The sequence below is a fragment of the Natator depressus genome, chromosome 11 (assembly GCF_965152275.1).
Source record: "Natator depressus isolate rNatDep1 chromosome 11, rNatDep2.hap1, whole genome shotgun sequence".
In the NCBI taxonomy this organism is placed as follows: domain Eukaryota; kingdom Metazoa; phylum Chordata; order Testudines; family Cheloniidae; genus Natator; species Natator depressus.
In genome coordinates this window covers 77,124,182-77,268,360 of record NC_134244.1, presented here as the reverse complement: position 1 = coordinate 77,268,360, position 144,179 = coordinate 77,124,182, and the positions used below count along the sequence as shown (strand labels likewise).

Here is a 144,179-nt window from a genome sequence, read left to right as displayed (position 1 = left end):
GTCAGGGAAGCACAGGGCTTGAACCCTCTGCTACAAGGCCCTTAGATACCAGTAAGTGCCAAACTACCACCCACTGCCCTTTTAGCAGCTGCTAGAACTGCAGCCTCAACACTGGCAGAGGACACCAGTCCTAGGTGCCGATTTGTGGAACTTCGGGGATCCTGATCGGTTCCCCGCTTTTATTTAAACCAAGCAGAGGAACCGGAAGCTGTCTATGCCACTGGGTTTCTCCTGCTTAGGATCCACTCCCGCTGCCAGACCCTACCTGCCTCCTGACAGCAGGCTCAGTCTGCTCTCTGGCCTGTCTCAGCCTCTGACCTCCTGGTATCTGACACCTCCTGGCTCCCAACTCACACTCAGACCACCTGTGTTGTGATCGTGATAATATCCCAGCGATGATCAGTTGGCAAGGAGATGCCTGTAAATAAATAAAAATGCAGTTAAAAAAACATAGGATAGTAAAATGAAGAACTTTCTCCTCAGAGAGCTTTGTACGTAACAGTCCCGTGGCTGGGCTTCCCAGGCATGAGTCCCCTGCTCCGTAGGCACCATGATACGTTTGGGAATGGTCAGTGATCTGAACAGCCTTCAATGCTTCTACTTTCTTGAGGAATAGTCTCCTTTTGCATTCCCAGCCCGCATTCTGATGATGAGATTTGTTGTGGGCCTAACCATAAACTTTTTGATAGTGGTGAAATGTCAAAAGACTGGTGAGATCTCAGAAAGTCCTGTCCTGGGTATTCCTTGTAAAGTATTTAGGATAGAGAGGTGTGAGGGCTTATAGTTAAGGCATATGCCATCTTTCTTTGCTTTAGAAACAGTGTCCTCCAAAGAGGTAAGGTTACCTTTGTTGGTTTCTCAGTTACTGTCCAGACACCTCTTTTCCCCAAAGCAACCAGCTGCCATTTAAAATGTTTTTTGTTCTGAAACTGGCTAAAATATGCATGGAAATTCATGCAAAAAGTCCTGGCATTTCATTTCATGTTATTGGGGGAGGGGGGTGTGCTATCTTTCTTCCTTCCCACCCCCCTCTGCCTTCCTCCGTTTGTGCTCTTTCTGATGGGTGCTTGGTGTTCTCTAACACAGGGACAGGTTCTGCCGTGTGCCTTGGATGGTACTTCAGTTTTTGCAGCTACTGGTTCCCAGAAAACTGAAGGACCTCGGTTAGTAACACACAAATGCCAATGTTTGTTAAATACCAGTAGCTCCCAGTTCCAAGTCAGGCCAGTGCGGGTGAACAGGCCTGGACTGTAGCATTCATTTTTTGTCTTCAGAACTAGGGTACATGCTGTGTAAAAAGCCTTTTTTCTGCCCTCTAGCACTCAGCTTATTAACTGCTCCGGCTGCTCTATTGATTGTATCGATGGGCTGTGCACGCCCCAGTGAACTTACTGAGAGAGCAGCAAAAATAAAACAACAACTACAAAAAATAACCCCACCCCAACACCGGCATAACTGAGTTGTGCTAGATTGGTTCTGTCATCTCTATAATTAGATTTCTGCACCCAACAGACCTTCATTCACATGCCCATCTGGTTCCCTTTGCAGAGGGATATATGTAGAAAGACCAACATTAGTATCCCTGGTAGTCTGACTCAGAAGCATTATAGTAATAATAAACTTTCAAGTGCCAACCTCCACTCCTAACTGCATCGGACATTCTTTTTATAGTCAGCAGACCCATAGGCAGGGTCAACAGAAACTGGTAAACTGAGAAAATGGAGGCTTTCACGCTTGTATGATGAAAAACATCTGTCTTAAACTGACACTCTGCACTCTTCTATTGTGACTCATTTTGTTGGGATAACGATGGAGATTGAGCAGAGAGAAACATCTTAAGTAACTGGGAAAGAGGAGTCCTAAATAGTCCTATCTTTACAGATAACCAGTGTATGTATGTAGGAAGCTACCAATAATTGATAAGCTGTAATCTGGTAGTATACTGCTAGAAACATTTCCTTTTTACTTTAACTTGGTTCAGTGGTTAAACAGCAATAATGCCTGAATTCTACTCTGTGATGGATAGGCACATTTTGCCAAGTGGTTCTCAAATCCGTATATTTTCATGCAGAGTAATTGACTTTACAAAACAGAGCGATATATGTTTCATTTAGTTGGGGATTGGTCCTGCTTTGAGCAGGGGGTAGGACTAGATGACCTCCTGAGGTCCCTTCCAACCCTGATATTCTATGATTCTATGATTAAAAATCGAGGGTGAGCCAGGAATATTATATTGCAATGAAATCTGCCTTAAGAAGTGACCACTCAAAGAACCAACAAAGTTAGGGTGAAATCCTGACTCCCCTGAAGTCAACGGCAAAGTCCCTATTGACTTCAAAGGTAAGAAGATTTCTCCCTCTGTGTCTGAACAGAAATGATCTTATAAAGGGAGAGTAGAACTGTTCCGGGATTGATAAGAGATAACTTGAAGTGGTCTTTTAAGACAGGAAATTGCCTTATAAGGAAGTCTCTTCTACAAATTCCATTGTACTTAGTTACAATGATTAGCACTTGGTATTTTTTTCTTGGACAAGATGCCTGGAGTGGGTAAAGTTTAAAATGCATCAAAACTAAGCTTCAGAGCTCACCCTGCAGTAAGAAATGTGGGGAGTGAGTAGAAGAGTGTATACCTAAAGAGGAAAACACAGCAGGGTACTCATGAAGGCCATCTTTTCTGGGTTCCTTATGTTGTGACTGTGGATGAGGCAAATAGAGCTTTCCCTGCCTCAGCCATAGCAGCTATGAATCCAGACCAGCAAGCTCCTTGGGTTTCTGGGAGGCATCTGCTCTGCTCAGTGCCTCTTTGAAATGAATTTTTCTTGATCCCCCAGGGTATTGTTGGGGATAGTCACAGAGGGAGGCCTGCAGCTCTGAGCTGAAAGGCCTCTCACCACTCTTGGTTTTCTTTTTCTTCTTTTTTTTAAGGTCTCTATTTCAAAAGTAGGAAATGAAATGTTAGGCACTGCAATAAAGAAATGTTAAAATTGCACCATTATCATTTTAAAAATTCAGGCACTACAGAAGTTAAGGTCCCTACAGCACTGTTAACGGGGCCATGTGGTGCATTCTTGGCATTTTCTCTCTCTGCTTTTCTCATTAAACATATCTCTTCAGAATACGTTACTGCTTGGTTTTGAGCTCACTGGCCACCAGGAAGTCCTCAACCTTTCACTCTAACACTGGTACACTCCATCTGTCCCTCCAGCTTCTCCCACGAGTTGCTACCTGGAAGTAACTGTATTTCTCTCTAGGTGCTGATCCTTGCTAGTCAAGTTGCCCAGTGACATTGTCATATCATCTCATGCCAGATTGAAGAGAAGTGGGATCCATCCCTTTTACCATGGTCCAGCCCTCTCCTCATGTCAGTTTTGCAGGACACCTGGAAATGTATTTTTCAGTGTAGTCATTTTTGAATTGTGTGCCCCAGTGATCTGATCAGAGGGACATTCTGTCTTTGGTAGGTACTTATCCATCCCCCCTGACTGCAGCAGCTCACAATCAGTAACGTAGTTATCCTCACAACACAGGGGAATGAGGCACAGACAGACTCAGAGCCAGATTTTTAAAGGGATTTAGGCATTGAGAAGGTTATTCCCAAAACCACCTGAAACTCATTGATTTCAGTGGGGATGAGGTGCCTGGGTCCTTTTGGGAAGCCCATGAGCGGCCTATGGACCTTTAGGAAACACAAGTGACTTGCCCCATGTCACGCAGGAAGTCAGAGGTGGAGCAAGAAATTGAACCGGCACCCCCTAGGCTAGCAGTCTGTCCACTGAACTGCCCTTCCACTATGCAAGCTGAGCATGTCAAACCTTCCCCATGGCTTGTTTTTTCAGGTCCATGCTACCCAGTTGTGCTGCGAATTGCTGGGTTCTGTTCAGTGCAACACCCCAGCCTGCCCCAGTCTGGTGATGCCATGGTCTTCACAGAACTGCTCTGGAGCCAGAGGCCGGCCTATAGGGAGAAGGCAAGCTTTGCCCGCCTCAATAATATTGTGTCATTAAACAGTCTGAGATTATCTTATCTTCTGTTGGCTACCCAAAGAGACTGAAAAACAGCTATAAACAGGGCATGCGATGGCATGGAGAAGCCAGGCGCCCTCCAGAGCTGGTCTGTTGTTGTATGTTGGCTCCAGGCTCAGAGTGGTTCAGAGTTTGGATGAACCAGCAAAATGTTTGCTGGGGCTTGAGTTTGATGTGAGCCATCACTCTGTGGAAGAACCGGGTGCTGTGGCCCTGAGGAAAATAAAGGTGTGGTTTTTTTTATTGCCTGGAGGGCAGAGTGTACCTCTCTCTCTCTTTGGCTGAGCATTCAGCAAGTCATTACACAGCCCTCAATTTTTTAGGTTAGTTTTAATCATGTGTCCATTCTTTGGAAATGTTGTGGCAAAATATCCTCCTGGATTTTGTGTTTCTCTCCTCTCTGTTCTTGTCTCGCTCATGCTGTGTGCCTTCCACCGTGTCCATCAGGGGGTCCATTAGGAGATGATAAAGAGCCAAGTTGGGGCAGGCAAGCTGGGGGTCATTCTCAATTGTCGTGCTGCTTTTGTTACTAGAGCGGGAGATCAGTTTTGGCTTCAGGCCATTCTATTGTCCAAGTTATTGACAGCCACAAATGGGCAGCGGGGCAAAATTTTCCATTAGTGAGCGGGAGGTGGGAGCATGGCCGGCTCACTTTTCCAAAAGGGCGAGAGAGCTCTGTGAAGCAGAAATGAAACAAGTCCACACAAATCAACTTCTCTCTCCTTTGTTTTCCGTTGTTGATAAGCCACACTCCGTAATGTAAGCCATAGGACAGAACTGACCAGGAGGACCCTGTTCTCAGATAGATGTTCCGCACAACTCTGTGACAGGATGACACTCTGGACACAGGAACGGAAGAGACATTTTACATAAGGGGTAATATTTTAAGAGGATTTACTGTCATGCCTTTAAAGCAACCAAGCACCTCCAGCTGAAAGCCAATATAACAGAATCTGGCTGGCAGTAACTTCCACAGCTGAAGGTGATACACAAGCCTTCGATGCTCATGGGTTGAGGCAAAATTCTTCCGTTGTTTGCTCATCAGCAGAGGAGAAATGGTGAGGCTTGAATTGGGAAAGGTTGGATATGCCCAAGACTTGCTGTCTGCGGTGTGTACTGCACTCAGACACAGGGTGTTTTGCTTAAAGTGTTGACCACTTTACCAGGTTTGGGACGGGGTCTGTAGTCCAGGGGCGCTACCAGGGCAAGGACTGTAGAGAAAGGAACTCTTTGCCTGGTTCCTAAAGTGACAGTCTCCTCTGAGGGGAGGCTTGGCCTGGCATGGTGTCTGCTGCTCTGGCTGGAGCTCCTGTTTCTGAGAGGACGTGGTCCTGGAGTCCCCACACCAGCTGGCTCCCACAAGCTCTAACCGCTTTTCCTCCCATTGCTGGGTTTGTGTCCTTGCTGGTCATTTGCTCTCTGACATATTCCAAGTGCTCTGGCCCTCAGATCACATCCCCACCTTGCCCCCAGTGCTCTCTGTTGTCCCCATCCCCCAGATATTAGTAGTGATGCTGTCCCCAGCTGGATGTGCTCGCAGGGGGCCAGCTCTGACCACAGTCCCTGTGTTAACCTCATATTTGGAGGGTTCCTGGTATGGCCTCTCTTGGATGTCCATCTTGCACTAAAGGGGAGGAGTAGGGGCAGGAGTCTCTAGAAAAGCAATGTGGGCTCAGGCTGGGAGCCTAGGACTCCTGAGTTCTCAGCCCAGCTCAGGCGCTGACTTGGCCATGGGGTCACTTAACCCTTTTGTGCTTCAGTTCTCCATCTGCAAAACTGAGACGGCACTTGCCTCCCTCCCCAGGAGCCCGTCAGCGCTCGTATGGCAGTTCTGAACTGCTGGGCACTGTGCTACCTAGCTGCTTAGTCTCTGTCCTGGGGTGAGGGCAGCGCTGAATTCATTCCCCCACCCCACCCCACCCCGGTACAGATATGGCATGTGGGTATGTTGTAGTACCATCTGTGAAACACCCTGGGAGGCCACTGCCGCTGATACATGAATCCATTGTTCATGGTGCCGGAACGGAGCCTCTCGCTGCTGTCACCAGTAACTAATCGCTCTGACGCACGAAGGCGGGAGACTCAAGCACACGGGGTGGAACGCACCCTGGCGCCGAGAGTCAGCACAAAGCCTCCGTTCCACTTCAGGCCCATTGAGCCCTGTGAAAGAAAAGGGCCAGTGCAAGTGGCTGCAGCAAGGACATGCGGCGGGAAAGGGCAGGTCTGATGCAGCTGTGCCGCCGTAGTGCTTGAGTGAAGATGCCCTACGCTGATGGGAGAAGCTCTCCTGCCGGCACGGCGCTTTCTACACAGGAGGGTCGGTTGGTATAACTGCAGATGTTCGACCCCCCGGCCCCGAGCGATGTAGTTATACTGATCTAGGCCTGTAGTGTAGAGTGGCCAAAGCAGGAGAGACACAGAGAGGGACCTGGAGAGAAAAAGAGAGAAGAGAGTCTGGAGGGAAGCCAAACAAAGGACAGAGGCAGCAGTGACCCTGAGGGGCAGCAGACTAGCCTGTTAACATGACAGCTAGGTACTGAACACGTAAAGGACACAGTCTCCCTTTGATCTCTGTGCAAACCTCCCACTAACATCGCCGGGAAGTGCTGCTCTGGACTGAGGGCTTGTATGCAGTGCTTTGTGCACATCCTGCCCCATGCACCATCAGTGAAACCATTCACACCCTTGACTTTGATCCAGATGCAAAAGGCCCACTGGGGTATGTCTACATGGCACTTGGACACCCACGGCTGGCCTGCCAGCTGGCTGGGGCTTGCAGGGCTCGGGCTAAGAGGCTGTTTCATTGCAGTGTAGATGCTGGGGCTTGGGCTGCAGCCTGAGCTCTAGGACGCTCCAGTCCTTCCGCAAACCTGAGGTCTGCCCATCAACAAAGAGGTATCTCCAAACTCCCCAGCAGACACCAAAGCAAAATATCTGCCCTTGGAGTGTCTTTCCAGGCTTTGAGCCCTAGCTTGGATCACCAGGCTGCCTGGGTACTAGGAGTTACAGAGCTCATGCTCTCACTTAGGTTCTGGCTGAGAACGAGGCGCTATCCAGCACAAACATACCTGCAGAGCAATGAGATACAGGCAGGCAGCGAGACAGCCAGTGCTATCATCTACTCCACGTGCTAGGGGCTACCCGGTGTGGGGCTTTGCAGGACTCCAGAATCTTTGCAATCTCTGTGGAACACCAGATGCTCATGGCTTGGCCACACACTCTGGATAGCATCGAGGAGAGCACCGGATTCTGCCACCACAAATCTATTTCTTTTTTATGCTACATACAGTCACTCTTACAAATACCTTTTTCCACGGATCTTCTTTTTCGGGGACAGGGGCCTCCCCTAGCCACCTGCTTTTAGCACTGAGTTCATAAAATGCCATGGAGAAATGAGGATCATGAAAAACACGCGGCACTGTCGTTTCCAGCCCTGGAAGCGTTAGAAGAACTTCCAGAACACAGGGTCTGGCTACACTTGGAGCGGGCGTTGCAACTGGCAGCACGAGTAGACATGCCCACCCGAGCGCTGACTGACCTAGCAGGCTAAACACTGAAATGGAGCCACGGTGGCGCGAGCAGTGGGGGGGTCTTGCTGCCCCACGTATGTGCCAAGAGTCTCAGACTGGATCACGCTGGGGGTGGCCAACACCTCCTGCTGCTCAGGCCACTGCAGCTCCCCTCTATTTTTAGTGTGCTAGCTCAGTCAGAGCTAGTGCGGGTATGTCTCCCGGTGCTGGACATTATACCTCACAGCTCCAGTGTAGATGCCAGCATAGAAAAGTCTCTGGAGCTGACCCTTTGGGAACTGTTTCTTACACAGCAGAACAGACACATTTTGACAATTCTCTTCCGGACCGTGAGTTCCCATCTGGTTCTGACATGTGCGTTTTCTTTTCTAACCTTCGAGAACACTCTCTTTCCTGTAACCACACTGCTAATCTTGAAATGTCCTTGAATAAACTTCGTACACCCACCACGCCTTACTTCAGGCAGTAAACACAGACTCAGGGTGCAGATATGGGGAGTTCAGATTAGTGACCACTGGAGTTCAGATGCTTTTTTTCATGCAGTAATTATCTATATACATTTTGTATCTGTCTAAATATATTTTTAAAGATGAATGTTTGAGGAGAGTTTAACAATTTTGGTCTTCATACATGTTAGTAATTAAAAGCATGCACACTAACTATATTTATAGAGCTAATCCCAAGGATTAGCACTGTGTCTTTACGAATTGTGTGGCTACAAAATCTTCATACACATCGATGAAATCTTTCTTTCTGCTACTGTGCAGTGCTACTAATTAATGAATCAGGAAAGGTTTTAAAAGTGAGTTGCTGAGGGGGGAAATTGGATATGGCCATGTTCTGTTCCTTCTGATGGGAGGCCTGAGAGTTGTTTGTTTTGTTTTGAATTCTCTAATTCTCTTAAAAATAAAAATAATAGAAAGCCTTGTCTCTCACATAGCTGCTGGTGGTCTCAGTTTGTAGAAAGGTGGCTTGGAGTTGGAGAGGAAGAGGTGTCAAATCTCTACCGAAGAGCTCTTTTCTTCTTGCTGTTTGGCAGGTGCTAGAGTTAAATATGGTGCTAACAAACCTCAAGAATTGGAAGTCAGTGACATCACTTCCCCTCTCAGTTAATCCGGGCTCGCATGTGTGGTATCTGTGATATTGTGATCCTCCTGATCATCTAGTCATCCAAAAATATGAATCTTTAATGTTAACAACCAAGCAGAAACCCACCATTTCCTCCCCCCACTATAAAAAACCTACTCAGGCTTTCTTCACTCAGCATAAAGAGGCAGCAACAAACCCATTGTCCCCCCACCCTCTTAACAATCAAATCCCTGGGCTGCTGTTTTTTTAAGAACATTTCAGCCCTGTAACTTCTGTTCGGGGCTGATTCTTCTCTGTCACATACTACTCCCACCGGGAGCAACTCTGCTGCCATTGCCAGATCTGCTCAGGTGTAAAACCAGCACCAGGGAGTTCAGAAACAAGCTCCAAATGATGCCGCTTAGTGGCTTTGGCTCTTCTTCCTGAAGTGGGTGCCCTCATGTAAACCCACCTGAACAGCGAGGGCCCATTTCTGCCCTCAGAGATTGACTGCAAGGCGGGGCGGGGGAGGAGGAGGAGGAGAGAGGGTGTTGCCTGAGTCTAACTGAGGGTAAAACCTGGCCCCAAAGGGTAGGCTTTAGGGTGAGGTATTCTGCTTTTTGTTTTGTTCTCTCTGATCCTGGTTCTCCTAGTGTGGAGCAGATTGCTAGGAGCACAACACACCTGGCTGGAAGTTGAATCTAGACAAATCCAGTCTGGAAACAAGATGTAAATCTGTAACCGTGACAGCAATTCACTATTGAAACAATTTACCGAAGGTCGTGGTGGATTCTCCATCACGGACAAGTTTTAAATCAAGACTGGATGTTTTTCTACAAGATCTGCTCTAGGTATTATTGTGGGGCAGGGCTCTGTCATAGGTGCTGGAACGAGGGGTGCGGGGGGTGCTGCCGCATCCTTGGCTTGGAGTGGATTCCATTTTATCCAGGGTTTACAGTTTGCTTCAATGGCTCTCAGTCCCCGCACTGTATAAATTGTTCCAGTGCCCTGGTCTCTGGCCTGTGCTATGCAGACGGTCAGCCTGGATGATCACAGTGGTCCCGTCTGGCCTTGGACTCCATGAATCTACCCCTGAAGAACCATCCTGCCAATTCCCAGCCTTTAAAAACCATGAGTCCGGCCCAAAAACTCATGAGAATTTTTTGTTTTTAAAGTTGAGTTCTCTTTCTTTGCCTGCTGGTGGGCTCACACGAGTGTCACGTTCCCAAGGTTTTCTCTGCAACTAGGAGGACTACAGACTTCCTTTTTAAAAAATGAAAGCAGAGACTCTCAGCCTATCGCATGCCTCCAGGGGTGAGGGCTTTAAGGAACACGCCACATCTCATGAGACTCTCCAGGAAATCGCGAGAGTTGGCAGCAGCGGTTATAACTCACCGGAAGGTGCTTTACAAAACATAACCACATACATATGATTTGTGGAACCTAGTGATTTTAGCTTTGGAGGAACACTGCAAGAGCTGGGGTAGTTAATAAGAATGTAGTCTAGAAGGTGAAGCCTTGTAACTTGTTTTGGTTAACACCGCTCATAGAAAACACCCATAAATGGAAAAAGAGCTTCCAGAGTACCAGAGCGGCACACAGCTATTACCCAGCCTCCTACAACAAAAAAGCAGCAGTCCTGTTAAAAAACACGGAGTGGAAATTGGTTGAAATGCTGAAGACGTGTAGTCATCATTAGCTGTCCATTCTGATCAAACAGGGAGTTGGACAAACAGATCTTCGATGGAATTCCATCGTGTTGAGAACATTATCCAAACTCAACGTGAGCTCTGCAGATACAAGCATAAATCATGCAAAAACCAAGACAAGGTCAACTAGCTAATTCACCCTTTGCCCGAAGGCACTTTTCCGCATTTGGGAAGTGCTTCCCCACTGTGGACACAAACCAAAGGAAACCAGAATGACAGCGCCAACAATGGAAATGACTCTTGAAAGACGTCATTTGTGTTCCACTATGACCACAGCCGTACAATTTATAATTGCTAATTATTGTAATGCATCTGTTTCCAACACCTGTGAAATAGGGCAGGTGACTGAGCTCCTTGTTCACTCCTGTACCACTCTACCATGCCCAGGCTCCTGGTGGCCGGTTGTTCTGAACTGATGCAGGAACTAACAGTGTTGCAACATCCAGCTTCACAGTTTAACAATGGAATAGTGGTCTGCTAGACACAGGGCTTTTGAGAAACCCCTAAGGGATCTCCAGGTGAAACTCACCTCTGTGCAGAGGGCCAGACCAATTCTCTGTGCTGGCCTTCTGCCCAGGGTGAATTTCACCCGTAGAGGTCTAGCTGGGTGGATCAGATGGGCCATCCATGAGGCTTATAAAGTAGCAGGAAGTCCTTGTCCCATAAATATTAGGGTTCACTCTACCAAGGTTGCAACTTCTGTCGGGGTTGAGAGACACGAGGTGTTGGTGGAAGAACTGTGTGGTGCCTGCCGCGGAATGGTCCGGAGTCTGCTGTCACTGAATTCAGCCATGGGGTAGTCAGACGGTAATCGCAGGAAATACAAAGGAGACTTCATTGACGCCATGTTTTTCCTGTATGCATGATTGTCCACTCCTCCTACCATTAATACTGTCTCTCTTTCTCTGTCCACTCCACAGGTTTCCTGGGGCTGCTCTTCAGAAGCCCAGTGGTTTGTGCCCCTGGATACCTGCTCCTAAGGCCTGATCCATTGCCCACTGAGGCCAGTGGCAGGGCTCCCAGTAATGTCAGTGGTGTTCCAGCTCATAGGCGCCAACTTCTAGTTTTCCCTGGAGGTGCTCCACCCCCACTCTGCCCCGAGTCCCCATCCCCACTTGGCTCCTTCCCCCTGAGCCCCCACCTTTGCCCGCCTCTTCCTGCCCCTGCTCTGCCTCCCTCCCCCAAGGCCCTGCCCTCGCTCCACCCGCTGCTCTCTGTCCTCCCCCAAGTCCCTCCCCGAGCTGCCGAACAGCTGATTGGTGGTGGCACCGCTGAGCAGCGATGGCTGGTGGGTGCTGAGCATCCACTATTGTTTTTCCATGAGTGCTCTAGCCCTGAAGTACCCACAGAGTTCATGCCTATGCTTCAGCTGGTCCCTAGAGAAGCACGTTTCCCCTTAACTCTCCAGCACTCCCATCTGCCAGGGAGCTGGTATCATGGCAGCCTGGTTAGTCAGAGCTGGCTGAGTGCATTCATTTGGAGCTCTGGAAGGACTCAGCAGCAGAAGAAAGAAGAAGGTGGGAGGAGTAGTGCAGGAGGAGAAAACAAATGGAGATTTGACTGTCTGTCATTCCTGCTTTGCAGTCCCTGCTGGGCTGTGAGGAGTGAACCAAGTCTCAGAAAAGCAAACAGGACAAATGTGCCTTACAGCTAGTAGGGAGATGGCAAAAAACATGTGAACAACTTAAAGAGGTCTTTTTAATGATGCTAATATCTAAGGGTGGGCATGAGGCATGTTGAAAGAGAGGGGACCACACCCAAAGGATGCTTCCTGGAGAATGAGGATGGCGGGAGGAAGAGAAGGAGGGCCCTTCAGTAGCCATGGTATTGTTAATAGCTACTGAGCTGACACCTCACCCTCCTCCCTCACGGGCCGTCCACTTGGCACAGAAACGTTGCTCTTCAGAATAATGGTGTGTCCCAGTAAAGGCAATGTGATTGTAGCCATGTTTGTCCCAGGATATGAGAGACAAAGTGGGTGAGGGCATATCTTTTATTGGCATATCTCTATTAACAGAGATTCTCTATATCCTAGTAAGGAGGCAAGGATGGAAGACAATAAAATATGAGTAGGATTTGATGAGAAAGAGTCCAATGAAGAAAAGCCCCATTCAGTTACATCACGTAATGGCAGACAGCTAAAAAGTGACAATTTTTTAAAGTGCTCGGAGTCTGAATAATAAGATGGGTGAACTAGAGTGCCTCATATTAAATGAGGATATTGATATAACAGGCATCACAGAAACTTGGTGGAATGAGGATAATCAATGGGACACAGTAATACCAGGGTACAAAGTATATTGGAAGGACAGAACAGGTCGTGCTGGTGGGGGAGTGGCTCTATATGTGACAGAAAGCGCAGAGTCAAATTAAGTAAAAATCTTAAATGAACCCAACGGTACCACAGACTCTCTATGGACAGTAATCCCATGCTCTAATAATAAGAATACAGCAGTAGGGGTGTACTATCGACTACCTAACCAGGATGGTGATAGTGACTGTGACACGCTCCAGGAGATCAGAGAGGCTATTAAAAAAAAAACCTCAATAACGGGGGATTTCAACTATCCTCATTTTGATGGGGTACATGTCACCTCAGGATGGGATGCAGAGATAAAGTTTCTTGACACCTTAAATGACTGCTTCTTGGAGCAGCTAGTCCTGGAACCCACAAGAGGAGAGGCAATTCTTGATTTAGTCCTAAGTGGAGCACAGGATCAGGTCCAAGAGGTGCATATAGCTGACCCGCTTAGTAATAGGGACTATAACATAATAAAATGTAACGTCCCTGAGGGGTGAGAGTGGGGGGAAACACCAAAGCAGCCCACCATGGTAGCATTTAATTTCAGAAAGGGGAACTACACAAAAATGAGGAAGTTAGTTAAACAGAAATTAAAAGGTATGGCGCCAAAAGTGAAATCCCTGCAAGCTGCATGGAAACTTTTTAAAGACACCATAATAGAGGCTCAATTTAAATGTATGCCCCAAATTAAAAAACATAATAAGGGAACATAATAAGATCGCCGGGCTCAACAGGTAGTGATCAGCGGCTCGATGTCTAGTTGGCAGCCGGTATCAAGCAGTGGTCAGTCCTGGGCTGGTTTTGTTCCACATCTTCATTAATGATCTGGATGATGGAATGATTTGCACCATCAGCAAGTTTACAGATGACACTAAACTGCGGGGAGAGGTAGATATGCTGGAGGGTAGGGATAGGGTCCGGAGTGACCTAGACAAATTGGAGGATTGGACCAAAAGAAATCAGATGAGATTCAACAAGGACAAGTGCAGAGTCCTGCACTTAGGATGAAAGAATCCCAGGCACTGTTACAGACTGGGAATTGACTGGCTAAGCAGCAGTTCTGCAGGAAAGGACCTGGGAATTACAGTGGATGAGAAGCTGGATATGCTAACGGCATATTGGGCTGCATTAGTAGGAGCATTGCCAACACATCGAGGGAAGTGATTATTCTCCTCTATTCGGCACTGGTGAGGCCACATCGGGAGTATTGCATCCAGTTTTGGGCCCCTCACTACAGGAAGGATGTGGACAAATTAGAGGGAGTCCAGTGGAGGGCAACAAAAATGATCGGGGGCTGGGGCACATGACGTATGAGGAGAAGCTGAGGGAACTGGGCTTATTGAGTCTGCAGAAAAGAAGAGTGAGGGGGGATTTGATAGCAGCCTTCAACTACCTGAAGGGGGGTTCCAAAGAGGATGGAGCTCGGCTGTTCTCAGTGCTGGTAGATGACAGAACAAGTTGCAGTGGGGGAGGTTTAGGTTGGATATTAGGAAAAACATTTTCACTAGGAGGGTGGTGAAGCACTGGAATGGGTTACCTAGGGAGGTGGTGGAATCTCCATCCTTAGAGGTTTTTAAGGCCTGGCTTGACAAAGCCTTGGCTGGAATGATTTAGTTGGGGCTGGTCCTGCTTTGAGCAGGGGGTTGGACTAGATGAGCTCCGGAGGTCTCTTCCAACCTTAATCTTCTATGAAAATGTGAACCAAAAAAGTGCCACCCTGGCTAAACAACAAAGTAAAAGAAGCAGTGAGAGGCAAAAGGCATCCTTTAAACAGTGGAAGTTAAATCCTAGTAAGAAAAATAGAAAGGAGCATAAACTCTGGCAAATGAAGTATAAAAAATATAATTAGGAAGGTCAAAAAAGAATTTGAAGAACAGCTAGCTAAAGACTCAAAAGGTAATAGCAAAATTTTTTTAAGTACATCAGAAGCAGGAAGCCTGCTAAACAACCAGTGAGGCCACTGGACGATCAAGTTGCTAAAGGAGGCCATTGCGGAGACACTAAATGAATTCTTTGCATCTGTCTTCATGAATGAGGATGTGAAGGAGATTCCTAAACCTGAGCTATTCTTTTTAGGTGACTAATCTGAGGAACTGTCCCAGATTGAGGTGTCATTAGAGGAGGTTTGGAACAAATTGATGAACTAAACAGTAATAAGTCTCCAGGGTCAGGTGGGATTCACCCAAGAGTTCTGAAGGAACTCAAATGTGAAATTGCAGAACTGCTAACTGTGTTATGTAACCTATCATTTAAATCAGCTTCTGTATCAGATGACTGGAAGATAGCTAATGTGATGCCAGTTTTTAAAAAAGGCTCCAGAGGTGATCCCAGCTGGTAAGCCTAACTTCAGTACCAGGCAAACTGGTTGAAACTATAGTAGAGAACAGAATTATCAGACACATAGATGAACATGATTTGTTGGGGAAGAGTCAACATGGGTTTTGTAAAGGGAAATCATGCCTCACCAATCTACTGGAATTCTTTGTGGGGGTCAACAAGCATGTGGGCAAGGGTGATCCAGTGGATATAGTGTACTTAGATTTTTCAGAAAGCTTTGACAAGGTCTCTCACCAAAGGCTCTTAAGCAAAGTAAGCTGTCATGGGATAAGAGGGAATTTCTCTCCTGGATAAGTAACTGGTTAAAAGACAGGAAACCAAGGTTAGGAAGAAATGGTCAGTTTTGGATGGAGAGAGGTAAATAGTGGTGTCCCCCAGGGGTCTGTTCTGGGACCGGTGCTGTTCAACATATTCATAAACGATCTGGGAAAAGGGGTAAACAGTGAGGTGGCAAAACTTGCAGATGATATAAAACTACTCAAGACAGTTAAGTCCAAAGCAGACTGCGAAGAGTTACCAAGCGTTCTCACAAAACTGGGTGACTGGACAACAAAATGGCAGATGAAATTCAATGCTGATAAATGCAAAGTAATGTACATTGGAAAACATAATCCCAACTGTACATATAAAAGGATGGGGTCTAAATTAGCTGTTACCACTCAAGAGAGAGATCTTGGAGTCATTGTGGGTAGTTCTCTGAAAACATCCACTCAATGTGCAGCGGCATCCAAAAAAGCGAACAGAATGTTGGGAATCATTAAGAACGGGATCGATAATAAGACAGAAAATATCATGTTGCCCCTAGATAAATCCATGGTACGCCCACATCTTGAATACTGCCTGCAGATGTGGTCGCCCGATCTCAGAAAAGATATATTGGAAAAGGTACAGAGAAGGGCAACAAAAATGATGAGGGGAATGGAACGGCTTCTGTATGAGGAGAGAGTAATAAGACTGGGAGTTTTCAGCTTGGAAAAGAAACGACTCAGGGGGTGTTGACTGATTTTTGATCTGGCCAGAAAACCAGCCTAAATTCGCCTTCTTCTGTCATTGGGTCATTAGCCCCAAAGAAAACTTACAAGGATAAAGTTAACATAAAGTAACAGTTTTATTTACAACCCAACAGTTAAAACAGTAACAAAGAGGATAAACACTAAGGACTTCCAAACTATAATTATAAAGGACTGAATACAAACCCAGCTTCGGCCTTAACAACCAGGGGCTTAAAGCCCTGACCCAGAACTATATACTGGACAGGTGATCAGAGCCTCGATGTCTCTTTACCATATCTTGCAGCTTGGTTACAGACCCCCACTGACACGACAGGACAGAGCACTAGACGCAGGCTGTGACAACAGGCTCCTGAGGATGGGACCTCCAGACAGGTAAACTGACAACTCTGTTCTTCTCTTCACACAGGCCTTCCTCCCTGTGCCGGCATGTGTGAACGGGAACCAGCCGCGTAGCCAGGTGGAGGGAAGAGGGGGAGCGATCCAAAAAACAGGCCCCACCCGCTGCGGTGCTTTTACTCACCCGGCGGCGCTCCGGGGGCCGCCCCTCACTCGCTCCGGGTGAAGGTCCCGCCGCCGAGGTGCCGCCGAAGACCCGGAGTGCTGTCGGGTGAGTAAAAGCACCGCAGCGGGGGGCGCCCTTTTGGGGGATCGCTCCCCTTGTTCCCTCAACAGGGGAAAATGTAAAAGGCGCCAAGACATTGACAAGGCGCCATTTGTACTCAGTGTGGGAGTGGCCGCTGCCCCGCTCCCCCCCCAGCTACGCCACTGACTGGAACCAAAGGACAACAGATGGACGGCTATCCTCACAATCAGGTGTGTACCCTACTCCAGCAACCCTTAGCGTGGTGTCTGTCTGCCTCTCAGAGGGGCAGCCCTGTGTGACTGGAGGGCAGGACTTTTATACTGCCTTGTTTCTAGGCAGATTACCAGTCACACGGCCCACCGTTAGCAAAAAGAACGCTGAAGGGTGGGGAAGAAGGACACCAAACACGGAGTCCCAACAACAACTAAGGGAAATACAAGATGGCTATGCGGGGATAACTGTAAAAATTGAAAAATAAAGAAAGTTCCTCTACAGGGGGGATATGATAGAGGTCTAGAAAATCATGAGTGGTGTGGAGAACATAAATAAGGAAGTGTTATTTACTCCTTCTCATAACACAAGAACTAGGGGCCACCAAATGAAATTAATAGGCAGCAGATTTAAAAGGAAGTATTTTTTCACAGAACACACTGTCAACCTGTGGAACTCCTTGCCAGAGGATGTTGTGAAGGCCAAGACTATAATAGGGTTTAAAAAAGAACTAGATAAATTCATGGAGGATAGGTCTATCAATGACTATTAGCCAGGATGCACAGGGATGATGTCCCTAGCCTCTGTTTGCCAGAAGCTGGGAATGGGCAACAGGGGATGGATCACTGGATGATTCCTGTCTGTTCATTCCCTCTGGGGCACCTGGCATTGGCCACTGTCGGAAGAGAGGATACTGGGCTAGATGGACCTTTACTCTGACCCAATATAGCCTTTCTTATGTTCTTATGTCCAGCTTCTGTTGGTGAACGAGACAAGCTTTTGAGCCACACAGCACTCTTCTTGAGGTCTGGGAAAGGTATTCAGAGTGTCAGCTCAGTACAAGGTAGAACAGAGATTGTTTACCATAAACACCACTCTCAATTACATAGTAGTTTAAATCTTCCCAGCTCTACGGGTCTCAGAACATATTACAAAAATATATCTTGAATGTTAGGAAAGGCATCACAATGATTCAACATGACCTCCACCCCTCCAAACCAAAAACAAAAAAACTGAGGAAAAATTCTCTGCTTTGTGCTGCAGATCTCTCTCCATATGGAACCAGAGGGCAGGACATGCCACAGAGATCTGCAGTGCAGATAAGAGATATGCATGATATTTATCCCTGTAAGCTCCAGGTTCTCTACAAACCCCTCATTTGTTTGTTCAGATTTGGGTGAACGTAGCTCGAATCATCCCAAGTTTACAGCATTGTGGTTTCTGAACCTACTGACCCATATATATCAGCATCCACCAGGGGAAAAAACCCTGCATTTTACTTCCTTGAAGCCAGTGATTTCTGAAAAGCAACTAGACAGAGAATCGTTCATCCTATTCGGGACTGAGAGTAGAGTCTACGGGCAGGTTAAAAAGAATGCTGCATGGGAGTTACTTCAACATAAAACTGCAAAGACTTTTTAAAGGGCCGATGGAAAGCGAGGGCCGCAAAGTAATAATTGGTTCCTCGTTTTGAGACGAGTTCTATATCTGATGCCACTGGCAAATTGCTTCCACCCCATCTTGCTTTGGATCTGGTGCCAATGGCAATTGGTAAAGTGCCAGATTAGGAGTGCAAGGCTTTATGATTGAAGGGAAAATGTTTTCATGGGGAAAAATAGCAGCAAATACATAGCTGACTGTGTTAATACTCTGCAGGGTGGAGGGAAGAGGGAACGTTCTGTTGACACTACATGTTTCCATAATTTGACCCTTCCGCTTAATGTGAGTTTGAAGGGGAACCAGTAAAGTTAATTGCATTGATCCAGGAAGTGGATTATTTGTGCATTGTCCTGCCCTGAGGGGAAACAGAAACCCTGAACATTTGTTCCCTTTCTCACCATTGTTTCCTGCTTCCCCTTCACGCCCTTCCGAAGCAATTAGTCAGGGAGCCTGACCTACCACAGCACCCCTCACAGTGTGAACGTGGGTAACCTTGCTGGGGGCCATGGGGAAGTTAACATATAGGGAAGTGCAAAGAGATGGAAATATTAGTGTGTCCATTGTGTTCCATGTGTAGTGGTCCCACCTCCCATCCACTGAAGTTTCTCCTGCTCTGGTAAGCCTGGCATTCGCTTACTGTAGTGTATTGTCTTGTCAATTTCTGTGTGTACATTTTGAAGGCAAACACTGTGTTGGTGCTGATGTTCTGTTATTTCTCTTTGGCTACTGTAAAGATTAACTTGCTTGCCACTTTGACAGTTGAAACTTAAGTGCCACTCCGTGTTCCAGGAAACACATTTAATGTCGATAGTGACCGTTTATGTTAACCCCCAATTGATTACTACAGCTCAATAAAGCTGACATTTTATTAGCAGACAATTGCTGTTAAGTTGAGTTTAAATTCAGCAGGTATTTGTGAAGCATGCTGTAATTTGAGGAGTCCTCACACCACTGTCAGAGAACCGTTTAGATGAAAAGAAATTCCATATGATCCAAGAGACAAATTTCCTTTTACCAGCCAGGGAACATAACAGACAAAACATGAACACAGGTTCGAAATCCAGAAGCTGATTTAATGTGCCTGTGTGTGTATGTATATGATTTTCTCTAGACTAGGATTTTTCTAAATTTGAGGCCAATAAAGTCTGGCATAAATCCCCTCCCCCAACATCTGCATTGCTTTATCTAAAGAGAGTCTCTGTTCTTGAAAATAGTCAACCATTTTAATTTCAACAGTGCTTGTTCTGAGCCTTTAATCCGACTTGCTTTCTGTTGAGGGAGAAACCTAGCAAAAAATAATTTTTGTCTGCCTGTCTCCTATATAATTATTGAGAAGATTACTTGCAGCCAGATTTAGACGAGTGCACTTAGGTGGTGGATAGTGTTGATTTGGAGTGGAAGAGTGAGGATGGTGATACTGGAAGCAGGTGCATTTCCCCTTTTTCTTCCTGTCTGGATGTAATTGGTAGCATGAGGGTGTTTCCAAGCCAAGGGAGAATGAAGGGAAGAGCTGTGTTGGACTTGATGAGCCGGATTTGGTTTTGCTGCATGGTTTGGAGTTTTTGTCATAGTGAGTTAGCACATTGTCCCCACAACTAACACTGCTTGAAATAAAAGCATAGCATCCTTAACAATGGTGTTGTTCAGAACTTTCTTAGACCCACTGAAAACTCTATTTGAAATAATGTATCGCAAAACAAAGACATTCAAATATATACTTACATTCTAGACTGCAGGCTCCCCTTTTCACTGCGTCCCCCCATGGTGGAATGCAGCTCCCAAAATCAGGGGCTCCACCCACTTCTGCTTAGAATTCCTGAGTCCCCACCACCCATCAAGAGACAGGCTGAGGTTGGGGTTGCCAGGGCTGAGTGCCTGTGAGTCCTGGTATAATTGCAACACTCAGGGTGCCGACTGTGGGGTGCGGAGCACCACTGGTGTAGCACTTCTTCCACTGCTCTGAGAACCCACGCCCCTTGTAACACCACGGCTATCACAGAGTTCACTGGAGTAGCTTCAGCATGAATGCAGGATCAGACCCCATATATTATTCTAAATAACTACTGTTGTCTAATGTGCCAGCCATATCCACTGCTCCTGGGTGCTCCCGCCAGCAAAGCTGATAACATGGTAATTTCATTGATTAATTTTTTTCGTTCAGGACAGGATGGCGGAAAAACTCAAAACCAGACAGCAGGTGAAGTGTTGATTATACACCAGCCTTTGACACATCAATGGGAGTTTGCTGGCTCAGTGAGAGCAGGACTGGCCCTTAGATAGCACGCTGATTTGGAGCACCTGCCTTTTGCCTCTGGAGAGGGAGTTCCAATTCTGGCACGAGTTACACAGGGAAAACAGTGTGGTCTTCTCCATTTTGTTAAACAGTCAGACAGGTTGACATGACTAGCAAGCTCTAGCTGAGGGCTCAGCAGAGTCCAGGCTCTGGAAGATGCTAGGGCTAGGAGGCTGGTGTGGCAGTGTGGAAGAGAGACTTTGCACAGCACGGTGAGGACTTTGCCATGTTAGTGCTTTCACTGTCACAAGCAGTTACATTTATTCACAATCATTTAAAAAGAATTCCTCGGGGGTGTATTTTGAATTACGCAGTGGCGATATTTTTATAAAATATAATGAAGCTAGGGATGAGCAAAAACTAGCTCAATTCTTTCCTGCTCTTTTACAGCTTATATATATATATATATATATATATATATATATATATATATATGAGTATCTAGATAGAGATGGTACTTACAGTGGTTATGTACGGACATGTTAGAGATAAGGAAATTATTGGGAAATGGGCGTTATCCTGGACAAATCCCTTTCACTGCTAATTGCTGGGATTGTGTGCGTTCCTGGCAGGGTGCAATTGGTGTAGTCAAAAGAGACAGCCAGTGTGCCCAGCAGTAGCTCCCAGACAGTGTGTATGTTAGAACTTGTTTCTTTGCGGCAACGTTGGCTAAGCTGCCAGTGTGAGCCTCTGTATTCACCAAACACCAAGGGCTCGTCATGTTCTACCCGGGAACCCACTCAATATGGCTCTTTAATAATAGAAAAGCTAAAGACCTCTGAGCGAGAACAGCATCACCAGACACTGGTACGGTTCCTGGGTACCTGGGAAATGAGGACAGTGTAGAGTAGGAGTAAAAGAGTCGGCATGTTTGCAATGTGTTGTGATGATGTTGTTGTAAGAAAGGTGGATATTTTGCAGCCCACTTTCAAACGTATGATTTTTACTCTGGGGACAGGTCTCCACTTTTTCTGTTGTAGGGCTAAAACTGCAGAGCACGAAAAGAGCACTGTGATTGTTACAAAGAAGTGTTGCTCTGACACGGGGATGTCGCAGAATTTAGGGCAGCTGACAGACAGCATTCGGCACATCAGCCTGATGTGAAAATAGAACTTGAAGCAATCACAGTACATGTCCACAAGGATGGCCGTGCCACCTCTGGGAAGAGCCTTGATGTCCCAGTGGGTGGGAGCTGTCTTGATAAAAGACCATAGAATATCAGGGTTGGAAGGGACCTCAGGAGGTCATTTAGCCCAACCCCCTGCTCAAAGGGGGACCAATCCCCAATTTTTGCCCCACATCCCTAAATGGCCCCCTCAAGGATTGAACTCACAACCCTAGGTTTAGCAGGCCAGTGCTCAAACCACTGAGCTATCCCTCTCCAGGTGGCACCCTATTTGCAATTATGTTAGGTCTTGTATATGTCACTGATGCTATCTATGTTACTAGAGTCAGTCAGGCAGTGCTAAACTATCAGATGGATTTTGGTGGATGACATTTCTTCATCACTGAGTCATTTCTTCATGACTTGATCACATTTATAATGTGCAAGCAGAATAAAGTCCAGACCTGAAATATATGTATTTGGTGCTTTAATAAGGCCAATTTCACAAAGCTGAAAACAGTTATGAGCCAAATCAACTGGGAAGAAGAATTTAATCAGCAAAAAAAGTGAATGATAATTGGGAATCATTTAAGAACATTGTACTAGATGCCCAAAAAGTCACAATCTCTCATCTGAGGAAGAAGGCTATGCTGGTTAAAAAACCAGATTCGTTTAGAGGGGAAGTGAAGGAAGCTGTAAAAATTTTTTAAAAAAATTATATAACAAATGGAAGAAAGGGGAAGTTGATAGTAGTGAATATAAATCAGAAGCTAGGAATTGTAGAAAATGGATAAGGGAAGCAAAGGGACACAAGAAGAAATCTATGGCAATCGGAGTTAAGGACAATAAGGAGTTTTTAAAATATATTAGGAACAAAAAAAATCCTGACAATGGTATTGGTCCATTACTAGATGGAAATGGTAGAATTATCATTAACAATGCAAAAAAAGGCAGAAGTGTTCAATAAATATTTCTGTTCTGTATTTGGGGAAAAACAGATGATATAGTCTTATCATATGGTAGTGATAACACTCTTTCCATTCCACTAGCAGCTCTGGAGGATGTTAAACAGAATCTACTAAAGTAATACATTTTTAAATCAGCAAGTCCAGACAACTTGCATCCAAGAGTTTTAAAAGACTGGGCTAGGGAGCTCGCTAGACCATTAATGTTGATTTCCACTAAGTCTTGGAACACTGGGGAAGTTCCAGAAGACTGGAAGAAAGCTAATGTTGTGCCAATTTTTAAGAAGGGTCAGTGGGATGAGCTGGGTAATTATAGGCCTGTCAGCCTGACATCAATCCTGGGCAAGATAATAGAGTGGCTGATATGGGACTGGATTAATAAAGAACTAAAAGAAGTTAAAATAACATGCAAATTCACAGGGGTTTATGGAAAATAGATTCTGTCAAATTAACTCAATATCTATTTGATGAGTTTACAAGTTTGGTTGATAAAGGTAATAGTACTGACATACGATATTTCAACTTCTATATGGTGTATGACATTTTCATTAAAAAACTAGAACGATATAAAATTAAGTGACACACATTAAATGGATTAAAAACTGGCTTACTGATAGGTCTCAAAATGTAACTGTAAATGGGGAATCGTCATTGCGTGGGTCTGTTTCCAGTGGGATCCCACAGCGATCATTTCTTGGCCCTATGCAATTTAACTTCTTTATCAAGGATCTGAAAGAAAACATAAAATCATCACTGATAAAATTTGCAGGTGACACAAAAATTGGTGGAGGGGTAAATAATGAAGGGGACAGGTCACTGATTCAGAGCAATTTGGATCGCTTGGTAAGCTGGCTGCAAGCAAACACTATGTGTTTTAATATGGCTTGATGTAAATGCATATCTTTGGGAACAAAGAATACAGGCCATACTTATAGGATGGTAGACTATCCTGGGAAGCGGTGACTCTGAAAAAGATGTGGGGGTCACGGTGGAGAATCAGCTGAACAGGAGCTCCTAATGTGATACTGTGGCCAAAAGGTCCTGGGATCCGTAAGCAGGGGAATCTCAAGGAGGAGGAGAGAGGTTATTTCACCCTGTGTTTGGCACTGGTGTGACCGGTGCGGGAACCCTGTGTTCAGTGCTGGTGCTCACAATTCAAGAAGAATGTTGATAAATTGGAGAATGATTGGAGGATAGGAAAGCATGTCTTATAGTGATAGACTCAAGGAGCTCAATCTATTTAGCGTAACAAAGCGAACATGGGGCTCTTCGGTGTAGCAGAGAAAGTTCTAATAAGGTCCAATGGCTGGAAATTGAAGCTAGATAAATTCAGATGGGAAATAAGGTGTACATTTTTAATGGTGAGATTAATTGGAACAATTGACCAATTTTTAATCAAGATTGGCTGTCTTTCTGAGAGCTCTGCTCTAGGAATGATTGTGGGGCAGGACACAGGAGGTCTGACTAGACGATCACAATGGTCCCTTCTGGCTTTAGAATCTTTGACTCATGTAAAGGAGTGATTAGAGAACGTGTACTGCCCTGTAGACAAGCGGACAGGGCAGGCCACATGCTGTCTTAGGTACACCTCCGATCCAGGAATGAGGATGGAGCACAGATACACCCAACTAGCACTCTTCAGCACAAAAAGAATATATGGGCGAAGCTTGAAAAAGGTGCCAGAGTCAAGTCCTGAGAATGGCTGCCAAACTGTGCTGATCAGACCCTAGAGCAGCAGCGTGCTCATTACCGGAGACTGTGCTTATCTGGGCCACTCTGCAGAGAAATCCGGCAGGTCCTGGGTTCCCTGCCACGGCCAGAGCACAGAGCTGGGGATTTGGGGAGCGCCGGCACTGGTTCAGGTTCCCATGCCTCTTTGAAGGTGGAGCTGGAGCACCTATGTGTCTCGTCTCTTCTGTCCCCCGCTGCGCGGGGCTGTAAGTGTGTCCTTGTAGATACTACGTGCTGTGTGTGTTACTTGCTCTATCCTACATCCTCTTTCTGTGCTGGCTTTGTTAGGACCCCTGCCTGGACTCTCACAAGACAGAACTTGAAGCCAGCAGAGTGTTTCACCAACTGATCTGCACAGTTGTCTTGGGCCATTGGAGGGTTACTGAAAGGGAAATGCTCAGGTTTTAAAACCGTACGAACAAAACTGGTGACCAAATTTGAGGGGCTTTTGTGGCAAAAATGTTCACCAGTTTCCAGCCTTCCCCCCTCCCAGTGGTGAATGTGACTGTAGTAGACAGTGTGTGTTAAAAATGTACAACATCCTATGCGAGACGGAGTTCATCTTTCTTGGGAAAATCTCTCCAGGAAGAGAATGTAGGCGAATGATACTGGCTTCTGCTTCGATTGTGTTATAGCAGAGGCCCCGAATGAAAGGATTTCTGCCTCTAGACCCCTCTGACCAATCCTGAGGAACAAGCATCTTAAGGTTGTGGTTTGATTAATGGCGGGAACGTGTGTTGAGCCTCCTTGCATGGGGCTGCAAGAGTTCAACAGAGAAATGGGCCTTTTCTGGGTATTTTGCTTCATGAGCTTTGGAGACTTAAGGGTTACAGCAGCCCTGACTCAAATCAGCCCACAACTCCACGCAGAAGTCAGGCGCTGAGAAAACACCAGCCTACACCTTACACTGGAGCGGCTTTCCCGGCTGGAGATGCCAGATCCACAGTAGGTGTCGTCACACCTCAGCCACCAGCCCAGTGAGCCAGCTGTGTCCCTGGGGCCGTCTGGTGGGTGCAGAGGCAGGAGCCACTTAGGCTGCAGGAGGAGGAGAGCTGGTGCAGTGCTTGGGCTGTGGCTTAGAGCCCAGTGACCTGCCCTTCCCAGACAGCCAGAGCACGTCCGCTAGGTGAAAGCCAATCCCTGCTCCACTCGGTGCCCCCGGACCCATCCCTCTATACCCCCCCATTGCTCACCCGATGTTCTCGCCCCCTTGCTCCCCACAGGCTGCTTTGCTCTCACATGCCTTACCCCCACTTTCCTTTTTTAAACATGTTAATCTCTAGCCCTCCTGATGGTGGAGAAAAGCTTGAACCAGTGACCCCTAGAGGCTCTAGAGTCAGAAGTCCTCCCGCCGCCCCACAAACCCCTCCACCAAATTGCATTTTTTTAATCTCATGATTTTTAAGCCATCTCATTGACTCACAAACATTTGGGATTGGCAATACTAAAACCTAACGTGCCATACGGTGGGGGACGGACCTCCTACTCCATAATGCTCTTGTAATCACGCCTGGGTCCTTCCATGAAAACAGACTTGATCCAACTAGGATTGTTCCCCATTTCTTCTGCCATTCTCACAGCTGTTCTCATGGGACAGTGTTTCTCAACCTTTCTAGGGAAACAACCCCTTATTCAAAGTCAAAATTTTTCATGACCCCCTTACATTTATTGTTAAAGTGAGAGTAAACCATGCCTCAGTGATAAGGACAAGCCAATTCAGTGGAGTTGTGTGTTTCGGGCAGTTAATGCGGAAAACTGGACCTAGAAGGGGAAGGATGTGCAGGGGGCTGGGGGAACCAGATTCTCCTTGTTTTCGATTGTAAGTATATGTTCAATGTTTTATGGCCTCCCGATGAGAAACACTTTCCTGGGTTCTGAGGGTCGAAGCTTTACCTGCTCTCTTTGTCTTGTTCACGTGCCAGCTCTCTGTGTGATCTGTAGAGGGGAATCTACTGGCGAAGTTTGTTCAAATTTCACATTTGCCACATATAGCAGAAAATTTCCGCTCTTTGGGGGTGTCTACACTGTAATTAGAAACCCATGGCTGGCCTGTAGCAGCTGACTTGGGCTAAGGAGCTCAGGCTAAAGGTCTGTTTAATTGTGGTGTAGACGTTGGGGCTTGGACTGGAGCCTGGGCTCTGGGGCTCTGCAAAATGGAAGGGTCCCAGAGCTGGGCCTGGAGCCCGAGCCTGAGCCTAAACGTGTACATCACAATTAAACAGCCCCTTAGCCCGAGCCCTGCGAGACTGAGTCAGCTGGTCCAGGCCAGCCACGGGTGTCTAATTGCAGCGAGACACACGCTCAGAAAGGGTGCCGTCTGATTACTATTGGAGCTTTTTTCCTGTTCTTGTTGAAAGTCCTGGCTGGTTCATCCCCATGGCCTCAAGGCAACCTGATTTGCTCAGTGGCCTTTTTTTTTTAAAGTCATTGAAATGACAACATCAGTGTTGGGTGCTTCCCTGTTTCAAGGGAAACCAAGGGCTCTGGGAGAAAATAGGTCACATGCTCTTTGTCCCATGTCACGTGATTCCCATCCTGAGGCCAATGAGGTTTAGAGCCCTCTGTGCTTTAGAACAAAATATCACTGTAATTTTTTCCCCTTAGCATTTCTCATCGTTTCCAAACGTGAAAAGGGCGACCATCTGTCTGAAACCCGCATCAAACCAAATCATTTCTAAAGCAGCTGTTTTTTGGAGGTAAGAAGATTTAAAAGATCATATTGGTGGAAAACCACTGCTGTTAAATAACTTTTCCGACAAATAAAAATGAGTGGGGAGCATGAAATATAAAGGTAGTTTTCGATACCAAATGCGACAAGAGAGCTTTGAAGTCTTTTAAGAGGCTTCTTAAGTGAACCTCTTAAGAAGGTTTCTTTAGACATATTTAAAAATCTATGATAAGACAGCCATGGTAGAATAGATTTAGAAATGGTTACAATTTTAAAGAGAACAAAATGAACTGAAGGTCAGCTACTTGAACAATTTAGATAACTTAATAGCTATTAGTTTACTCTTTTTTATAACCAAGTTGGATAGTGAAAATAGTAATTGTTTTTACCTTGGTATGGTGTCTAATTTATTTCCATAACCTACTGTTTTATCAAATATTTCAATATAGTAAAGATCATGTCATTGGGTATTAATATGCCCCATCCCAAGTGTTAAATCAGAAAAGGCTAAATATGCCTAGTAGGTGTAATTTACAGTACATCCTTCGTATATTGTCTATAATATGCATATATGGAGCACAGACAGTATGAAAACAGAATTGGCGATATTAATGTATTACAGCTGGAAATGGTAAAAAGGAAATGATTAATTTCGGTATGACAAGATAATAAAAATCAAAACATGTATGTTGTCTATATAAGAGACTTTTATCACTTGTGAATTAAAAACCTTTGGCTCGCCATTGTGAAATGCATGCAAAAAGTTGTCTGATATTTACCATCTTTATGTTCGTGAATTAGTGTCTCTAATTCTTTTCAAACAATGAGGGAATATATTTAACTAGATTTTGGAAAAAGAATACATTTTATTGACAGTATTCTCTTTTCCTTAAAGTTAAAGTATGTTATGAAAGGGTCTTTTGCTTTAAGATTAAGTTGTACATTAGATAAATTGTTTCTGATTCCAACATGTTCCTATTACATTTTCTTATAACAAGTAAGTTTAAGTTTTATGTTAACATTTCAGAAAGTCAAATATTTATTTTTTAAATAGTGTTGCATAGATCAGTTGTTCAGAAATCCTAAAAGATCACCCTGGAATTCCAGAGATTTTTAGACAGTTGCTTGCAGAAATATTTTTTATGTAGTTCAAATCTTCTACCATATGTCATTTAATTTTAACTACGGAATATAATACAATTTTCTGTCACTCAGAAGTCATGTGAAAATAACTCAGAAACAATGACACTTCAGCACTGCAACTAAGATACAATGAAGGTCAATGATTTTATAGACAGATATATCAAAGACGGACATTTTCCTGCATTTCCAAATTGAAAAATCCTGAAAAGTTGTAGCTCTGGGGAAATATTTTGTGTTATATTTATGACTACACAATTTCAATGTTGTGCAGTAATTATTTTTTAAAAAAGCCCTGAATCTCAGATTTTCCCTTTTTTGTGAATTTTCTTTTTCTGAATTTTTTTTATGTTCTTTGACTTAAAACTAAATATTTATTTCTTTGTCCTGAATGCTATGATAAACGTTTTCCGAATCTGGTTAGATATTTTAAAATATTCGTTTCATTGTGATCTCCTTTCATAAAAAAAAAAAAAAAGAGAGAGAAAATCCTTTAAAATGGTTTGAAGACTGTTTAAAAGTTTGTATTTGTGGTGGGTATGTAAATTCCCTCATTCCCCCATATCTCTGTACCAACAGATTAGTTTTGAAGCACAAACTGTCACAAATTACGAGCACAGTATAATTCATGATACGGAATCCATATTGACAATATGTATTTTGACATATTGGAAGCTGAGTTTATTGATGGAACATTAAAAAACACGTATGTCAGTACAAAAAGACACAATATTTCTTAAATTGCAAAATATTTCCTAAATTAAAACAAGAACTGCTGTGTTATCAGTGGTAATTTATGTGTCTCCTGGTGGAAAAATTAAACAGTAGCTCTTTCTAGAGCGATGTGATCTTCGGTTTTGAGTTTAAAAATATGCTGTCCCATTTTTCTAGAAATAAAAATAAACCAGAATGAGATGGTGTTTGTCTTGTTCTAGAAAAATATAGCACCCCACTGCCCTGGACAATTCACATCCCCCAAATCATGAGAATTGTTTGCTGAAATAACATGATACGTTGACAGCCCATTAATTGCTAGAATGGAGTTTGCATTGCTTTCTCACTGCTGTTTTAGCTATTAGAACTTTCAATTTTCCATGACACGTATGACAAAGTGTATTACTTTATAAATATGATGAACCAAAATGTATATTCTTTTCTGGATTATTAACTTAAAAACATAAGTTTTATATTCAAGTTTGTTGGGTCTAGAATGTCATTAGTGGATGAGGTTTTTTGTGTTGCTTTTGCTGTGGAGAGTGCAAAAGGATGCTTTGCATGCGTAAGATGTTGACTCTGGAGCACTGCTGAAGTGTTTTACTGTCCAGTTCCTTAACAGTTAACAGCACAACGGATTATTTCACAACAAAATATTTAGGATTGCGCCTACTGGCTAAATGGATACGTTGTCGCACCAACATCAAGGGTGAAAAGGGAATAAGGAGCTGCTGAAGGAACATAGCATATCTCGGAGGTGTGCGTGCGTACATGCGATCAGATTACAGTGGCAGGTTGCAGCATGAGTGACTTGAATTTACAAATTACCACCTATACTCCTTTTAAAAGCTGAAAAGGAAAAATAGTTTGATTTAATTAATTTCAGCATCCCAATATGAAAGCTGTATCTCTTTGGGGCTCCTACCAGGAATGTCACATCGGTTATTTCCTTCTGTCCTGCCTTTACCATAATATATATATTATATATATTACATATATATATTATATTATAAAGTTTTGTTTTGATTTTGAGCTTTTTCCCTTTCTAAAAATTAAAAAAAAATAAAAGGAAAGGTAATTTCAAAAGGAAAAGTTGTTCCAATCAAACAGTTCACGTGCTTCGTTTTGAAAATGTCAAAACAAAACATTTCAACTTTTAAGGATTTTTTTTTAGTTTGTTTTTCAACCAAAACAATTTGCAAAAAACAGCACACATTCGTGAAATGTTTCTGTCTGACTCAAATCTGCCTTTTTCACCAGAAAAAACTTCGGTATAAAAATTTCACCCAGCTGTCTATATATCCCTTTTCACCACTTTTTCATCTTTGTATGAACTGGTAACACATATATTCCATTTGTAAATGTCTTACTGTTCAGAAAATGGATCCTTAAACACAGTGCTAATGCATTAGGGACATGCTATCAGATGCACAGCTTCACCTCCTCCCCTCCCTGTTTGGGTCTTTGGGCTGCAGGGCCATAGGGAGGGAGCAGTCGGTGCAGGGACTGCATTGTGCATGGCCCTTACATGGCTGGGCTTCCTTCCCCCACACTTGCCTAAGGACCAAGCACTATCTGCGGCCCTGATCCTGCAAACACTTAAACACATCTGCAACTTTACTCACGTGAGTAATCCCCTTTCAGCCAGCGGGACTCCTCACATGAGCAAAGAAATACAGAGGCTGCAGTGTTGGCAGCATTCCAGCCTTTCTAATTAATAGCCAAGGGCTTGATCCTGAAACCCTTACTCATGCAAGTAATCCACTCACTTCAACTGGCTGATCCCTAATGAATATACAGCATTACTAATTAGCCATCCTGGTAACCCCCCGCCCAACCGACCATTGGTCTGAGAGGTGAATAATAGATGAGAGTAGCTTTGGCTCCCGCTAGATTGGGGTGAAGCTGATTTTTCAACAGATCAATTAGTCATTGGTGTATTTTGCCCACTGCTTAGTCCCGGGGGTATACAGGACCACTACAGGAAAAAGGAAAGAGGAAAACAAAATCTTCTCTTGATTTTAATCTAGGTTGAGATTTAGCTGAAGTGAAAACAGATCTGCAGTGACAGTTTTTGAGCCTGCTGTCAGGGTCTGACTCGAGCCTGCTCGGCGCATGCACCCTCAGCATCTGAGGGGTGCATAATGATTTCCCAGATACATTGTCCTTGCCAGCTAAATACAGACATGATGGTGTCCCAATGAGCTTAGATGGCTCTGCGTTGCCCTGCTTTATGACCTTTGTCTTAAAAATTCAGTGTATACCACCCGTAGCTGAATTTAGTCTCTGATATATGCTGAGGAGTTACTAACAAACCTACTTAAGCTCTGCCTACACCATGGAAGGATCAGATTATATTGTTGTAGTCAGTGTCCCTTGCATTCTGCTTTTGCAAAAATGCCTAGCTAGGACAAACCGATAGGAAGTGGTATCCATAGGTGCTGGAATGAGGGGTGTTGAGGGTGCGGCAGCAGCCCCTGGCTTGAAGTGGTTTCCTTCACATCCAGCGTTTACAGTTTGGTCCAATGGCTCTCAGCCCACCCACTGCACACAATGTTCCAGCACCCCGGTGGTATCTCTTTTTAAAATATGTTTTTCTGCAGTGCAGGCTGCTTGACCCTCTGTGAAGTTTGGGTCAGCTGATTTCTCTAAACCCTTATTTTTCCAGCATTCATAACCAGGCAGTAAACGAGTGTTTCATTGCAGAGACCTGATATATCCTGTATCAGCCAGAGGTTCATTTATACAAAGCCAGTTGTGCTGAGTCTTTAATGGTAGGAATGTCGTAAACAGATCCAATACAACTGTACTCTTTTCTGCCGCTCTTCCGCACATACCAGGTCAGATTCTCAGCCCTAGATCTGTCCTCTCTGCAGTACCTGAGCAGTGTGAAGAGGATGTAATCTGGCTGCAGCTGGCCAGTGGAGAACTCCCTCAACTGGACTTGCCTCCTACACTAACTTTGCCCTCACCGCAGACACAGGGCATGGGTCGGGGAAAAGAAGGGGGCATGCCAGGGTGGAAAGCAGAGCTCTGTATATCCATTCCCAGCTGCCACGTGGTCCCCTGGGGACAGTAGCTAGCTGGCATAAATTAGAACAACTTCCAGGCTGCTTTAACTCACCCTGGGGCCTGGGCTGGGGCAGCTGGAGATCAGGGAGCTGGAACCAATGTCCTGACACTCACCCTCGGCACTGAGCAAATCTTGATGCAGGTAAGACTCTGACCCTCAGGACTCACCGAGGTTCTGTCCGGGGTGGCCGCTGAGCCGTGTGGGTGTTGTGCGTGTCCCCCTGTGTCTGGCTGTCACTCAGTGGTAGTGGGTGGCCACTGCATCACACCTGTTCAGTCTAGGGCACTGGGGTTGCGTTGGTCCATATTCGTGGTTCCACAGCTAACCCCGCTGGCCTCCCCCCACGAGTTGCCCTGTACCCTGCCACCGATGGAGACTCCTGAAGCACTGTTCAGTGGGGTACATGGTGGGGCAGTACGTTCAGGCTCTCTCTGGCCTGCCCTTTTTGGCAGTGGATCTGTGTTGCCCTACCGTCCCCAGGCAGACAGAGGGTCGGGCGTGTGTGTATCCTACTCCTGCATTCATTCCTGTCCGGAGATGCTGCACTCAGTCTTGCTTCACATGATAGACACCGTAGGTGCCGCTGGGTCGGTTGTATGGAGATGGGTTATGTGAAGCTCCCAAGTTTTGCTAAATGTGGATCTGTGAGGATTTGCAGACGCGATCCAGGGCACCCTTTTGAAATGCAGATCATAGAGTCATAGAATATCAGGGTTGGAAAGGACCTCAGGAGGTCATCTAGTCCAACCCCCTGCTCAAAGCAGGACCAATCCCCAACTAAATCATCCCAGCCAGGGCTTTGTCAAGCCTGACCTTAAAAACCTTGAAGGAAGGAGATTCCACCACCTCCCTAGGGAACCCATTCCAGTGCTTCACCACCCTCCAAGTGAAAATGTTTTTCCTAATATCCAACCTAAACCTCCCCCACTTCAACTTGAGACCATTACTCCTTGTTCTGTCATCTGGTACCACTGAAAACAGTCGAGCTCCATCCTCTTTGAACCCCCTTTCAGGTAGTTGAAAGCAGCTATCAAACCCCCCCTCACTCTTCTCTTCTGCAGACTAAATAATCCCAGTCCCCTCAGCCTCTCCTCATAAATCAGATAGATTTTGTGTATTAAACTTTGGCAGAAGCACCCCACAAAATCTGCCTTTTGTTTTCTCAAATGTAGGTAAGAAACACAAGATCCAAACCTGAATGTCCACAGTACTGGGGAGTGAGTGGATCTGGGGTTTTGCAGATAAAAAGAGGATGGATTCCTGCCTAAGGATCTAGTAGGAGCTGCTCTCCATGGTTAATAACAATGCGTAGCACTTGTGTATTTATTTCGGTCCTATGCAAAGTCTACACTGAAGCTTGACCATCCAGCACTCTGGGCGCCCTATTTGAAAATGGAAGAACATTGTTTAAAATAATGGTTCTTTGTATTTCAGTAGTGCCCAGAAGCCTCAGGTGAGATCGGGGTCCCATTGTGCCAGGTGATGTACAACCACATAGTAGGAGACTGTCCTTGCCCCAAATTGTTTACAATCTAAATAAGACAGACAAAAGGTGAGAGGTACAGAGGCCTGGCCAGCCTGGGATAGGACCCATGTCACTGGACTCCCTGTATATTTTTCCAGATGTCCCACCTTCAGTTTTCCATGCAGTTTTCTGTTATTTTCAATGAGGGCTCACTGATTCCATAGCTTTAACTTGTAATTGTCTCCCTCCCATCCGTCACGAGATCATCCGGAGACTCAGCAGCCTGATGACCCAGATCCTCAGCCCCGTTATGGCCACGGGACACAAAGCTCACTTCCCAGGGCAGCTGGGGATTGTCCCTGCGTTGGGGAACTCCTGCCCTCCATGGAGCCGGCGACGCTGGTCCTACTCCAGCCACGTGCATTCCCGGCTGTGGAAGGGGACGGGGCTAGAGTGCAAGGCATTCTGGAACTCCCTGGCCAGTGGGGAGCCCTCAATGGGACCATTACAAAGCCGTATAGGTTAGAGCAGGCCTGGGGGAAGCCATCTGCTCCCCCAGGTCCTTCGCGCTCAGCGCCCCTCACCTGCACTGAAGGCTGGGGGCCCTTGTTCTGACCCAGCCATTTTCAGTAAAATAGCTGGTCATCTAGAATCCCGTTGGCTTCAAAAGCAGCAAGAACAGGGCTGGGCCAAGCTGGGGGGATGCAGCGGTGTGTGAGGGCAGGACAGCCAGGAGAGCAAAGACTGCGCCGCACGCTCGCCTACACCCTGCCTGCCAGAATGAGGGTCCCAGCTCTCGCATGCGCTGTCTGTTTCCTCCCTCCGCCCCTGCTGGATTTGTCCTGTGGGAGGTGGCACCAGAGACCCCCAGGAGGGATTGGGATGATACTTCCGGCGGAGCGGGGTGGCCCAAGGAAAGACGCACGGACTAGCCTCCATGGGTTGGGCTGGGCTGGGCCCAGCACTCCCACAGCGTCAGGCAGGGAGCTAACTAACAGGGCTGCTGTATGGTCAGGGTCCCTCCCAAGGAGAAGAGGACTTTCCCCTCTGGAGCCTCCGCACGCAAGAGTCGCCAGCAAACAGGCCTCACTTTGTTTTTAATCTCTGCATTTTAGTGAGATCCTGCTCCCATTCGGTGTGACCTGCCTCGTGAGGGGTGACTGGGGGGCGCCCATCCCTCCCGTTGTGCCGGGAATCGGGTTTAAATTTCATAGCACAGTGTGGTGTTGCTGGGATAAGATGGTAATGCCCGGTGGCCTGCAGAGCGGCTGGTGATGTGCTTGTATCACAGGGTCTTAGCGCGGTCTCCTGCCAGGCCAAGTGTGGAGGGTAAGGACGAGCTCTTGTGCCCTGAGCTTCCTTGCACAGAAACAGGGCTACAACGTAAAGAACTAAAATGCACCCGCGCTTGCCCTTGTTGTAATAGAAAGGGTCACAGTCAGCCGGAAGGAAAGAGCCGGCCTGTGAATGATCTGAACCGCAGCCGAGCGTGTGAGCAGCTAACGTGACTGCACAGGGTAGCTGCTCACTGGGTCCAGACAGCGCTTGGCTCGTGTGCTGGAGTTGTAAGGGGGGAGTAACAGCGTCCCCTTCGGTTCCCTCCCTCATTGCACCTCCAATACGGGAAGTGGCTTCAGCATCTGCTTCCCAAAGACCCTTCCCTTGCAGTCTGGGCAAGAGGGTTAGCTTGATCCTGCCCTGGTGTTCTAGAGCAGGGGGGTTGGGGGCAGCCAGCTGCAAAGAGCCCCTCCTAAACACAGTCGAGGCGCCTGCATTCTTAGAGGCTCATGCATGGTCCACACAAAGAATGAATGAGGAGCTCCCAGGGCCTCATCAGAATCCGGCTCCTCTGGTTGTATCTGCAGTGGTGAGAGCGAGCCAGGGCTCAGACGGCTCCCTGGAGAACCAGCCCCGCTGCTCCACAGCTCCCTGTGGCTTGGCTTGCCAGGGGAGCGCGCACAAGAAAGGCAGACTGCAGCCTGAAAATCCCTCTGTTATGGAAGTGCGTGTGTGTGTGTGTGTGTGTGTGTGTGCATGAGTGCACGCATGCACAAATGCAGAATGGGTGTGTGCAACACTGGAATCTAGCCTGTCAGACTAATTGCTCCTCAGGGCAGGTATAGTTTAAGGGTAGCAAACATGTCAAAGATCATCACCTTTGTCATCATCGTCACCACTGCTGGGTTCACGCTCTGTTGGCCCTCTCCCCTGCATTCTGCCCACAGTTCTGTCTCTGCCAGGGACACATCTAACCTTCCAAATCTCAGAGCAACTTGAAACAATTACAACAAGGAGCCTGGTGGCACCTTAAAGACTAACAGATTTATTTGGGCATAAGCTTTCATGGGTAAAACACCATCTGAAGAAACATGCATCTGAAGAAGTGGTGTTTTACCCACTAAAGCTTATGCCCAAATAAATCTGTTAGTCTTTAAGGTGCCACCAGGCTCCTTGTTGTTTTTGTGGATACAGACTAACATGGCTACCCCCTGATACTTGAAACAAACACACAGGATACAGAGAATTGCCCCCGCACAATATAGAATTATTCCTCCCTTCCCCTCCTGTCCCTAAAAATATTACACCACTCTGATCTCAGGAGAGATGGCATTGAGTCCTGGATGAGTGACAGGTCCGAGGTTCAGCATCTCAGGTATCTGCTGTGATGGAAAGAGAGGCATTCCCTCCTCAGCCGAGAGTCCGACACCTGCCCATGCGAGGACTGGAGAAGGCAGACTGCAAAGCTGGCACTGTCACATTCAGAAACGCTGCTTTACATCCGGAGGACTGGGATGCAGGGCTGAGACCTTGCCCATCGTCTCCAGATTTCTGTAGCTAAAGTGGCACATGCGTTCAGACCTGGTCCATGTTTCCCGGGATTAAAAACAAAGCGAGATGAAATGAGTTAGCAAAGATTGCTTTGCTCTCCGGATGAGAGGATTTGAGGAACATCGCTAGCTCAGTGGATTGAGAGCCAAGGAAGATTATTGGGATGATGTTGCCTATGGATTAAAATGAGAACGGTGAATAGGCTCCAGCAGAGTGAAATAATGGGGGAGTCCCAGATGGGGAGGTGGCCGGGTGTCTGTTTTGTGTACAAGATCACATGGGTTGGCTCCTCACCCTCTCCGGCAGCAGACGGGAGTGCGTGGGAGAGGGGAGGTGCACTGCAAGGCACCGGGGAGAGCTCATCTGTGGAAGCGACACTGAATTTATTTTTAAAACATATTTTAAAATTGGGCTTGGCAAGAGGGATGGCGTAAAGTGCAGCTCCAGAGCCCTGCAGAGCGGGCCCCGCAGAGGGGACGGGACGGACTGCCACGCCACCAGCGCAGGGCCAGAGTCTGAGGCCTTTGTGTGGGGCTTATTCGGTCCAGCTCCTACAGAGGTTGTGGCATAAGGACAAAGCAAGGACTCACATCCCATGGTGAGCCCCAGCCTCCTGGCCTAGATCTGCTCCTACCAGGCAGTCCGCGTAGAGCTTAAAACAAAGGACATTCCCACAAAGAAACATCTCTGTTGCTGAAGGGGATGGATTGCCCCTGCGTGCAAACCCTTAAAGCAAGGCAGTGTCCAGCGAAGGGCTGGTTCTGGGACCTACCTGAAACCCTATACAGCAGAATCAGCATTTCCACAGGCACACTCTACTGTGTGGAAATAAGTCACATCCCTCCCCCCCACCCCCTGCCCAGCGTATCCGGGACTCGCCATCACAGTATAACACAAAGCTCTGACCTCAGAGAACAGCCCCTCAGGCCGTTGGCGGTGCAAGCAGACGTGTACTGACGATGGCGAGATGGGGTGAAGGCGTTCTGTGTCAGGGTGATCAGGAGGAATGTGGGGTGCTCTTTGTGGTATTTCTTGTTGGAGGCCAGTAGCGAATGATTTCCCCCCCTCCCCACAGCCGTGAGGAGGAAGCAGGTAGGGGCTGTGGCTCAGAGGGAGGTCTGCGTGAGAGCAGCTCCTGGGGTGATGCCCCAGATACACCAGCCTGCGCCCACGGCTGTGCACAATCGACCAGCCACAGATTGGTATTGAACGGTGACTGCTGTGCACAGGGTGTGTATCACTACAGTCTCAGTTCAGCCCCACCTCTCTCCTGTCTCACACCTCGTCCTCCCCGGCCACTAGCCTCAGAGCTCCCTTCATCCCCTCTCCCCACGGGCTCCAGGGAACGTCCCATGTTAAGGCCCTGTTTTCAGTTGCTTCGAACTTTGCCCAACTTTAACCGTCCCGACTGAAACTTTCCACCTCGGGCGTCTGCCTCAGGCTGACCTGCCTGGGGAATGCGTCAGCAGTATCACAGAGCCAGACTATGGGAAAACCTCCATTTTTTTGTTTTGCCCATATTAACAAAATGGCCGCAAGTTTTTATTAGTAAGATTATGTTAGAGGCTTTAGCACCCTCCCTCCTTTTGAGCAGGGAACTGAATTTGGCCAGGGGGCAGGATTGCCAAATCATTTCTGAAGTATTACAGAGCTCATGCCAGAGTTGTCAGGGCCTTGTGAGTTCCCCAGAGCGCCCGATACTTATCAATCAGCAGCATTATCAGTAGAGTCGAAATGGGAAATGAAATGATTCCATCTGGACAGCTCAGCATGTCGGGAGCAGAGATGAGTGAGGACTGAGGAAGGTCAAGGTGTAGGTGGGTCTACATTCATGCTAGAAAGGAGATCGCTCCTCTGTGCAGAGGGGAGAGACTAGTGATTGGCTGTATATTGAGATCACTGACGGAATCTTGCATTTGGAGATGCGGCCAATGTGAATCCAGGACTGAAACACCAGCCCATATCATGTAACTTGTCAGTGCTTGGGGTTATTAGGATAAACTTTCTAACTATAAGGACAGTTAAACTCTGGAATAGCTTCCAAGGGAGGTTGTGGAATCCCCATCATTGGAAGGTTTTAAAAACAGGTTGGAGTAACACCTGTCAGGGATGGTCTAGGTTTACTTGGTCCTGCCACAGTGCAGGGGGCTGGACTTGATGACTTCTCGAGGTCCCTTCTAGTCCTACCTCTCTGTGATTCTATGATTTTGGGTAGGGTAAATACACCAGAAAAAAGCTTTTCACACTGTTTGGAAAGGTTGCATGATGGAAGTTACAGAGTTTTGTTTTGCCTTTTGCCGCTCCGTCACTTTTCCAAAGTCAGCGATATTTCCAAAAGTTACCGTCGAGGAAAAAAGAAAACAGTTATTCATTCTATTGCACTCAGGGGCAAAATAGAAAAAAGGGGGAAAGGGAAAAAATGAAAATTATAAATAATTTAAAAAAAAATTCATTGAAAATGTTGAACCCCCCCCCGACGGTTCCAATAGAAACAAATTTGAAATTTTGAAATATTTCACAACATTGAGTTTCCATTTTCTGACCGACTGTGCTCACAGTGAAGAGTTTTCAAATCTATCGATGGAGTCAAGGGAACATGCAGCTGGTTCCCTGCACTGGCTGCTCTCCCCCTTATTACTTTACTCTGGGGGGTGGTGTCATGGCCCAATCGGCAGCTCAGTCGGAATGAGAGATAGTAGGTGTGTATGGGGCGGGGGCCTGACAGTGAAGGGCCTTCAGAGTGAAGACAAGCAGCTTACATTTGATGCGCTAGAGAAGTGGGTGCCAGTGGAGGGATTCAAAGAGAGGAGCGACATGGGCAAGGCAATGGATGTTGCAGTAATTGAGACACGAGATGATGACACCTTGGATGGGAAGTTTAGTTGTGTGGATGGATAGGAAAGGCTGTGTCTTAGAATCAGCAAGATTTAGACATATCCTGGATAGGAGGCCCTAGAGAGAGGTCCGAGTCCAAGATGATGTCCGGGTCATGGCCCGAGTGACAGGTTTGATGGTGGTGTTGTGATTGTCCATAGGGCTTGAGAAAGCAGGGAGCTCCGGGGGAGGGACGGAGTGGATGTGCAGCTCTTTTAGCCATGTTGAGCTTGATATCCATGAGGAGGTGTCAGAGAGACAGGGCATGTGGAACAAGGCAGGCTCCACCCCACACCTGCAAAGAATCTCCTGCCACGCACACTGTCTTTTTTAGGCAGTTTTATGGTCCAAACTTAAACAAAACAGTTTTTCAGCTCACCCTGTGCTGTGACCCGCTGAACCTTTCCGGTTCTCACAGCCTTCCCCTCCCAGGGGACTGTGGCAGTCCTGCTGCTCCCATGCCTGTTCCCAGAGAGCTGCCACCCAGGGCTCGTCCCCCTGGAGGCCCCTTTTCAGGACACTTCCTCTCAGGTTCTCACTGCCTCCCCTCCCGTGGGAGCTCTGCAGCTCCTGCTGCCTGCAGCTTCCCAGCTCTGACGCATGGGATCTGCCTCCTTCCCCAGGCCCAGGTGCCTAATCTGGGTCAGTTGATGCTGCACAGGGCACTGGCCCTCATCCCTCTGAAAGGGCCAGTGTCCCTTGGAGCACTGAGATTTTAGTTTGGACAGGAGGAGACTGGTCTTGAGCAGACAAGTCGGTCTGCGAGTGGGTAGCTGTAAACAGAGACACCTGGAATTCCTGGCGGACTCCACTGCACCAGGGCTTAGTACAAATGGGCCCGCACAGCCCTGGTTGAGCCCCCCTTGTGGATGGTCACCACTCTGCTATATTAGACCCAGCCTTTGTATCGCACGTGATTCCAAGCCAGCCTGGGCAATGCCCAGTCGCTAGATCTTGCCGCAGATCCCCCATCTGGCACCTTTCCTTGGGATGTGGAACTCTGCCATCCAGCTGCCCTAGGCCCTGACACCAGTGCTGACCCCCTCCCCCCCAAACTTCCCCAGTCGTCCCCTCCCCCGAGTGTCACCCCAATGGTTAATAGTTTAACCATGTGGCAGGTGAAGTAAGGAGCATGCAGGCTTTGCACAGTGGTTTCTAAACCTTTACACTCAGAGCGTACATGAGTTACGCTCTCCTCCCCAGTCTGTGCTCACCCCTCTGCTGAGCCCTGAGGTCCAGGCCACATGTCAGCAGGTAGGCCGCTCTGCCTCCTGCAGGCCTCCTGTTACCTGGTGATGCTCGGCTGGTGAGATAGAGAGACTGGAGTTTGTTCCCTCTCTCATATGATTCACTGACAGGCTTCAGAGTCCCAGCCAGGGGGCTAAAGACCCTCGCCTCTTGGAGACGGATTGGGAGAACCAGTTTCTGGTCACTCTGTCTAGCTAAACCGTTGTTCCCGTAGGGAAGAGTCGTTCAAATGTGGTGGCCCCTTGACAGCACTCTCCTTTGGGGCAGATACCCAGGCACCAGGTCCCCTAACACCAGAGGGATGTTACAATCCTGCATGGCACTTAGGGGATATAGTGACGGTCACCATCTAAGCAGCACTCAAAATGGAGGCTGAAATACAACATGGCTTTCAAAGACCCAGACTGGGGACACAGATATAAACCTTGACTTGTCAGGTGAACAGAGAGTACTTTGGCAACTGTTGCAAGATGTTCAGCGGCATGAGGAATGGGATGGTGAATAATACAGAGACGATTACCATAGCATTGTACAGAGCAGTGGTGCAGCCTCGCCTGGCATACTGGTCACGCCATCTCGCAATGGGTAGTGCAGAACTAGCGGGGTTCAGAGAAGGGCAACAGGAAGCATCAAGGGCCTGGAGAAACTCTCCTATGGAGAGAAATGGAAAAGCTGGATTGCTACATTAAATAACAAAAGTATCCAGAGTTATCGCAGTTAGTACGAAGAAAGAGAGGTTGGGAAGGGATAAAACCCTTGTGCTTCAGGGTTTAAGCCAATGCCTAACTAGTAGAAACCAGGCGAGAGCGAAGGTGGGGGCTAAAGTGCTGCAGCAGGTTCTTACACGTTCCTCCGAGGCCCCGGGTGCTGACCACTGTCAGAGACAGGCCGTGGGATTATATGGACCTTGGATCTGATCCTGTCCGGTAATTCCTAGGATCCAGTGGAAAATGAATTTCTCTTATGGACCTTTTCATGTGGAGAGACTGGCTCCTTTCAAAACCCATAATCCAGTGAGTCTCGGCACAGGGTTGGAATAGTTTTTGATTGTGTCTCAGACATCTCTAGCTAAGGGCAGGTGAGCACCTTCCATGGAATCAGTTTCCTGCTATGTAACCTGTTGGGGGAGCTGTGGGATGTCGTCTTCTTTTATTTTCCTAAATTCCCCAAAGCCCCAGAAACCCCTCCCCACAATCCCCATTTTCTGAGTCCCCATGTGCATTTTCTTTTTTCTTTCTGTCCCTGCTTATTCCATAAACATTTGCTCTCCTGGGAGAGATAAAATGAGAAGATCCAACTCGATGTGCACTGTCTTCTGGGCGTGATTGCGCCACCATTGTTCGCCTGGGGCAGGCCCTGGCTCTATGGCTAATCCCACAGGTTCCAGTGGGGCTCCTTGTACAATCCGGCATGAGAAAGGGTGGCAGACGTGGGCCCAGCACCAGCTCAGCGCTCTTGGCAGGTAGAGTTTGGTCAGCTCAGGCTTTGTTTGGTTCTTGGGCTAGTTTCCTGGTCGATGTAGGAGCAGTAACAGCCTTCCAGAAATTCAGGCTTGTTGGTTAGAGGAAGATTTGGTGTATGCTCACGATGGGCATTAGTGAGAGGAAGACAGCAAGTGAGCTGCATATGGAGGGACTCTGCTAAGCGTAGCAAAGATTTTTAAAAGTGAAAAACCAGCAATGCACTTTTAAACTGTGGTTATGGTCTGTATCCAGCTCAGTGGGAGCCTGTCATCTTCCATGGTATTAATAACGGTAAGCCAATGTGCGCATTGTGTCCCCTCCATGACACGAGCACAGGGCACCTTCTTGGGATGGAGCCCTCCGTAGCTCCTGCTATCCCTGCTAGTGTGGGGGAGCTGGAGGGCCACAGCATCAGTGCTGGGTGAGATCTGAGGCTGGGGTATCTGGTGCATCAGTGAATTAGCCACAGTCCATGGAATCATCTCTTCCAGAGCCAAGAGATTTCCCAACAGAAATCCATGTGGAGATCTGTTAGTTCCCTCTGGGTTCCCTCCGTGAGCCTGGTGCACAGTTAGCATGCAACCCAGCCCACAGCTGCACAGCTCCTGCAAGTGTCGAGGGAAGGGAAGTGGAGCTATGCAGAAGACACCAGCCACGCAGGGCTGCTCCTGCTTCAGTGGTTCTAGGGAATTCCCAGCTTCCAGGGAGGGTTTCCCTGCCTGTCTAGCCCTGCCTTCTCCAATGGTTTTCTTGGCACAAGGTGACAAGCAGCCCAATATTATTCTAGGAATATCCCTTATACAGTAGTGTTTTGTGGCTTGACTTCAGTTGGGCAATAGCAAATGTTTGTTCTCATTAAAATTTTTAGTGGAAAATTTTTATTTTTCATAAAAAAAACCCTGAACATGTAACAAAAACGTGTGATCTTTGACTATTAGCAGTAAATAGGCCCAATGGCCTGTGATAGGATGTTAGATGGGGTGGGATCTGAGTTACTACAGAGAATTCTTTCCTGGGTGTCTGGCTGGTGAGTCTTGCCCACATGCTCAGGGTTTAGCTAATCACCATATTTGGGGTCAGGAAGGAATTTTCCTCCTGGGCAGATTGGCAGAGGCCCTGGGGGTTTTTCGCTTTCCTCCGTAGCGTGGGGCATGGGTCACTTGCTGGAGGATTCTCTGCACCTTGAAGTCTTTAAACCACAATTTGAGGACTTCAATAGCTCAGACATAGGTTAGGGGTTTGTTACAGGAGTAGGTGGCTGAGATTCTGTGGCCTGCATTGTGCAGGAGGTCAGACTAGACGATCATAATGGTCCCTTTTGACCTTAAAGTCTATGATTCTATGATTCTAAAAACTAAAAAAAATACAGAGGAAAATCAGACACTTTTCATGAAAAATTTCATTTAGTCAAAACCCCAATTTTCCATCAGAAAAAAAAATCTTGATGGAAAATTTTCTCCCAGTCCCACCCTCAGTGCAACTGTAAGTCCCTGGGAAGCACTGAGATCCTATGGAGATAGGTGCTGTGGGAAGGGATTCGCAGAAGTGGGAATGATAGCTGGAAACCATCTTTGAAGCATGAAGATGGCTAGTGTTTCATTTTTTCAAACCTTCCAAATGAATTGAGCATGAGGATTTGGAAATAGGCCCCCAATGGACCTCAGGTTAGTCATCCTGATGGGGAGGAGGCAGGGCCAGGATAGATACCCACTGCTCATGTAAATGAATCCCACATCTCCAAAACCACCTTTGCTCTGAGCACCTGGGTATATCCTGTCTCCAAGCTGCACGCAGATTCATGTAATCCTGGGTCTGCAGTGAGAGCTGGGCAGCTTCCATGGGAGCAGAGAAGATTCTTGGGTCCCTGGCATATATGTTTATAAAAACAAACAATTGTTTGGGGGCAGGGGTTGATGGGAGCCTGAGACCCACTGTCTCCCTCCCCTACTGCCCTGGGGTGGTTTCTTTGGCATGATGGGACCTGTCATTTCCTGGCTGACAATCCTGTGTCAGAGCTGCAATCAAGGGCACCATCTTGCATGGCCCTTGCTCTTCAGTGGATGGTGCTCAGCTGTGGAGAGTGCTGGCCCCGGAGGAACCACACTGTCCTTCGGTGTCTGTGCCCTACACAGCAGTCAGGAGAGGTGAGGAGCCAAAATGACTGCTCTAGGGAGGGGGCAAGATTACAGTGGCCTTCTTCAAGAGGAGATCACCCCATGCTGTCAGCACAGGTAAGGCCAGGATTTGGCTCTTTGATATTTAGATGCTATATTGATGATGATGATGGTATGTACCCTGGTAGCAGGTTGCTACAGTGTGCACAGCAATGCTGCTTATTTTCCTAGCACCCTGAATACTGATTATAAAACTATTGTTTTCCTCTTGATAGATTCCCTGCAGAATTCACTCTCCCTTTTTAACCTGGGTGTTATTTTGTCCCTTGCAGTATTGTTTCCAGGGCTGCTTGTGGGATTGAAAAGGCAAATACGATCCCAAGGAATTATCTCTACATTAGGCACAATATACAAGCCTTGTAGAGGCAGGCTACATACACGCTGAACAGTCAAAAGCCCTGCCCAAGCAGGTGACCATGGGTGGCTGTGTTCTGTCCCCACCTCTGGTTCCTTGCTAACCCAAAGAGAAACCACTGCACCAGGTCCCCTATAACTGCAGGCTGGGGTTTATGGGTCAGGCTGTAGTCCATGCACCCTGCATTGTAACCTACATACATTCTGCCCTCCTTCTCCCCAGCCCCCATGCAGATAATGTGTGTCCTTGCAGGAACAGTCTGGACAAGAGAGGATGGGGATAAAGTGTAGCACTGGGGCTAGGGTGGCCAGACAGTGGGCATCCAATGGGCCAGATCTCGGTCCCATTGACTTCAATGTCAGCTTTGTTACTGACTTCCTTGGGCCAGGTTTTGGCCCATGAAAACTGCTTTTATAATGTGAATGGGCATCTCTCCAAACTCAGCCTGGCCCGGATCTAGCGCATTTATATTCACTGTAAATTGGAGCTGATGGCTGGGCACCACTCCCCACTACCTTGCAAGACACAAACAGGCTGAGCACTGGGACCCCTTTCTAAATGCAGCCACCGGAAGCCTACTCTGATTTCACACAAAAGGGCATTCCCGGCTGTGACCAGAGAAATACTGCCTTGATCAAACAGATGCTCTGTCTCTGACTGTGCTCCACTGAGGATGGCAGTAGATTTACGCTGCTTTACACAGCTGGGCTTCGCGTTCAAGAGTCTCTGCAAGGGAACCCTGCCTGCCAGGAGGAGATGGAGAAGAGCCAAGAGGGCTGCTCAGTCAAGGCAGCATGGGATGGGCATCAGTGTTCTGCGGAAATGGCTGGATCCAGTGAGAGGAGGCGGCAAAGTACATCGGGGTTTAGTGTCTGTTGCAAGCTAAACCCCAAAGAAGGCCTTAAGGCAAGGTGTGACTCTAGGCTGTGCACATGTATAATGAAGATGGGCTAGAGTTTTGTACCAGTGAAACCCACTCGGGCCTGTTAACGAAGGACTGTGCCTTGCTCCCGGTGCTGCGCTTGGAGTTATCCCCCCGAGGATACAATTTATCACGAGGTCCTGTAGGAAAATACAACCTCTAACAAGCTCTGTCAGTTTCTGCTAGCCTGGCCCACACACACGCCGATGTGGGTACCGAGCTGTTAAACGCAATACGTCAAAGTGGCCGTGTCCCTTCCCAAGCCGTTCCTCGGATGGTCACATTCGGGGAGGCAGCGGCAGCTGCAGCCGGCTCGCTCTGCGGCCACCGTGCTGTCTCTGAAAGGAGATTCCTGAGGAGCGCCTGCCACTCACACTGGAATCCACTGCAGGGGTGTTGTGCCACTGAGGCAAAAGCATAAATAATTACAGCACTGGAGGGCTCCTGCGCCAGCCTCGCCGGGCCCAAACAGCCCTATTGGACTGATCTCTTCCTCTCTCAGTTCCATCCTTTCAAAGGACACCAGGAGCTTGTTTGCTTAAATAGCTTTTAATATATTTTAATTTTTAAAGTTCTAGACCATTGCTTCTCCAATGGACCCTGTCCATTTCACATTGCAAGGACATGAGGCTTTTCCTTCCCTGCATTTCTTATAGCGCTGACTGCCACCCAGTTATTTTTGTTTACTTCTTTTTGGGGGCCCCAGTGTCACTTTGGATCAGGGAGCATGTGCAGTGCTCTGGCAATAGTGTTTTCATAAGTGTTAGGGCCAGTGGGGACCATTCTGATCCTCTAGTCTGGCCCTCTGTGATCCTGCATCCATCCAGCTGCCCTGGCTCTGTGTGTGTGTGTGTGTGTGTGTGTGTGTGTGTGTGTGTGTGTGTGTGTGTGTGTGTGTGTGTGTGTGTGTGAATTTGTTGCTAAAGGGAGGTATCTCCTGAAAAGTGACTTGTAACAATGGCATGGTAGGGCCCCATGTTTGCCCCTCAGTGATGTCCTCTCCAGGGAAACGAAAAGCTGTTTTTTCACTTCTGGCCCTGCAAAGCCAGCCTGGGATCCGCTGCTTACCCGTGTCCCCGGTGCCTGGCACGCCATCACCAGGGACCAGGGTTCTGCCACGTGAATGGCGTTGGCTATTCTCTGCTGCTGGATGTGCCCCACACCTCTCCGCAGCAGTGGCAGCTTGGCTGTGCCAGAGAGCACGCCGAGTTCCGCTCCGGTCATGGAGAGACGCACCAGTGGGTGCCATTGTGGCCCAGCATGTGGGAAGAGGTGGTGTGGCACTGCACTATCCCGCAGGAGCTCGGAGGGGCAGGACGCCCTGGCACACATGGACAGCCTGATGCCCCTGCGGATAGCTCCTCCCTCATGGCCTGGCTCAGGGGGAAGGCAGGGCCATGCATCACTCCTTGCCTGGGCATCTGCCCCACCCTCCTAAGGGGGCTTGCACCCCAGGGAGCAGCAAGGGGTAGTTCCTTGAGCACAGGGGCTGTAATCCATTATTCACACTTTGCAGTGCCATAAAGGCCAAGGGAACCCAGCACACAATGAATGTTTTTATTATAACTGGACTCTAGGAGCCTCTTGTTTGTGTAAAAAATCTCTTTGTTCCCCACCAGAGTCGCACGCTGGCGGCTGCCACACTAGGCAGCTCAGGATTACGTGTGCCCATTGAACCGAGACAACAAGGACATCTGAACAGAGTACGGCATAGACACGTGGCATTGGCATTAGGCAGAACAAGATCGCTTGGGATAGCTCAGCAGGGCCACATTCTGGCTCACAAGCAGGAGTGGCATAATGACTTTCCCTCAATGGAAAACACCATAAGAAATGTGTGCTGTGCTCTATAAGACAGCATGGAAAGGAGAGCCCACCCCTAGGCCCTGCGGGATGGGTGCAGAGAGGAGACCCTGGCCCTAGGTTCTGAGGGATGGATGTGGAGAGGAGACGGTGGCCCTAGGCCCTGCAAGATGCGTATGGAGAGGGGACCCCGGCTCTAAGTTCTGAGGGACGGGCATGGAAAGTAGACTGCAGCCATAGGGCCTGCGGGAAGCATGTGCTGGGGGCTACCCCAGCCCTAGGCTCTACAGCTGTTTGGATTTTATCTCACCAGTGACACAGAAAGATTCTATGTGGAGGCTGATAGCTGGTCCATACTGAGAGATATTGGGTTTATGTGGTCAGTGTCTTCCAGCATCAGTGGTTTGCCCATCTCCTGTGGGGCTGTAGGCAGTGGTTCATGCAGGCACCTTTTCTTAACTCTGACCACACAACTCAACCGTCTTTCATGCTGGCAAGACACCGTTGCTGGGCTGCTGCTGAGAGGGGTCTTGCTGTCCTCGAGAATAGACCTGAGCTAGAGCAGCTGTCCCTCGGAGCAGCGCACTGCTGTGCCCTGGCTCTGCTCCCTCTGCCCTTGAGCTGACCTGGGCCCCTTCTCCTTGACCGACACCAGCTCCCGATTGTGGTGCAGCAAGGTCTCTCCAGGCTCTCCTGCTTTGTGCCCCCATCGGGACGGGGTGAGGAGAGCCCTCAGACCCCAGCAGGAAGGGAGCAGAGCCTTTCCTTATTCCCCATTAGGGGAGGGGTAGAGCTGTTCCCATCTCCTGCCTTCCCCAGCAGGCATCCTCAGTGGGCCCCGGGCTGCCTCTCCCTGACTTTGGGGCTCTTTGGGGAACAATGCCCGGCCCCCTCTTGAGCCCCCTGCAAGAGGGAAGGACAGTCTCCTCTGCCCCAGAAGGCAACCCAGGGAAGGGGCATTGGCCACTGGGCTCCCAGGAAGACTTCACTTGTAAGAGGGGGTGCCAGGAGCTGCCAGGGCTGGGGAGCTGGCATAGCTGCTCTCCCCTCTCCTCATTGCCCTGGCTACAGAGTGAGCTCTTCCCCTAGCCCTGACAGGCCAAGCCTTACTCCACAGCTCTCAGCACAAACCTCACACTTCACCCAGAGCCCATTCATTTTACAACCCCCAGGATACTCGAAAGCTAATGGGAAAGGCTCGTAAAACCTCCGGTTCCAGGAGGCTCCTCCCTCTGCACAGCATCCCCTAGTCGGGGCCAACAGGCCAGTCCCAGGGCTGGTCACTTTCTTGATTAAATGAATGTTACATCAAAACAAAATAAGGATGGGGGATCTGCCCGCCTCCCTCTCTTCTCCTCCTCTGTCCTATGCGCTGTCTTCTGGGGCACCAGCACCACTAGAGTTAAGTTTCAGAGTAACAGCCGTATTAGTCTGTATTCGCAAAAAGAAAAGGAGTACTTGTGGGACTTTAGAGACTAACCAATTTATTTGAGCATAAGCTTGATGAAGTGAGCTGTAGCTCACGAAAGCTTATGCTCAAATAAATTGGTTAGTCTCTAAGGTGCCACGAGTACTAGAGTTAAGGTTGCATCAAGCCATCTGTTTGAACGCTGACTTTTCTAAGTCCTCTACAATTGACATGTTTTTGGGATTGCTTTGAAATGAGGTATGCCTCAGGAGGGCGCCAGGTTGGGGCAGTGAGCCAAATGGGGAGTCACCTGAGCCAGGACTTCTGGAGATACAAGACAGTTCAAAAAAAGTTTCTAGGTGGGGTGCTTTTTTTTTTTGGTGAAGAGTCGGAGATCAAACTGTTGATATGATGCCTTTCCAGATGGTCTCAATCGGTCACGTTTTAACCAAGGTAGTGTATGGCACCCATTAAACCTTTGGGAGACCCAAACTAAGAACGGTGTCAGAAAACGTACATGTTTACATTGTAAATACGCCAATGTAGAAAAATAGCTAGAAGATTTCCAGTCCCACCATTTTATATGCTCTTTGTGCTCTGTGTGACAGAGATGGCAATTTCCTGCAATATCCTTGGGAGAATTTACTGAATTAAGTTTAAGTATCTTTGGGTCCACTGTATTAAATGAATTGTTTGTGTTATTGTGGGCTGGGATTGTGTGTAACCTCTGGAAGGGGGAGATGTTATGTGACAGATGTGAGACCTGGGAGTTCAAATGACTGTACTGAACATTGTGCCAGACAAGAATGGACTCTTCGAACAAGATGTGGGAAGTGGTTTTCCTGGGGAATATCTAGGGACAGGTGAAATGCAAATTCTCCACCTGTGCCTATGCCAAAACCCAGCCTTTTGAAGCTATGCCCTGAGGAGAGGGGCATTGTCTGCTGATCGCCTGTTACATGAGGCCAAAATCAAAGGCCCAAGTTGAATAGGAAAGACTGAACTATTTGTAGTTGTTGGTGTCAGTTATGAACTTGTAGCCGTGGGAGTTGCTGCAGAGCCCAAGGTTGGAGCTGGGGGTGACCTCTGGTAAGCTTTGTCGCATGCGTGTTGGTTCTTTTCTTGTGTTTTGTTTTCTCTGTAATGCTTTCACTTTAAGAATAAATGTGCTTGCTCATAAAGAGCTGTGTGGTAACTTATAACTGCTGGCAGTCATGCTGTTCATAGCCACCGGAGAGAAACCAAAGTGTAGATGCTGGCATTTTAGGCAATCCAGCTTGCTGGGAATATCACAACGTAGGTAGGGAACTGTGCAACCCAGAAAACCATGCATCAGAAAGGAGAGAGATGCAAGTCTCTGCCCAAGAGAGGTGATGGCTGAGGAGGCAGAAACCTTTAGGCGCGTGCCCTGGGTGGACCATGAGGGGAAATGCAGGTGCTGTTGCCCTGAACTGTGACATTCTGAACTCTGGCGATTATTCAGAGTACTTGGTGTGCTGCCTGAGGGCGTGATGATGCTACTAGCCAGGAGGGGCAGGGACGGTGTCCCTAGCCACTGTTTGCCAGAAGCTGGGAATCTGCGACAGGGAATGGATCACTTGAGGATGACCTGTCTCTGTTCATTCCCTTTGGGGCACCTGCCATTGGCCACTGTCGGGAGATAGGATACTGGGCCAGATGGACCTTTGGTCTGACCCAGTCTGGCCGTTCTTATGTTCTTATTTCCGATCTTTCGTAAGCCTGCTGCACGATCCTTAGAGCTGTTTCCTACCGTCTTGTTTTCTGATTGGCATTGTTAGGGAGATGGCACACCTTTTCCCCAAGTTACAGGGAACCAACCATTGCTGCTCTTCGTCTCTTGCCTGTTCCCTGAGCGTATGAGTTCTGAAGTGCCTCTGTCCTGTGCTGAATGCTGTCCCTGAGAAGGAACTGAGATCACTCACATAACTCTGCAGGAGTCCCACTGTGTCAGTATTGACACTTGCTTTCATTTGCTGAGGAATTGCACAGTTAATTACTTCTGCTAAGCCTGACTGCTAAGGCCCTGAAAGTGAAAGAGAGATCAGAAGCTGGCATTTTGTTTCTAGTGGTGTCTACGTGTGAGATACTTGCAATCAATCCTCCAAAATCTTAATGCGTAGATAAACATTTCTTCATAGTTTTAATAAATTATCTACTAAGGAGGGCTTAAATGCATTCATTGTTGTGTGACTGGTTAAAACTTGGCAGTGGATTTAATGAATGACTGGAACTCTGTGATCTACCGAATGTGTCCCGTCAGACCTTCCTAACCAGTTAGCACTACATAGGGCGGTGGCTTGTAAACCAAGTTATTAAGATATGCGGAGCAGTTGTAGCCATGCTGGTGCCAGGATATTAGAGAGACAAGGAGGGTGAGGTAATTCCTTTTATTGGACCATCTTCCCCTGGTGAGAGGAACAAGCATTCAAGCCACGCAGACCTGAAGAAGAACTCTCTAAATTAATAAAATGATATTCCTGAAAATGCTAGAATTATCAGTATTCCCCAGCTTCTAACACACATGAGAAAACTGGAAAAATGAAAGGATACAAATCATGCTTGCTTGCAGTTTATTCTTTTAGTCAGATTAAGTTATTGTTCTGCCCTAATTACATTCTCCGTCCAATAATTAGCATGACTAGTTGCAGCTCCATTCAGATTCGTTAGCATGAAAGATCAGTGCTATGGGACAATTATTTTAACTCAGCTGGACGTTCCAGTCACACTATGGGCTGTTTTTGATGAAAGGGGCTATTAATACCAGGTGACATAGAGGGCCTGATGATGTTTTCATTGGCGCCGGTTTAACATTTCTCATCAGAATCAGGCCCAGTATTTGGCAAACCTCCGTGCTGGTGGAAAGCCATCGATGCCCGGCAGGGAGCATTTACTTGCAAAATGATGACTGGAACGTTGACATTTTTCAGGATCACTTCCAATACGGTTGTCCCCTAGACTAGACAATGTAATCACAACAAATAGACCCAAAGGATCTGGGGTAATGGAGACCAGTAAAGCAGTAAAGTACATGGCATAAAGCACTGTCTATCCACCTGCTAAGAAATGCTTCCGTTCCTTTAGCTACACATAGTCCCAATTGCTATGGTAATCAGTGTATTTCAGATGTCTTGCAGTATTCTGAGGCATGGTACCACAGTACTCAGACTGTTGGGGATGGCTAACTAGGATTTTCTACGGCTGTCCAGCTCTCTGTAGCTGAGCTGAGATTGTTGCTTGATCCACCCAGTGTATCTTCACTGTTCACGACAGCAAGCGGAAGGTTGTGTTGCCTCCTATCATTTCTGCTCTCGAGAGGTGAAATCTGTCATTATTTACATGAGTAAATAATGGTGAAGCTGCACAAAATGGTATTTCTGCCCTTCGCTTCAGTCTTTATAGGTCAGGCTACATTCAAGTTACAAAAGCAGGGAGGGGCTCTTTGAAACGTGTGAAACTTAGAATAAAGGTTACTGCAAAAAAAAAAAAAAGAAAGAAAGAAAGAAAAAGGCTGAAGATCCCAAAAGGAGGGTTGTGAATTGCTCAAACCAAACTGATGCTTGCACGTTATAGTTTTCTAGAAAAAAAATCCGTGGGCCAAATTCAGTCCCCAGGTGTACACACAAAACACCCAGTGAAACAGCTGAAGATGGCCTACATCGAAGGGCAAAGCTTTATCCCAGATGTGACTGTCTGAGCTAGCTTTGGCGGCATGATTTACATTATAAGTGCTCCCCCGTCTATCCTCTTCCCCTCTCCCTGCTCCCAAGTACACCTCAGGCAAGGGAACTTTCAGCTGCCTTAAAGCTGGTAGTGCCAGCTTCTGCCCCAACTTCCCACCCCCCACATCATTGTAAGGGGTGTGTCAGGGCTAGGAGAGAGCAGGGCAGAGCTCCACTCTGCCAGCCTCAGCGGACATAAGCTAGAGCAGCCTTTTAGATCATGTCAGGGCCAGGGCCTGTGAAGACCGGCCCATAGAATGAGGGCGTTATAACCGCCCCCCTGGTGGCCTGCTCGAGCTCCTGTACTACGCAGGTCTTGATCACGGGACAGACTCTTGTTCTCAGAATGTAGTCAGACTAAAGCCAGGTGAACCACAAAAGGTTCAGAGATCTGGTTTATAAAGAAACCCGAAAGCGTAGATGCCAGATGGAGCAAAAGTCTTATGGGAATTGGTTTTTAATGTTATTTCCAGAACTTACTGCTTTGGGTCAGGCTAACAAAATAATAATGGGGCTATAAAAGATAGATAGAAACACTATTTCTGGGACTAGATAGTAAAGTCAGGCTGACTTTGAATAACTGTAGGAAAATATTATTTGGCCCTAGAAAACAAAGAAAAAGAGAGCATTCCCAATAGTTGGGACGAGCAAGGAAAAGGCATAATGTTAAAGGAGAGGAAGAGAAAAAGGATAAGAAGATTTTAAGACAAGGAACCAAGGGAGCAAACACGAGAGTGGGAGAGTAGTGGTAAGAGGGGAAAGGTAGAGAGGACTGGTTCAGATGATGGCATTAAACATCAAGTACAGTTGAAGAAGTAGACAGTAAAGTGAAGAAAAGAAGGTGGGGGGGGGGAAGGGAGAGAGAGAAATGCGAACTGTGAAGGAGAGCCAGTATTAGACACACTGCATGAATTTGAACCGACTGAAGTGTCTGAAGAGAGGATTTCAGATCGCCATTGTAGAAATTGAAGTAATTGGCTTTCATCCAAAAGGACATGGAGATGAGATAGGCTGAAACAGCGTTATGGCTATACAAGAGTGAGGGAGGAAAGGTGGGACGTAATTGCTTGTCAGCAGAGATACAGTGCCAAGAGGGAAGTACAAAGAGACAAGAGTTGGTGACTGAGACGAGAGCCTTAGGAGACACCCACCAGAGGAGCAAGGAAGATTCTCATTGCAGGATACTTTAAATGATCAATCAGATGAGAAGCAGGAAAATCACTGGCATGCAGAACCCAGAAAAACGTTGTATGTGCTGAGGCAATGAAGAGGTGGGGTGTAATGAATGCCACAGTGGCTGATGGGCCAAGCAACAAAATGGAGAGAAGTGAGGCCTTTGGATTTTGCTCCACGATGTCTTGAATAACTGTAGTGAGGGCTGTGTGGATGACGTGAGTGAAGCATGGGTTTGAAAGGCCCAGGCCACCAAGCCATGGAACCAGTGAACAGCCTATTCCGAGATCTGAGAATGGAGGAGAGGAAGGCAATCAGGTAAGCATTGGAATAAGGATTTGTAAGGAGAGAATAATGGAGCTAGAAGGACTGGAGCTGAGGGAACAAGTATGTTCCTGTGTTCTTGCTCCAAACTGTAGTGATGAAGAGCTCTTAAAAAAATCAGCAAGATTAACATTGGTAAAATAAACTGTTTTTCTTAAAAACCACTGCACCTTTTCACTCACACTTCCCAACCTGATTCGGAGACCAACCATAGGAAATGTCAGCCTGAATAATTAAAGTTTGCCAAGATCAGAAATAATTGAAAACACAGAGTTATAATGGGAAGTGTTTGGCAACTTTTAGATAGGTCTTGCTACCTCTCTGCCTAGAGCATAGCACATTCTAACAACATAATTTTGTTAATTGTGGATATATTTCTATGCACAGAGTCCCTATTGCAGGGATTAATAGATGTTTATCTTTTGTCACAGCAATCTTTTCTTCCTGCTCCTTCCATGTCCAGCCTGATCATGATATTCTGTATTGACGTCATAATCCTGAAATTTCTGCATCTAGTCCTTCCCAGCTGCTAACAGGCATTGCTGAAAATTACAGGATTAGGTCTTAATGGCAGGCTCAAGCTTCAGGGAGAAATGAGGAAAGAGCAAGAGAGAAAGCTCTTACTTAAGCCCCCAAAATCCCCAGTCAAGAGGAGAACTGGAGTATGTAAAATGCAGAAAAAACAAAAGCTATCCTCTCTCCACCTTATTTTTCTGAACACTTGGTTAGATGCCCCAAAAGCCGCAATCCCATGACTGAGGAAGAAGGCCGAACTGGTTTAGAGGGGAAATGAACGCAGCTATAAAAATGATATATATTATTATAATATAATTATATATACTATATATAATTATTAATAATGCAATAAAGGCAGACATGATAAATACAGGTTTCAGAGTAGCAGCCGTGTTAGTCTGTATTCCCAAAAAGAAAAGGAGGACTTGTGGCACCTTAGAGACTAACAAATTTATTTGAGCATAAGCTTTCGTGAGCTACAGCTCACTTCATCGGTTGCATTCAGTGGAAAATACAGTGGGGAGATTTATATACATAGAGAACACCCATTGTTTCATGTTCTCTATGTATATAAGTCTCTCCACTGTATTTTCCACTGAATGCATCCGATGAAGTGGGCTGTAGCTCACGAAAGCTTATGCTCAAATAAATTTGTTAGTCTCTAAGGTGGCACAAGTCCTCCTGTTCTTTTCATGATAAATACATATTTCTCTTATGTATTTGGTAATAAACAGATGGTGTAGTCCTATCACATGATAACAGTCTTTCCTTTCCACTGTATCTCAGGAGGATGTTAAACCACACCTGCTAAAGTTAGACATTTTAAAATCAGCAGGTCCATATAACTTGCGTCAAAGAGTTTTTAAGAAGCTGGCTCAGGAGCTCGCTGGACCATTAATGTTGATTTTCAGTGCGTCTTGGAGCACCGGGGAAGTTCCAGAAGACTGGAAGAAAGCTAATGTGCCAATATTTATAAAGGGTCAATGGGATGACCAGGTAATTATAGGCCAGTCAGCTTGACATCAATCCTAGGCAAAATAATGGAGTGGCTGATATGGGACTGGATTCATGACGAATTAAAGGAGAGTAATATAACGAATGCAAATCAACATGGGTGTATAGAAAATAGAGCCTCTCAAACTAACTTGATATCTTTTTTGATGAGATTACGAGTTTGGTGGTAAAGGTAATAGTGCTGATGTAATACACTTAGACTTTTGTAAGGCGTTTGACTTGGTACCTCATGACACTTTGATTAAAAAAACTAGACAGATATAAACGAACATGGCACACATTAAGTGGATTAAATGCTTGCTAACTGATAGGTCTCAAAATGTAACTGTGAATGGGGAGTTGTCATTGAGAAGGCATGTTGTCAGTGGGGTTTCCAGGGGGGTTCCACAGGGTTTAGTTTTTGGCCCTTTGCTAATTAATGTTCTTATTAATGACCTGGAAGAAAACATAAAATCATCACTGATAAAGTTTTCAGAGGATGCAAAATTAGGAGGAGTGGTAAATAACGAAGAGGTCAGGTCATTGATAAGAGCGAACTGGATCTCTTGGTATGCTGGACGCAAGCAAACAATGTGTTTTAATATGGCTAAATTTAAATGTAAAGTGTCATAGAGTTTAAGGCCAGAAGGGATCACCCGATCATCTAGTCTGACCTCCGTCCCCAACAACTGAAATGAGACCGAAGTATCACAGACCACAGGAGACTAGACTGTGCTGGGCCACAGGCAGAGAATAGGAAGGACCAACGTGCGCTGGTAGTTATTTTTTCAAACAAGGAACACGTAAGAACGAAGAATGTAGGCCACACTTACACAATCAGGGACTCTACCCTGGGAAGCAGTGACTCTGAAAAGATTTTGGGGGTTATGGTGGATAATCAGCTGAACATGAGTTCCCAGTACGTTGCTGTAGCCAAAGGGGCTAGTGCAGTCCTTGGCTGCATAAACAGGAGAATCTCAAGTAGGAATAGAGATTATTCTACATCTCTGTCGGCACTGTTGTGACCACTGCTGGCATATTGTGTCCAGTTGTAGTGCCCAAAATTCAAGAGGATGTTGATAAATTGGAGAGGAGTCAGAGCAGAGCCATAAGAATGATTAAAGGACTAGAAAATGTCTTATAGTGATAGACTCGAGGAGCTCTGTCTATTTAGTTTAACAAAGAGAAGGTTAAGGGATGACTTTATCACAGTCTATAAGTACCTACATGGGGATGAAATATTTGATAATGGGCTCTTAAACCTAGCAGGCAAAAATATAAGGTAATCCAATGGCTGGAAGTTGAAGCTAGACAAATTCAGACTGGAAATAAGGTGGAATCTTTTAACAGTGAAGGTAATTAACCATTGGAACAATTTACCAAGGATCATGATGGATTCTCTACCACTGGCAATGTTTAAATAAAGACAGGATTTTTTTCTAAAAGATCTGCTCTTGGAATTGTTTTGGGGAAGTTCTCTGGCCTGGGCTATACAGCAGGTCAGACGAGATGATCACAATGGTCCCTTCTGGCCTTGGAATCTATGACGCTGAGTCTCTGGGAGATATCAGGTTTCAGAGTAGAAGCCATGTTAGTCTATATTCGCAGAAAGACTGAATGCATCCGATGAAGTGAGCTGTAGCTCACGAAAGCTTATGCTCAAATAAATTTGTCAGTCTCTAAGGTGCCACAAGTCCTCCTTTTCCTTTTGGGAGATATCAAGATTTTGGTCTTAATAACACTGAGGATGTGCTAAATAGTTGGAAGTATTTAAACATTCTTTCCTGCCTTTCCCCCTCACCACCAAAAATGCAATCTTGAGCAGTGAATTTGCCTGGTGTGAGACTATTTCCGCCAAATGAAATTGAGAGACAGTTTGCAGCCAGCCCTGCCACACACATTGTGGTGCACAGAATGGCTGAGGCAGTCGGAGTCTAGCACGCTCATCCAGAGGAAGCTATTGGCCAGCATTTTCCAACTTGCCTGACCCACAGTGGGGATTTAAACCCAGGCCTCCCACATGAGTACACTAACTGTGGGGCTTTTGGGGTATTGCAGGCGAGAACCCCGCCCTCCTCAGTTTTGTGAATGGTGCGTAAGTCCCCTTGTGAATCTAGCCTGAAAAATTGAAATGATTCATTTTGACATTTCCAAACGATTTATTCTTTTTTATTCAACTGCAACAATTTGCCGAAATCGACATAATTTTGGCAAATGTTTTGGGTTGACCTGAATCTGCATTTTTTAGAGAAAAAAGGTTTTGGATGAAAATTTTGCCCAGCTCTAGGTTAAAGGCCTAATTTTAAGCAACCAAGTTTGATATTTTTGGCCTGTAGTACCGAATCCTGGTCTGTTGAAGTATATAGGAATTTTGCCATTGGTTTTGGCCAAGGATTGGGCCCACTGTGTCCACCTTTCATAGCTTAACTCCACAGTCCTGAAATGCTGAGGAGCCTATGAAGTTTACAAGATGTTTTCATAGGTTTTTGGTTTTGGGGACCTTTTTAAGCTGCACTCAGGAAATTGCAGTTTGAGTTTTCTTTAGGATTGATAAAAGCTACCAACGTTTATCATGTTATGGCAGATGTGAAGAGACCACTCCTTCTTGGTAAAATTTGACTAAGGGCTGGTTGAAAATTTTCCATCACAACTTTTTGTCAATGGAAAATTGAGTTTTTAACTAAACAAAATGTTTGCATTAAATGTGTCTGCTTTCTGCAGAAAATTCCATCTGAAAAACTAAAAAAAATTCAGCAGAAAATGAAAAATTTTGATTAAAACCTGAAAACATTTGACTGAAAATCATCTTTGTTAAAATTTGAAAATGCCATCACAATAGCTTATAGGAGTTGTACTTCAGATTCCTCATGACCCCTTTCCCTCTATAGGCTGGGTGCCCTGGCTGGACTACAGCTCCCATGATACATTGCAGCTGGGGACTCCCATGATGCACCATGACAGTTCTGCAAGGAGGGACCATAGTGCTTTATGAGAGATGTCATCCAGCCACAGACCCCAGCCCAAAGAGGAGAATGGAGACCTGAGGCACCCAAAGTGCAACTCCCATCAGGCACTTTGGTAGAATTTCTGAATGGAATTTTTTACTTTTAACCAAAATTGTTTGGTTTTCTTCCAAAAATTTTCATTTTTTGATTTTTTGCCAAGAACCTGAAATTTTCCACATAAAAACCTTCCATTTTCTGACCTATTCTAGTTCTAGTCATGAGAAAGTATTTCTGCTTTGGATCTGAGGAAATGAGCAAGATTTTGAGCACTGTACAGGTCTGAAAAATGTTGTCAGCTCACTGCAATGGTAATGAACTGGGATTTTTATAGATATTTTCACAAATCTCTGCACCGCAGTGGATGACCTTATTCCCACAAAGAAGGATCTGAGGAAAGAAATGTCTCTCAGCTCTGCTTGCCGACGAGAAGGGAGCGGTAATGCTGAGGGATTCTTTTCACCTCACTGGTTTCACCACGACAATGCACCCTGACAAGGACCGTCAGACCTAGTTAATCCAGCTCAGTGTGTGCTTTCAATATAAACTCCTCCAAACTCTGTAGCTGAATGAATCAATGGACCATGCGTGTTCTGGGAGGGAGTGTCGTCCAGTGGTAAGTGTGGGCAAGTAGGGTTCAGAACTCCTGGCTTCTGCTTCTCACAGCTCTGGGGCAGACTGTAGCCTCCTGTGGAAGGGGCCCCGGCTGAGGAAAACTCCATGAGATCACCATTGTCAGGTTTTCTCCAAATTATTCCATTGGGGCAGGGGGGTTGTCTCACCAAAGAAGGAGCAGAGGTTCAGACCCTGAGACCCGCAGCTCCCCTGACATATAGGAGATAAAGAACCAAACATGCAGAGCCTCCGTGCCGCGGCCTTGGCTCTGGGGTCCATGCTCTTCTTCCAGCTGCCTGGTTCCAAAGGAGGAAGGTGCTTTCAGAGCACCATGCAGTGCCTTCTCCATGGTGTGATAAGTCAGCTCGCTCCCTTCCTGGGATTCGGTTTGATGGGCCAACATAAACTGACTGCATCTCTCTATCGGGCCTCTTGCCATCCGCTCCCGCACTCTGCTCCTCACCCCGCAGCGCGTGGGAGCAGGGTGGTGAATCTATTCCTCTGCAGAATGTGACGCCGCTGTGACTTAATGGGGGCTGCACGTAGGTGGAAAGGAAACTACAGGCCAAGTCCTGCACAGTCGTACCAGCACGAACTGATGGGGTCTACTTCTGATCTCAGGGCTGTGGTCCATGCACGGATGTCCCGTTCCCCACTAGAAATAGTGGTGGCGAGGCTAGTCCCCTCCTGGGTCGGCACTCCCCCCTTTCCTGGGACCCTGTGGAGGGCTTTCGAAAGAGAGCTGGCCAAGCTGAGCTGATGGTGGAGAGGCAGCGATGGGGACATGTGACTTACAGGGGTACAATCCAGACTAATAAGTGCTGTGATATACCTGTACCCTGGTATATCATGGGGGACCTACCCATCTTTGTCCAAGGGGCTCTGTCAGAGCTCCCCAGGCTAACAACAGTGCACACCAAGGCCTGGGATAGGCCTGGTGCCTGGGTGAAGTTTTAAACATTACTTTAGGCCTGGGGATGGCCAGGGGACGGGGCTAGGTCTGTGGCTGACAGGGACAGGGACGTGGCAGCTGGAGCCACAGCAGGTGTGGGGTAAGGCTAGGACTGAGGGTGATAAGTAGAAGTCATGGCTTCAGGACGTGAGTTGGGCCTGGCGCCCCGGGGCAGGGAAAGGCCAATGAGAGCCTGTGCTGTGCGGGGAGGGTGGGGTGGCTAGGAATCAGGGCTGGGTGCCCCACCTGGGGCTGGGCGTGGGAGGATCATGCCCGGAAACAGCAGTACCAGATGTGCACGGAGAGGGAGTGCTGCCTGCAAACTGTGGCTAGGGGTATGGCCGAAGCATGACAGCGTGTGGCTGGAGGAGGGAGTGTGTGTGTGTGGGGGGGGGAATAACACAAAGCCACCGTCCGCTGTAACAACAGGTTAAAATAGCTCTAATTCTGAAAGACTAAATGGCAGCCTTTCTCCCGAAGCTGTATGGGAACCGATGGCAGCCAGCACTCCTCTCTTCAGTAGCGTAGTGATGTAAGCTGAGGTCCAGGCCTGCTCTGCACTGTGTGTTTACCTTCTGTATGGTGTTAATAAACGATGTGCTTCTGGGGCAGGGGCTGGCTACAGCAGCCTGCACCGAACTCCACTATCATAGGTGTGCAGAGGACCACATTCTGCAGCGTATCTCGAGAGTACAACAGGGCTCCAAATTGGTTCAGCTGGGTTTGAAGCCTGAGGACTCATTGCGTCCTGACTTACACTGTGTGGTTCATTTCATTTTTATGGCCTGAGATGTCCGAGGATTTGCTAGCGGGCAACTAATGCACCCAGTGACTCAAAATGAGCGTGCCAAAGGAGATGGGCTGGTGGAGTTGTACATATAGGGAGCATGGGAGGGTGCTGGTAGGTACCGAATCTGTTCAGCACTTCCATGCAGAGCCTTTATAAGTGTTTGACAAAAGATCAAACACAAGAGCAAGACACGCTCGCCTAGAGGGCTCTCCGCAGTCTCCTTGTGGCTGCACTCTGAATGCTGGAAATGTGGCCCTAATGCTGGTTTTGCTAGCCAAGGTGCTGGAGCAATCGAGGCGAGCCTCAAACACAGTGCCCAGCCCTGCAAAGCCTTGCTCACATTAACAGCCCTCTTGGACTCATGTAATTTCCTGTGGTAGAAGGTCACAGACTGCAGGGATGGTCCCAGCTTAAGGGCCTGATCCAAAGCCCACTGGAGTCACTAATAATCTCCTCGACTTCAATAGAGATGTACTTAAAATTAGAGCTGGTAACACAGAATGGCCATTTGCTTTCACAATTTTGAAGGAAACAAAACAATTTTCATTTCATTTGATTTTTTGTGTGTGCAGAATTTCCAAATGTTCGTTTAAATGAGTTGAAGCCAATGCACAGAAAATGGCCTGGAATCATTTAATCAAACATTGGAAAATTTTGAACCACACAAACATTTTTCATAAAAAAAACCCACGTGGTTCTAACAGGCATTTTTTAAAAGTAACAATCCAAAAATCATAAAACCCTTTTCAAGGAGAAATCTGCAACCAGCTGCAGTTAAAATAGGCAACGCCCTTTCCGAGTCAAGTTGCTGTCAAGCCTTTGTGCTCCAAAATAAAGATGGTGTTCAGTGCAGGCTAAGGTTAAACCCGGGCAGTGACCAATGCAGATTCAGGCACCCGTAGCGTGACTCAGAACCCTGCCTTCACTTTGCCACTCAGCTGACTATGCAAATAGACGCATCCGTGCCCAACAGGAAACTACTTCTCCAGATTAGGGGGGAAATTGTACCGATCAGACGCTCTCTGCTCCCTTCCAATGTATATCTTCTTCCTGTTCTAGACACAGCAGCTTTGTTGCACATCTGACATGTGAACCAAACGGAATGATGTTTTGTGGAGCGCAGATCAAAATGCTTCATTTCGCGCCTCCTTCTGTCCCCTGTGTCTTCCCAACGGAGAGGGTGGGGGGAATCCTGAACATTGATTTGGTTTTATATCAGAATAGGTTTTCACTTTCATTTCAATTGATTTTTAATGTAATTTACCTATATTTATAATTCTTTTAATAGAATGTTTCATTACAAAAACTAATTTCCCCAATACTAATTTCCCACTGCTGTTACTCACACCTTCTTGTCAGCTGCCTGAAATGGGCTACCCTCATTACTACTACAAAAGTGATTTCCCCTCCCTGTTAATTGAATTGTCTCATTAGCATTGACCCCTCACTTAGTAAGGCAACTCCCATCTTTTCATGTACAGTGTATATATATATACCTGTATTTTCCACTCCATGCATCTGATGAAGTGGGTTCTAGCTTATGCCCAAATAAATGTGCTAGTCTCTAAGGTGCCACAAGGACTCCTTATTGTTTTTGCTGATACAGACCAACACGGCTCCCCCTCGGAAACCTTTGTTTATCATGTTTTATTTCCAAACATGATTTTTGAAATTTTGAAATAATCAAAAATTTAAAAAAAACACCCAAAGAAATCCCACCTCTAATGAAGCCAGTCAATCCAAAGTTGCGATGAAAGTGCAGAGAGAAGGGGGAGGGGGAAATGCTTTCACTGTTTGGTTTTCTCTGTTCTCCCCTCTTTTCCTTCTGCTATGTCACTTTGCTGATCAGCTTTTCACAGGGTGGTCTTCTGTATATGTTTTTAAAAGAACTCCTTCTTTTGGCAGTTTTTCTATCTGAAAAACAAGAAATGGATTTAAAACATGGATATTCTTCAACAAGAAGAAGAAAAGTGTGCCCAGCTCTCTGCCAGGGGCCATATTTGCTGCTCACTAGAGAAATGCATGCTGGGAACATGCCAAGTAAAAGCAAAAAAAAAAAAAAAGATGCGGCTTTATTTTAACATGCATGAAAAGGTTCCTTATGTTTTGTCTGTGTCATTGGCAGAGGGAGGAACCACACCCTGGACTGCAAGGTTGTGATCGTTTTTAGTAATGAGGCTCCCGCATGCGGTGCTCTGGTGGAACTAAGGGCTCCTCGTGCGTGTGAAAGCACTGCCCCAGATTGCTTCCAGCATCCCTGCCCCACAGCGATGGATTGTGGCTCACACCGGACCCAACCACCCCCGCCCGATGGCCTCCAGCAGGACATGGGGGTACTGCCAGGGCCTTTTGCTCCTCCCCGCAGGAGTGCTCAGGGGGACTCCATCCATATTCTCATTGGTGGATGCTGGATACTTGCCCCAGGAGAGCCCTCTCTGGTGCCCAATGTTCAGTCAGCTGGGGAAAATCCCAATCTACGGTTGGCCATTGTAGGAAGGAGCTCATTCCCAGTGCCATTCCCAGCACACTCAGAAATTCCTTTATTGGGGAATTAGGTGGTTCAGGGTGCCAAGGAGCCAAGGAACAGTGCCTCCAGCAGGAATGAGCCTTTGTGACTGATGGGCCCGCAGAACTTTCATAGCCAATCTACAGCAGAGGAAAACTTCAGCTAGATATGGCTCTTCAGTCTTTGGGCCGGATTTTGCCCCCTGTAAGCCGATGCAATGCCATTGACATCAGTGGAGGTGCACCTGCTTACCCAGGTCTGAATCTGGCCCCTTAAATCTTTTTGATCCATTGGACTGGACGTAATGGTATCTTTGGGGCCTTCAAGCAGAAAGACAAAGAAGCAATTTCAAGGCTTCTTTGAAATAAGCAGAAGATGATGGCCTCTGAAGAGGAGGAGCTTTAAATGCCTCTCTCTCTTTTTGGGCAGGACATAGAACGCATTGTTCGGAATCACACAAAATAGCGTGTTGGGAAAATTGTTTTTAAGCCCTTTGTCTCTGGGATAATTCCCAAATGGCAAAAGGCACACAGATGAAGTCAGTGCCTTGGCTGTACTATCCCCCACGTTTTCCAGGGAGTTTATAACTCAGATATAAAGACTTACCTTTCACCAGTATGATTAAGAAAAGGCCAGTGTAGCTTTGCGGCTCATTGAAGCATGAAGCGTGTTTAATTTAATAACGCTGATAAGTCTTAAAGCCAGGAGCATTTGGCTAACACATGACCCACTTTTTCAATCAATTGGAAACATTTACATAACCGACTGATTCAGGGCTCTGCATTTGTTGGCTATGGAGGAAGGAATAAAAAAACACAGTTAAAAAAAACAAATCGGTTACAGCTCAGATAAGTATCTCTGGTAAGGATTTGCTAAACCATCCCTTGCATATGCAGTTCATACATTATGGTGTATATCTTGCAACTGAAAGATGGCAGATTCGATCAAACCTTTAAATGCAAATTGTGAACCGGACGTTCAGGGCTACATTGTGTTTTTCCTCTTGCCCTGTGCAAGGGTCGGCACATTGATGTTTTCCTGTTGTTGTAGGGGTATTTATCTGCTGAGCCTTCCATGCCAGCCCCTTTCTGCTGGCGGTTACATTGTGGGGGTGGAGCCAAAGGTATACCCACTCCCCGCCCCTCCTGCCCACCTGCTTTGCGGAGGAGTGAGCTTGTCCCTGCATGCCTCCAGCCAAGGGCTGGGGAGGCCATGCAGGAGTGCAGTGGGAGGCCTCGCAATCTCTTGGGTAGCCCACCTCCCAAGATAGCCTTAAGAGTGTGGCCCAGCATGCTGGAACATCTTGACAAGTGGCTATTTGTAATATTGGAAAGCTGTCCTATGCTGTGGGAGGTGTTTTCTCGGTCTGTGTGTGCAATGCGTTTCCCCCACTCTGCTGCACCGCCTGAGGGGCGCCAGGCTCTGCCACCAGGACTGCTGGGGCTAGGCAGGCCATCCCGTTGATTTCGGTAAGAAGGCCGGAATCGGTGCTACATGGACACTGGTGCAGGGAGAAGCAATATTTTCCCTGGTCAGGCTTTGAAGTAGCTGCAAAGTCATTCCATTCTTTGGGCTTCATTGTTTATATTCTTTTCTAGTCTCTTTCCTGGTGTTCTTAAGGCAGGGCGCTGGCGCTAACATGCCCTTTCAGAGGTACATTGTTAGAGTGGGAGGAGGGGAGGGGTGGCACCAGAGGTGAAAATAAGCCGGTACGCCCCGGTACGGCGTACCGGTAAGAGCCGGTGCTCCATACTGGGGCAGCCCGGCTTCCCCAGGGGGCAATTTAAAGGGCCTGAGGCTCCCAGCAGTGGCTGAAGCCCCAGACCCTTTAAATTGCCTCCAGAGCACCGCTGCTGGAGCCCTGGGGTAGCGGCTGCGGGGCTCCGGCAGCTATTTAAAGGGCGTGGGGCTCCCCTGCTTCTACCGCCCGGGCCCTTTAAATAGCCACTGGGGCCCCACCGCCGCTACTCCAGGGCTCCGGCGGCTATTTAAAGGGCAGGGCAGTAGAAGAGGGGAGCCTCGGGCACTTTAAATAGCCCCCGGAGCCCCAGGCTGCTGCTGCTACCCCGGGGGGGGGGCACTTACCTTACAGGGTGGGCTGGGGCTGGCTCTGACCCCCTCAACCCCGTCCCTTCCGCCCTAGGCCCCACCCCATTCCGGGGGCCAAAGCTGGCCCCAGAGTACCGGTAAGTCACTCGACTTACTTTCACCCCTGGCTGGCACACCATTTATAGACTGAAGCTTCCAGGCCATGGCGCGACCACCCTGCCACTTTGAACCCACTTACACTCATGAAATGAGGGCAGCTAAACCCTTGGGCTGACCCCAGGTTTTTCCCTCCAATCGCTGCACCAAGAACATACCTGCCAGGCGCTGCCTGCCTTCTCCCCCCAGCTCCCCAAACAATGCTTTTCTCCTTGACATCCTTGACTCCCCCTCCTGGATCTTTGAGCACCCGTGTCCCTTTGTCTCCTTTTCCTAATGCTCTGGAAGGCTCAGTGTCATGCTGACCCCACGGTCTGGGTGGGGGGTACAGCTCCCTCCAGAGAGGCCAGAGCTCCCTGCCCTGAGTGGCTGAGCTGTCCTAATTAGGACCGTCCCTCCTGGAAATGTATTTTCTCTGTGTGCAGCAATTGTGGCTAAGATGCTCTACAGCCTGGGGACAGCGAGACCCTGTGGCCCGATTACTGCAGGGCCGGCAGAGCTGGCAGCTAATTGAGGGCACTCCTGACAGCATGCCAGGAGCCCTGGGACTCTGCACCGTCAGGTTTGGGAAGGCGACTGCTGCTATGAATTTGGAAAGAATCAGGATCCACCAATGAGAGGCTTTCCCCTGTTAATTTGGAGACAGGACTAGAGTCATTTATAAAGTGCAGTAAACAGGCAGGGATTAGGCAGCCACTGAAATCAGCTCTGATGGATTTTGCCCTTCTGAGGATAAACAGAGCTTTAATTTTCACTCCATGGGTGAGAGACCCGACTGACTGGGGACCCGTTTCAAGCTGTGACAAGCAGCGAGCAAGCAAAACACACTTTGAGTTACTAATTACTGATTCACCCTCCCTCCCCCGGCTCTCTCCATCGCATCTATACTATTGCCCACAGCCATCAGACTGGTCTTTAATGGTTGGCTATCATTAGACTTTGTAAAAATAAATTATGACTAACAGATGCTCGTAAGCTGCCTGAAATACTCTGTGACTAGCTAGCAGAGCCCACCTTCCTCCTGGACTGCCCAGGGTACAACTGCACCCTACAGGCTGCTGGATAATCAACTCTTACTGAAAGGATTCCTCATTAACTGACCCTCAAGCTGTCCCCTTGGTCCTGCCTGGAGCTGCAATCCCTGCACACGCCTAATGCAGAGTATTAAAGGGTCCGAGCATCTTCGCTGTTGCCGTCCCATTGTAAATTGTGGCATGGCTCTGCAGGCTGTGACAGGCCTTATTTTCCCTGCTGGACCAAGCTCAGAAGAGTGATAAATGGTGTGAGAGGGCGGCAGGTGCAATGTCTCATCCCTTTCCATCCCAGTAGGTATTTCAGCACCGTCTGAAACGGAGGACATTGTTCCACAGAACACACCGAGACTAGACACCGTGATGGAAGCCTTTTGCCCATGGCGATGGAGAACCTGGGGAGGGGTTAGAAAGGAGACAATGAGATTCATTTTCCCTTCCTCTCTGGTAACATAAAGGGGTAGAAATTGCCCCCAGGGTTACCCCAGGTGTTAGGGGATTGTCAGGACAGATGGCACAGAGCTGCTGCAACATCTCTATGCTGCCCCCTCTCCCAACCCAACCCTCAGGGACCATGACAGCAGAGTGTCAGAGAGAACTACCCTCAGGATGCTGTAATTCATGTCAGGGCCAGCCAGACCCCTAGCCGCCTGGCCAGTTTTTCTCCTGCCTTGCTGGTTGTTCGTTGCGATGTGCTGAGGTTTTTTCACTCATAACTCTTGGCACACTCCAACCGGTGATCTTGCTGCGCGCACGTGTGGGACCATCAGTGGCTGCATCCACTGTGGCATGCAGGTCAGGTGGCTGCTGGAAGTGCTGTTAGCATGGCACCCGGGTCTCACTCTGCATGTGGAGCCCTCGACCTCTCGATGTGGCGGCTGAGGCTCCTGCTTCCTACCGCACCAGAAAGCAGGACCCCACCAAAGAGGGGTAAGGAGTGGGAACCAGGGTGGGGGAGACAGGGGCTCCTGAGAGGGGACATGGAGGGGCTCCCTGGGCTGAGGGTCCAGGGAGGGGGCAGGAGGTCAGGCCAGGGAGGGGGACACCTGGGAGGGGAAGAGGAGGATCAGGCTAGTGGGGCGGGGAGTGCAGGTGGTAACTGTTTCTGCCTCTCAGCAAGCCTAAGAAAGGGGAGGTGCAAAGAGGGTTTAGAGCATTAGATACCGTGATGGGCACAGTGGGCTGGAGAGGACGGCAACCAAAGTGGAAGGGCTCAGGGGAGGGTGTGGACAGGACTCTAGTAGATAGTACCAAGGTGACTCTAGTCGATAGTACAGTCAATGTGTTTAGAGATAAAAGGAGATGGGGAGGTGGTAGGAGAGTGAGGCAGGGTCGAGGGTCACAGGGAGGTAATAGGGGAGGGAGTCAGGGTCAAAGATGGTTGGAGAACCGCACTCAGAGAGTAGTTATCAGTGGTTCACAGTCAAACTGGAAGGATCTGTCCTGCATCTGGATCTATTCAATATCTTCATCAATGATTTAGATAATGGCATAGAGAGTACATTGATAAAGTTTGCGGACGATACCAAGCTTGGAGGGGTTGCAAGCGCTTTGGAGCACAGAATTAAAATTCAAAGTGATCTGGACAAACTGGAGAAATGGTCTGAAGTAAATAGGATGAAATTCAATAAGGACAAATGCAAAGTATTCCACTTAGGAAGGAACGATCAGTTGCACAAATGCAAAATGGGAAATGACTGCCAAGGAAGGAGTACTGTGGAAAGGGATCTGGGAGTTTTAGTGGATCACAAGCTAAATATGAGTCAACAGTGCGCTGTCACAAAACAATCAAACATCACTCTCGGATGTATTAGCAGGAGTGTTGTAAGAAAGACACGAGAAGTCATTCTTCCGCTCTGCTCCGTGCTGATAAGGCCTCAGCTGGAATAATGTATTCAGTTCTGGGCACCATGCTTAGGGAAAGACGTGGACTAAATAGAGAAAGTCGAAAGTCCAGAAGAGAGCAACAAAATGATGAAAGGTCTAGAAAACATGACCTGTGAGGAAAGATTTGAAAAAATTGGGTTTGCTTAGTCTGAAGAGAAGACTGAGGGGGGACATGAGAACAGTCTTCAAGTACATAAAAGGTACATAAATAGGAGGAGGATAAATTGTTCTCCTTAACTTCTGAGAATAGGGCTTAAATTGCAATCTTAAATCTCCGTCATTGGAGTGTTTAGGAGCAGGTTAGATAAACACCTGTCAAGGATGGTCTAGATAATACATAGTCCTGCCTTAGCGCAGGGAACTGGACTAGACGACCTCTCGAGGTCTCTTCCAGTCCTACTTTGCTCTGATTCTGCAGGGTTTTATGGTTGGGAGACAATGCTTATATTGTGAGGGGAAGAAAGTAGATGAGAGTGATAGGCAGTGAAAAGTGAAAGAGAGCAGTAAAGACAGGAAGGAAAGTGGGGATAAGGGAGGTCATGAAACTGTATGGGATGGGGTTGCTGGGGTGAACGGAGAGGTTACAGGAAGAGAGTGGGGAGACATCTCCATCAGTGACAAGACTGAAGGAGAAGAAAGTGATGGGGAAGGAGAAGGGAAGGTGGGGGGGGGGCCCACAGGAGGGCCTTGGTCCATGAGGCATGGTGCTGCCAGGGCTACCACAATACAAATAACAATAGAATGGTGTCCTCCTGAATGTGAAATGTTACAGATGGAGTTTGGTCATTCCAGTCTCTCCCAACCCTAGCTTAATCAGCCATGTACCCTAGTGATGCGCGGCTTTCTCCCATCTCCTCTCTCCCCAAGAAAGCTCCTTCTACTATAGGAGTATGTGCCAGGGGACATTTCTTCCATCATGTAACGTTGCCGTGTGGAAACCAAGAGCAATTGCAGATGGCTGTAATGAAGGTAGTACAGTGGTCTTCTGCTGGCTGTCATGGTCCCACAAGGCAACTCACGGGTCCAGCGGAGAGAGGGAGGGTTTTCCATTGCCTTAAGGGCACGTATTTGTGGGTTAGATGGATGAAATAATTGGTCCATTAAGTCCTGTATTCTGCTTCTGGTTGTGGTCAGCGCCTGATGTTTCAGAGTCAAATGGAAGGAACTGAGATGTGTAAGGACCTTCACAAGAAGAAAAATACCAGGTACTACAGGGCTCTTGAATCTAGTGGAGAAAAATGTAACAAGCACCAATGGCTGGAAGCTGAAGCCACCCGAATTCAAATTCCAAGTCAGGCACGGATTGTTAACAGTGATGGGGAATTATCCATTGGGCCAGCCTCCAAGGGAAGTGGTGCATTCTCCATGTCTGGATGTCTTCAGACTGGATGCCTTTCTGGACGATATGCCCATGAAAATACAAATGCCTGGGCTCAGGACAGGGTAACTGGGTGAATTGTAATGGGCTGTGCTACACAGGAGGTCAGACTAGCTGATCTGATGATCCCTTCTGGGCCATGGATTCATGAATGTCCTTAGCTCACCTATAACCAAGCGGGAAAAGCCTCACCGGTTGTGGCTGCTAGTGAGCGTAATAGCCCACTGGATGCGTTTGGTTCCAGCTGCAGTTGTAAAGGATACACATCTGGCCCAGGTTCTCTGGTGCACCCAGGTGTGCTTGGCACAGGACCAGAGGGAATTTAGCACATGCCACCTTTGTGTTTCTCTGATCTTTGGGCCATGCAGAGAATGCTTTGGCCCTTGGTGCATGTCAGGCTCCCTCTGACCCAAGGCACACTTCCCTCTTCCCCATTCCCGCCACTTTGCCTGAGGTGTGGGTAGCACTGAGCCGGCTCTCGACAAGCAGGGATTCCCCTTGCAGAATTCCTTGGCAGCTGGTAAAGCTGGAGATCCGCAAGCCGAGGAGCTGACCCGACGAGAAAACCACAAATAGAAGTTCAGCAGGACATGAGCAGAGCTAGACTCTGGGAAGAAAAGCTCCCTGGGTAGGTTCTAGTCTTGCTTATAAGCAAGATGAAAAATGTGTATTACAAAGAATTGTCCCACACTTTGGGTGTGTTTATGCTGTGATTAAAAACCCATGGCTGGCCTGTGCCAGCTGACTCAGGCTCGGGTTCCAGGATTGTCTAATGGCAGTGTGGAGGTTCAGGTTTGGGCTGGAGCCTGAGATCTAGGAGCCTGCAAGGTGGGAGGGGAACCTGTAAACAGCCCCTTTGCCTGAGCCCTGCAAGCCTGAGTCAGCTGGCACGGGCCAGCCGCAGGTGTCTGATTGCAGTGTAGACATACCCTTTGTCTGTCCCAGATGGGGGTGAGCCCCTACCTCACTCTTCTGGTTTTGATGTGCCCCATGAAACAAGCTCTTGCCATGTCGCACAAGCAATGTACTGTGTGTCACGTACATGCACCCACATCCTTTTACTGTAACAAAAACAAAGAAGCAAACCCGTGAGTATTCAGGAGCCCTGACCATGGGAGTTGTGCAGGACAAGGGCAGAGCAAAGCATCTACTCATCAGTCAGTGAACAGAACCTTACAAATGTCCCTTGTCTCCAAGCCGCGTGGGATCACTCAGCTTGTTCGTGTTCCGCCGAAGGCCAAGTCCAAGTCCCCGGCCATTGGCAGCGGGTGTTGTGGAAAGAGTGAAATCAGCTGGTAGACTTCACTGATTCATAAAGCAGGGAGCACTAAGCAGCTCTTCCTCTGTCTCCTTACAGGTGATTGTTTTAGGGCTGTCTTGTCCTTCCTTGGGGGCTCCCTGTTCCTTACCACACATCTCCCGTACTCAGTAGGAAATGGAATCAAAAGTCTCGGAAGGTGGCCTGAATGTTACTCTCACCATCCGGCTGCTCATGCATGGAAAGGTAAGGAGTGGATGCCCGTTTTGTTGTCTTCATTTCAGCTCCATTGCCCGTAACAATGAAATGATCAGTGTTTACCAAATGGAGAAAGATGAAAGGCTAGATGGAGCCGTTCGGCCCTGCCCCGAGCAAGGGTCAGCATGTCACTGCGCTGCTCCAGGAGAAGCCTGGGAGGGAACTGGGACTCCGAGAGGTGCAATTCCTGCTCCCTGCTCGGGCCAGCCCTGACAGGGGTGCAGCTGCCTTCCCCCATTGAAACAGGTTCCGCGCTGTCACGGCTCCTCCTCTTCCTCTCCCGCTTTCAAAGGGAAGGAGCTCTTTGCAGAGCTCAGTGAAGGACGAGACCTGAGGGAGCATTACTAGACACTTGAAGTCGCATGAATTTAGCACCATTCCACGGCTTTAGAGCAGCGTTTCTCAACCGGCTCAGGTTGGCATTGACTTGGTATTGAAAGGCAAAAATGTTTGCGGTCCCCTTACATTTCTCAAAAGAGTAACAGCAAAATACATTTCAGTGACAAGCCTGTGTTACGGATTTGTGGGTGTCTTCGGAGAGGCTGACAGAGGATCCTTGGTCTTGAAGCAGAAGGGTTTTGGGGAGTGGGGGAATGAGATTTCCTTTGCTTTAGACTGTAAGAGAAGTTTCAACACCTCTCAACCCTTCCCCCCTCTTGGCCTCTCATGACCCCCCAGGGGTCCCAAATCCTTTGGCTGAGAAATGAGGCTCCAGAGCAGGGGTGGGCACCCTATGGCACGCGAGCCGATTTTCAGTGGCTCCCTGCTGCCTGCCGGGTCCCAGCTGCCGGCCCCGCTCAGCCCGCTGCCGAACGCGGGCCGGGATCCCGGCAGGCAGCAGTGAGCCATGCAAAATCCTGCCCCCCCCGCCCGCTCTTCTCCGCCCCCCCACCCCCCAGTCAGGGTGAAGAAGCTTGGTCCTGCCGGCTGCTGCTGCAGGGCAGGCAAGGTCCCCTCTCCCTGGCCTCTTCCCCCGCCGTGCTGGGGTCCTGCCCCTCCCCCTCTCCCCCTCCCCCGCCTCTTCCCCCGCCGTGCTGGGTTCCTGCCCCTCCCCCTCTCTCCCTCCCCCGCCGTGCTGGGGTCCTGCCCCTCCCCCTCTCCCCCTCCCCCGCCTCTTCCCCCAGCGTGCTGGGGTCCTGCCCCTCCCCCTCTCCCCCTCCCCCACCTCTTCCCCCGCCGTGCTGGGGTCCTGCCCCTCCCCCTCCCCCCCCCCGCTGTGCTGGGTCCTGCCCCTCCCCCTCTCCCTCCCTGCAGCCACTCAGCTGGTGCCCTGGGGCGGGGGGGGGGGGGAGCAGAGCCGCTGCTCCGGGGAGGAGGTGGAGACGAGGTGGGGCCGGGGGCGTGGAGATGGGGGGTGGAATCAGGGCATGTTCCCCCCAGCCCCCTGCCCTGTCCCCTGCACCCCCCCACACACCTCCAGTCCCCTGCCCTGACTTGTGCACCCCCCCTCACACCCTCCCAGCCCCCTGCCGTGACCCCTGCACCCCCCCACGACCCCAGCCCCCTGCCCTGACCCCTCCCTCCCCACAGCCCCCCAGCCCTCTGCTCTCACCCCTGCCCCCCTCACACCCCCCCTGCCCCCCACGACCCCCCAGCCCCCTGCCCTGACCCCTGCACCCCCCCACACCCCCCCAGCCCCCTGCCCTGACCCCGGCAACCCCCACAAACATGCCCAGCCCTCTGCCCTGACTCCTGCACCCCCCCACAAACACCCCCAGGCCCCTCCCCTGACCCCTGAAGCCCCCCCGACTGCAGCCCCCTGCCCTGACCCCTGCACCTCCCCACACCCCAGCCCTCTGCTCTGACCCCTGTACCCCCCCCATGACTCGTCAGCCCGCTGTCCTGACCCCTGCACCCCCCCCGACCGCAGCCCCCTGCCCTGACCACTGCACCCCCCACACACCCCCCAGTCCTCTGCCCTGACCCCTGCACCCCCCCACACCCCCCAGTCCCCTGCCCTGACCCCCCCAGCCCTCTGCCCTGAGCCCTGCACACACCCCCACGCACACCCCAGCTCCCTGCCCTGACCCCGGCATCCCCCAGACAAACAGCCCAGCCCACTGCCCTGACCCCCCCCAGCCCTCTCCCCTGAGCTCTGCACCCCCAACAACCCCCCAGCCCCCTGGCCTGAGCCCTACACCCCCCCCACACACCCCCAGTCCTCTGCCCTGACCCCTGCACCCCCATGCACCCCCCAGCCCCCTGCCCTAACCCTTGCAGCCCCCCACGACCCCCCCAGCCCCCTGCCCTGACCCCTGCACCCCCTCACACACTCCCAGCCCTCTGCCCTGACCCCTGTACCCCCCACGCCCCTCCAGCCCCCTGCCTTGACCCCTGAACCCCCCACACACCCCCAGTCCCGACCCCTGCACCCCCCTGCATTCCCACCAGCCTCCTGCCCTGACCTCTGCACCCCCCACGACCCCCCAGCCCTGACCCCTGCACCCCCCCACGACCCCCCAGCCCTCTGCTCTCACCCCTGCACCCCCCCACACCCCAGTCCTCTGCCCTGACTCCTGCAACCCTCCATGACTGCAGCCCCCTGCCCTCATCCCTGCACCCCCCCACAACCCCAGCCCCCTGCCCTGAGCCCTACATCCCCCACACACCCCAGCCCTCTGCCCTGAGCCCTGCACCCTCCACACACCCCAGCCCTCTGCCCTGACCCCTACATCCCCCCCCACACACCGCCGCCCTCTGTCCTGAGCCCTGCACCCCCCCAGACCCCAGGCCCCTGCCCTGATCCCTACACCCCCACACACACACCCGAGCCCTCTGCCCTGATCCCCCCAGCCCTCTGCCTTGAGCCCTGCACCCTCCACACCCTGCCGGCCCCACTCAGCCTGCTGCCGGTGTGGGGTCCCGGCTGCAGGCCCCGCTAAGCCTGCTGCTGGTCTGGGGTTCTGGCTGCCGGCCCCTTGCCAGCTGGTGCCCCAGCCGCTGGCCCCGCTCAGCCCACTGCCAGCCTGGGGTCCTGGCCGCTGGCCCCGCTCAGCCCGCTGCCAGCCTAGGTGAACAGAACCCCAGGCTGGCGGCAGGCCAAGCGGGCCGGCAACGTAAGATCAGCATTTTAATTTAATTTTAAATGAAACTTCTTAAACATTTTGAAAACCTTGTTTACTTTACAAATGACAATAGTTTAGTTCTATAATATATAGACTTATAGAGAGAGACCTTCTAAAAACGTTAAAAATCTATGACTGGCACGTGAAACCTTAAACTAAAGTGAATCAGTGAAGACTTGGCACGCCGCTTCGGAAAGGCTGCCGACCCCTGCTCTAGAGGAAGGTCCAATTCTCCGACTGATGGCATTTGGGAAGGTGCGAGCCTCCTCCCCCATGTGTCAGTAGTGCTCTGAGTGACAGTCATTCCTCTCTCTTGCTCACTGTGGGGATGGCTGTGCTAATCAGCCGCCACACAAACCGCTTCTGAACTCGCCGGGAAGTCACGTGGCGTAATACAGCCTAGCTGGGAATGTGCAGCCAGCCGCTCTGCTTGGCTGGCTGACCGTGCCAGAAGACAGGCATGCCCACGTGCTGGAGGAGGGCCGTGTACCGTGGAACTGAAACACAACCGATGGCTCCATTCTGAGAGTCCTGTGTAGGAGACATCTTTTCTTTAAAAAAAATTAACCCCCTTTAATTCATAGATATTGGTTTTTGCACATGATGCCACGAGAGTGTGAGAGCTGTGTTCTAGGCTGCCTCGCAGCCAGCTTGTCCAGGAGATCATGCAACCACTCGGCTTCACTTTCCAGACATCCAGGCCCCATTCAGGAAAGCATGTTCTTACGTGCAGCCCTGAACAGGGGTGATCTCTTGAACGGGGGCCATAGTTCAGAACCAACACGATCTGTGAGGCACCTCAGAAAGAAAACAGCGTTTATACCCTCCTCAGGGCAGAGCAGCACGTACCTTTGGGAAACACATGTGACCACCCCCTCTGAAATAAAGAAGTAATTCCCTTTCTGCCCTGTGTTTTTTGGGGCTGTTTGAAAATCGCTCTGGTGGTTCATAATTCATTGAGCTCAGTGCGTGCACCAGCTCCTGTACGTCACTAGGAGATTTTATTGGAGTTTCGTAAATTCTGTAATTTCTGTCTTTGTGTTTGGGTCTTTTTTAGGAAGTTGGAAGCATCATTGGGAAGGTAAATATTTCTTCATATTCCATCATTGTACATGTTAGTTGCATAGTAGTTATAACCTGTATTTTTACAGCTGTTAATTATTACATTATACAACTCTGACAATTGGCATCATGTGGCCCTATTGCTCTGATTGCAGGAGAGATTATTCAGGTATCTGAAGAAGAAATCAAATGATGTTCTCCTTTCCAAATGCATCTAAAATACTGTCAGTTTTCGAGTCTTACTGTTGCTATATCACTCTGGCTACTAATATGTATGTTCATTCTGGGAAGGTGATAATTTTGTTCCCACTGATACATTAAGGAAAAAGATGAATCTCATCACAAGAGTAGCAAGATGTCAGTAAATAGATTGGTCTTCACAACCTTGGTAGCTGTAGCTCACGAAAGCTCATGCTCAAATAAATTGGTTAGTCTCTAAGGTGCCACAAGTCCTCCTTTTCTTTTTTCATAACAACAAAGAAATTCCTCCAATTCCTCTACAGCAGAGTACTGAGTTATAGGTGACCTGTTTACACAACTGCGCCAATTACAATTACAACCTTCCTGAAAAGTGGACAGGTGCTTATGTGTTAAAGTTCAAAATTGGATGGCACTTACAGTAAAGAACATAGACTATCATTGGCCCCAGTGGACCTTCATGAAAAGTGCCATGATACTCTATGGCACTGCCCCCAAAGAACAATGCTTGCAGTGACATTACTACAGCGTTATGGAGGACCATTGCTGGAGCGTTTTTACAGGTTGGTAGGTCGGTAGAAGACGGGGTCATTACAATGACTGGTAAGAGGGAGGATGCCTGTCCCTCTACACATGGCCCTTATTTTTTCCATTATTTTCTTATCAAACTCAGATTGTTTAGTCAACTTTTTGATGGATATGAATGTCTTTGAGCTTCTTCCATGGAGAAGGACATTTGGAAAGGAAGAAACTCATTGTGAATCTCTATCAGAATGATCTGAATGCTGTTTTGTCAGTGAAGTGAGCAGACTTGATTCCAGTACATGGAGGGATAAAATCTGTAGAGTATGAAAAGGAAATTGTTAATAGCCCATTCTCAGAGTACAAATACACTTCAAAGCTCTAGCAGGGCGGGACTGAAGAGCGGGAGCAGGGGGTGAACTCTTCTCCCAGCTTTCTAAACTGTATTTTATGTATTTGTATTTTATGAAAGTGTATTAGAAACTTTCTGAAGTTTCAGTATCGGGACAGATGTTTGGATGAAGCTATTGATGATATTCTAATGGTTGTGTTTCTGCATCTTATTTCAGAAAGGAGAGACGGTGAAAAAGATGCGGGAGGAGGTGAGCTACCCAGACATTTGAAATGATTTCTAATGAAAGCGACATGGAGACTAATGGAAAGGCCTTGCTCCTATGGCCCAGTTCGTGGAAACTTCAGTGAATAGTTGCCTAGAGCTTTGCAGACATTTGATTTTAGCTGTGAGAAAATGTGCAATTAGTCACTTACTCAGTTTTAAAGACCATTGACCCATTATTCAAGAAATTTAAGCAAGCTGCAGAATAATAAAAGTAGGCTATGGCCAGAGACCCTTTGTCAGTTTTTATTTATGCCGTACTCAGGAAAGCTCCCATTAACTTCAGTGGAGATTTACCTGAACCAGTAATTTGCCTTACAAGTTCATGGTCTGAGCACTTTGAGCTTTTGTGCACTGCTTGGCTGTCATAGCCGAATAAAAGGTTTGTTTGTTTTTTAAATGAACCTGACCCCTGCCAGCATACCTTTACATTAGAGGGGAGCCACCAGCAGTCCACAGGGGTGCAGGGCTCTGCCTACACACTGGTCAGAATGCAGGAGCTGAGGTCACTGGTGAACCTCTAGCCTGTTTCTCTAGGTCAGTAGCCACCTCTGGTTCAGTGTGTGGCTGTCAGGTTGATGGGCTTTTTAATGAGATGAGAAGATTTTTTTCTTTTCTTTCTAGAGTGGAGCAAGAATCAACATCTCAGAGGGAAACTGTCCGGAAAGAATTGTGACCATCACAGGCCCCACTGATGCCATCTTCAAGGCTTTTGCCATGATTGCTTACAAATTCGAGGAGGTAAGGAAACACACACACTCTTTTGCAGACGGAGAACTGGTGACCTGCTTTTTGGTCAGGTCTTTAGGAATGGTCCCCCAGTTCCATGGGGAACCATCCCTAATGCTGCCAAGACCATTAAAGTCTGGTGGAAATAATTGTGGGTCAGCGCACATGTTTATCATGCTGCCGTGCCTACAGCTCACTATTATGATGTAGCATTACCTGGCATTGTCATAAAGCACAGTGTTAGAAGGTTGCGATGTAATGTCAGGACACAGCTGTCACCTCAGGCTGGGGATGGGGGTAACAGGACAAAGTTTCTAGGCCTGAGCATCAGGTAGTGAGGCGGGGTGGGAATGCTTTCTGAGGCGGCTGCAGCCCTCTCTGGCTGCTGCGGTGAGGAGCCAATGGGTGTGATGTCGGTGGCAGGGAATGCTACCAGACGGACCTGGTAAGAGGGCCCGGGAGCTTGGGAAGCAGGGGAGACGGAAAGGTGAGGCAGAGGGGGAAGGGGAGAGCTGGGAGGAGCGTGCGTGTGTGAGTGTGCATGTGAGTGTGCATGTGTGCACACGTGTGTGGGGAACGGGGGTGGTGGAGAGGGTGGGAGGGAGGAAAATCACTGAGGGATGAAGAGGTGACGCACTGGTCAGAAGCTGGAGTGAACAAGTCCACACAGAGCCACCTCGTGCTGGGAGATACAGAGTGGCCCTGTTTCCATTCTTGTTTTGGAGCCCGTCATCCTGGCAACAGATTCATTCCAGCCCTGAGAGTGAGATCCGTCCATTTCTTAGTGTAGAAGGGGGTAGCCCTCTCGCAACAGGAAGGTCACTACCTGGCATCGTTTCCGGTAGTCTCAGCAGAGAGGCCAAGAACCAAAATGGGCAGGATTAGAACCAGAAGTACTTATTTTTAGAGCTCATGCCTGCTGGCTAAGGTTGAGCTGCCTGGATGGGGTGGTATGGGATAGGCCAGCATGGGCGCTGCATCTGTTCCTGAGTGGGGAAAGTCCATTTCCGCACCTCAAAAGTACAGTACTTTTCAGAATATCCAGCACTTTTCATCGGTAGATCTCACAGCACATTACAAAGGAGGTCAGTATCATTAGCCCCACTCTACAGATGGGGAAACTGAAGCATGGGGCAGTACAGTAACTTACCCAAAGTCAACCAGTGGCAGAGCCAGGGCTAGGAATCCCAGGACAGGGCACTCTCCACTAGACCACACCCCTTCACTACGTTTGTGCTCAACAGATGAAAAATACAGCCACCGAAATCCCTCTGCAGTAGAGGGCTTTGTGCATTACACGGAAAGTGGATTAGCCATTAAACGGAGTTGTGAGCATTGATGGCACAAGGAGCAGTCTCTTCCAGGGAGGGCAAAAGCTTTACTCCTAGGTAAAACTGTGAGGAGATATAGTTCACAGGTGGTGTGTGCTGGGGCAGATACCATCCCTGTATATTACATGGTCGCTGTCTCTAATTTTGCCAGCAGGTGATCTCCTTCAGGTTTTGCCTCACGTTTAATTCAATCTTTGCCCATTGTCTTTCTGGCAAGTGTAAGGGTTCCATGTAGTCTTGTGGGAATAGAGGCAAATTCAGCCCCTTAATCGGTACCCTCGTGCTTCCTGGTTGCATCCTCTCAAGACAGCCTTTCTCATGCTGATGGGAATAGGAAGGAGGTATCTGTAGACGTGATACAGATAGTTCCATTGAGGTTCACTTACTCAACAGATAGCTCTAACAAATATTTATTAAGGGAAAACACTCAGCAAACAGTGATCAATAACTTACAAGTAGGAAGCTCATTAGGACGATCTCATCACAATCACCACCAGCACTGACAATACAGCTTCAACTTCCCTTTGTTACGCAAATTATTTATACCTTTTTGTTATCTTGTCTTATACATATGTATTAGTCTCTCATTTCCATGTCAGCTCTCCTCCCCCATCAGTACAGGTGTCATGTTAGTTCAAACCGATCCTTTCTAGCTTTTTAGTGATTTTATCTGTTCTTGTTCTCACAAACACGAGTGCTCTGTAATTTCTCACACATGCACGGTTCTACTTACGCTTATACCGTTAAATGTTATAAGCACAGACTCTTCAAATCCCCAGCAGGCTTCTGTCAGGCCTACATACGCCTTCGCTCCCAACACTCCCCACTGTGAAGCCATAGAATCCTTTCTAAGGCTTCATCTAAGCCTGTATTTTCTATACATCTCTTCTCTTTCCCAGCTGCCTCCTACCCTTCCAGATCAATGCAATTAACACCCCTACGAGTAAGGCTTGCGCAATTGCGAAATCCATTGATATCATATGTATCCATGGATGTTCCCCAATATTATATACTAACTCCCACCATGGGGCATTTCCCAGAGTATCTATGTCACTTTGAATATTTCAACTCTCTTGTCTTAAGGTCAACAAATGTTCTGGGCATCTGGTCATTGAGGCCTGCACATTTCAATGCAGTGGTGGTATGACTCAGCTTAGCTTTATCACACAGTCTAGGGCAGCACCAATCAGATGAGCATCAGCTGAAACACTGTGGATCTCATGCTGGGGAACTGAAAAAATTACCTTGTCCCCTAGTCAGGTAACATTTCTTGGCAGAAGACTGGCCAGTCATAACAGCATGTTTGTGTCCCATACTGGAAGTGTCTGGCCCAAGAGCTTATACAATATTTGCCTTCTCCAGCCCTTGCAACCTTGGCTGACCTTGTCCCCCTTGCCTCAGCCATACTGTGCAATTCCAGGTTTCTTCATCCAAAATGAAACCCCATGCCAGCAATGCACTCTGCAGTACATCACAAAAATGCAACCAGGTACGAGGCCTCTTGGAACAATGTGAGGTATCTGGGGCTTTCCAGACTCCCACACCCATCCTCTCCAGTGTCTGAGGATGAGTGACATGTTCCTTTGAGATGTGATCTGTCACGGAAGTTTCCAACGTACCTATGGACTGGACACTATACACTCTTAATGCCTCACTTAGTCCTGTGGCCACTGGCACTGCTAGTACCATAGAAAGGATCCATGTTTCATCAAGTTTGCACCTTTCCTCAGCATAACAGACCCTTGAGTAGCACCTAACCTTGCACCAATCTACTCCCCTTATTTCTGTCTAGCATCTTATTTGTTCTGAACCCAGGCACTTCCCCACCTCGAGTTTCCTTTAGTCCTACCTGTAGCTCCAGTATTAGGAAGCTGCCTTACCTTATGCCATACTATATCATGCCTTTGATACATGTGGATGGTTCATAATTTTTCCCATTTCATTGATTGCTGCTTCCACTTCCCTAAACAGCTGTCCTGTTATCCTAGCATCCTGGACAGCCTTTAAATGCTCCCCATCCCCCCATGCTGTTGTTGACAGGTTTTGTAATTGAAGTCTCATTTACTGGTTTTCCTCCCACAATACTGTGATATCTATATGATTCCATAGGGAAGTTCCCAACACCCCAACTCCTAATACTGGTCCTAAATCTCTTTCTTTTATCTTTCTTCCTCTTTCTCTTTCCCTTCTCAAGCCACCAAATTTCCTCCTCTTCCACCCCATCCATTGACTGTCTGAAATTTGGTACCACTTTCGCTGGCATTTGCATATAGAAATGCACGTATTTTGCATGACAGAGCTTCTGTGCTAACATAAAAATGGTTCAGTTCAACACTACAGGTATCATTTGGTACTGTACATTATTATACATAATCTGGTGTTCACGATTTATCACTAGTCCGTTGTCAGGTCTCACTTCTATTTTGGGCATGTTTCATCACCTTGCTTCAATTCTGGAGTAGGAGGCATTGTTACTCCAGCGTGTTCAGGAGTGGTGGTGGTCCTCTGCCAGTCCTTCATCGCATGCTGAGAGAGGGTCAACGTCTCGGTCACTTTGCTGGCATGATAGGTGGTAGTCCAGCAATCTGCTGAAGTCACTGTATTAGATCCCATGTGTCTTACCTGTGCCCTATGAATGGTTAGGTTATCCATTACCATCCCATGTAACGCACTGCCCCGTCTAAGTCCCCCAGTCCAAGTACCTGCTCCCGAGAGTCGCTTGTGCTGCAGGATCCGCCACCTTGGCTGTGGTCCAGTCTGCACCAGGATAGGGCAGGCTTTCCTGCATGATTACCCGGGAGCCATAAGGCTAAAGTGGCATTCTCCCCCTCGTGCGTTGTCATGGCCTTGTTCCTCTGCTGGATCACGAATTCCACAGACCCCAAGGCAGTGCATGTTATGCCTCCCACAATGGTCAACACCTGAAAAAGAAAACAATTATTCTCACTTCCCTCTACTTACATCAGTGGATTCCCTTCTGTCCTGCTGTCTGTACAGTTTCAGCTGCATAGCATGCAACCACAGATACACCATCGATACCTGAACCAGGTGTACTGATGGACTAGTCTTGTCCATTACATAGCAGTGACCCTCCCAAATGGCTTTTGGAAGTGGCCTTTTATCTAAGACATGCTGCACAAGTACCTGATCTCGCACTTCATTCTCCTCACCAGAAGCTTGGTCATCAGAATATCTTTTCATTTTTCGTTGGGCTTCCCCTAGGTTTCCTGCCACCATCTTGTGTCTATCTTGTATATGCCGTACCAATGCCTTGGCCCACTGATCTGTTACAATGCCCTACTGCATTACATCTGCGACTGGGGTAATGAATAAGCGTTCCCAGAGTCTCATCTCCCTTCCAGTGATAGCCTCTGTCAGGGTTCCTTCCCCACTCTGAACTCTGGGGTACAGATGTGGGGACCTGCATGAAAGACCCCCTAAGCTTATTTCTTACCAGCTTAGGTTAAAACTTCCCCAAGGCACAGATTCCTTTCTTGGCTTGGGATTGCTGCCACCACCAAGTGATTTAACAAACAATCAGGGAAAAAGAAAAGAAGGACTTGTGGCACCCTAGAGACTAACAAATTTATTTGAGCATAAGCTTTCGTGAGCTACAGCTCACTTCATCGGATGCATGCAGTGGAAAATACAGTGGGGAGATTTTATATACACAGAGAACATGAAACAATGGGTGTTACCATACACACTATAATGAGAATGATCAGGTAAGGTGAGCTATTACCAGCAGGAGAGTGGGGGTGAGGTGAGGGGGAAGAAAACTTTTGTAGTGATAATCAAGGTGGGCCATTTCCAGCAGTTGACAAGAATGTGTGAGGAACAGTAGGGTGGTGGTGGTGTTGGGGGGAATAAACATGGGGAAATAGTTTTACTTTATGTAATGACCCATCCACTCCCAATCTTTATTCAAGCCTAAGTTAATTGTGTCCAGTTTGCAAATTAATTCCAATTCAGCAGTCTCTTGTTGGAGTCTGTTTTTGAAGTTTTTTTTTGTTGAAGAATTGGCACTTTTAGGTCTGTAATCGAGTGTCCAAAGAGATTGAAGTGTTCTCCGACTGGGTTTTGAATGTTATAATTTTGATGTCTGATTTCAACAAAAAAACTTCAAAAACAGACTCCAACGAGAGACTGCTGAATTGGAATTAATTTGCAAACTGGACACAATTAACTTAGGCTAGAATAAAGACTGGGAGTGGATGGGTCATTACACAAAGTAAAACTATTTCCTCATGTTTATTCCCCCCACCCACCCTACTGTTCCTCACACGTTCTTGTCAACTGCTGGAAATGGCCCACCTTGATTATCACTACAAAAAGTCCCCCTCTCCCCACTCTCCTGCTGGTAATAGCTCACCTTACCTGATCACTCTCATTACAGTGTGTATGGTAACACCCATTGTTTCATATTCTCTGTGTATATAAATCTCCCCACTGTATTTTCCACTTGAATGCATCCGATGAAGTGAGCTGTAGCTCACGAAAGCTTATGCTCAAATAAATTGGTTAGTCTCTAAGGTGCCACAAGTCCTCCTTTTTCTTTTTGCGGATACAGACTAACACAGCTACTACTCTGAAACCAATCAGGGAAAGGACCACTTGGAGTCCTATTCCCCCAAAATATTCCTCCAAGCCTATACCCCCTTTCCAGGGGAAGGCTTGAGCACATATCCTCACCAATTGGTTACAAAGGGATGACAGACCCAACCCCCTGGGTCTTAGAACAATGGAAAAAATCTTCAGGTTCTTAAAAAGAAGGATTTTATTTAAAGAGATAAAAGGTAAAAGAATCCTCTCTGTACTTAGGCTGGTAGTTAACCTTACAGAGTAGCAGAAAATTCAAAGAGCACAGAGGAACCCCCTCTAGCCCTAGTTTCAAAGTTACAACAAAACAGGAATAAACCTCCCTCTAGCAAAGGGAAAATTCACAAGTTGAGAAAACAAAGATAAACTAATACGCCTTGCTTGGATGTTACTTACAAGTTTGAAACAAGAGAGACTTGTTCAGAAAGATCTGGAGAACATGGATTGATGTCTGGTCCCTCTTAGTCCCAAGAGCGAACGGCCACACAAAGAACCCAAAACAAAACCTCTCCCCACCCGATTTGAAAGTATCTTTTGTCCCCATTGGTTCCTTTGGTCAGGTGCCAACCAGGTTACTTGAGCTTCTTAACCCCCGACAGGTAAGGAGGAATTTAGGCTACCCCTATGGTTATGACAGCCTCAAACGGAGCAATCCCTGTACCCTTCACCACACTTCCTTTATGGGCATTAAAACACCTTCTTCAACATGGTTTTGTCAGTCCAGTTGGCTCATACCACCAATCCCCAGCATTGCAGGTGGTATTGTGTATGGAATTTTGGATCAAGTTCTAGTAACTCACAAACCTCCCTCATCACCTTTCCCACAAATCCTGGACCATTATCACGATCCACAGCCTTCGGAAAACCTCACCTAGAGAACATCTCTTCTGTTAGCACCTTAGCTGTCGGGGTGGCTGTACAGCCTTGAGTCGGGATAGCTTCTGTCCACCTAATAAAATATCTACAATTACCAAAATATACTTGTTCCCTCTAGTGGCTGTAGGTAATTCTCCAGGATAGTCCATTTGGATTCCTTCCCAAGTACTGGGAGGTACGGTCTGTGGACAGCTACGGGTGTAGAGCAGTGACTGGAACCAGACAGACACCTAAGAGAGATAATTATGAGCTATGGAAATAGTTGACCGACAGTGCTTTTGGTTTCTGACCGCAAGCTATGGTCCTATGTGCAGTTTAAGGCAAGATTAAGCTGTCCCCTTCTATGTATATTTTCACCGGTTGGGATGGAGTGTGTATGGCAGAATAATAGAGGCTGTTTTTATTTTTCCCCTTCCCAAGGACATAATCAACTCAATGAGTAACAGCACTGCTACCAGTAAACCACCAGTAACACTGAGGTTGGTCGTGCCTGCTAGCCAATGTGGGTCACTGATTGGCAAAGGAGGCTCCAAGATTAAGGAAATCAGGGAGGTAAGGCAGACCTTTTTCTTAAACCTCCCTTGTAAGTGCACTGTTTAAAAGCTACATTTAACTCAAGTGAGAATGGAAACTGACTCTGCAGCCTCTGCAGTGGGTATCCACATGCAGCCAGCTTCACAAATAGCGTCGCCTCCAGCAAAACGCCTGCCACCAGAAGCTGACTCGGAAATGCTAAACCGGGACTTTTGATTTCCTAAGGATCCCAGCATGTAACTGACATGGGCTCCTGCCAGCACTGGCATGACATTGCATTTGACTTCTACAGGCCTTGAAGACTGACATATTCACTGTGTGCATGGCGTGGCAAGAGGAGGGAGCGTGATTGTCATGTAATGTTTGCAAAGCAATTCTTAACCAGGGCCTAACGCACCAAAAATCGAGCACATTGAAGTTACAGCTGACTACAAAAAGGAAGGGAAGGTGTTTTCATTCTTACAGCTGCTGCGCATTCAACTTTGCTATTCTTCCTCTCTCTCTCTCTCTCCCTTCCTGCTTTCTCCAGTCAACAGGTGCTCAGGTTCAAGTGGCGGGGGACATGCTGCCCAACTCCACAGAACGGGCAGTGACAATTTCGGGGACCCCCGATGCAATTATCCAGTGTGTCAAACAGATCTGTGTGGTGATGCTGGAGGTACAGTCTGTAACAATGGGGGTAAAGTATATAGGAAAAGCTATCAACAACCAAACTACAGTGAAAACCCTGGAATAGCTATTGATGTTATTGTTCACCCTCACTTACTGGTACCATTAGTTTAAAATCCTCACCATGTGTTTTTGCCCAGCCATGCACTCTGTTAATTTACTAGGTATGGAGTCTGGGGCTGAACTCTAACTTAACTGAGAAGTGAAATATGATGTTTTCTCTTTAGATTTGAAATGAGATGGAGGGGCAGTCAGCAGCAGAGTCACAAGAAGGTTGCTTTTGAAATTAGGAGGCCATAGGCTCTCTCCCTTATACTGGAGAGCTTGTGCGGTGGGACAGAGACGGCTTAGTGCGAGAAAAGCAAGGGGAGTAGGAAGGGCATAGAGAGAAATAAGATCTGTGACGTGAGCTGGAGCTAGTCCATGGAGCATTTGAAAAATTAGGAAGATCATTTTGAACTGGATCCTGAACTGAAGGGGGCTGTGGTATTGTCTGAGGACCGGAGCGATATGGTCACTGCATTGAGTGTGTGAGAGAAGGCAGGAATCAGCCTTCTGCACACTGGAGTCTGGGGAGTTCTTAGCAAAGGAAGTTGGGAGAGGGAAGAGGATTTTGGCAGAGGTGGGTTTGGAGCAGTAGTAATCACAGGCTGGGCTGCACAGGTGATGGACAGGTTTGCAGCACCAGGTACCTGTTTGGAGATGCAGAATTCAGTGCCCATTATGGCAGTAGAGGCAAATGGGAAGCCTGCGTCAGAATGGGAGATAGGTCTACGAGCTGAAGTATTGATAATTATTGTAATGCTTTACAATGACTTTCGCTACAATCCTGTCACCTTTCTGGTACTTAACCAGTGAAATTCTCATTTTCCCTATGTTGTTAATGCAGTTTGAGAGAAAGCAGACGTGTGACTATCGAGCCCTGAAATTCTGTAGCTCATTTGGGGGGTTTGATTGCACAGGTTTCTGTGTGTTAATATTTATTGTGAGGTTCTTAATACTCATATTGATTTTATATGCCATGCGTTCTGCAGATAGTAGTTATGTGTGTAATTACAATTATAGATATAAACTATAATGACCTATAAATACGTACTGTATATAATATAAACAATAATGGATACGAATCCAAACATTTTGGTCTGAAATCTCATAGGGAGAGGCTTCCGCAAGATTTCTTTTGTGCATTAACAATGATTTGGTTATCAGACAGAACTCGGCATACACCTCTCACAAACACCAGTAAGAGCAGTAGTCACAGAATACAGCTCGTGCATTGCCTTCACAACAGACAGGTCAGGCTGAAGCAGGAGACTGAATTGGCAAATGGTATTGACTTGTGGCAGGATGAAAAGACAGAGGGTGTGTGTCGGGGAGAACCCTCCCAATGGCATATGGCTACATGGTGGCTCTTCGGTCACTGCTCACTCGCTCCACCAGCACACTGTTGGGGTTTGTGTGCGTGTGCAGCTTGCACAATTGCTGCGTGTGCTGTCCCTGTTCTGTGGATAAACAGAGGACTTGAATCTCCGATGCCCCCAGGGTGATCCCTTTCATAAGTACGGTAACATCACGGAAAGGGGTCTCAAGAGCTGTATGCTATTTCCTCTTTAAACCAGGAAGCGAGGAAATCACTTTCCACGGAGTGTAATAAACATAATTTCTTATTTGCAGGTTTATAATAAAATGCTTTTCTTCTAAAATATAGAGACCACGGGAGAGGCGGGGTAATTTCCAAGCCTTTGTTTGTGAGCTGCCCTGTGTGTGTATATTACAGTCACCAGTTCATTATTATCGTTATTGATACGACTGCACCACATAGCAGGCCCCATTCCACTAAAGCCCTGCAGTGTCCTGTATGGATACATAGTAACCAGACAGTCTCTGCCCCAAAGACCTCGCAATAGTAGCTGTACAACCAGGCACAAAGCCGTTCATGAGATTAGAAGTGGGCCCAGCAGCACGGGTGGCCTATCTGCATTGGAGGAAACTAAAAAGGATTTTTTTAAGTGGAAAAGACAAAGATGGTCAATCTGTTGTACAACCTTCTCACTCTTTCTAATTTCCCCCAACACACTGATAGTTGCTGTGCTCTACAATAGTGCCCCAGCATCGTATCCAACACCTGACACCACCGATGCGATGCTGTAATCAGGTGTTGAGATGTACAGCGTAGCTTGGTGATGGTAACAAAGACCATGCTATGAAGACAACTTCCCTGTATGTACACCTAACGAGTTATCTCCCTAGCAACCCTGCTGCGTGTCCCATAGCCAGCACATCCTGCTATTGCCACGTGTCTCTGGGTACATGTGTTCTTCAATGAGAGTTTGAGGGGTGCTGTTCAGATGTTCTCTCATGCACAAAAGCCTGGTAAATTATGAATGTAGATTAACTGAGAAATCAGTCTATACAGTGTGTGTGGGGATGAGAGCTGGAGAGGGAAATAGATTATGCTGAGAAGGTGCACTGGCATAACGCCCGTAGGAAAGGGAATTGCTGAGAAGCCTCACCTCATTTAATTTAAGGACTTCTCTCCCCGCCCCCCCGCTCACATGACTATTTCCCTTGTCTCCTCTCATTTGGAAACCATATTCGCCCAGTCCCAACGGCAATGTTTCTGTTAAAGGTATTGAAGGAATCTCTGTGGGGCAAGGACAGTCTGATAGAATTCATGGGCCTTGTGATGTCGATGTCCATGACCTGGGTTGGGTTGGTTGCTTTCTAACTTTCTTTTTACTGATGTTTCAGGAAAGCTGTTCTAATGTTCTCTCTCCCTCTCCTTGTCCCTTTTCCTAGTCCCCACCGAAAGGTGCCACCATTCCCTATCGCCCAAAGCCCGCCTCCACCCCTGTCATTTTTGCAGGTGGTCAGGTAAGAGCCGACCCGCTTGCGGCCTCCACTGCCAACCTCAGCCTCTTACTGCAGCACCAGCCGCTGCCTGTTAGTGCACTCAGGTTTTCTCGCCTTCTCACTTGCATGGTTTCATCCCATTCATATTGTGCCAAAGCAGCTGGACTGAAAGCTCTTTGCTAAACTGCTCTTGGTTAATTTGCCTGAATACCTGGCTTAGTTGCTCCATCCATGGGGGGCGAGTATGAAAAATTCTTCCTCTGGCCAAATTGCTGGGAATAGAAGTGAATTTTACAGTCCGCTTCCATGCTGTCTTGCATTCTAGGAAACAACTGAACATTTGTAGCAGGCAGGCAGGCAGCACTCAGGGTGGAATGTGCTCTTCCCCACATTTAGGGCTTGAGTCTGCAAAGGAAGATGCTGGGCGCGCTAGTCCTGATCCAGGAAAGAACCTTAGCCTGTGCATATTCAGCACATGATGAAGGGCTGTGCTGCGTTTGTCTCAGAGAACCAAGCACCTTGCAGGATTGCTCCCTTCATGCTGTGAGACAAGGGCCGTGAGGAACGGGAACGCTTTCCACTAGTTTGTTTGGGATGCTTACACGCAGTGAAAATACCACTTGTGATGTAAAACATCATGCTTTGGCATGGGTTTGCTACAGCTCCATCTTTGCTGGAACCTTAGCTTTATTTTTCATATATTCTGCTCAGTTTTGAGCAACATTTCACCTTTAGATGCACAGAAATGAAGGCGTTTTCACTGACATTTTCCCATTTTCTAGTGAAAATTAACTTTTCATATGAAGATAGGCCAGCTAATATTTTCTCAGAGGAATCCAAAAGCTTTCTAACTTCTAGTATTTTCAGTTTCACTCGGAAAGTTTCACACAGCTCTAATTAAACATCACTTTGGTAGCAGTAGGACTGGACTTGGAGCTAGGGTGCTCAGCGCTTCCCAGGGAAAACTCAGCCCCTTGGGTCCTAATGGGGTCCTAAGTCCTTATTTACGCAAACCTCGCATTAAAGTTTTGCCTGAATTGGGCCTTTTATTAAAGCCCACAGTACAGGGCGGTGTTGCACGTTTTTTGCACAGTTAGCGGAAGGTAATGCGGTACCAGTAAAGCGTGCTACGGCATAATCACCATTGTTTTTAATGGAGGGACTGAAAAATAGCAGGGAGTATTGCACTGGCTTCAGTGCCTGTAAATCAGGGCAGAGTTTGGCCCACTATTAGGGAACTTTGAATGTGTTTATAATAACCCTTTGAAAGTGAATCTGCACTTTCTTTTCCATAGAGACTCGTGCCTTTCATGGCACTCACCCACATCGACTTGCCGGAGATTTGCAGAGAGTCTGAACTCTTGGCTGCTGGCACTGCTTTTTGCTTAAGATAATCAATGCACATTTTAAAAAATCAGACACGGATCAAGAATTACATGGATTTTAAAAGCTGATCTACACTATGAAGTAAATGTTAGCATCCCCACCTCTTCTGTAGCTTTGTGATTTCTCATTACTTCTCAAGCATGGAAGTGACGGTCAGCGAGTCCCCCGTGAGACCTGCATTGCCATATTTATTGCCCATCATTCCTTAGGGCTGGAGCTGGCTGCTCTAAACACCTTGTTGCACCAGTTTAACTGAAGTCACTTTAAAAAATCAGTTTAGTTAAAGCAATGCAAACCTCTGGGTGGAAACCCTGAAACTGCCTTCTAAAACCAATCTGAATTAAACCCAGGCAACATTGTAGAGAGAGGGTTTAAGTGCTCAGGGCATTTTCAGATGTGTAGGTAGCCATATTCTGAAGTTCGGGGTCCAGTGTGCAATGACATTAATGACACTTATGTCATCTGTCTAATCTAATTGTCTCTGATCAATCTCGGTTTTCTATAGGACTCATCATTGTTGCATCTAAGAAACAAATTAGGATCGGAATTCTCCCAGGCTCCAGTAATTTCCCTTCAAGCCAGAATGATAGCAAACAGAAACATATGTGGCCAAAAATCCCCAAATCATCCTTTTGGGTGCCTCAGTGAGTGGGAGCCCAATTGGAAACACTCAAGGCTGATTTTCAGAAGGGACGAGCACCCGCGGGTGCCATTGACTTTCAGGGGAGTCCTGGGAGTCAGGCCCCAGTTCTTTCCAAGTAGATGCTCAAAAATGGAGCCACTCCAATGTGTGCCCTTGGGAAAATGGGCATTAGTAGCCAATTTATATCTTTGTGGTAGCTCAACATCTGTGTGCCTTCCAAGACAGCCCTGTTTAAAGCATGTTGTTCCCCCAGCCCATAATTGCTAGCGGAAGTGCAAACCAAGTATGGGAGCACATGATAAGGGGACACAGCAGAATGAATTTTAACCAGTTGCCAAAAGCATCACCACCCTCTGAGCAGCAGTCCTGCAGACGAGCTTTGGGTCCAGCTGTGGAGTGAACTGTATCTTCTCAAAAGGGAGAGTAAGATGGAAGGAACTTCCCCCTGCTGTTAAATTGTTGGTGTCTTGAGCAGAGGTTTATTGCAAGGGAAGAAGTGGGGATCTAGGGGTCGGAAATCCTCATTGGCTGTATAAAGGAAAACTCCTTAGCTACTCTGCATAGGAAGCTATTAGTTGTAAGGGCTCTGCCTCAGAAGGGGCAAGTGCCCTGTCCTGTGATTGGAGGAACAAATCTATGGGGGAAAATGCTCCCAGCTGCCTCAGGTCTCCCCATGCATACAGCAGGGCTGAGGAGTGTCAGGCGTTCAGTGCCACACTCCCACGTAACCTCACCCCCGCAGGCAGGCTCCAGCTCACCATCCTCAGCTACAGTTCCTGGCACAGGTACTGCCCCCCATCGCTTCCCCCAACAATCCCCCCAACAGCCTCAGGCTCTGCCACACCCCACCCACTTCAGGCTGTTCCATCCCCCAAACAACCCCCAACAGCCTCAGGCTCTGCCACACCCCACCCACCTCAGGCTGTTCCATCCCCCCAACAACAGCCCTCCAATGGCCTCAGGCTCTGCCACACCCCACCCACTTCAGGCTGTTCCATCCCCCAAACAACCCCCAACAGCCTCAGGCTCTGCCATACCCCACTCACCTCAGGCTGTTGCATCCCCCCAACAGCCCTCCAACGGCCTCAGGCTCTGCCACACCCCACCCAACTCAGGCTGTTCCATCCCCCAAACAACCCTCCAACGGCCTCAGGCTCTGCCACACCCCACCCACCTCAGGCTGTTCCACCCCCCCAACAGCCCCCCAACGGCCTCAGGCTCTGCAACACCCCACCCACCTCAGGCTGTTCCATCCCCCCAATAGCCCCCCAATGGCCTCAGGCTCTGCCACACCCCACCCACCTCAGGCTGTTCCATCCCCCCAACAACCCTCCAACGGCCTCAGGCTCTGCCACACCCCACCCACCTCAGGCTGTTCCATCCCCCAACAGCCCCCCAACGGCCTCAGGCTCTGCAACACCCCACCCACCTCAGGCTGTTCCATCCCCCCAATAGCCCCCCAATGGCCTCAGGCTCTGCCACACCCCACCCACCTCAGGCTGTTCCATCCCCCCAATAGCCCCCCAATGGCCTCAGGCTCTGCCACACCCCACCCACCTCAGGCTGTTCCATCCCCCCAATAGCCCCCCAATGGCCTCAGGCTCTGCCACACCCCACCCACCTCAGGCTGTTCCATCCCCACAACAACCCCCCAATGGCCTCAGGCTCTGCCACACCCCACCCACCTCAGGCTGTTCCATCCTCCCAACAACCCACAACGGCCGCAGGCTCTGCCACACCCCACCCACCTCAGGCTGTTCCATCCCCCCAATAACCCCCCAATGGCCTCAGGCTCTGCCACACCCCACCCACCTCAGGCTGTTCCACCCCCCCAACAGCCCTCCAACGGCCTCAGGCTCTGCCACACCCCACCCACTTCAGGCTGTTCCATCCCCCAAACAACCCCCAACAGCCTCAGGCTCTGCCATACCCCACTCACCTCAGGCTGTTGCATCCCCCCAACAGCCCTCCAACGGCCTCAGGCTCTGCCACACCCCACCCACCTCAGGCTGTTCCATCCCCCCAACAACCCTCCAATGGCCTCAGGCTCTGCCACACCCCACCCACCTCAGGCTGTTGCATCCCCCCAACAGCCCTCCAACGGCCTCAGGCTCTGCCACACCCCACCCACCTCAGGCTGTTCCATCCCCCCAACAAAAGCCCTCCAAAGGCCTCAGGCTCTGCCACACCCACCCACCTCAGGCTGTTCCATCCCCCCAACAACAGCCCTCCAACGGCCTCAGGCTCTGGCACACCCCATCCACCTCAGGCTGTTCCATCCCCCAAACAACCCCCAACGGCCTCAGGCTCTGCCACACCCCACCCACCTCAGGCTGTTCCATCCCCCCAACAACAGCCCTCCAATGGCCTCAGGCTCTGCCACACCCCACCCACCTCAGGCTGTTCCATCCCCCCAACAACCCCCCAACAGCCTCAGGCTCTGCCACACCCCACCCACCTCAGGCTGTTCCATCCCCCCAATAGCCCCCCAATGGCCTCAGGCTCTGCAACACCCCACCCACCTCAGGCTGTTCCATCCCCCCAATGGCCTCAGGCTCTGGCACACCCCACCCACCTCAGGCTGTTCCATCCCCACAACAACCCCCCAATGGCCTCAGGCTCTGCCACACCCCACCCACCTCAGGCTGTTCCATCCCCCCAACAACCCTCCAATGGCCTCAGGCTCTGGCACACCCCACCCACCTCAGGCTGTTCCACCCCCCAACAGCCCACAACGGCCTCAGGCTCTGGCACACGCCACCCACCTCAGGCTGTTCCACCCCCCAACAGCCCTCCAATGGCCTCAGGCGCTGCCACACCCCACCCACCTCAGGCTGTTCCATCCCCCCAACAGCCCCCCAATGGCCTCAGGCTCTGCCACACCCCACCCACCTCAGGCTGTTCCATCCCCCCAACAATCCCCCCAACAGTCTCAGGCTCTGCCACACCCCACCCACCTCAGGCTGTTCCACCCCCCCAACAGCCCCTCAACGGCCTCAGGCTCTGCCACACCCCACCCACCTCAGGCTGTTCCACCCCCCTGCCAACAACCCTCCAACAGCCTCAGGCTCTCCCCCACCAGCAATCCTGCCAACCCCTGAGGCTCTCCCCCCGTCCCCACTTCAGGCTGTTCCATCCCCAACATCCCCCCACAGTCTCAGGGTCTCCCATCCCCTCAGCAACCCCCACCAGCCTCAGGCTCCACCAGCGCTTTCTCTCCACCTCACCCCACCCGCAATGACTCAGTGAACCCAGTCCGCCACACTCTAAGCCCGACTCCCTGAGATGCTTTGGCCCCCACTGACTTTTGCAGGCTCCCCAGTCACTGCTGGCTTCCCATTCCCCAGCTGCTCCGACCCAACCTCCTGTGCAGAGAGGGAGTGCTCCTGCCTCCTTGCCAGTGCAGTCCCGGGGCTTGGGGCACCCTGAGGGGAGTCGGGGACGGTTCCTGGTGACACATGGCACCCCCGGAGCTGGGCAGGACTCGGCAGCTCTGATCCTGGATGGGGAGAAGGGGAAGAGGGGAGTGCCACTTCCACAGTGTGCTCCGGATCCGTTGGGAGCCCCTCTGTAGGGACTGTGCAAGGGAAGGCTCTGCGGGTTAGCAGGGCGCAGGGCTAGTGGCTGGCTGGGCACTGCAGATTCCACTGCTCCCCAGCACCGAGGTCGTACCGGTTAGTGCACGCTGCGCCTTCAGCAACTCGTTACAGCTTCCCCCCCATACTTCCAAGAACCCCCCCCCCCGCCCCAACCTCTGAGCCCTGGCAACGTGGCTCTTTCAGGAGCCACCCACAGATCCCAGCCCTCTGTGCGGATGGCACAGTTTAGGCCCCACAACCCCTGTCTCTCCAGGGAGGGAAGGCCCCACACCTGACGGATTCCATGGGACCTCCTGCGTCAAAGCAACTTGTCCCTTTGGGTCACTGGTATGCCACATAGCAGCAGCAGGGAAGTGTTTGAGAAAACTCCAGGGTGGACCAGGTCCATGGGGGAATGGGAAGTTGGATGTAGATCAGCTCAAGGTGCATTTTGACCTGTAGTAAAACTCCAGTATTTTCAAATATATTTACAGTGGTTCCCATTAAAATGTCAGTGTTTTCTGACAATTAGCACTCTATGGTTTTTCCATGTGCTTTGGACTGGCAATATCTCTGGGGTCTGTGTTGGGAAATGTTGACCTTTTAAAAACAACTACTGTACCCAGTTTATTTTTGAAGAAAGTTGATTTGCATCTGTCCGAGACACCATCCTATCTGTGGCTAACTCTGTATGTAATCATCGAAAGATATCACAGAATAGCCTCAAGAGGTTGGACTGTTTATTTTGGACATTATTTAATGTTGTGCTTATTGGACCATTTTTCATTTCTACATCTCTAGTTACTGAGTCCCCATTAGAAATAAGTATGTATATTACTGATACTTTTGGAGCTGATTTGTAATTCGGAGCTGACCAATGAACTATGTTCAGAGCCTGGTCATTTAAACAAAATTAAAGCAAAATATCAAATGGAAATTTAAAGGAAAAATTGAACAATTTAGAGAACATCCTCATTCTGTTTTCCTTCCTATTACTCTACGCTGTGTGAATACAGCCCAGGGAGTGAAAGATTTAGCAATGGGAATTTAACCCTTTGGAGACCGTGGACATGTATAATGCCAGTAAAATATATTACCTCACCCACCTTATCTTTGTCAATGTTCTAAGAATCAGATAATAGAATTTTTGATGGCAAGAAACCACTGAATTGGCTTTTGTGTCCAATTTCTCTACACTTGTTATTGATCTTCACCCCACCAAGCTGAGGATGTTACTGAGCCAAACAGCTTGTTGTTTGCAAGGAGTGATGTAACTTTTCAAAGGTTACCAGACTTTCCTCTTCTTTGCTGTCTTTACTCTCCCTTTACAAAGTGTTATCCATCCTTTATGCCATTTATTTTGGAATCATCTGAAAAATGTTTTAATTAATCAGATATGTTTTATTACCCAGTAAACTCCTTAGCACTAGGGCGTCTATAGCTTTTGGCAGACAATAATGCTTATTTTCAAAGTGATAAAAAGAGTATGTTAAAGGATTGTTGCAAAACTTTGCTGAAGATACCTAGGAAACACCCTGAACTACAGAGGGTGAAATTCACCACAATGCAGAGAGCCACCACAAGGCCTACATGCCACTTAAATGCCACTTGCGCTCTATTTTGAGGGCACAAGTGAGACATAAATGGCATTTCACCATTTCACCCTAATGTAGTAACATAATGTATGTACAGATTAAAAGTGTATAAATACTGGACATTTTATAATTTTAAACAAAATATTTCTCACTTTCTAAGACCCGAGAGCAGGATTTTCTGTTACCCCTGCAAAAGCTAACGATGACATCACAAACACCTAAATAACTGAAGGGTTTAGGGTCTGATTCTGAGCTCACTTACAGCATCAATGACGTAAAACAGAATTGGACCTTTCATTGCTAATTCTACACATTACAGGCCATTCTGTCACTGATTTGAATGTTTCTTTCTAAACAAACTCTTCCAAGATGCTGAGCTGCAGGGCTGAGCAAACCTTTTGTCAGACCTGAGAAGCAAATCACACTCACTCTGCACAACGTTGCTGTTTCGGTGATCTTTGCTGTGTCCCTTTTGGACAGTGGATAGAGACAATTCATCTGCAGTGGCCAGGAGGGGGAAATCGCAGTCTGTTGAAGTCAGTACCAAGGACAGAGACATTTCCTTAGCCCCCTTTTCCCTACACCAGTCACAGACGCTGGACTGATGTCTACGGGCTGAAATTTTCAAAGCCACATGTGGGATTTGGATGTCCAATTCCTGCTAACTGTAAGGGAAACTGGGTGTCCTAATCTCTTACCTGGCTTTGCAAATCCCAGCCATAATGTTTTGCAGGGTAGATGAATATGACTAAAGGATTCAGTTCTGCCAGTGGAAACCTTCCTCTGGCTACACTCCCACTGACAGGTGGAAGTTCTGTCTGGAGGAAGGACACTATAGCTGCACTCTTAGGCTGTGGTTTCAGAATGATCTATTCTGGGTAGGACTATAGGCCATGTACAGGGGGGAAAGGGAAGTAGTTGGTGCCCTTTGCAGGTGGTACGTTCTGTGCACATCATATGCTTTCTCATGCTCCGGCCATAAGTGTAGCAGCAAGCTGGCAAATTCTGAGCCCTGGTTAATACCGACTTTCCAATTATCTGCTGTATATTAAGTTTGTGGGATGTCACTTTTCATCCCCCCCTCCCCCAGTACAAAGCTTTTTAGCTCTATCAATTATGGTGCAAGCTATTAGAAAGCTAGGGCCCAGCCCTGACTTGAGGTTGCTGAGCTCCTGTCAGATGGCCAGTCCCTGAGGGATCAGGCTGGTCATTAGAGGTGACTCAGGCTTGCAGGTGCGTTGTCTGTTCAGCTGTGCAACTTCTAAATTCAAGCTGGACTATCATGAAAGGATAGTCTCTAGATAAAAGAAAAAGGTTCTCAGAAATAAATTCAAACCCGCAGCCCACCCTCTCTCTAAGGATTGGTCTCTGCAGCATGGTGTGATTTACAGCTCGGGCAGAAGTACCCGCACTAGCTTTCATCTGGCTCGCACGCTAAAAAGGATGCAGTGATGGGGGCTTCAGGGGAGGCTAGCAGTGACAACACGGACCCAGGGAGGCCAAGCGGGCTTGTACAGCCCATGCTGCCATGTCTTTACTGCTATTTTTAGTGAGCTAGCTACATTAAAGCTAGCGCGGGTATGTCTACCTTCCCCCTCCACCATTGCAGCATAGATGTGGCCTAAATGCCTCCTGCCTGGCTGGTAATGTCCACAGCATGTAGAATGCCCATCAGCTCCTAGAAGGAACTTCCATGATACACACAGGGAACAGATGGTCAATGTAACCCCTAAGAACCACACGTGATATGTGTTTCATGGCACAGCATGGAATCCAGGGATGAATACATTAATTTGCTTTCCACTCAAATGTTTCCATAGCTGTGACCTCCCAGCCCTGGTCTACACTGCAAGCTTATGTCGGTATAATGATATTGCTCAGGGGGTGGAAAATCAGTGACATAGCTCCTGCCTCTCGGGGAGGTGGAGTACTTGCACCGACCAGAGAAGCTCTCCCATCAGCATAGGTAGCGTCATGACTAAGCGCTGCCATGGCGCAGCTGCAGCGCTGTAAGTGTAGACAAGCCCTCAGTCTCAGCCCCTGTGATACAGTAGTGCCGACTACACATCTCCTCTTCAGTACAAACACAGCAGCATTCTGATCACCCAACATGGCGCCCTTTCCTGCAACCTCGTAACTAGGGTCCTACCAATTTCATGGCCCTGAAAAATGTGTCACAGACTGTGAAATAAGCCCTTCTCCGTGAAATCTGATCTCCCCCTTACTGCTGGGACCGCCTCAGTCAGGGGGCTCCTAGCTGCAAGTCCTGGCTGGGCTGGGGAGGGAGAGGACTTGTCCTTCCCCTGCACGGCCACTCTTGTTCTCAGGGGCAGATCAGACCCACCTTGGAGTGCCTCCCCCTGCTGCAGGAAGCTCCAGCCCCGGAGGTTCCTGCAGCTGGAGGAGACTTGTGGAGGTGGGTCCAATATCCCCCTGCTCCTGGGAGCGCCTCAGCTCGGGGGGCTCCTAGCTGTGAGTCCCTGCTAGTCTGGGAAGGGTCAGGACTTGTCCTTCCCTTGCATGACAGCTCTGGAATGGCAGGATCAGACCCACTTCCTGGTACCTTGTGGGTTGGGACCCCATGATTACAACACTGTGAAATTTCAGATGTAAACAACAAAAAACATTAAATTGACCAATTAAAAAACCCTCTGGCCATGAAATTGATCAAAATGGACCCTGAGTTTGATAGGGCCCTACTCATAACCTTAGAGTTATTTAATCAGATTCACACTGGAGAGATTGGAAGTCGTCACATGACAAGGGATTTTCCAAGCTAGCCCGCTGCCGCTATGTATTTATACAGCTTCCCAAGCGTGCGGCTGTTCAAAACCTTCAGGGCAATTTGTGCATTGGGTGTAATGGCTGTGCAGCAATTCTGCGGTGACATCCCAGTGCTGACCTCTAAATGAGGATCTGTAATCCAAAGAGCGGCACTTGGGGACTCATACGTACCTTTGCTATAATTGTGTATTGTTAAGGGACGGCTCTGCAGTGGGCATTTGTAGTGGGCAGCGCTGCTCTCTGTGACAGAAATCATTTCAAGCCGAGAGGCAGGCTCATGGCGTAATGCGAAGGTTAACAGTGTGCCGTCAGCCTGGGGGGCTGAGTGCTTTATAGTGGGCAGTCCAAAAAACCAGTGCTAACACCCGTTGTGAGAGGAGCGGTTTTAAGAGTGATGATAGGGTTCTTTATGGGGAGGGGTGGACGCCTGGTCTGGCTTCATTTATACATAAAAATATTTTCCCAAAAATCGTAGGGGGCTTCTCCCCTTCCCAGATTGGCTATTAAAAGGGGAAGGGATTTAGATGAAAGCTGCAGCTGAGGCATAGGGCTTAAATAGACCTGACATCCAAGTCTAATGACATATCTTTTCCTTTCACAGGCCTATACAATTCAGGGACAATATGCAATTCCACACCCGGATGTGAGTTTTACCCTAATTTTTCTTATACCCATTTTGCTCTTTTATGTCACCTGCATGATACTGTTAATTACTATGAATATTAATATTAGACAATAATATTAATAGCATATTCTCAAAGTAACAGTCTCTGTGTAGTATCTGTAATACCTTGAATAGCCTTTTAACCTATTAGCACTAAACTTTATTAATATTGAGGACTTGGCCTGATGTTAAATTCTTTGTATTGTTCAGTGCTATCCCTTTACTAAGACAAACCCTATATGCATTTTGTGCCCCAGAGAATGGTCAAAAATAGTCTTTTCCCTCTGTGTCCCTCCCTCCATAAAATGTTGCTAATGAAATGCGTACACTGGCTTATCCGGGTGCTCTCGTGGGGGGGTAGGTATGTTTGAAACCTTAGAGACTTATGGCTGTCTCATAGACTTTGCTTTCTAAAAGCGGTGCCTTCCCACAGGTTGGTCTGTCTTTGGGTATGTTGTCAGTTGTATTGCAAAGGAAGTCTGGGTGTCTGGTGCTGCTGAATTCTCTCCCCACTATTATTTTAGACTGAGGATTGATTTTGCAGTCAAACTGATCAGTCACCTAAGCATAGATACACCCATTCCTTGTGTTTTGGCGGAAGGGACAAAACGTCCCAAGCTCTCTCTTTGACATGGCTTACAAGCAACATGCAAAAGTTCCCTAGAAATGAAGGGCAGTACAGGTTGCTGTGTTGAGTTCAATTCCCAGTCAGGGCTGTATAGGAAGGCCCTTGGTGCTCTCTGTCTTTTCTGGTAAGGATGAGGATTTTTTTCTGTTGATCTTAATGTTAGTCAAGGGGGGAGGCAACAGACGGAGGAGAGAAAGAAAAGGAGGTTCTGTGCCAGATTCATTCCTGGTTAATGCTTATTTCTAGTGAGAAAAGCTGGGCACAGGTGAGCAGGGAGTAAACACATCCCCTCTGCAGCTTTCACCCATGTGGCTCATATGCAGCCCCCAGCAGAAATTTAAAATTATCCTTCTTGACAGGTCCCCCAAGGGAAGGCGGGATGGATACGGACGCCACCATCTCCAGGAGACAACTCTCTCCTGGGGTATAGGCCTGTTCCGTATCTTCCCTTGCTGGCCCGGTCTCTGTCATTTTGCAGCATTCCCTCCTTAGTGGGAGGAGACACAGGGAAGAAGGCAAAACCATATGTTTTATAATAGTGGGTGTGAACGAGGGCACGTGCACTGAGGCGGGGTGAAGAGAGGCAGTCTCTTAGCCTTCCATAGGTGGAAGGAAGAACTCCCAGCTACACTGCTCTCAGTGAGTGCTCGAGTAAGAGTGAGTCTAGTAAGACCTCAAGGTTGGGGACCACTTTTATAACAGGTATGCTTATTCAGGTGGGTGGTTTAAGCCAATTGGCTTCTATCCAGGACCCCATCCATCTCTAGGAAAGCAAGGACATGGTCCTGCCCAGAGTCAAAGAGGAGGCGAGACAGAGCTGGGTGTCCTCTGCCTCTTGGTGACCCTTTGGCCCTGAGGTCTTTATGACCTTCCCCAGTGGCTTCACACAGGCGCTGAAGAGGAGTGACAGAGACACCACAGCAGGCAGCCAAAACAGCCCTTTGCACTCCCCTAAAATAAGTGGAGCCACTTTTAAGGACTACAGCCGTGACCTGCCAGGGGCCACAGCTGGATCAGCTGCACCTTGTAGTCACTAGTACCTAAAGCCACTGACCAACCTAGCAGTGTGAGCCCAGATGTCCCACCTCTGTTCGTTGTCGTGAGGAGACCACTGACTGCCAAGACCATGCTATTGCCATGCCCTGGCCCAGCTGGAAGCCTGATTGAATGACACTGTGACGGCTTTCTCAGCTCACCCAGATCTGTGAGCCACGGCGTTACCGCTGTGCCTTAGCGGGAGGGCGCTTTGCTGCGGCTAAGCTGGGAATCTGTCCCTGACACGCCAGCCTGCCTGCCTTGCCAGCAAACCCTGCAGCATCTGCCAGTCCAGCCCTGCCCCAGAGCGATCCCCACTCCCGGAGTTCCCAGGGACGCCTCCCTGCAGCGTCCAGCCCCTCTCCCTGGGACCCGCTGCCTCCAGAGAGAGCGAGCACACAGCACCCTGCTAGGCTGGCTGAGGACTCCCCCTCCCCTGCTAACACACAGCACTGGGATGGGTGTGTAACAAAACAAGCCTGAGTTTATTAACAAAGGACATAGGCTTAAGTGATTGCAAGTACGGGTGAAAGCGATCTGAGAGGTGTGCCAAAGTCAAGTGGCGCAGCTTCAAGAGGGTGGTCCTCTTGGGTTGCAGGAGGTGGGTAGGTGTGTTAGCCCTAGAAAGATAAAGGCCCTTTTCCCTATAGCGGGGGGTCGGCAACCTTCGGCACGTGGCCCATCAGGGTAATCCGCTGGCGGGCTGCGAGACATTTCGTGTATGTTGACTGGCCGCAGGCGCAGCCCCCCCCGCAGCTCCCAGTGGCCATGGTTCCCCGTTCCTGGCCAATGGGAGCTGCAGGAAGTGGCGCGGGCCGCAGGGACATGCTGGCCACCGCTTCCCGCAGCTCCCATTGCCTGGGAACAGCGAACCGCAGCCACGGGGAGCTGCGGCGGTCCATGCCTGAAGACAGTCAACGTAAACAAAATGTCTCGCGGCCCGCCAGCAGATTAACCTGATGGGCCGCGTGCCAAAGGTTGCCAACCCCTGCCCTATAAGCTGAGAAGGGGCTACCTCAGGTCAACTAGGGACACCTGAATCCAATTAAGGGCTGCCTGAGGCCTTTAAAAACCCCTCCTCAGGGAGCGGGGAGGGAAAGAGACAGGCTTCTCCAGGGTGAGAGGCTGCTCTCATCTCTACAGGGGAAACAACCAAGCTGACTGCCTGTTTAGGGGAAGGACCTGCACCCTGGGGCCAACAACAGGACAACCCCCTCCAGAGAGGGGGGCAGGAAAAGGAATCCCCCTTTATTTTGTGTTTGTGAATTTGTTTCTTTTGTTTGGTGGAGGAGCCCTCGTTGGGCCTGCCCCGAGGCCTACCTCGAAAACATTGATAAATAAACCCCGAGTGGGAAGACAAACACTGTCCAGAGTGGACTGATTTACCCCAGGCACCGCCAGAGAGGGAAGTGCTACGCCCAGTGAGACAGAGAAGGTGTCTTACCACAAAGGTTATAAACAAAATGAACAAAAGACACTTTCCAGTGACTAAACTGTAACTTCAGCAAGTTACTATCTTTGTCTGAGCAGGTTTCTTATCTATAGTCCGTTCCTAGAGACTTCAGGCTCCTTGGTTGAAGGAATGACCCCTGAAATCCACCCCCCTCTTTTTTTGCTTTTTGAAACCCAAAATGGAATTTTTTCATTATTTCATTTTTACCTTTTTCTACCACCGCCTATTTCAGAGGCAAAAAGGAAGGGAAGAAAAGGGGAAAACATAAAAACTAAAATAGTGCAAAGTGCAAGGTCATGCACTTAGTAACTAACAACAAGAATTTTTGGTATAAGCTGGGAACGTAACAGAGGAGGAGAAAGAAAGAGAGAAACATGGGTGTATTACTCTCTCTAAATACCTCAAAGGGATAAACACCAGGGAGGGAGAGAAGTTATTTAAGTTAAGCGCCAATGTTGACACATGAACAAATGGATATAAACTGACCATTAACAAGTTTTCTAACCATCAGAGGAGTGAAGTCCTGGAACAGCCTCCCAAGGGGAGCAGTAAGGGGCAAAAAACTAGCTTGTTTCAAGACTGAGCTTGAAATTTATGGAGGGGATGGTATGATAAGATTACCAACAGTGGCATGTAGCTCATCTGACTGCTAGTAGCAAAAATCCCCAACAGCTGGAGATGGGACACTGGGTGGGGAGGGTTCTGAGTTACTACAGACAATTCTTTCCCAGGTGTCTGACTGGTGGGTCTTGCCCACATGCTCAGGGTCTAACTAATGGCCATATTTGGGGTCGGGAAGAAATTTCCCCCTGGGTCAGACTGGCAGAGACCCTGGGGGATTTTTGCCTTCCTCTGCAGCATGGGGCACGGGTCACTTGCTGGTTTGAACTAGTGTCAGTGGTGGATTCTCTGTAACTTGAAGACTTTAAATCATGATTTGAGGGTTCAGTAACTCAGCCAGAGGTTCGGGTCTTTTAGAGGAGGGGTTCTCAACCTTTTCTTTCTGAGGCCCCCCCAGACATACTATAAAAACTCCACGGCCCACCTGTGCCCCAAGAACTGGTTTTCTGCGTCTAAAAGCGAGTGCGGCGTTAGGGGGTAGCAAGCAGGTCAGTTGCCCAGGACCCCAATGCCACAAGGGGCACCGCGAAGCTAAGTTGCTCAGGCTTCTGCTTCAGCCCCAGGTGGTGAGGCTCAGGGCCCCATGCTTCAGCCCCATGCAGTAGGACTCTGGCTTTCTGCCCTGGGCCCCAGAAAATCTAACAGTGGTCCTGCTTGGCGGACCCTGAAACCTGCTCGCGCCCCAGACCCGTGGTTCAGAACTACTGTTTTAGAAGATGGGGTGGGTGAGATTCTGTGGCCTACAGTGTGCGGGAGGTCAGACTAGACGATCACGATGGTCCCTTCTGGCCTTAAAGTCCATGAGTCGCGGAGCCCAGACTCTTAGAGCTGGTCCATTGCCGCATTAGCATAGTGGAAGGACCCTCCTGCAGGAAGTGGTGATTAGACCATGATGAAGGCATATTCCTCTGCGTACTATGGTCAGGCTGTTGCCTAAGATGAGCTCCATTGTGTCTGTTTGCATGCACAGCCTCAGAGACAGTTCAGGATATGATAAACCCGTGAGGGTCATGAATACTGATCCTAGTGATTTAATGGAATATCAAGCTCATATTCTGTTAGTCTGTTTGCAAATGCATTCTGTGGGCCTCGTGATGTGATTTTGTCAGATCTTTTAAGCTATGAAGGTTGGCCATAATCAGTACTTGGATGTGAGACTTCCAGCTACGACATATACCGGCAGGTGCTTTAGAAAGTAATACTGGAGATTCGGTAGGTGGAGCTCTTCCCTCGGAGGCAGTACTGAGGTCGGACATCATATGGGGTTAGTAGCTTTGTGCTGCTAGAACCCCAACTTCTACACAAAGTGTAAAGCAGAGGTCCTGATCAGTTGTGTTCAGTAGAAATGCCTTTGCACTTTCCACAAAAATGAGTGCCATGGTGAAATTCTACTCCCTGAAATCTGTGGCATTTCCATTGGTTATGATATTCTTCCCTTCCTAGACTCCTTTGTTGTATATTTTTTCTGTGCACAGTTTGAAAGCTGCCAGCTTCTACTTAGCTTGCATTTCAGCGGTGGGTGAGGTGGTCACTTTCTCTATAGTTGGCAATCATTTTATGAAATTTGTGGAGTGTGTTGATTGAAGAGCCAGTCGCTGGATGAGTGATAGACAGTAGCTGTGTTGCTATTAATATGCTTGATTGTCCTGATGCTTGTATTTAAATGCTAAGCAGATATGGGCCTGGTTAGTACTTAGATGGGAGACCAGGGCAAGGTGAGGTCTGTGGAATACATGTATCCTTTGTGTACCAGGCAGACGCTTACTGACCTCAGCTCTTGCTAGCTGCTAACAGGATACCAGAGTCTCCTTTTGTTTGATAGGTAACCTTATTGGTTTTGATTTACTATGTCCCTAGAATATGTTAATCACAAATAAAGACAATACCTTATTGGACAGAGAGCTGCATGGATATTTCGCATAAGCCTGCACAGTCCACATCAAGTTTTGCAATTTTTATTCATTCTTGCCAGTATTCACATTTGTTGCTGCTTTCATTATTCTGTAGTGGTGATGGGGATGAAGGGAATACAGAAGATTTTTGAGGAGAAAGTATACAGATGACTATTGGGATGTATTTTTTTGACAAAATACTGATAAAAATAGAAAACATGATTTATTTTAAATGTTTGTCCTTTTTTATAAACAATAAAGAAATAAGATGCAAAAGGCTGCTTTACTGCAACGTGAGGACAGAGATTTAATTGTGTGCTGCCAGGAAGCCAGATGCTCCCCTGGTGTAAACTGGCATAGCTTCAGTGGACAGTCTGGCCCAGAGCATTTAGAATTAAGGTTCCATGGGCAACTTCCGTTGTGTCCCCTTCACTTATGCTTCACAACAGCATCTCTAATAACATGATCATACAATTCTAGGCTATGTGACATGTTGGACTGGATCACCCCATCCCTGTGACACACGTGCATAGCACTTCATATCACTTATGCAACAGATGTCATTACAAAAACAAAATATGCCACGGTGGCCTCTCAGTTCAGCATGAGGGCAAACAATGGCAACCTCTTGACAGCACTCTTTGTGAACCATTGGCAGATGCTGTTGGCAAAGGAGCCAAAGGGAATTAGGTGCTCAACTCCCAATGAGCATTAATGAGATGTGGGCACCTAATTCTCCTAGACCCCTCTGAAAATCTTAGCTGTCACCCCCATCACTCTGTGTTGTGCAATCTGCTGTTCAACAACCCATTGCAAATCTCATGTTGTTCAATAATCAATATGGTTTAACATTTGTATTTCTGGCAAGTGGGTTTAAAACCCACTACTTCTTGCATAACAACGTACAAATAAAAGCTTTTAACAACGTACAAATAAAAGTGTCACAAATGACACTTCTGAAAATGGAAACTACTGAAATGAAGTTTACTATGCAGCCAAATGTAGTGGTAATAACACACAGACTGGGCCAAATTCTGTTAGAGGCACTGTTTTAGTCAAGTCTAACAAAGATCAGTGTTACCCATCCCTTTTAACATAGCATTGTCTATTTTTTCTAAGAAGTTTTTGTTTTATATATTTCAAGTTCTCTCCTTAAATAGACTGTGAATATGATGAGTCTACTTTGCTAGTCAGATCAACATGCCCTTTCTCCTAATTGTCCTTCTCAATACACCCCAGCATTGACTCAGGCTGTACTTCTTCTTGTTATGATGCAGCTCTCTGGCAGAGGAACAAAACACATTATGGTATATACTGCATTGTGGAAGCATTTGCGCTCTGGTCAGTAACAGGCAAATAATATTTGTGATTTGTTCAATACCCTGTGGCCAAATCCTGCAGAATTTACAGAGACCTCATTCAATGCCTGAGTAATTTGGCTCTGTAGTTGTATCTCTTTCAAGGCTTTAGTATTTAAAACAATGCTCAATTAGTTAATTAATGGAAATATGAAAACAATTTTACTAGGTAATTTGCTCTTTCACTTGCTGCAACACACATTTGTCTTTGATCTTTCCCTTTTTATTGATACCTCAGCAATGTTGTTATCCTGGGGATTTGGAACTATCTGTAAGGAATGAATGAATATGGACATCCTGGGACAAACCCCGAATTCCTTGCTCAGTTTTCCCGTGGATAAATTGGTCACTCGAGTGAATGGGAGTTTTGTCTCAGTAAGGACGGACCTTGGGCATTCATGTACAGATCGAGACAGGTAGTCTCCATTTGGAATTTGCAATGGAAGGGCAGCCAGTGGTGACTGGGAGGCTAGGGGTTCTTTGGATATGATGAGCATAGGAACTGTTTTAGCATAGTGGGATCTCAGCCCTGAGCCATGCGCCAGAGCCATGCACCAGATTGCCCAGTTACCCGTAATAGGGTATAAGCAAACATTTTGCCAGTACGTAGTGATATTCTGCATCACTGCACATTGGTAGAAGCTAGTGCTCTCCCATCATGGCAGCTTGGTTACCTGGATATGTCGTCATAGTTCTATACTGTGAACCTGAATAAAGCGGAGGAGGGGACGAGTGGTGGTGGTTGGGGACTCCCTCCTAAGGAGTCATCCATCTGCCGTCCAGACCGGGAGACTCGAGAAGTGTGCTGCTTGCCTTGAGCTAGAATTCACGATGTGACGGAGAGACTGCCAAGACTGATCAAGCCCTTGGACTGCGACCCCTTCCTGTTTCTCCATGTGGGCACCAATGATACTGCCAAGAATGACCTTGAGTGGGTTATTGCAGACTACGTGGCTCTGGGAAGAAGGATAAAGGAGTTTGAGGCACAAGTTGTTCTCATCCATCCTCCCTGTTGAAGGAAAAGGCCCAGGTAGGGACCATTGAATTGTGGAGGTAAATGCATGGTTGCGCAGGTGGTGTCGGAGAGAGGGCTTTGGATTCTTCAACCATGGGATGTTGTTCCAGGAAGAAGGATTGCTAGGAAGAGACGGGATCCATCTAACAAAGAGAGGGAAGAGCATCTTCACAGGCACGCTTGCTAACCTAGTGAGGAGGGCTTTAAACTAGGTTTGCCAGGGGACGGTGACCTAAGCCTGGAGGTAAGTGGGGAAGTGGGATACAGGGAGGAAACATAACAGGGGAGGCCTCCTGATTCATACTCAGAAAGTAGGGCAACCGGCTAGTTATCTTAGGTGCCTGTACACAAATGCAAGTAGCCTGGGAAACAAGCAGGAAGAATTGGAAGTCCTGACACAGTCAAGGAACTATGATGTGATTGGAATAACAGAGATTTGGTGGGGTAACTCACATGACAGGAGCACTGTCATGGATGGGTATACACTGTTCAGGAAGGACAGGCCAGGGAGAAAAGGTGGGGGAGTTGCATTGTATGTAAGAGAGCGGTATGATTGCTCAGAGCTCCAGTATGAAACTGGAGAAAAGCCTGTTGAGAGTCTTTGGGTTAAGTTTAGAGGCGAGAGCAACAAGGGTGATGTCCTGGTAGGTGTCTGCTATAGGCCACCAGACCAGGGGGATGAGGTAGATGAGGCTTTCTTCCGACAACTAACAGAAGTCCCCAGATCACAGGCCCTGGTTCTCATGGGGGACTTCAATCACCCTGACATCTGCTAGGAGAGCAATACAGCAGTGCAGAGACAATCCAGGAAGTTTTTGGAGAGTGTTGGGGACAACTTCCTGGTGCAAGAGCTGGAGGAACCAGCTAGGGGCCATGCTTCTCTTCACCTGCTGCTTACAAACAGGGAAGAATTGGTAGGGGAAGTAGAAGCGGGTGGCAACCTGCGTAGCAGTGACCATGAGATGGTCGAGTTCAGGATCCTGACAAAAGGAAGAAAGGAGAGCAGCAGAATAAGAACCCTGGACTTCAGAAAAGCAGACTTTGACTCCCTCAGGGCAGGATCCCCTGGGAGAATAACACGAGGGGGAAAGGAGTCCAGGAGAGCTGGCTGTATTTTAAAGAGGCCTTATTGACGGCGCAGGAACAAACCATCCCAATGTGCAGAAAGAATCGCAAATATGGCAGACGACCAGCTTGACTTAACAGAGAAATCTTCGGTGAGCCTAAACACAAAAGGAAGCTTACAAGAAGTGGAAACTTGGACAGATAACTAGGGAAGGGTATAAAAATATTGCTTGAGCATGCAGGGGTGCAATCAGGAAGGCCAAAACACAACTGGAGTTGCAGCTAGCAAGGGATGTGAAGGGTAACAAGAAGGGTTTCTACAGATATGTTAGCAACAAGAATAGGGTCAGGGAAAGTGTGGGCCCCTTACTGAATGGGGGAGGCAACCTAGTGACAGATGATGTGGAAAAAGCGGAAGTCCTCAATGCTTTTTTTTTTGCCTCGGTCTTCACAGACAAGGTCAGCTCCCAGACTGCTGCACTGGGCAGCACAGCATGGGGAGGAGATGAGCAGCCCTCAGTGGTGAATGAACAGGTTAAGGACTATTTAGAAAAGCTGGACATGTACAAGTCCATGGATCCGGATCAAATGCACCCGAGGGTGCTGAGGGAGTTGGCTGATGTGATTGCAGAGCCATTGGCCATTATCTTTGAAAACTTGTGGCGATCGGGGGAGATCCCAGACGATTGGAAAAAGGCAAATATAGTGCCCACCTTTAAAAATGGAAAGAAGGAGAATCCAGGGACTACGTACTGTTCATCCTCACCTCAGTCCCTGGCAAAATCATGGAGCAGGTCCTCAAGGAATCCATTTTGAAGCACTTGGAGAAGAGGAAGGTGATCAGGAACAGTCACCATGGATTCACCAAGGGCAAGTCATGCCTGACCAACCTGATTGCCTTCTATGATGAGATAACTAGCTCTGTGGATATGGGGAAAGTAGTGGATGTGATATATCTTGACTTTAGCAAAGCTTTTGATACAGTCTCCCACAGTATTCTTGCCAGCACATTAAAAAAGTATGGATTGGATGAATGGACTATAAGAAAGCTGGCTATATCATCAAGCTCAGTGGGTAGTGATCAACAGCTCGATGTCTAGTTGGCAGCCGGTATCAAGTGGAGTGCCCCAAGGGTCTCTCCTGGGGCCGGTTTTGCTCAACATCTTCATTAATGATCTGGATAATGGGATGGATTGCACCCTCAGCAAGTTCGTGGATGACACTAAGCTGGGGGGAGAGGTAGATACTCTGGAGGGTAGGGATAGGGTCCAGAGTGATCTCGACAAATTGGAGGACTGGGCTAAAAGAAATCTGATGAGGTTCAACAAGGACAAGTGCAGAGTCCTGCACTTATGTCAGAAGAATCCCATGCACCGCTACAGGCTGGGGACTGACTGGCTAAGCAGCAGTTCTGCAGAAAAGGACCTGGGGATTACAGTGGACAAGAAGCTGGATATGAGTCAGCAGTATGCCCTTGTTGCCAGCAGAAGAAGGCTAATGGCAAACTGGGCTTCATTAGTAGGAGCACTGCCAGCAGATTGAGGGAAGTGATTATTCCCCTCTATTCGGCACTGGTAAGGCCACATCTGGAGTATTGCGTCCAGTTTTAGAATCCCTACTACAGAAAGGATGTGGACAAATTGGAAAGTCCAGCAGAGGGCAACAAAAATGATTAGGGGGCTGGGGCACGTGACTTATAAGGAGTGGCTGAGGGAACTCGGGTTATTTAGTTTGCAGAAAAGAAGAGTGAGGGGGGATTTGATAGCAGCCTTCAACTACCTGAAGGGGGGATTCAAAAAGGATGGAGCTCGGCCGTTCTCAGTGGTGACAGATGACAGAACAAGGAGCAATGGTCTCAAGTTGCAGTGTGGGAGGTTTACGTTGGATATTAGGAAACACTATTTCACTCGGAGGGTGGCAAAGCACTGCAATGTGTTACCTAGGGAAGTGGTGGAATCTCCGTCCTTAGACGTTTTCAAGGCCCTGCTTGACAAAGCCCTGACTGGGATGATTTAGCTGGGTTTGGTCCTACTGAGCAGAGGGTTGGACTAGATGACCTCCTGAGGTCTCTTCCAGTCCTAATCTTCTATGGTTCTATGAAATGCTGGCTCACAACACTTTCCTCACAGCTCTTGCCAGCTCGTCAGAGTACAGAAATTAGAAATATAGGAGATGTTGTAAGCCTTTTAGGCATTGGTTCAAACAACTGCTTTACCTTACTGCCTGGCTGTGGAGTCCCCTAAGTCTTCTGAGTTTTTTCATTACACTCATATGCTTTTGTTACATATCCACATGTAAAATATTTTCATTCAATAACAGAAACAGAAAGGGTTTCACTGTTTTCCCTGGCCCTGAGCAGCTCCAATGAATGAATGGTCTGTGGCTCCCAAAGTCGTTCCATTCGGCAAAACATCATCTCTTCACACTGACGTAGTTAGGAATGCTTAGGTTAATGAGCAATCTGGTTGGCTTTACTCCGGTTTCCATTTCACAGCCCAAACAGCAGTGGGCAGGGGTTGTGTCGTTCAGGGCAGGAAGGATGGGAAAGCTAGGCTGGTAATGGTGGCAGTGAGGAAAGAGCTCTTGTAAGATACTGCACAGCAGCTGTCCTTGGATGGCAGCAATGAGAGGCTTCAGCAGGGAGATGCTAATTTTAAAAGAGAAATGTGAAGGGCTAAAGAACCATTGAAAATTTTATCATTATCTTTGGAATGAACCCAAGGAGACTGTTTTGGTCTCCATTTTAGTGTAAAGCAGGATAAGGTCTGTTTTTTAAAAAATAATCCTGTTCTTTTTTTGTTTCAGTTAGAGAGTTGTCATGCCCAGTGGACTAACACGTCTTATCCCCGGGTTTCCATGTTGGTTTGCTGGAATCATACTGCATGTGACATTAGGGGTTATTCTCATTTTGATTCATTGGGACTTATACACAAAACTCTCTGTGCACCGGCATGACACTGTGCCCCCTTGATCAGTAAAGCCTTGGGAGAGTTTAAAAGCTGATACTCCATGTCTGTTGTTGCACTAGAACACCTGATGCAAGCTCGCCCACTCGGGTTGGTTGGAATCTGGCCCACTCTTTTCCACTAGTTTGTTTAAAAGTTAACCACTTGCATGCCAAATGCTTCTGATGTTCTTACTTGCCAGCTCTCTGGTAACTGACTGTTAGATACCATTTCCAAAACTCCTCTCCGCCTTCCCACCTGTTTTCTTCTGCCTCCAGTGCTTCACCCTCACCACTGCTGATGTCAGACTCCCCTGCACTCCCTCCCTCAGATGTGCTGCAGGAGCCAGGACTTTTAGGATGTTGTTTCACATGCAAATTTAAATGAGAACTCCCCCACTTACCTACAGGGGACTGGACTAATTGACCTAACAGGTCTTTTCCATTTCTGATGTCTATGATTCTGTTAAACCTCCCAGGCCACCCAAGCTCTCGAAGATTATTGAAGGGGGCGTGATACAGGGCACTTCTTCCTGCATACACAGCAAAATCTCAAAGGGGGCCTTATCAGGATGAAATTTCTACCTCTTCAGTTTTCTTAAATTTGAAGCAATAAAACGGAGCACAAAATGTATTCCAAACATATTCTTCTTCCGAGGTCTCTTTTTAAGGGGCCAGGAAAAGACTCCGAGCACAACAAGGGATTTGCAGGCTCTGAAATACTTACCTGTTTTAGCTGAAGCCCATGTTTTGCCAACTGCTGGGTGGTTTGTGTCGATAAAGTGACGACTTTAATAGCTACGACTGGTTTGGCAACTAGATAAATTTCCCTTTCAATGTGCAGTATTCAAGTCAAGCAAGGGGAACATCCAGTAGGTAATGAAACAAAATGGCCAATTACTGTACACTTCTGATAGCTATCCCAGGGACGATCTGTGCTTTTTAAATATTGGAATTTGATTTTTATGGACCTAGCAGCATATTTGACACTGTTCAGATATTTTGACTCCTATTCTTCACTAGCAGCAGTCAGTGACAGTGGGTTACAAAGTCTGATCAGCCAAGTTGCAGCTGGAATTGCTGTGCTTTGACACCGTTCTACCGGCTTTGACAGCTCCCTGTTCCATCAGGGCATGTGATGCTATCTGTGGGCTGGCAGGATCAGGAGAGATCTGCACTGACAAAGTTAAATGATTTCAGTTAGAGACCAAAACTGGGCTTGTGCTGGTATTGTACTTCAGACCCTGATCAAGCACTTCTGCTAAAGATTTGGGCTTTACTGTATCTACCCAGGCCAAGTCCTTCTGTTAATGTCATGTTTGCCATGTCTTAACATGGCGTCCTGCTTTGGTTTTTTTATTATAATTTTGTTCTTAATTTTTTTGGTGTGACTTGTTGTATTCTATAACAATAACCTTCTTAGTTCTAATGTCCCTCCTACCCCTCAGCAGTTGACCAAGCTCCACCAGTTGGCTATGCAGCAAACCCCCTTTACTCCCCTTGGACAGACCACCCCCGCTTTCCCTGGTACGTACCCAGATGCCCTTTACAGATTTCCTTCTCTTCTTACCTGTAGAGTTTCTCTCTCTTTCTAAGCTTGTTTTATTTAATGGAAATAAATAGGACAAGTAAAGTGAAGTTGCAAATGTCAATGGTGAAAAGTTAACAAAGATTAGTATTTCAAAGTGCTTTTCCTTATGGCTCAGTTTGCTGTAATTGTGCTTGTACAGTCTGCTCTTGGGAAGCCATGTTTATCTGCTTCCTGCTTTGCTAGCTTGAATAGAGGTGAATCAACCTTGGGATAAAACAAATGCTTGTGGGCCCTTTCTAGCACAGAGGACTGGGTATTCATTGCCACGGGTTGGTATGTCCTTTGGGAGACATCCATACACTCTGACAATGCTTCATTTGTTGAGCATTGTCTGCAGATTCAAAAATCTGTAAAGGCTGTGTAAATTCCTTTCAGCTCTTCCTATTGATCTCAGTCACTGTCCAGGATGTTCTCTTCATATGCACAAAGTAGCTGTAAAATGTCAACAGAAACATACTGTACGTGAAGCCTCTTTGTTTTGTGCTTCATGAGAAGTGGTGGGAATTAGCCATGGTTTTAGGGGGGAATCCTGTCCTCTGGTGAAGGAGGCCTTTGAAGCAATATGCTATAATGGAGGACCCGCAGAACTCTAGTTAGGGCTATATGTCTCAAAATTTGCTAGCAGAATTGATAATACAGTTTTCATTTTTCATTGTGAACTAGGGTGGCAACTATAGAGTCGGGAATTAAAATACTTAAAATACCTTCATTTCTCTCGATGGTCAAAATGCCAACTGGAAATTCCTTTTCTGCCATTTTGTCCATCATATTTTGAGCTTCCTAGATGAAGTGACATTGCTTATCTCCTTGAAGGCAAAAGCATTAAATCTGTTTCTTCTTTGCTCTTCAGGAGAAAAGCTGCCCTTACATTCCTCCGAAGAAGCTCAAAATCTGATGGGCCAGTCATCAGGTAAAATAAAAGCTATAGGGAAATTAGTAGGCTTCTGTTGCAATATTTCTTGAATAGGACCCCATCGTTGTTGATAATCATACATAAATTGTCTTATTGTGTTCACAAGACAGTATGACTTCCAATGGGCAAGAACCGATGGCGTAAGACAGTACCTGCCATTTTCTTTCCAAGGAAGGGAATAAATTTACCCGTACTGTACTGTACTTCAATAGTCCATTAATATAGTCTCTTGATATAGGTGTATAATCGCCATTCATGCTAATGGGAATTATGCATGGTCAAGAAAATTATAGAATTATGACCTATATTATTGTATTTGAGTTTTACACAGTTCTCCATGAGATAACAGAAGAATACCCATGGGAGGCAAGAGACAGCAATCCTACGTTAGTATAGCTTTATTAATCCATCCAAAGGAAGGTAGCTTTCTAAGCTATGCAATGCATTCATGTATCTGAGTAAAGCTGTGATTTTTGATAAATTCCTATTTCAAATTTTCTGCACTGACAATTGGCTAAGAAGCTAACACGTGCCAGTGCAGACTTTCTTTAATAATAATTGTTTATATCTTAAATGCAGTCAAAACAGGGTGTTTTAGCACTTGAGAGTAAATGATAGAAGAAATTAACCACTTGAAAAATATTGTTGACATTCACAACACTCAAAATACCTTTAATTTAAACATACATTTGGAAAATAATCATTTCATAATATGGCCTACTGCTAATAAGTTAATGTATTTTCTGGTGAAAAATATTTTATTCTTCATGCCATTGAAAGGAATTTTGGGGATCTTATTGTATTATAATATCTCTTGTTGGGGAATGGAAGTACATTTCGTTAAAGCAGTATGGGTATATTTTATGGGCTATAGCCTCAGCTCATGTAAATCAGCTTAGTTCCAACGAAGCCAATGGAGTCACGTCTATTTATATCAGCTGAAGATCTGGCCTTATGTTTAAATCATAACCTTACGTATAGTCCCGGGTATTTTTAGTAAAAATCATGGACAGGTCACAGGCAATAAACAAAATATAAGTCATGGCTCGTGACCTGTCCATGACTTATATTAAAAATACCTGTGATTAAATCTTGGAAAGGGGGGCATCTCGGAGGGTATCGGGGGGGATTCCAGTCGGGGGGCATCCGGGGCCAGCGGCACCAGCTGTCCGGGCCAGCAAACTGCAGCTGCTCCAGCCGGCCAGACGGCCGGCCGGGGACCGCTGCCTGCAGCTGCCGGAGAAGAGGCTGGTGTGGCTATGCCCCAGGCCGCTCCAGCAGTGGTTGGTGTGGCTGTCCTGGGGGCCACCTGAGCAGCTGGCCCCATCGCCAGCCGCTTGGGCAGCCCTGGGGTCAGCCACACTGGCCCCTGCAGAGTCACAGAGGTCACCGAAAATCGCAGAATCCGTGACTTCCACAACCTCCATGACGGACACAGAGCCCTATTTATAAATACATAAAAATGCCAACATAAATGTGCTGGTGACATCATAAACATAGATCAGGCACACTGCAAAATGTTCTGATGACATTACTTAACCAAAAAGGCAAACTTTGACCATTGAAATGGATTCTGCAAGACTTAATCCCCACCCCCCAAAGTATAACAATGACACGCAAAAACTTACATTTTTCTGCATGTGTTGGTTTAGTATTTTTGTAATAGTTGGACAAATTTTGACCGTTGTTTTGTGCACATGACTACTACTCACTTTCTTGCTCTGGCATTCTTCAGTGCTCATGTCACACTAGTGTCATCCTAGCTCTGACACATGGAGCTAGGTTCTCAGCTGGATTAATTCAGCCCAGCCCTTCGGAAGTCAATAGGGATATGCTGATTCACACCAGCTGACGATCTGGTTCATGACCTTTCATTAGATAGCGTCCCCTCGCCTCACTCCCAGGAGATGCTATAAATTGTAACTGTGTAACATATTGATTCAGAAAATGTCTCCTGTGGAATTCCAAGCGGTTACAAAATTGAACCTCATGATGCACGTGAGAACCCCCTGAGAGAGTTCAAGGTCATGCACTCTGGGATTTTCCATCACTGCAGTGTGGTGCGCTCTAAGGTGCAAGTAACAGGGACAACCCCAACTCCAGCACATGGGACGTGATAGTTAGGGTGGCACCCAGCAAGGAAGCCAGAAGACCTGCTGGACCTTACAATGTTCAGTGGGGGAGAAGATGTTGAGATGGGCTCATCTAGGGGAATGAGGAGTAGGTTCTAGACAGACATAGTGAAGAGGGATCCATGGGGTCAGGATTGGATCAGAACTGGGAGCAAGGGGGAGATGGAATGGTGGAGAGGAGGGAATTTGTCCAGACCTGAGAAGAGTTTCCAGTCCCATCTGAGTATGGGCAAATATTAAGACCAGCTATTATTTTGCCTCAATGATTTGCCCTTCCCATTAACACTGCGGGGGTGGATTTGTTAACCCAGAAAGGGAGTATTAGTGACAATGTGGAGTAATATAAAAGAAGGCTGCATCTACTTCCGTGAGTGTGTTACTCTGCAAGCCTGACTGGTGAGAAGTGCTTTTCACTAAGTCTTGGCACTTAGGAGCCTACTGCTGACCAGTAAAGTCCTTCCTTTGCTGTAAAACCAATATTAAATGCAGGGGAGAGCTAGTGGTGACAGTCTCTTGAGCTGGTGTCCCAGCCAAGGGCTAATGCTGCTTTGTGCCCACAACAGAGGGCTGCACGGCAGGATGGGTGTTCTTATGGTTAAGGCACGTGATTGGCAATTGAAAGTCCTGGCTTGTATTCCCAGCTCTGCCACTCCCGTCTTGTGTCCTTAGACTATTCATTTAGGCCAAAATACTTAAACTTCGGCGCCTAAGGTTACGCAACTAAATCTATATTTAGATATTTAAATAAGTGCCCAGATTTTCAGAGGTTCTTAACAAATCCCTTGGAAATTTCTGGGACTAGTGAGAGCTCATCAGTTCTGAAAATCTGGACCCTTCGGTGTCTAACCTTGAGCAGCCAAGTTTGAAAATTGTGGCCTTAACTTTCCTTCAGTTTCTTCTTCTGGGAGATGGGTACAACACTTACCTGGCCTCCTGGGGTGGTCGTGAGGCTAAATTCAGTAATGTATGGGAAGTGCTATATCTTCCAGCAAAGCAAAGCAATTTGATATAGTTATTTCCAGGAGTAGTCTCCGAAACGCCTATTTAAACTTTTTTTCAATGTGTTCATAGATTTCAGTCTTGGTGAGAAGTACTTTGTATCATGTCAACTCTGGCATGCTAAGGACAATGGCAACACATCACATTTCTTTTAAGGATTTTTCCATATATTCACTCTTCATTGTATTATTAATGCAACATCAATCTTCCTTATGGACTTAATACTGTAAAATATGGTTGTTCTGATTTGAATTCTTAAAACACAATGATACCAACAGAAATGGAGCTCATTGGTTCCAGGGGTGCTGGAACAATTTATACAGTGGGGGTGCTGAGAGACATTGAACCAAACTGTAAACCCTGTCAAAAATGAAAACCACTTCAAGCCAGGTGGTGTGGCAGTCCCCCCAGCCCACCCCCAGCACTCCTAGTTCCAGCATCTATGATTGGTTCGTTCATTTTCTAAATGTACTCTGTTGTTATCAGCAAAATTAGTTGGGAAATCCTCTTTAGCAGTACAGAAAACGTTGGCAGAACTGAAGGATAGCAACACTAGATCATTGCTTGTATTGTTTGTATATTCCTTTTGGAGCAACTACAAAATACCACATGGCATGCAGCAGCAATTCTGGAGTAATTTCATTTCGTGACTTGCATGATAGAGTTCAATAATGCCGCTGTGTTATTTCATAGAGACACTGTAAGTAACTGGCTTCATCGCTGTTAATTGGGGGAAATGATAAAACATGAGGCATTTTAGGAGCCATGAAGGCCATCTGGCCTTAACGTACCTGCCTTTTCTTTTGTTTCATTTTAATCCTACATTCTGTGTGCTTTTTCTCCATGCTCTTACTCCCCTATTTCTCCAGACACAAACCTTGGTGTCTCTTGAACTCATTTATATTCTTTGCCTCAAATTCCTTCCCTTGTCATTTATTCTATATACTGATTAAAGTTTTTGCGAGTAACTGTAAATTTATGTTGGCTACTAGACAGCTTCACTCTCCCAGTGCTGCAAATAGGGATATGAATGTCACTATTTCAGCAATGAATGAAGATCTAATAATCTTATTTAGAGAAACTACTGGTGACATATGCTTGGTCCTGTACTGAGAACAGTATGAAATGCTGATTGATTACATTTCAAGCTGCATAGATTTGTCCCCTGACACCTCCACTTTCATATTAATGGAAAGTGTTCTTTATCTCTTCAGGGAAACTGAAAGGAAATATATGTCTCTATACATATATACGCTAGGTACAGCATGTTTCTATCTGGTTAAACAATAATTCAGGCTCTAAAACTGGATGTCTTGCTTTTCCTGTGGTGGAAGAGCATGATGGGTATTGAATTCAGTTAGTCAGTTCCTGTTTCGTATTTTGTGTCTTTGATTCATTGCTGAGTGTAAATCTGTAGTGCCTGGACTCCCAGCGTTGCATCGCAGAACACAAACGAGTCAACATGAAGAACTTCCACTCTCAGCCTGTGTTATCTGATGCATTGTGACACAGTATTCCACTTTCACTACCATTTGTAAACCACTTGTGAAGACTGCTGCCAGAGGGACATGCAGAAATATATCATCTAATGTAGCACTGCCACATGTCCTAACAAAGACCATTCTTGATCTATCTTGTACCTCCTCTCCATGACTGTTCTTAAGCATATTTTGCTGTATCATGTGATCAGAGAGGTTTGTAGTGTGTATACTACTTACCCCTTGATGCCATCATCATGATGATAAAGCATTCATCCTATAAGGCATTTACTACCTCTAATTTGTTGTGGGCCATGTGATTTCTCACTCTCCAGTGCTTACTTACAGACTTCCCCACACAAAATGCACCTCTTATTTCTCATTGGCAGACTTCAAGCAATACAGGATGTTGCTTGCTTAACCTATTTCAGCTTTTCCCAGGTGGGTCTGTAATTTTGCACAATGGTTTTCAGTAATCTAGGGATTGTTTGAGTGTTAAAATAAAAGAAAGGAAGCATGGACTAGCTGGCAGTAGCAAGGAGCGCTTCCTCCTTGTTTCTTGGAAGGAAGACAAAGTGATGGAAAGGCACCTACAGTCACTGGCTTTTAGTCTGGAAGCTGTGAACCTCCTAATGAGAACCAACTGGGAGGGTTCGGGGTCCCAGAAGAACAGTGGTAACCAGTTGTAGGAGTGTTGGTAATAATTTTGTTCCTTGTTATTATACCAGAATGTGTTGTCCGCTTACCCTCCTGGCCCTGAAGGAGTATGGAACATTTGTAATGTCTGCTATTTTGGTTAAATACCAGGCAATACACAGTGCTTTCTCTGCAAGCTATAATCATTTTCCCTTGCATATGCTCAGGTTTGGATGCCAGTCCCCCGGCCAGTACTCATGAACTCACCATTCCCAATGATGTGAGTATAGCACCTTTGAATGCTCTCTGTACCAGGATATATATGAAAGCTACAGATAAATCAGTTAAATAGTTATGTGGCAGCCAGTTCATTGAGCCCAGCCATGTTGTTTGGCAATGTTGTGTCAAAACATTTAGTATGATTGCTAGACTTAATGCACAGAATAAAACAAAGAAAGTTAAGAATGGGTCAATCTGGCTCTCCCCTTTTTTTTTCTTTGCTAGTTTAAAATCTATGACTATGTCTTTTCTTTAAAGTGAATTTAATGCTCATGAAATATGCCTGGTTGACAGCTCTAGAGAATGAGGTCATCTAATATTCCATGACCGGTACAGCACGAGGAGACTCTTTTCATGGTCCCACCAATGTGCTTTAGCTATGTGGACCCCTGTGATGTCACTGCCCACTCAACCCTTGTTCTCTCTGCTGACTGCCAGTTTACTATGTTTAATTTATTGTAAGTGGATCTGGAAAGGGATTAACTATAATTTAATCTTGATGGACAGAGAAAGGGAAATCCCAATTTAGGAAAAAAAATTGGCAGGTATGTGAAGGAAGAGTCTGAGACGATTGAGGTTCCTCAGCAGGGGCAGGGAAATAGAATGTATATTTTTGTAAATATTCATGCAGATTGCCTACGGGTGCACGTGCCCATGGTTGGTCTGACAGCGTCTGAGCTGTCGAGTGTTACTGGTGTGTTAGTATACAGTAAATGTCAAACTCACATGCTCAAATTTTCACAGAAATGAAGCATTTAAGGGCTAGACTCAGCCCCAGCTGAGGCACGGAGCTGTCCCAATGGAAAATCCAAGGATTCCAAGGGTCATTTCTCAGGTGGAGCTGCATGGGCATAGCCAGCTCTATGCTACTGACTCCTCCCACCCGAAAAGTTGAAGAGTGTTAGAGATAGGGATGAAAGAGGCAGAGTACAGGGCACTTCACTGATCCTGGATTGCCACACTGGTTTCCCCAGGACCACTGCAGGCAGCATATTTTAAAGCAGCCCTGAGGCTGCTCTACATGCCATCCAGGGGCACTTTGGTCTCCAGGCAGCCCAAGGTCAGGGAAACCGAAAATTCTCAAAACCTTCTGCACCTTGGCAAGCTTCAGCTGCGAGTAGGAAGGAAGGTAGCATAGATGACATAGCTAGTCACAGGACACTTTCCAAACCTACTCTTATTCCTCTGGTTCATAGGCGCTGACTTCCCTGTTTTCCCCTTGGTGCTTGACCCCAGCACTGCTCCCGGCCCCGCCCTCACGGTATCCCTTCCATGCAGCCCCGCCTTTTCCCACCCTGACCCGCCCCCATTCCAACCCCTTCCCCAAAGTCCCCTCCTCAACTCCGCCCCCTCCCTGCCCCTATTCCAACTCCTTCCCCAATCCCCGCCCCAGCCCCGCCTCTTCCCCGCCTCCTCCCCTGAGCATGCCATGTTCCCGCTCCTCCCCCTCCCTCCCAGCATGCTGCCAAACAGCTCTTTGGCGGCGGCTGGGGGGAAGTGCTGGGAGGTATGTGGAGGAGCGGGGACATGGCGCGCTCAGGGGGAGGGGAGGAGGAGGTGGGGCAGGGGATGAGGGGAGCTTGGCTGCCATTGGGTGCAGAGCACCCACTAATTTTTCCCCATGGGTGCTCCAGCCCTGGAGCATCCACGGAGTTGGCGCCTATGCTCTGGTTCACCTCTGGAAAAAGGGGCAAAGAGTGATGTGGCAAATTTGCAGATGGTACAAAATTATTCTAGATCGCGAAGTCCAAAGCAGACTGTGAAGAGTTACAAAGGGATCTGACAAAACGGGTGACTGGGTGATAAAATGGCAGATGAAATTCAATGTTGATAAATGCAAAGTCATGCACACTGGAAAACATCCCAACTCTACATGTAAAATGATGGGGTCTAAATTAGCTGTTACCACTCAAGAAAGATCTTGGAGTCATTGTGGATAGTTCTCTGAAAACATCCACTCAGTGTGCAGCGGCATCCAAAAAAGCGAACAGAACGTTAGGTGCCATTAGGAAAGGGATGGATAAGACAGATAATATCATAATGCCACTATGAAAATCCCTGGTGCGCTCACACCTTAAATACTGCGGGCAGTTCTGGTCACCCCATCTCAAAAAGCATGCATCAGAAATGGAAAAGGTACAGAGAAGAGTAACACGATGAGTGAGGGGCAGGGAACGGCTTCCCTATAAGGGGAGATAAACAGTCTGAGTCTTTTTAATCTTAGAAAAGAGACAACTAAGGGGGGATATGGTCAAAGTCTACAAAATCATGAATGGTGGGGAGGAAGTGACTAGGGAAATGTTATCTACCCCTTCATATAACACATACATTAATAGGCAGAGGGATTAACACTAACAAAGGGCAGTACTACTTCACACAACGCACAGTCAGCCTGTGGAACTAGTTGTCAGGCGATGCTGTGAAGGCCAAATAACTGGGTTAAAAAAAGAACTGGATAAGTTCATGGAGGATGAGTCCATTGATGGCTATTAGCCAAGATGGTCAGGGATTCAACCCCGTGCTCTGGGTGTCCCTAAACCTCTAACTGCCAGAAGCTGGGACTGGATGACAGGGGATGGATCACCCAATAATTTCCCTATTTTGTTCGTTCCCTCTGAAGCACCTGGCCCTGATCACTGTCGGAAGACGGGATACTGGGCTAGATGGACCTTTGGTCTGACCCAGTCTGGCTGGTCTTACGTTCTTAGGAAAATCCTCTTGGGGAAATACTTGGTGCTTTCCTGTGCCTTGATTCCCAAAGGTTCAGGTAGTTGCGTCATCTCAGGATTGGAAACATGAATGCAGAGATGGTTAAAGCATTTTTGTGAAGATTGGAGCAACTATTTGCAGAAGGATCTAGTCTCTGATAAATTATAGCTCTCTGTGAAGGTGATGTACAAATGTAAGTGGGGGAATAGTCCCGCTATTGTGGGGAACTTTCCTGGCTTCTGCACGACCCCGGTGAAGTGGGCTAGCGAAAGGATCTGAGTCCTTGCTCCCACTTCCTTTACCCAGTGGCTTCCCTGCCCTTGAGGACTCCCCTTCCACTCTCCTGTCTGGCAGAGTCCTCGTAACCCCAACAAGGCTGGGCCCAGGAGTCCTGGGGGGCTCGACCCCCAACCTTGCTGTGGTCACCTAGGACAGGAGCTAGGGTGTCCTCACTCCGGGGTACTCTCTCTGCACTGGGCACTTCTCTGACCCACTGACCATTACATACAATTTAAAGCAAATGCAAGTTATTTAATCAACAATTTTAAACAATTTTAAAAAGAGTAAGGAAAAATGGGAAAGGTGAAAGGAAACACATCACCCCCTCTGTGGCAGGGAACATCACAAACAGTGTCTCTGGAACGTCAGGGCAATTCACAGTCTGCTCCTTGTAAGTCCCAGGCCCCTTCTCCGGCCCTGGCTGTGCTGCAGGGATGCTGTGGGCTGGACACTTGCTCTGGTGGTGGCCACACACTCTCAGGCTCTAAGTGGTAGGACCCTTCTTCCCAGTATCGCCCCCGCCCTGTCGGGGTTACGATCCAAGCCTGGCCTGCACAGCCTCTTGGCTGAGGCGTCTCCCTGGGCTGGGCCTGCTGCCCAGGGTCCCCCTCGGTCTCTCCAGCTGCTCACCGCACCCAGCTCCGGACGGCTCCAGCCCCAGCTGCACAACTCGGTCTCTGCTGCTCTGCCTCCAGCTCCCTGGGCTGCTTCTTGGCCCCTCTGGCTCTGGTTGCTGCAGCTCTGCTCCCAGGACAGGTCTGTTCTCTCTGGCCTGTGCCTCTGGCTTTGGGGCTGCAGCTCTGCTCCCAGAACAGGGTCTGCTCTCTCTGGATCTTGCCCAGCTCTGCTCCCCAGCTCAGCTTGGGCCCCTGCTTTCTCCTTAGCTCGGACCCGCTCTGTCTGACCCAGGCAATTCCAGTTCACACGGAGGAGGGGACCTCCCTGGCCTCCTGACTCCCTGGTTAGCCTGCCCGCCCTGTCATTCAGGCTGACCTGGAGCATTGGCCTTTCCCCATTGTTCCTGGGGACTGTCAGTCTCAGGGTCCTGATTCCCCATCAACCCTTCCCCCTTTTTAGTACTGGGAGCTAGCAACTAAAACACCCCCACTGAATGTTAGTAAGGGGGCACCAGTCCCCTTACACAAACTACTATATATTACTTCAATGACTTGGGACTTGCAGTCACTAGAAACTAAACTTGTTCTCACACAGCTTTTGTCAGACATTGACAGCATGCTGAATATCTACAGCTGCTTTCTCATCCAGTGTGCTAGAATATCCTTTTTTCTTTACCTCTTGGTGACCAGAATAATTTTGAGCAAGAAAATAGAGAAGTCTGTTTTGAAAGCTTTCAAATCCACTAATTTATCTTCACTTGGAGAAAAAGGGCTCACATGCCCTTCCATATCGTAAGGCAAATAGCCTAACAACTCTTTTTAGCAGAGGTAGAATAGCTTTCCTTGTATTACAGAAGAAATCAGTGCCAGAAGTCAAGGGATGAATGCCCTAGGGTTTGGAAATTCTGTTTGACTAATGATGATTTAATACATGCATTGATGCTCCTTGTCAATTGTGTTAGGCAGGCTGGAGAGAGTCGAGGGAGTGCAAGGGAGTGTAACGGAGTGAAGTATTTTCTTTGATCCTAGAAGGTTAATTTCAGAACTGCTCTGCTTATCAAAATATTATTTTAAAATCAAAACATTTTGGAATCCCCAAATCAGAAGGCTTCCATCTCAATTTGATTCTTTGCAGGCAAAAAACACAGGAAATCTTGAGTTGTGGCAGAACAGAGAGTCCAGAAGCAGTCAACAAACACTCCCCATCACCTCCTGGGTTTTTGCAAAAGCGTTTAATATACCAGACCTGAACGAAAGAAACACCATTGTCCTTGGTGCTTCATGGTTAGCTGATAACTGTTCTAACATGGAAGCAAGCTACACTTTGCAGCCACATATGCAAAAGACCTCTTTCATGCATGCTTCGACTTCACTAGCTTAAAAAATCAGCCCTGGAACTTGGTCTCTGAATTAGGGTTCTTTGTTCCAGTAGCACATGTAGATGAGGTCAATCCTGAATTTCTTCTGGATATGTAGCATCAGTCAGTGGTGAGACAGAAGCTTCAAGGTTCATGACAGATATGTTGGAGGAGCAGAATACCTTTAAAGTATTCCTGAGGGACACCAAAAGCATCACTTGGTGCCCAGCAGATAAATCTCCGTTTCCAGTTTGGGAAGTTTCATCACCAACCGTTCAGAATTACCACAGGAATTGTAGTCATGCATATGGTGAACATCTGGTGAACAAAACCATGCTTATAAAACAGATAATACAATGGCAGTCTAAGCAAACTGGGCAGTGCAAGACACAAGACCTACCTCACAGGGATGTTGTGAGGCTTGGTTCATTAATAAATAACTGTTGTTAATAGTTGCACAATTCATAGATTCCAAGGTCAGAAGGGACTGTTATTATCACCTAATATGACCTCGTGTATAGCACAGATCAGAGACCCTCCCCAATATAATTCCTAGGACAGACCTTTGAGAAAAACAGTCAATCTTGATTTTAAAATGGTCTGTGACAGAAAATCCACCACGACCTTTAGTAAGTTGTTCCAGTGGTCAAAACCCTTGCAGTCAAAACCTTATGCTTTATTTGCAGTCTGAATTTGTCTGGCTTCAGCTTCCAGCCATTGGATCGTGTTAGACCTTTTCTCTGCTAGATTGAAGAGCCCATTACTAAATATTTTCCCCCATGTAGATACTTGTAGACTGTGATCAAGTCACCCCTTAACCTTCTCTTTGTTAAGCTAAATAGATTAAGCTCCTCGAGTTTGTCACTAAAAGGAACATTTCTTAATCCTTTCATCATTCTTGTGGCTCTTCTCTGAATCCTCTCCAATTTATCATCATTCTTCTTGAATTGTGGGCACCAGCACTGGACACAGTATGGCAACAGTAGTCATACCAGTGCCAATACAGAGGTAAAGTATCCGCTCTTCTCCTACTCGAGATTCCCCTGTTTATGCATCCAAGGATTGCATTAGTCCTTTGGGCCACAGCCTCACATTAGAAGCTCATGTTCAGCTGATTATCTACCACGACCCCCATATCCTTTTCAGAGTCTCTGCTTCCCAGGATAGTCTCCCATCCTGTAAGTATGGCCTACATTCTTTGTTCCTAGATGTACACATTTACATTTAGCCATATTAAAACACACAGTGTTTGCTTGCGCCCAGTTTACCAAGCAATCCAGTTCACTCTATCAGTGACCTGTCCTCTTCATTATTTACCCCTCCTCCAGTTTTGGTGTCATCTGCAAACTTTATCAGTGGTGATTCTATGTTTTCTTCCAGTTGCTTGATAAAAAGGTTAAATAGCACAGGGCCAAGAACTGATCTCTGCGGGATCCCGCTGGAAACAGCCTGCTCAATGACTACAGTAACCAGCTTTTAAATCCATTTAATGCATGCCATATTAATTTTATACTAATCAAAATGTCATGTCATACCAAGCCAAATGCCTGACAGAAGTCAAAATATCTTACATTAACACTATTACCTTTATCTACCACACTTGTAATCTCATAAAAAAAGATATGAAGTTAGTCTGACAGGATCTGTTTTCCATAAACCCATGTTGATTTGCATTAATTACAGTCTCCTCCTTTAATTCTTTATTAACCAAGTCCCATATCAGCCACTCTCACAGGATTGATGTCAGGCTGACAGGCCTATAATTACCTGGATCACCCCATTCACCCTTCTTAAATATTGGCACAACATTAGCTTTCTTCCTGTCTCCTGGAACTTGCCTGGTGATCCAAGACTTATTGAAAATCAATATCAACGGTCCAGCAAGCTCCTAAGCCCGCTCTTTTAAAACTCATGGGTGCAAGTTATATGAACCTGCTGATTTTAAAATGTCTAACTTTAGTAGTTCTGTTTAACATCCTCCAGGGATACTAATGGAATGGAAAGAGTGTTATTGCCACCATATAATCAGACTTTATAATCTGTTTTCTGTATAATTTTTCTCCAAATAAGAAACAGATATATTTATTGAACCTCTGCCTTATCTGCATTACTACTGACAATTCTACCATTTCCATCTGGTAATGGACCAATACCATGGTTAGGGTTCTTTTTATTTCTATTTGAAAAACTCTTTCTTATTGGCCTGAACTATGCTGGCCATAGACTTCTCCTTGTGTCCCTTCGCTTCCCTTAGGAGTTGTAGAAAATTGATAATTGCTGATTTATATTCATTACTATCAAGTTCCCCTTTCTTCTATTTGTTATATATTATTTTTTAATTTTTGTATAGCTACCTTCACTTCCCCTCTAAACTAGGTCTTTTTTTTTAACCCAGCACAGTCTTCCTCCTCAGTTGTGGGATTGGGCCTTTTTGGGGCATTTAGTAAGATGTTCTCCAGCAATGTCTGGAGATTAGCAGAATCATAGATTTTTTTTTAAGGCCAAAGAGGACTGTCAGGATCATCTAGTCCAAGCTCCTGTGTAACACAGGCCAGAGAAAGTCACCCTGTGATTCCTGCACCAGACCCAGTGCTCTGTTGGTTACTCTAGTATTATGTACTATGGGGCCACAGAAGAGGAAGGAGACATAGCATAGGTTACCAGTGAGGATTCCCTTTCCTCATCATCCTCCCTCAGCAGCCATTCTCCTCCGCCTACTGAGAAGTCAGCAATACGAGGAAATCTGCACTGTCATAGAAGCAGTATTCTTACACTAAATCTAATTGCAAAGTGGAGCAAATCATTGTAAGATCTGTTAATGTGTCTTCAATGTGACAAAAGAAGAATAAACATCCAGATAAGAAACCGTCACCAGTTATACAGACTGTGACAGAGGGAGCACAGCTGCCATTTGAATGACATGCAGAATTTCAAGGCAAATTTCTTGAAAGTGAACTTAAATTTGCATGCCTCAATAGAATGTGCGCACACAAATGAGACTGACATACATCGAATCAAGTAGTTAGACCACTAATTGATTTGTACACACAAGTCCTGTTGGCTCTTGCAAATACTATAATTTGCACACACAAATGACAGGGAGTCAAGGGTGAAAGTAACATAAAAAGCTTACCGGTACAGGGGCCCGGCCTCAGGTGGAAGGGGCGGGGTCTAGGGCGGAAGGGGCAGGGCTGGGGGGGTCAGCCTCCCTTAGCCGTGTGCTTAAGTCCTGTTGAAATCAATGAAGCTAGGTCAGTTTACACTAGCTGAGGATCTAGCCCCATATTTCTTGAGAATTGTATCGGAGAGTCTATTGGGTTGCTCAGTGTCATAGCCTGGTTCTGATCCCCATACAGTTAGAGAGAGAGGAAATTGGGGAAGGAGTAGGAGTAACAAAGGGGTAGGAGTAATTATTGAGAACTACTGAAAATGTGTCAGCTCACCTCCTGATGGGACACTTGTCCTAAGGATCCACCTGAGGAGAGGAAGGGACTCCAGTGGTAAGTGACCTACCTGTTTTCTTCTAATTATACGACTCTGCTGAGCGGTTTCAGGTTGGCTGGGTCTGGAGGGAAGCTGTGAGTGGATACAATTCAGGAGCTCCGTTCAGTTCTAACTTCAGGTCCTAACTGGAATGAGGGGGGAGAACTTTGTTCCATCATTAGTTGATCAAGACTCATTTTACCAAGCCGGTGTACACACGATTGACATCTTCAGCACGATTGTCAGTGTTGGTCCTGAAGAGGCTCAGGGGTTGAATGTGCTTTGAGCAGATACTCCTGGACTGAGAAATGATGACATTTACAACAGCAGCATACGGAGGAACGATCACTCCCCGGAGAGGCATTGTATATCTCCACCCACCCAGTAACAGGGGACTTCTCTTACCTCTGAACTTACTGGACTCTACATCTGAGGCAATTGACTCTGAATTTGACTCCAAATTTCCAACAGGAAAAAATGTGGGTGGTGTTAGTGAGAAATGTATTAGTCCCATTCAGCTGGAAATGAGCCAGACCCTGCCCTATCAGGTGACCATGAGGGGGATATTTGCATTTTTCTTCAAATACTGCAAATTCCAAGCTGCATGATAACACATCACAGCTTTGTGTTCATAACTTTGTGGCTGACCTGGTAATTGCATGCAGCACTGGATTCTTTATACAGGCTCTAGTCTGCCAGAGTGGGGTTATATTGTAAGGGAAATCCTTTCATTCTGTGGAAAGCCGTGCAACCTCTACCTCAACTGCTGATCTCCCTTCCTGCAGGCGCAGTGAACCACCTCCAGGCTAGAATTAACTTTGCTGTCAATGAATCATTCAGAGTTCAGGTGGAGCTGAGACTTGGGCTGTCTGTTAATCACAGTTAACTCATGTGATTAACTGCAAAAAATTAATCTCACCATTAAACCATAGAATACCAACTGAAATTTATTAAATATTTTTAGATTTTTTCTACATTTTCAAATATATTGATTTCAATTCCAACACAGAATACAAAGTGTATAGCGCTCACTTTATATTATTATTTGCACTGTAAAAATTATAAACAAAAGAAATAGCATTTTTCAATTCACCTCATACAAGTACTGTAGTGGGATCTCTTTAACATGAAAGTGCAACTTACAAATGTAGAATTGGTTTTGGTTATATAACTGCACTCAAAAATGAAACAATGTAAAACTTTAGAGCCTACAAGTCCACTCAGTCCTACTTCTTGTTCAGCCAATCACTCAGATAAACAAGTTTGTTTACATTTACAGACGACAATGCTGCCTGTTTCTTATTTACGTCACCTGAAAGTGAGAACAGGCATTTTCATGGCCCTTTTTTAGCCAGCATTGCAAGGTATTTACGAGCCAGGTATGCTAAACATTTGTATGCCCCTTCATGCTTTGACCACCATTCCAGAGGACATGCTTCCATGCTGATGATGCTCATTAAAAAAAAAATTCATTAATTAAATTTGTGACTGAACTCCTTGGGGGAGAATTGTATGTCTCCTGCTCCGTTTTACCTGCAGTCTGCCAGATATTTCATGTTATAGCGGTTTGGGATGTTCGTTTCAAGAACTTTTACTGCAGATTTGACAAAACGCCAGGAAGGTACCAATGTGAGATTGCTAAAAATAGCTACAGCATTCGACCCAAGGTTTAAGAATCTGAAGTGCTGTCCAAAATCTGAGAGGGACGAGGTGTGGAGCATGCTGTCAGAAGTCTTAAAAGAGCAACACTCCGATGCGGAAACTACAGATCCTGAGCCACCAAAAAAGAAAATCAACCTTTCTGCTGGTGGCATCTGACTCAGATTATGAAAATGAACATGCGTCTATATGCACTGCTTTCTATCACTATCAAGCAGAACCCGTCAACAGCATGGACACATCTTCTGGAATGGTGGTTGATGCATGAATCTTTAGCACATCTGGCACGTAAATATCTTGCAACACCGGCTACAACAGTGCCATGCAAATGCCGGTTCTCACTTTCAGGTGACATTGTAAACAAGAAACGGGCAGCATTATCTCCTGCAAATTGTAATCAACCTTGTTTGTCTGAGCGATTGACTGAACAAGAAGTAGGACTGAGTGGACTTGTAAGCTCTAAAGTTTTACACTGTTTTATTTTTGAATGCAGAGGTTTTTTGTACATAATTCTACATTTCTAAGTTCAATTTTCATGCTAAAGAGATTGCACTACAGTACTTGTATTAGGTGAATTGAAAAATACAATTTATTTTCTTTTTTACAGTGCAAATATTTGTAATAAAAATAAATATAAAGTGAACACTGTACACTTTGTATTCTGTGTTGTAATTGAAATCAATATATTTGAAAATGTAGAAAACATCCAAAAATATTTAAATAAATGGTATTCTATTATTGTTTAAAAGTGTGATTAGTCGCAATTAATTTTTTTAATCGCTTGAGAGCTCTAATGGATTTACACCGTGTCGTCCTGTGAAATCTGAGGTAGGCTATGGCAGTCACTTTACCAGGTGTGAACAATGCCCAATTAGCTCAATGATGCATTAGCTCTGAAGCCCAATGAGGCCATTAACTGTTTCTGCTAAAATGTTCAACCCTTGAAACAATGAAATTCAGGTACTGTAGGACTGTGAGCAGAGCTTAAGTAAAGTGTCACCATTTGGAGTTTCTTAATCTTGCCCTCTGTCTGTTTCTCATGTCATTCACTGTGTCTGAGGGAATGCCATTGAAGAAAGGCAGAAAGACTGAATATTTAATGTGGACAGGTCACTGCAAATCTCCTTAGCATACCTCACCACCACTTCTCAGGCCCAAAGTTAGCTAGCTCTCTTTGACTGCTTCGAACACAGTGGGGAAGCTCTGGAGATAGACACGCTTTCCTTACTTCCATGTACCTTAAAGTAGCCACTCTGGCAGTGTTTTGATTTTCTTTAAAAATACCCAGGCAACATTCAGAAATCCTCCTCTCACTTTCCTGGTTCCCAGTTTCCCCCTCACTTTCTTTATCTATTCTTTCCTCTTACTGTTGATAAATTTATCCGTTAGGGGCCTATGCAAAGGAAGTTTGTGATCTCACTGCCGTCATAAGTAGACTGGCATTCCTTCTGTAAACACCTAACCCTTGAGGGCGGGCAGACGTTATCAAGTGCATGGGAATGGAGACCTGACCGACTCTCTCAGCCCGATAGCTGACCTTTCCAGAAAAGGGCTGAGGAAATGTCTGTAATGCATCTTCTCTGGGAATAGAGAACGTTAGTCTCTAGTGCTGTCAACCTGCTACCTTCCACTAGCACAAAAATAAATACCGCCACCTTCTCTCTGATGCTCACCTTTGTGAGCTCAGGCCACTTCAAACCTGGTTAGATGGAGACCTCTAGGATCTGCTTAGCAAGGGATTGATTCAATGTGGAGAGGCACACTGACCCAGGAGGGTGTCAGGGACAGAACAGACCCGTTCATGCTGATTCGAAGTGTAGCTGCTGTTATTAAAAGAAAGTGAAGGAGAAGGCAGAAGCAGATGATGTCTTTGGTGATTTGGCAGAAGTTCAGTAACCCCCCATTTTAAACTCCGTAACTCTCCCACACATTAAAATCACAATGCAGATAGATAGCCTTTCACCTCTGGTACGTTCCAACCAGCTGAGGACACAACTGAAAATGAGTTTGGTGACCTAGTGCTATGTCTGTATCTTAGCCCTCAGCACTAGCTGGCATAATCTCTGTACAATTAGCAGTCTCTGCTCAAGAGAACCAAAAGACTGAAATAGCACCAGGCTACTGCAGGTCAGGATGAACTTACAAGGGCAGAGCTTTGGGCAGGAAATTGCTCGTATTACCTATGGCTTAAACCAGTGCTTTCAGTCTCCTGCCTTCATGAGCATTAAAGTCACTCACATCCTTTCGCAGAAATGATGAGTTGTCTGACAACCCCTGTGAGCTTCACCGTGTGATCATGCTTGCATCCTGCAAGTTACTGTCTGAGGATCTGCTTTAAGAAATTCCCTCCATACTTTTTTCTAGCTAATAGGCTGCATAATCGGACGCCAAGGGACCAAAATCAATGAAATTCGACAGATGTCTGGAGCGCAGATCAAAATCGCCAATGCCACAGAAGGCTCATCGGAACGTCAAATTACCATCACAGGAACCCCAGCTAACATCAGCCTTGCCCAGTACCTCATCAACGCCAGGTGAGATGTGCTAATCAAGGCCACGTTCATCCACCGCAGTCTCATGACCGCCCTGTAAAGAGAGAGGCCAGCTGAATAAGTCATACAAAACTCAGACAGTAACATATACTCCAAGCATTACTTTCATGGGAGTGATTTCATTAGGTTCCAGGGCACTGCATGAAGTGAACACACCGGTGATTTTATTGGTTGTTGATGTTCAAAGTGAGTGGGAATATTATATCATCGATGTGGGCCTTTCTCCCAGGAAAGCCTTCCTAATGACAACTCAGCCATTTCCTCAGGGTTAGAAGTCAGGCCACAACTTACGTGTTGCTCGAGTTACGGGTCTGTTAACGTCTCTGTGGTTGTACCTTGTTGGCAGGAGTTTATAATTAGGCTATAATATTATGTTCCCTCAGAAGCAGGGTGAGTTCTCAGCCGGGGTGTGGGAATTTGCTTGTTTTGGGGGAGAGGGCAAAATTTGAAAACAGTTCATTTAGCCACTTTGTCCACGTGGCAAAAATATAAAGAACAGCAAATGCTGAATGTGAAGTCCCAGGTGCCTCTGTTATGTGTTTCCAAGACTCAGAAATGTCTTCCTCCTTCAAACTAATTAGACCAATAAATAACAAAATGGAACAGCCTGTTTATTTTCTTTTAATGATAGCACACCTGCGATACATTTGAAACAGAAGATTTCATGAAGGTAATTAGTAGCTGAACTTATGGTGAATGTTCACCATCAACATTGGCCCAAACTGGAGTCATAACAGTGTCTGTGGTTCACTGGGGCAAGGATGCACTGAGCAAAGCCTAGTCGTGCAAACATGAAAGTGCAAGTTTGGACTACTGAGTAAAACACGCTTTTTAAGAGGGCTGTAATTGGGTGTGGTTGGCTGAGGTTATCCCAGAGTGCGAGCTGTAACTGAGTCTCGAGGAGGAAAAGGGGTGGAGGTTGGATTTAGTCAAACTTTTTGTGTCTGAGCACAAATGCACAGGTGGTGAGATGGGGAGGGTGGACCAGACCTCAGAGGAAATGTGATAGTTTTCTATTTAGGAGCCCCTTGAACAATGCATCACATTAACATTAGAAAGAGACCAGTTGCAGAAGGGGTTCATACAGATAGATTGACTATTAAATCTTTCCACACAGGGCAGAGTCTGCATCATGCCAGCCAATCATGAGAGGTCACTGGGATTTTAGCATTTAACCATCACATTTATTACCTTCTGATAGTGTTTCTCCAACTGCCCCATCACACTGTCAGGATGAAACTGCACTAAGAATGCCCCCGAGGAGTGCTCTTCTCCTAGTCACTTCATGACTTTGGAGCTCATTCAGGAGAGGGACTGATCGCACTGGCTAGATCAAGTATCGTGCAAGCAGGGTCGGTGTGAGCGTTCTTGCCATAATGGAGGCTGTGCTAACTAACCGCAATTCTGACCTGTCCCAACCTCTGCCCTTCTGTCCTAAACGTCTTCTTCCCACTCTGATGTGCTTCAGCACCTGCATTCTGACCTGTAGCCCCTCTGTGGGTCAAGCCCTGGGTCTCCCTTGAGCAGAGACTAGCACATGGCCTAAAGTCTCGTGTGAAATGTCTGTCCTTCCCTAGCTGCAAAGCCACATTTGAAAACCATGTCTGAGCTGCTGGCATAGAACTTTCTTTTAACTTTAAGTGCCTCTTTAAACAAACTCTCCTTTCTTTGCAGGTGGGGCTGTTATTAATAATAACTATTAGGCAATCTGAATTCCAGCTGTGAATAGCACAGAGGAAGAGATGGAGTTGGGATGTAGCAAAATTGTTAATAAATCATTTTCTCCCAACTTTTTAAAATCTATGGCAACATGAAAAGACCAAAAGGAACTTTAATATATAAACCCCTTTGTTATGATGCAGTTAGGGTTGCTACGAACACACTACACCTGACACAAACTCACAAAAGCAAGAAAATGAAAAGTTAAGCCACCTAACAGATCTGTACTTCACAGGCCACATCCACAACCTTAATTCTGCCCCCTCCTTTTGCCCTTCTACACACACTCTTTACCAGATTATTTCCCCCCCAACACTAGTAGTTGTGGCTGGAGGTTTTGGGGCATAGTAGTTGTTTGCGTTGTGAGAGGAAGTTTGGCAAAGGGTCATGTGCAAAAGGGGGTGCTGGAAGGCTAGCATCCTGTGGGCAGAGTTAAGGTTGTGGGGTCTGTGGTGTACAAGATGTGATAGTGGCAAGGTATGCACCTTGAAGGAAGAGTAGAGGGTATGTACTGTTAGGTGACTTAACTTTTCATCTCCATGTTGTTGTGGGCTTATGTCAAGTGTGCTGTGTGGGTGGCAACTTTCACTGCTTCACCATGGAGACTGTGTGTTCATTTCCAAGGATTGTAATGCTTCATTGGGGTGGAGGTGTGGGGGGTGACAGTACAAGTGCAGCTGCTGAAGGAAGATATTTTATCTGTCAGCATCTGTGCATGAGTTCTCGTGCACTGTGGGATAAACACTGATAATTCCAGACAGGAAGTGATTTTTGTGTGCCCAGCCAATCAATCAGGCCTGGGTAAGCTCAAAGTCCCTCCTCACCAGCTAATCAGGCTTGCATGTGCCCAGGCTCATGTATATCAGGCTTGTATGCACAGTGCCATTAACTCCAATTCATTATGTGAATTATGTCTAAAAATCACCCGAGGCCAACCTTGCTCTTTTTTTTTTTTTAGAATTTTTTTTGGAAAAAACCCTCTCCCCATTGGACGAGATCTCTGGGGTCACCTTTCTACTGAGCTTTGTGTAGATTGACCATCTTTTTAAAGAGATGTCAGTCCACAATGAAACCAGGGGTGCTGAGGAAAGCAGCCATCTGGAGTCCCAGTTCAGAGACTTCCCATTAAAAGTTTATGGAAAGAGACCAAAGAGGCTCCCTCGACATTTCAACGGGCATAAAACTAACCTTGTGGGAAATTTCACTGATTGGCCACCTGCTCTTAGAGACCGGCAGACATTATTCCCTCCAGTTCAGACCCATTTTAAAATGCAATCTTGACTATGGTGTCACTTCCAGGCTGATAAATGAACACTTTAGCTGGCAGGTTGCACTGGCGGAAAGGGAAAAGTGAATAGGAGACAGCGGAAAAGAGGACTTGTGAGTATGCCACAAAATCTTCGTTTTCTTTTCTAATCCTGCTGTTTGTTTTTATCTCTTCCCTTTCCCCTTTCTCTTTACCTTTGTCTATTCTAGGCTGACGTCTGAGGTCACTGGAATGGGGGCACTCTAATTTCTACCCGTCACCCTTCATTCTGCATCACCTGACCCTCTCAAGCCAATGACACTCCACCCGGCTTGAACAATCTGTATTTTTACTCCCTTCCCTTTACCTCCATAGATACTTTTTTCTTTACTAACACACACACACACACACACACACACACACACACACAGTTTCTTTATATAGTCCATACTGTGCTCCTGATATTGCTCCTGAACGCTTTTTTTATGGTCCCAGGCCTGTCCATGGTTTCAAAGTACAGTGTTAATTATTTTAACTACCTTTTGGGGGGTTTCCACTGGTGAGACTTCAGAAGAAGGCTTGGTCTCTGGTGTCAGCTTAGCTTAGCTATTTTAATGTTTTATTTTGACATTTTAACAGCACTTACTGTAGCGTATGATTTATGATGCCAGCTAGAGCTGTGCTTGCTTTGAAATATTCTGCTCACAATTATCCCATTGAAAGGTCCATTTTTCATTTTGCTTGTCCTGGCTCACCTTTTAAACCTGGAATTCATGTCCGGAGAATGTGGCATGGTTTACCCCGTGTCACTTTGGAAGCAGGATGTGCAGGAGCCAATGAATACACCTCTGAGTCCCTGTTGGTTCCCACACACAGTATATTCTTTCCAACATGGCAGGGTCCAAACAAGCCATTTTTATTACTAAAGAAAGAAGAAAAACAGTCAGTCTTATTTTTTAACTAGGAAGTACTTGGGACTGGGGTGGGTGGGGGATTTAGGGATCTGGAATCCAAAGCCACAGGGACCTCTCCAAGTATTCTTAAGACAGTAGCCCATAGTGAATTTTGGACTTAGCTCAGGAAGCTCAAATCTCTGTGAGCCTGCTGTGTTTGCCATTGTTTGTATTCAATAAATATCTGTGCAGCTCTGCTACCAACGAGCTCTGACTTCTGACTCTGGTTTTCTCCCGGGGTTCTCCGAATGAGCTTCTAGGCTGAGCCTGGGCTTTTCCTCCCCTTCCACTCTTTCCATTTTGTCTCAATAATCTGGGCTCATCCACAAAACCTTCCGATCTGTTTTTTTTAAAGGTTCCCATTGATTGATGCATTGCTTGAGAGGTTTTGAATTCCCCAATGTTTTTTATAAAAGGAAGGTATTCCTGTTGCAAAATGATTCCATTTCCCCCTCAAATTAATTGACCCCTTGTGATATGAAAAAAAACCCCATACATTTCCAGCCCACTTGTCTGGACAAATCTGTCATGGGTGGGTCCTGTGCTCTCACCTATTGTTCTTCAAACCCAGCCCTGCTTTCTGCTTCCACAAGTTTGTCTTTGTATCGCTATCCTATTTCCCATGTGGGGAAAATGATATATTTTCCATAAATAACAACTTTATACTGTATAGAATGTATAGCACATGTTTAATGTATTACACGTGTGTAAAATACCATGATAAGAACTAGCTACAGTATCTGTGCAATACGTTAGCATTGTAACACATGGGAAATGTTATTTTTCCATATGAGCTCCATGATCTCCTGCTCTTCCCCACTCTCTGTGTCTCTCACAAACACACACCTATAAACACACATGTGCCAGGTCTCCTTTATTCTGCCTCAGGAGCCGTGCTCCTGGGCTAGCGCCCACTGGTCAACCAGTCTGCTTGGAATGCTCCTGGGTGTGGTCAGCATTGCTCCGGATGGCACAAATGTGTCCGCTGGCTCTGTCCATGGTTTTCCTGCAGTGCTGCACATGGCACCCACTGCAAGTTGATAACGCTCAGCTGGGGAGGAATGAACATGGAGGTATTTCTGTTTCTCTAGCAGCTATAACACCTCGTGGTCTAGCTATTTAAGCCACCGCCGTAGCCAGATGTGTGCGTGCGTGTGGCGAGAAGGTTTCTTCCTGCAGATAACAGACAGCCTGTGGGCTGGTGAGGAAGCTCATGCCAAGGCGACACTCATTAGTTGAAAGGATGCAGTGTGTGCTTCTCCCAGCACAGGCCTCCGTCTGTGAGTGAGCCTGGAAGAGGGTGGGGCAGTGGCCCAGCTCCTCCCATCACATCTCCATTTGGTGCACAGCACGGCTGGTACAGTAAGATTACCCCACACCTGGTGCTGTGGGCAGGCAAGCAGCAGGATTCTGGCTGCCTCCTGCAAAGGTGTGAAAAACAGGCAGGGGCCCCTGCGCCAGCAGTGGAATCTGTCCCATAAAAGAGTCGGAACCTCAGGGGCTAGATTCCCAAAGAAAGGTAGGCATGGCAGCACTGAGCATCACACTGCCTAACTTTAGGGGCCCGCAAAATGCCCTGGGATTCACAAAGGCTGAGCTGGGCATGTAGGCTCCCAAGTCAAAGATCAGGGAGGGAGAGGCACCTTAGATGGGTCCACAAAAGCCAGCACGCTAGGCATGGACCCACCCAACCTGACCTGGGAGATGCTGATCAGAAAGGGGTGCAATAGGCCCTGCCCCCTCAGGGAGAGGGGCCTCTAGGCCTGGTCTCAGAGAGCCATTGGACCAGAGAGAGAGCCATCACGTGCGTGATGCTGTAGCCTGGTGCTTAGAGCACTCCCCTGGGAGATCCTGCCTGTTCCCAATGACTTCTCCAGTTATTTATCCACACTTCCGCGGGCGAGCCAGAAGGAGTCCGCCATCAGAATACCCCCTAGCCCACTGATGAGCACTCTCACCTGAGAGGTAGGAAACTCCTGTTCAAATCCCATCTTCCCCTCTGGCTGAGTGGGGACTTGAACCAGGGTCTCTCCCACTAGGCCAATGGTTATGAGGGTGCGCCTTCTCGCCCTACCCTTCAGTGTAAGCTCACCTAGAGGGCGCGCTCAGCCCACAGGCTGGACTGGGCTGTGCAGGTGAGCTAGACAGAGGAATGCTAATTTGGGCAGTGCTCTGGGACTCGGGCACCTGGACACCTGGCCTGGGGCTGCCGCACGTGAGATCAGAGGCTACTGTGGAAACATAGGTGCCACGTGAGCGTGGCCACCCACAGGTTTGGGGCAGCTGCGCAGGGTTTTGGGCACCTAAAGTGGCAGTTAAGCACCTAAGTCCTTTTGTGACTCTAGCCTCAAGCGTTTTGAGTTCACTGAGGAATTTCAAGGCCAAATGTTTAAACGAGCGTCAAACTCCTTAAAACGCAATGTCCCATTCCTACCTTGCCGCCAGAGTGACTTGGTATCCACTCCCGTTTGTATTGCCCTGTGCACATGACCCAAGCGCACTACAAAGACTCTCATTACATACAGGTAGTGGGGTGGCTGCGTGCTCCAAACAGGGCCAACAGCCATGTGGCCAGGAGACAGTGATCGCAGGCCCATCTGTGCTGACATCTGGGCAAAAGAATCCATGAGCGCAGGCACCTGGCTGACAGCTGTCTCCTCATTTAAAAACAGACCAAACACCTGTAGGGTGGGCTTTCCATTTTCCTCTGTCGCACAAACCACATTTTGGTTTAATAGCTTAGCCAAAGACCGGCTCCTCCAGTACCAGAACTCCTTGGAGCTTTCACATTTCTAACTCAACTACAAGAAACGCCCGTACATGAGCCCTAGGTACCCTGACAACAAACGAACATATGGTCATGGAAGAATGCCACCCAGCAGTCGTTCACACCAGCATAAGCTAACACACCAGCCAGTAAGGAGAGCAGCAAAATGTCCCCCATCACACTGCACCTTGGGTTTGAAAGCATGCTCCGGAGGTCAGGCCCGGTGTCTGGGGAGAACGTTCCAGAGCCAAGGGGTCTTTGTGGAGACAGCCCCACCAGCAAACCTTTCTCCCAGTGACGAAGGCCACGGTGGTGCCCCTCCCCTCAGCTGATCTCAGCATCAGTAGTGCAGCAAGGGGAGAGAGGGTTTTCTCCAGCTCCCAGGCTTCATAAGTCCAAAACCAGCACCGCCAACTCCACCGAGAGACAACCGGGTGACATGAATCAAATTTCTTAATTGCTAGGAATTGTTAGCTCATGTTGGTAGGAGCATGACTAGCTTTTTCTGAGCCTAGAGGGGCTCCGAGAAAGGCCCAGGACCGCCCTGGAGGGAGAGAAGGTGGACAGCTGCCTGATTCTTTGCCCCATCGGGCAATGATCTTCAGCCATGCCCTGTCCTCATAGCTAACATGCCCCCTGCACCACAGGGTAAAGGAGGGCACAAGAACCAGCTATCCCAGCCCTGCTCTAGCTGGAGATTTGAGGGAGGGTCCTGCTGCGTGAGAGGCACAAAGGGAATGAAATAGGGTCGAGAACCTGCCATAATATGCGTCAACAGTGTTACACTGTTGCAAAAAAGCGAACATCATTCTGGAATATATTAGCAGGATTGTTGTAGGCAAGACACAAGAAGTAATTCTGCCGCTCTACTCTGCATTGATTAGGCCTCAACTGGAGTATTGTGTCCAGTTCTGGGCACCATATTTCAGGAAAGATGTGGATAAATTGGAGAGAGTCCAGAGAAGAGCAACAAAAATGATTAAAGGTCTAGAAAACATGACCTATGAGGGAAGATTGAAAAAACTGGGTTTGTTTAGTCTGGAAAAGAGAAGACTGGGGAGGGACATGATAACAGTTTTCAAGGACATTAAAGGATGCTATGAGGAGGAGGGAGAAGAATTGCTCTTCTTAACCTCTGAGGACAGAGCCAGAAGCAATGGGCTTAAATTGCAGCAAGGGCGGTTTAGGTTGGCCATTAGGAAAAACTTCCTGTCAGGGTGGTTAAGCACCAGAATAAATTGCCTAGGGAGGTTGTGGAATCTCCATCATTGGGGATTTTTAAGAGCAGGTTGAACAAACACCTGTGAGGGCTGGTCTAGATAACACTTAGTCCTGCGGGAGTGCAGGGGACTGGACTAGACGACCTCCCGAGGGCCCTTCCAGTCCAGTGATTCTATAAAATACTGCTTTAGCGAGACAAGACGAGGGAGGTCAGATCTTTCACTGGATCAGCTTCTTTGGTGAAGCAGACAAGCTTTCCAGCTTACACAGCGCGAGCTCCGGGGGAGGCCCCCCCTCTGTCCCCCGGCAGCACACTCGCCTCGCACCACTGTCACTGCACGTGCTCCTAGGGCCCCTCTCAGGTCCTGGAAGCCCCCTCGCCTCCCCCGTGGTGGGTGCGAGAGGGGGCTGCCACCACGTGTGCGCCTCCTCCCCTGCTGCTGCCCCTCATTGTAGCTTCACGGCGGGTGGGGATGGGGCTGCCCCTTGCCCAGCATGGGCAGGAGTGGTGACTGTGGGAGGGGACGGGGCTGTGCTGGTGGAGGGTCCCGCCGGAAGAGGGAAGGGTCCATCAGTCCGAGGCGGACGGCAGGGTCAGGGTCAGCCTGCCTGGGCACGAGTGGTTGGGGGGAGCTAGGATCCTGCGGCGGCAGCTGATGCCAGGAGCCAGCAGAGCAGAGCTCAGTGCAGAGCTGCAGGAGGCAGCCACCCACTGCCCCGGGCAGGAAGGGACAGTTCGGGGAGGCGCGGGGTGGGCAGTAGGTGGGGCTGGGGGAGAGACCCAGCCCTGAGCATTGGTGGAGCCGGGCCCCCGGGCCCTGAATATTGCTGGAGCATGGCACCATGGGCCCATATAACTCGCCACCCCTGCCCGTGTGCAGCCAAGCTTTCCAGAGATTTGTGCTGAGTAAACACATTCTGAATCTTTGCACGTGACAGTGAGCACCAGTTCCTCTGTGTGGCTCAGCCTCGGTGTAACGGCTGGTGGTCTCTGCCATTTTTAGTTTTCATCACAATTAGGGGGATAGATGAATGTCTTGGTGCCTCACACTGAGAAGGCCCCACTCCTGCCTTGAAAGGGTTAATGAGAGCAAGATCAAGTGGATTTACTCAAGCTAGGCCCTTACGAATGCAACCTCAGATGATAAAAACGGGTGAGTTTTGCAGATTAATGGAGGTGCACAGCGGAGCTTGGCAGCATTTGCTTCTAGCCACAGCTGCGGGGGCAGCAAAAGCCGAGACTGCGGGACACTTGGAGAACTTCCTGCAGTTTGACTGGACGGTCTCTGCCCTGTGCTGATTGGCTGGTTGCTCCCGTGCGCCGACTGGCTCTTCATTCAGCTTTGCTCTGTACCGGCCCCGCCCCCTCACCCCTTGTCTTTCCAGGGAGCGGATCCCTCCTAACTAAGCCCAGCCGAAGTCTGTACAGTGCCCGGGCCCCATCCTTGGCTGGGCCTCAAGCCACGATTAACCGGGCTAACGATGAATATTAGGGGCGGTGGTCACAGACTCTAGTAAAACAGCACTCCTGCCTTTTGGTTTTCCGCTACTATCCTGGCTGTTTCTTTCACAGGACCACAATGGTTGTTAATCGCTCAGCTGCAACCAGTGGAAGGAGGGTGCGCCAGTGTAGAGCGTCCGTACAAGGGCCCGTGAAATATGAGCGCCCTCGGGGTGGCATTCACCCTTGTGCAGGGCCCTGTTGGGAGGGGCTACGAGGGACTGACGTGGTGAACAGACCTGGCGTGGATCTGCACCCAGGTGGATTTCACCATCTATAGGGGGCTGGAGGAGCCGGCAGACCCTCTGCACAGGGGTGAATGGCTGTAGGAAAGGCCAAATCACCCAGGTTTGACTGTTGTAGCAATGTGAAGGGGTGTGAAGCCCTCCCAAACAATGCAGTCATAATGGGACAAATTCATCACAGGATAACGGTGGGGTATGGTTCTCCTTTGGAATTGACCGAGACCAGGGTTCCTGTCTGGAAATGTTTGGCAGCCAGTAAATACCATTACCTAGTTCGTAGGCCTCAAAGTGCTTTACAAAGGAGGTCAGTAGGAATGCCTCATTTTACAGATGGGGAAACTAAGGCATGGTGGAGGGGAGTGACTGCACCTGGCACAGCTGGGAAAAGAACCCAGGTTTCTTGAGTTCCAGGCCACTGGGCTAGCCACTAGGCCACGCTGCCAGTGCTAGCAACTGAATGTCTGGTGTTAGCAGATGAGTATCGGTCCGCTGATGTTTAGACATTTGCTATTCATACGTTGCCAGATTTACAGGAATAGTGTAAGTTTGTTTATTATTTATTGTTTGTATTGTGGGGCCTATGAGCCCCCACCCTGGACAGGCGCCCTTTGTGCAAGGTGCAGTACAAACAGAACAAAAAAACGGTCCCTGTCTCCTACTACAGCAGCTGGATACAGACAGATGAGGGAGCACAAGGAAATAATGAGATTTTGGACAATTTAAACAACTAAATTTTAAACTAGCCACTGTATGCTCTATTATTATTATTATCAACTACAACTAAGAAAGCCACTTATTTGTTAAAACTGACCCAGGGTAAAATACCTCATTTCCCCAAGTGAACCCAGCCCCTTTAGCAGCTGTAAATGGATGTTCTGCTTCTAGGGACCTACCTTCAAAATCAACCCTTCACCGAAAAGGGGGCTGGTGGCCTCATCCCACAATCTGAGTGCCATACCAGCAAATCCCCGGCCAGTATGGTGGACAGCCTCTGCTCACAAGAGGTCCAGGGCAGGACTGGCACGTGGGCACTGCTGCGTGAGGTACGTCAGCAGAAGCTTGCCCAGTACCCATTTGCCCTGGGCCAGGGGCTAGCCCAGAGCTATGAGACACTCACGTTCGTAGCCACCGCATGGACATACAAGTGGTAAACCAATAATAATGTCATTTGGCTTATTTCAGGAGCCAACCAGATTGCGTGTTACGGTAGAGTCTTAGAGACGCTAATTTCCCCCTGTCCCCAGGGCGTTCTCTGCCTTCAGGTTGAAGTCCCTGAGCAGCACTGGTTTTCTGTTATTTCTCTCCTGCAGGGCTGGTGGAGATTTAAGGCTCCATGGTTGTATTACTAACACCCAGAGACATACCGATTTCTTCTATTTCTCACGTCCCACCCTGCTGTGATCTGTCAGTAAGCTCGGCAGGCCCAGGTCCGCTTGCAGATGAGGCCGCAAAGGAGAACGCAGTTGCTGCAGAAAGTGATGCTAGAGATTCGCTTCCGTACGGCCTCCCGGCTCCCCATAGCAGTGCGGACGCTGTGCTGCAGGAAGTGTCGTGTTTCAGGAGAGGTAAAACCGCACAGACACATGGCTGGTTACCTGGAACCACGCAGGAGAAAGACAGGAAAGACATGGTTGTCACTGTGGACAGCTCAGTGAAAACCTCTGTACAGTGACAGTTAAAACAAAGCAAAGAGTAAGTTAGGATGCATACAGGAGTGAAAGTAAGTCGACTGACTCACCGGTACGCTGGGGCCAGCTCTGGCCCCCGGAAGGGGCGGGGCTGAGGGGGTCCGAGCCAGCCCCAGCTCACCCTGTAAGGTAAGTGCCCCCCTTTCTTCTCCCCCCTCCCCCACCGGGGTAGCAGCAGCAGCCCAGGGCTCCCGGGGCTATTTAAAGGGCCCCGGCGGTAGAAGCAGGGGAGCCCCAGGCCCTTTAAATAGCCTCTGGAGCCCCGCAGCCGCTACCCCAGGGCTCCAGCAGCGGGGCTCTGGAGGCAATTTAAAGGGCCTGGGGCTCCAGCCACTGCTGGGAGCCCCAGGCCCTTTAAATTGCCCCCTGGGGAAGCCGGGCTGCCCCAATATGGTGCACCGGATCTTGCCGGTATGCCATACCAGGGCATACCGGCTTACTTTCACCTCTGGATGCATAAGGAATGAAAAAGAGAACATGAAAAGTATTATGCAGGTACACTCTCACCTGTCTACTGGTGTCAGTTCAGGGTCCCTATTTATGAGTTTATGGTAAAGCCAGGATTAGAACATTCTAACTTCTAATTCAGCGCTTGTTCCCCCAGAATGCACGGCTTTACGGCTAGCAGCATTGAACAGGCAAGCTCCCATTGATAACAGTTGTAGTTGTGTGCTCTCAGCACTTCTGCAAACCAAAACAGGCCAGAGCGTTCTCAGAAAATGAAGAACACACAGTTAGTGGTCCCTTGCTTAAACGAAAATGTTGGTGAAGAGCCTAGCATCACATAGAAACTCTGTGTCAGAGGCAGGTATGGAATCCAGTTCTTCTGGATTACAGTCAACAGCCTTCACCATGAGATCAGCCTTTCTCCTGCATCAGATCCCTGTCTCATTCTCAGCACAGCATCATAGCAATGTAGGGCTGGAAGGGACCTTGAGAAGTCATCAAGTCCAGCCCCCTGCTGTGAGGCAGGACCAAGTGAACCTAGACCATCCCTGGCCGGTGTATTCATATTCAATAACGCATTTCTTTAACCAAACATAAGATAACTTTAATTCTCTAAAAAGAAAAAAGAAAAGGAGTACTTGTGGCACCTTAGAGACTAACCAGTTTATTTGAGCATGAGCTTTCGTGAGCTACAGCTCACTTCATCGGATGCATAGCATATTGTAGAAACTGCAGAAGACATTATATACACACAGAGACCATGAAACAAAACTTCCTCCCACCCCACTGTCCTGCTCGTAACAGCTTATCTAAATTGATCATCAAGGAGGGCCATTTCCAGCACAAATCCAGGTTTTCTCACCCTTCCCTCCCCCCCCCCAGACACACATACAAACTCACTCTCCTGCTGGTAATAGCCC

At 47.5% G+C, this 144,179-nt stretch overlaps 1 protein-coding gene across 1 annotated transcript; it reads left to right on the top strand.

Annotated features, from left to right (window-relative positions):
• The first annotated feature begins 26,937 nt into the window (after nucleotides 1-26,937).
• PCBP3 (poly(rC) binding protein 3) lies at nucleotides 26,938-134,848 on the top strand. Its single transcript, XM_074968225.1, has 14 exons — nucleotides 26,938-27,004; nucleotides 70,914-71,060; nucleotides 75,195-75,218; nucleotides 76,489-76,521; nucleotides 77,160-77,276; nucleotides 84,491-84,622; nucleotides 85,134-85,262; nucleotides 88,073-88,147; nucleotides 98,714-98,755; nucleotides 112,236-112,314; nucleotides 113,229-113,288; nucleotides 118,764-118,816; nucleotides 131,285-131,454; nucleotides 134,668-134,848. Exons 2-14 carry the CDS (start codon nucleotides 70,992-70,994, stop codon nucleotides 134,702-134,704), a joined length of 1,020 nt encoding a protein of 339 aa, XP_074824326.1. The 5' UTR covers nucleotides 26,938-27,004; nucleotides 70,914-70,991; the 3' UTR covers nucleotides 134,705-134,848.
• Nucleotides 134,849-144,179: the final 9,331 nt, after the last annotated feature.

Excerpts from the sequence above, each read along its gene's own strand:
- PCBP3 (XM_074968225.1), top strand. The coding sequence starts at position 70,992 with ATGGAATCAAAAGTCTCGGAAGGTGGCCTGAATGTTACTCTCACCATC. Across the intron at positions 71,061-75,194 it reads GGCTGCTCATGCATGGAAAG|GAAGTTGGAAGCATCATTGG; the intron begins GTAAGGAGTGGA and ends GGTCTTTTTTAG. Across the intron at positions 76,522-77,159 it reads TGAAAAAGATGCGGGAGGAG|AGTGGAGCAAGAATCAACAT; the intron begins GTGAGCTACCCA and ends TTTTCTTTCTAG.